Raw genomic sequence first — 144,179 nt, 5'->3', positions numbered from 1 at the left:
AACGTTGTACGTTATAAACAGCTAGTGCGAGCGTCTCATGAGTCATATGAGGCAATGATTGCAAGTTGCAACTAGCTCCAGTTTACGTCTCTAATCGTATTTGTGGCGTGCTTCAAGCAGTAGCTTGGTAGACTGTGTTACTGGTGAACCAGCAGTTTGAAAGTAGTGACTGAGGACATTATCGCTGTAGCACATATTGTTTTCATTGCGAAGTGTCAGTGAAAGTGCAGCAATGCCCCGCGTTTGTAAAAATTCGATGGACAGTGTGTGCTACATAGCTGAGGACGTGATATGTGGTTCCAGGAAGCGGCCATTGACTGCTGCAGTGCGAAGAGCATATTTACTATACTCTGGGTATCGTGTTGGAGACCAGGATAAATCATGGGCTCCCCACGTTTGTTGTACGAGTTGTTCGTCTACTCTCAATGCCTCGATGCATGGGAAGAACACTTCCATGCGCTTTGCTGTACCTGCCATTTGGCGTGAACCAACAAACCATAGTACAGACTGCTACTTTTGCATGCTACCTGATTGCCCCCTCCATCTTGCGGACCATCATCACCGGGGAGGGTGTGGGGCTGAGAGGGCGGCTTCATCATTCATTCACCTATCATCCCTCATCTGCATCTTTTGCATTGCCCTCTCAGACGCGAATACCGCCGCTACCGGAGTCGCGGGTGGTTGGTGGGAGTCGGGAAGAGGAAGGTCTAGTGGACGTCTTCCTTCCTTTGGGAAGGGCATGCACCCTCCCGGCCTACTGTTGTGTGCGTCCAGTGTTTGTATTGTCCGGGGTGTTGAGCCTTTCAAAATATAAAAAACCAAAGAATTTGCAAAACTGAAAAAAATAATTTAAAAAACTAGCAACATTTTAAATATTCAAAAAATCCGCGCCCTTTTATTTGGTTTGTTCTTTCTGGGCTGGTGGGGATCTGTCTTTTGGTTAACAAGGTTCTTTTTTCCGTTTATCTTCTTCCTTTTCCGAGGCCACGCGTTTATGTCGGCCCAGGAATGGTTTTCTTACACCCCATTTCCCTTGACCGCGTCGGCACCACGCTGTTTTTACGGTTTTGGGCGTGGTGATGGGATTGCCAGGGGGTAGCGTAAGTTCTTGCTGTTAGCGCCCCGGTGTGACGTTGCGGGGTGCACACCATGTTTTCCTTCATAAATGTTATTTTACAATACTCTTTATATGGGTACTAAAACTATTAAAACTGATCCGGGCTCTCCCTCACGAAAAAAAACAAACTGAGAGTGAACCTATTGTAAAGGTGGAAAAGACAAGTATCGCCACCCTTGTTGTCCGATATCTTGTAATTAAAGATAAAGACGCTGATAGTGCCAACTTTGATGCAAATCGTCCGAGTGCTATTAAGGACTTATCTCCTTTTGTTATTCATAAAGTTATCACCTATAATGCCAGACAGGTTAAAGACATCAGGAAATTGCGGAATGGTACTTATTGGTGGAAAGGACAGACGAGAGGCAAACGGCGAAGCTACTTAAGTTAACTGCTATTGGACCGGTGAACGTGTTAGTAGAACCCCATCGCCTACTGAACGTTTCTCGAGGGATGATATCGTGTTGGGATTTCCTCAATGCCACCGAAGGGGAAATTAATTCGGAGCTAGCGGACCAACACGTTACAGATGTAGCTCGTATCAAAAGTAAGAAGCGAGGTGAACTTGTTGCTACCCAGTCACTGGTTCTTACTTTAAGTTTGCCAACGTTTCCGGAATACGTCAAGGCTGGTTACTATCGTTTAAAAGTTCGGCCCTATATATTTAGTCCCTTGCGCTGCTTTAAATGTCAACATTTTGAGCACACCAGCACGTCGTGTAATGCGAGTGCTGCTCTTTGTGCAAATTGTGGCCAGGGTAGTCTAAGTGCGGATCCCTGTAACGGGACCAAGCCCTTCTGTGTCAACTGTAAGGTGAGCATTCTGCTTGGTCTCGGGGATGTCCAGCCTTTCAGCGCGAGAAGCGCATCCGAGAACTTATGGTTGTTCAGAAGATTTCTGCAGCTGATGAGAAGTATCGTTTGAAAGAAAGCCTTCCTTCCTCGCTTTCTGTTCACTTCGCTACTGTTAAAGCTAGTTCTCGGAAATCTGTAGCTGCAAAGACCGTCGACGTTTCCACCCAAAGAGACTTGGTCCCAGAGGATAGTAATGACCCCAAGACCCCAGTTGTAACGACGAGCGAACTTCCTAAAACCTCACATATTTCTGTTAGTGGTGGTCTTCGGCGTACTCCAGCCCATCGCCGACCACCTCACATGTTTGGCCTCAAACATAGTCAGCATATCCGCAGGCTGAACGACACGGTTCTCTCTCCGAAGAGAACTAAATCCACCGCCGTTTGTAAGCCCCCTGCCGTTTTTCTGAAGTCTGATTTGGTGGAGGACGAACTCATGGACACGGAGTGGGCTGTTATTGGACCTCGTGGGAAAGTTCGCCTTAAACGTTGATTTAATTCAGTATGGCGCTCCTTCAGTGGAACCTGAATGGCTTCTGTAGTCATCGTGAGGAATTGACTCAACTGGTCTACGACCACTCCCTAATTGTCTGTTTGCAAGAAACACATTTTAAGCCTATCCAGTCTTACTGGGTATACTATGTACGGATGTGATAAGCTCCGGCCAGCTTGCGGCGTGGCCATCTGTCTCCGATTCTGTTCACTCTCGGCAGACCCACCTTCCATCTCGACTGCAAGAAGTTGCGGTGCGAGTCTGCTTCACTCATCCGCTTACTATTTGTTCGTTATACATTCCTCACTGGGAAGCCTTTTCAGCCGCAGACCTGCTTCAGCTTTTTATCAGCTCGAGCCGCCAGTTTTGCTGGCCGGAGACCTTAATGCATACCACCGCATGTGGGGCTCTGTCCGTACTGACGATCGCGGTCGTCAGGTAAAAAATTTGTTGAGGAGAGCCGATTGCTCATCCTTAACGATGGCAGACCTACTCATTTCTCCACTGCTCATGGTACCTATTCCTGTCTCGACCTCTCTATGTGCAGTGCTGGTCTTTGACCTCATTCTAATGGAGAATACACCCTGATCTTTGTGGCAGTGATCATTTTCCTCTGTACCTCGACGGTCTCCCTGTTGCACCTCCTTTACCTCTCCACCCTTTCAACCTGAAGCGTGCTGACTGGCGTAAATTTCGTAAGCTCAGTGAGTTTCATTGTCGTGATGATCTCCCTGTAGCTGCTGTTGCAGAGACTTTCGTGCAGACTGCTCTTGATGCTGCTCATGGTTCCATTCCAGAATGCGGTGGCGACGTTTCCTGCCGGCGTGTTCCATGGTGGTCTCCGGAGATCCGTGAGGCTATCCTGATTCGTCGGCTTGCTTTTGCCACTTTTAATCGTCATTCTACTGAAGCAAGCGTTCAGCACTTTCGCATTTTGCGTGCTCGGGCTCGCCGTCTCATAAATCTCTCGAAGCGCCAAAGCTGAAGGATTTATGTTTGATCCCTCAATAGCCGCACGCCTATGGCTACTGTGAGGCGTCCGGTTCGCTCTCTAAACGGCTTCCTTGTTCAGTTGCTGGGCCCGCTTTAACTGTCAATGGTGCCCTCAAGACCAACCCCTCAGAGATCGCTAACATACTGGGCCACCACTTTGCGAGTACCTCTGGGTCTGCTCTATACTCACCAGCGTTTGCTCGTTCACGCCCTCGGCCTCTCCCGCGAGACTCAGCTTGCATTATTGCAAGTTTTTAATCGCATCTGGGTAGAGGAATTTTTCCCAGCCGCTTGGAGTGACGATCTGGTTGTTCCGGTCTTGAAGCCAGGAAAAGCCGCAACTAACCCTACGAGTTACAGGCCTATTGCTCTCACGAGCTGTGTCTGTAAGCTGCTAGAGCGAACGGTCAACAAACGCCTGGTGTAGTATTTGAAATCGAACTTCTCTTGAGTGAGTTTCAAAGTGGATTTCGTGGTTTTCGCTCTGGAAGATGAGTTGGGCACAAAGTGTTCATAAATACGTTACTTGCCGTTACCAAGGAAAAGGAGCAGTGGCATGTGTAAATAGATTTAGACATGAGATAGTTTGATGCTATATGGAATATAATTAAGATGACCAGAAAGATTATAAAGATATGAAGAAATAAGATGTCATATTATGATTTCAGATAAGTATGTGTGTTCATAGATTATATGTGTAAGAGAATAATAAGATATATACGAAAAGAGTAAGAATAAAGGGATATATTAAGATATTGTGTTTGCATGAGTAGCAGAAGGTTCTGGCTTGGTAGTGAGCACACACTTTGTAGGATTTCACAAGTTTTCAATCTAACTAAGTGGGCAGAGATCAAGTTTAAACAATCCAATAATATTTTTAAAACTTATTTACTTACAGTTACGGTATCTTAAAACAAATACAGACTGGGGTCTTCCTGGGAACATGGCACAATTTATTAAGAATTTTCTTTACGAGCGACATTTTAGAGTGCGTGTGAGATCTAGTCTCTCAGAGCGCTTTGTGCAAGAAAATGGTGTTCCACAAGGCATTGTCCTTAGTGTCACGTTGTTTGCTGTCGCCGTCAACAGCGTTCTTTCGGAAACCCAGGCTCCTGTGTCTGGACTGCTTTATCATGATGTCCTTGTCATTTACTGTCGCTCCTGCCACCTTCGCGACATCACTCGACAGCTTCAACTGACTCTCAATCGTCATGTTTGCTGGTCGAAAGAGACGGGATTTCGCTTTTCTACCGAAAATCCCAATGTGTTCACTTCTGAAGGCAATGTACTTCCATTGTTGATCTGGACCTGTATCTTGATGGCATCCGTTTGTCATTCGATGATATTGTCCGTTTCTTGGGTCTGGTCTTCGACCGTCGCTTGTCGTGGGCATTACATATTCGGAATCTTAAGTATTCTTGCCTTCGAGCTCGGAATTTCCTTCGTATCCTTTCCCACTGCACATGGAGTGCTGATCGTACTGTTCTTCTTCGCTTGTACTGTATCTAATTCGGTCCAAGTTAGACTATGGCTGTATTGCCTATGGATCTGCTCGTGATTCTCTGTTGCGACAACTAGATATAGTGCATCACCTGGATATTCGTATTGCTACTGGCGCCTAACGTACTAGTCCCGTTGGAAGCCTGTATGTTGAGGCCAATGAACCTTCCTTGCCGTATCGTCGCAGGAGGCTGTTGTTAATTATTCTGGACATGTGCGCTGTACTCCAGACCACCCTTGTAGACCATGTCTCCGTGGTGGTCGGACTTACGCTATGCTGCACATCCTCGCTCTACACGTCCATAGGACATCCGTGCGTTTGAGAGTTTCCTCGCCGACGATTTCGTATGGCCCTCTCTTTCGTTGATTCACTTTTCTGCTGTTCCACCATGGCTGTTTTATCTACCTCATCATGATTTACGTTTGTCTATACATTCGAACCAGCACACTAGTTCCCAGGTGTACCAGCAGGAGTTTGCCGCACTGCTAGATCAGTACCCCGATTTTAATGTATTCTTTACGGACGGTTCTAACGATACGGATTCTGTAAGCTGTGCCTTTGTCACCGACGAGGACAGCTCAGAATTCTATTTGCATCGCCTGTGTTCCGTGTTCACTGCTGAATTGACTGCGGTTAAGCTTGCCTTAGACCATGCTCTCGCGCTTTCATTAGGTCGTGTGCTTGTTTGCACCGACTCTCAGAGCGGGGTTCTGAGTCTACAGAATGTCTTCAGTATGAACATAATGCCAGTGCAGGACATTCTTCTGAGATCAGCAACAGGGTTGTGTCGTCGTTGTCTGCTGGGTACCGAGTCATGTCGGCATCCGGGTAAAGGAACGTGCTGACACAGCTGCAAAGAACGCTGCGTTTGCCGGAGTTGCACTGGAGCATAGCCTTCCCTCCTCCTATCTTTGTCGCGACTTTTCCAGCTTGATGCGCTCTCACTGGCAAGCGCATCGGGAGAAGGCAATTGGGAATAAACTTCAAACTGTTAAACCGCTCCTAGGAACGTGGCGTACGTCTTCTTCCTCTTGTCGTCCAGATGAAGTGCTCCTGGCGCGTCTGCGTATGAAACACTCTTATCTGACCCATAGTTATTTGTTGCGTGGATTAGACCGTCCGAATAGTGAGGAGTGTATAGTTCCCTGAGTATTCAGCACATTCTTGTTGAATGTCCTGCATACTGATATCTCAGAACGTTACGGACTGCCTTGTATACTTACTCGTGCTTTGGGGGATGATTGTGATGTTGTTAGCCGGGTACTTACGTTCGTTTTTGATTGTGGGGTTGCTCACGTTCTCTGAACTATTTTAGTCTCTTATGATTGTTTCATTGATGCTAAATTTTTATATTTTCTCTCATCTTTTATGTTTTTTCTGTATATTGTTATTGTTATATATTTTACCCTATTTATTCTTTTATCTTCCATTTTTTCTTTTGTTTCTTTTTTTCTTTTTCATTTAACTGCGCCTTTCTTCATTTGAACTGTATTCGTTTTAGTCTGTTCTTCTTTTTACTGTTGCAGTCCTGAGCAACCATGTTAATCGAGACGGGGACATATAGCCTAGTTGCTGACGTCCCCATTTATCCCCTCTACTCCTACTGCTACCCTCCTTGAAGAAAAGTATAAATACGAAGAAGAAGAGTACGATCGAATACCCAATAATACCATCTATCATTCGTCCAGTGGCCCACGGAGAAGGATTGTCTGTTCCTGATCCCCAGCTACCATTCCGACGGGAAGTGATACAGAGAATGAAAGTGAAGGTGAAACTGCTTCACATACCTGCAACACTGATCCTTCATTTGAGCCGAAAATATCCTGAACCACACCCACTCACAGAAGCGAAGCTTCATGACCTGATTAGAGATTTGCAACTGCCAAAGAATAAAGCTGCGCTCTTGGTATCTAAATTACAGCAGTGGAACCTTCTGGGGGATACAGTTAGGGTACCAACTCTACGCAATCGTCAAAAAGATCTTGCCACAGGTTTGATGCAGAAACTGAAGATTCCCTACAAAGCAGAAGATTGGACACTGTTTATAGACGCCTCCAAAACAAGCCTTAAAGCTATGCTCCTGTACAACAGTAAGGAGATATCAGCATCAACCCCTGTTGCTTATGCACCCCTAGGTAAAGAAAGTTATCCCATGTTGGAACGCGTTCTGGATCTTATAAAATATTGTGAACACAAGTGGTTAGTTCGTGGTGATTTTAAGGTGATCGCAATTTTGCTTGGTCTACAGGGTGGCTACACAAAGTTCAGTTGTTACATATGTGAGTGGGATAGTCGTGCAAAGAATGTCCATTACACTTAAAAGGAATGGCCGCAACGAACAGCTTTGTTGCCAGGCGAAAAAAAAAAAACATTTCGAATGTACTTCTCGTGAACCCACAAAACATTGTGCTATCACCATTGCACATCAGACTTGGACTCATAAAGACATTTGTGAAGGCCATGAGCCGGAATGAAGTGCGTTGGCATACTTGTGCCAAAAGTTTCCGCGTCTAAGTACAGAAAAGATTAAACAGGGAGTTTTTATTGATCCACAAATACGCCAGCTATTGCACTACATGTTTGAATCTATGCTCAGTGCTGATTAGCTCAATTCGTGACATTGTTTACGCAATGTTTGTACCAGATTCTTGTGCAACCACCGAGCTGAAAATTACAAAGAATTAGTAGAAAAAATGCTATCTGCCTACGAGAAACTTGGGTGCAATATGCCACTCAAAATGCACTTCCTCCATTCCCACCTTGATGTCTTTCCTGTGAATTGTGGGTCTTTCAGTGACGAGCAAGGAGAGCGATTTCACCAAGACATTTATGCGATTGAACAACATTACAAAGTAAAGTGGTCAGTTTTAATGTTAGCGGATTTCTGCTGGATGATTCCAAGAGATGCTCCAGATGTTCCTCACAAGAAACAAGCAAAGAGACGGCATGTTTAAAACAGATACTTTAGGTAACTTTTACCAATACAGTTCTTGTCCCGTAGCGCTATATGCAAAATCTTAACAGTGCTATTACACCGATAGTGTGCCAGGAGGACGTTATATTTGTGATATTCATATTCAGTGTCCAAACATTTATAAGAGACAGCTATTTTTATTTCCGTAAGTATGTTAATGTTTGTTACTTTTACATTTACAGCTTCGTTATCATAGCGTCATGTGCAAAATGTAAATTGTGTAATAAGTACTAAATCTCAATTCTGAACACATACTTATGATTTTCGTGTTTAGCGCCGAAAAATGAATAAAGGATGACCATAGTAGAAGTGGGTGCCGATAGATGGCCGAGTCAGCAAAAAATTATCTTGTTTTCCTAGAATTCGATATCATTTCCTGGAATTGGGAGGCAAGTTTCGACAAGCCTTTGGTTGCTATGTTCATAGCCTTTTATGGGTAGTACAGAAGCGCGTGGGAAAATTTTGGTTTATTTGACCCCCGTCACCCCCTACTCCTCTTTAGTTGCTATGTTCATAGCTCCCTGGAATTGGGAGGCAAGTTTCGACAAGCCTTTAGTTGCTATGTTCATAGCCTTTTACGGATAGCACAGAAGTTATCATGATCGAAGCTCCCCAATTGATAGTCCTATCAGTTATCATGATCGAAGTTTTCCAATTGATTGATTGATTTTTGCTTTTCGGTATGTATTGAATAGCTAGATGCTCTTGGCCTTCATAGTCTTGGATGCTCATACTGTTGGACGGATCAGAGTCCTATCAGTTATCATGATCGAAGCTTCCCAATTGTTTGATTGATTGATTTTTGTCTTCAAAGAGCATAAGCGATTAAGCCCCTTGGTCCCATTCCAACGAGATGTCTGGAGAATATGAACTGAAAGCATGATATTCAAATGAACGAAGCTTCTCAGGAGATTGTATGAAATTGGTCTTAGTTGCTAAGGTAAATATTATATGTCATGATTTTTTTTAAAAGCGTGAGATGAGACACATTATATGAGTCTCAGAACGAAACACATACCCATGCAAAATCGTGTTGCTTAGCCCCCCTTGGCCCTATTCCCACAAAGTGTCTGTAGAAGACGTGATATTCAAATGATCAAAACTTCTCACGAAATTGACTTAGTTGCTAAGGTAAATATTGTATTTCACAATTTTTTTAAAGACATGAGAAAAGAAACCATATATGAGTCCCATAACGAAACACATACCTATACACTCCTCCCCAGACCCCCTGCGAATGGATTCTAATAACGCTAGCTTCTCATAGCATATCATATTGTAGAATGTGAAATGTGTTATATGAATATTCACATGATGTCTGTTATGACAAGTAATTAAAATCACTTATGTAGAGAAATTAAAGATCAGATTATGCCAAATGAATTTGCTGCTAAGTCGTGACGAGAAATTGCAATATAATATATTCCCATAGCAGAAAAAACTACGTTAACGAAATTTAGAATTGAAATACAGCCCCATATAGATACCTGTGTAAACAAAATGAAACATGACTTTCTCAAGTCTTGATGTGAAAGATATTATCTTATGCATTGAAATCGTAACGAGATATGTTTTCGATTATGGTAGGCATGATCGAACTTGTTGAAACACGTTTCTCTAAGACAAACACGTGTGTGTGTGTGTGTGTGTGTGTGTGTGTGTGTGTATGTGTGTGTGTGTGTGTGTGTATGTATGTGTATACAGAGAACATTTGTGATTCAGAGTTAGAAGAGTAAAGTGTGTGTCGATCCTCTTCCACGTAAAAACTTTCACTTCATATTTGTAATAGTGAGTGAGTGTGTGTGTGTGTCTTTGTACGTGGTTGATCCGTTGGATGCCTAAAGCTGAGAATAAGTGTTATCATCAGACTTATTAAAATAGGTAAGTAAAAAAAATATATTATTAAAAATATTACGGTCTATGATTATTCCTGAAAGAATAAAACAATATGTTAGGTTTTCATTTAAGATAAGATGAAATTCTTGAATGTTTTCTGACGCACATTGCAATTAGATAGCAGTTGACGACATATATGTGAATGTCTGTTTTGTTAGTCTCTTTCTTCCTCTGTTTTGTTAGTACATTGAACTACATCTTAAAATGGTTTAGTTTCAAGAGCAACAGATAAGATGCCACTGTCAAATGTTTTGATGATACGTACTACAACGAGATAACAAGACTGCCCTAGTTAAAAACACATAAGCGAACTTCTATGATGCTTCTAAGAAAATGATAAGATGGAATTCTTGAATGTTTTCTGGCTCGCATTGCAATTGACGCAAGAAGTGTCTGTAGACGTGGTATTTTAATTTTGATAATATGATGTATACGTCTGTCTTTCTGTTTGTAAATGAAATCTTTTAAACAATGAAGAGATTTACGTCCAACAATAAAGCCAACAAGGTCTGTCTGTCTTTCTATGTCGGCTATGCTAATGGAGGCGATGGTGATGAGTTGAGTTGATTTTAGTTCAGCGTCCCTTTCAACAGCAAGGCTATATGAGACGTGGACCTACTGATTATCGTGGAATCTGAGCCACTAAGTTTTACGTCTTACAGTTATGTCGGCTATGCTAATGCAGACGGTGATGATGAGTTGATGAGTTGAGTTGATTTTAGTTTAGCGTCCCTTTCAGCAGCGAGGCTATATGAGACGTTGACCTACTGATTAACGTGGAATCCGAATCACATGAGCTCCAGCCGGGACGATGGTAATGAGAAATGAATGAATGAAATGTTGCATTAAATTCACGTACACGGTGTTTGTCCACAGAGTTTTACGTCCTACGGTTACGTCTACTATGCTAATGAAGGAGAGGTGATAATGAAAAAATGAATGAAATGATGTAATGAAGAAAGTGGAAGGAAACTGGTGAACTCCGAAGGGAAATCCACGCATATGATGTTTGTCCACCACAAAGTTCATAGGGCACGAACTGGGCTCGAATCAGAGACCCAAGCACTTGAGGTGAACGCTCTACCACTGAGCCACCGTGCCCTCTGGAACGTAAAAATGAAATGATAAGGATGGTTTTCCGGGGACAGTCAATAGCATCTTTTCGTTAAGTTGTAAAGGAAGCAGGGAATTTGTGGTCGCTAAAATTAATGACAAGTATATAGAAAAAAAGACGTGATTTGAACACGGGACCTCATGCATCAGAGGTGAACACTCTACCACTGAGGCACTGAAGTTAATTTCATAATTTTCTAATGTTAATAAGAGTGAAATCTAACGTTAAATACACATACACAAGTCAACGAACTGAGAGAGTTTCTGTATCTGCAATGTCTACTTGCAAAGAGCAGAAAAATAAGATAACAGAACATGTTTTGTATTTCAATGTTGTTCTTCAGCTGTCGCGTCAACATTATCTTAGGTCATGGTTTCAGACAACACGAAGCAAAGATATGTATGTGTGTGTGTGTGTGTTTTAGGTAATATTAAAACAGTGTTTGAGATCTAAACTTGACAAAACTAGTGTTGCTTATACATCTCGGATGCCGTTACCTATGTACACATGATGTTGATTAATTTTTGAGTTTAACGTTCCGTTCAGCAGCGAGGCTATATGCACCACAAAGTTCACACGGCAAGAGTTAGGATCGAACCAGGGACCCCCAATCACAGAAGGTGAACGCTTTACCACTGAGCCACAGCACCCCACGATTTCATCATGGGGGCACAAATCTTCAAGTTAAAACAATTGTCTATTCTCAAATAAGAGAACATTTCTCCATTTCTTTAAGTTGATCTAGGAAGTTGAACTTTATACAGTTTTCTCCATATTATAGTCTAAGCTGTATGTGATATTACTTTAAAAGGACGAAAGTAGTTAAAATATTCCCTATTATTATCATCATTTCTTCTAAAATGCTCAGATTCCCGTCATAGAATTCGTATACTAGCTATGTACACAGGCGTGCATTAAGAAATTTTTTGTTGGGAGAGGTCCAAGCTTTGGGCGACGGGGCTCAAACACTACAAGCCTCTGTGTAGTATTGAATGCGTATTATTTTGCACTCGAAAAGACAATAAGTACTTGTAAAATACTTTCATCTATATTGTCATAGCGTCCCTTTCAGCAGCGAGGCTATATGAGACGTGGACACTAATTCATCAAGGACCCCTATCGCATCACAAGTGAACGTTTTATCAATGATTCACCGAGGCCCCCTAGTACTTGTAAAAATTCTTTCATCTATATTGTCATAGCGTCCCTTTCAGCATCGAGGCTATATGAGACGTGGACACTAAATCATCAAGGTCCCCTATCGCATCACAAGTGAACGCTTTACCATTGATTCACCGAGTCCCCCTTAGTTCAAAGTACAGTACTCATGTAATAATATTATTTAACATAAAGTTTACTTGTCGAGGGGCTCCCTGGGGGTAATATTCATACACGTAAAATATTTTAAAATAAACAATATTAGTACCGATTCCATAGTTTTCGAAGGTGCTGTATTCAATAAAGACACTTTGAAAATAGTAACATGACATCTAAGGGGTAAAAAAAGTGGTGAGCTCACGGGGTCTCCCTAGGGGGTAATATTCATACACGTAAAATATTTTAAAATAAACAATATTAGTGCCGATTCCATAGTTTTCGAAGGTGCTGTATTCAATAAAGACACTTTGAAAATAGTAACATGACATCTAAGGGGTAAAAAAAAAAAGTGGTGAGCTCACGGGGTCTCCCTAGGGGGTAATATTCATACACGTAAAATATTTTAAAATAAACAATATTAGTACCGATTCCATAGTTTTCGAAGGTGTTGTATTCAATAAAGACACTTTGAAAATAGTAACATGACATCTAAGGGGTAAAAAAGTGGTGAGCTCACGGGGGGTGATATTCATACACGTAAAATAATTTAAAATAAACAGTATTAGTTTCGATTCCATAGTTTTCGAAGATGTTGTATTCAATAAAGACACTTTGAAATCAGTAACGTGACATCTAAGGGGTAAAAAGTGATGAGCTCCCGGGGGTGATATTCATACACGTAAAATAAACAACATTAGTATCGATTCTATAGTTTTCGAAGGTGATTTCGCGTTCACTAAAATTAACGATAAAATTCTAAAACAGAATAAGTATAAAAGGACGTGTAATCTACATATCTTCATTAGTTAATACATTTGAAAGAGATTGTGAGCATACATTTGTTTCACTCCTCATTCCGTGGAATAGGAAGAAAAGTTAAAAATATTTAAAAGGTATGATGAGAGATTATTTCATTGCCATCATAAAGTTCTGTCTTATATAGTATATATTTATATATCTAATATATATTGATTTATAAGTAACAAAATTCATTTCTTTTTTATTTTAGGTTGCATACAAATAAAGATAAGTGTAATCCTTTTCCCTATTCCCGTTGATATTATTATTATTATTCCTTTTTAATTACTTATATATATCACATTTTACTTACTCGTATATTCTTTTAACTATTATATATCCTTTCAAAATATTTATATACATATATATATTCCATTTAAATAAGATTTATATATCCTATTATATATCATATTCATATACCATTTACATATATTGCATTACGTATATATATATCTGAGGAAGAAAAATGGCAAAAGAGAGTACGCAAGATTTACTGAAGGAGATTACGGTCTTCATTAATGACATTGAAGAAGAAGAAGAAGAAGAGGTAGTGGGCGTAAATAACGAAACGCAAGTTCTTTTAAGTGAAATAAATGCCATAATCGGGATAGAAGAAGAAGAAGAAGAAGAAATGCAAGAAGAAGAAGAAGAAGAAGAAGAAGAAGACGCAAAAGAAGAAATGGAAATAGATCATCATGAAAAAATGCAAGAAGAAGAAGACGGAGAAGAACAAATGAAAATAGAAGAAGCAGCAACAGAAGAAGAAGAAGAAGAAGAAAGAGAAACTATTGAAATTCAAATTCCAGTAGAAAAAGAAGAAGAATATGATGAAGAAGAACTATTACAAATATTGAACAGTGCTAGCAATAGAACGATAACAGAAGAAGCATCAGGCCGTATTAAAGAAATTATAAAGTGGTTACAAGAAGGAACAGAAGAAGACGTCGAAGAAAGGAGAAATGAAGAAGAAGAGCTGCTAAATCTCACGTTTTCCCAAATAATAGGAGAGGATTACAATAAGGAAGAGATGAAGATAGAAGAAGAAGATGATAAGTTTTACACGAATGAACTAGAAAATTGGATTAACAATTTGTTTCCCGATCCCAGAAAAGAAGAAGAAGAAGAAGTAATATATCCCTCAATTATGGAAATATTAGCAGAGACTAGTGCAGAACACGAAGAAATGGAAGTCGATTTAGACGACATAGAAAAAAGAATGGACGAATTGCTAGCCGTATTTCAAGCACAACGAAATTCAAATATACAAGTAGGATTCGGAAATAACAACCGTAATGATGGACACAATAGATTTCATATAATAGAAGAACGAAGAAGACAATACAGAAGATACAATATGGAGGGTAGAATGCTACGATTCCGTCTAGCCCCCGTGCGTGCAGATGAAAACCCTTTTACGGCAATTGAAGCAAGTCTACGGGCACTAATAGATTATTTACTACGTAATGTGGACCAGCATGATTACGTAGGAATAACAATTACAAATGAGAGAGAAGGACACCGCCCTTTTTGGTTGTCATTCAGAGAAGCAAGAAATCTCTCAGCAGAAGTTCTATGGACAAGCTATGAGAAAGTACTGCAAAGTAATGCGGCTTTTCTTATAAATGAAGATTGCATCGTGAATTTTCATCATGTACGTATGCCAAGAGGACAAGGTCCTTTGAAACAACATGTTATGAATACTGAAGAATATGTAAAGGCAAAACGTGGTATTATCACAATTAAAAATAAAGGCACAAGATGTTTAGCACATGCAATCGTCGTTGCCATGGGACTGAAAAAATACAAGGCAAGAAATCAAACTGAATACAATAGATATGTAAAAAATCAAAGTAAATATATCATAGAAAAAGAAGCAGAAGAACTGTGTGAAGCTGCCGATGTAGATCTTAGTCATGGTGGTGGAATTCCTGAAATTCGTAAATTTCAGGAATATTTAAAGGATTATAAAATCACAGTGTATAGGGGCTTTTCAGGAAGTGATGTCATGTTTGAAGCACCACCAAGTGATAATGAAAGAATACCTTTAAACTTACTCTTTGTAGATAACCATTACAACGTCATTGAAAGCTTGACAGCATGTTTTAGCTGTAATTTTTATTGCGAAAGCTGTCATAAGAAATATCAAAATAAACATGATCATTTGAAACAATGTGCAGCTGTATGTTTTCGTTGTCATCAGAAGCCACCATGTGATTTTAAAGAAACCCATATTACTTGCAATGATTGTAATCGAGAATTTTATGGTCAGTCATGCTATGACTATCACAAGTCAGCGCCGTATCAAAATGGAAAGCCTTTATGTTCAAGTGTGAAATGTTGTGCCCAGTGTTTGAAAATTTATGTAGTGAAAGAAAAACGTTCTCACGTATGTGGAGAAACTTATTGCAACATTTGCTATGATATAGTACCACCTAATCATGAATGTTACATGAAAGTGAATGAAAGAAGAAAATCGAAAAAAGCCAATGAAAATATCATCATGGAGAAGAAAGCTATGATTCTGTTTTATGATATTGAATGCACACAAGATACGAAAATAGAAGATGAGGACGCAAACATATATGAACACATACCTAATGTCTTGGTTAGTCAACATGTATGTTACCAATGTTATGAAGATAACAACATCAAGAATGATTGTGTCATTTGTGGAAAGCGAGAAAATATTTTTGACGGAGAAAATGTAATAGAAGATTTTCTAAAACATCTTCAACAACGTCGACCAAACATTAAATCAGTAATCTGTGTTGCCCATAACTCAAAGGGATATGACGCACATTTCATCATTAAGACCATGGTTGAGAAGATGAATTGGACTCCAGAAGTAATCATGAATGGAGCAAAAATTCTCTCTCTTAAAATAGGAAACGTAACCTTCATCGATTCACTAAGCTTTCTTCCTATGCCCTTAAGTAAATTAAGTGGTGCATTTGGGCTTCAATCGTGCAAAGGATATTTCCCACACTTCTTTAATCGACGTGAGAACCAAACCTATGAAGGGCCGCTTCCAGACATTAAATATTATGGAGCAGATACTATGAAAGTAGACGAAAGACGCAAGTTTCTCCAATGGTATACCGAACATCAAAACGACACCTTTAAAATGAAAGAAGAACTCATCAAGTATTGTGTACAGGATGTCGAGGTATTACGTCAAGCCTGTATTTCATTTATGAATACATTTGAATCTGAAACTAATGTCAATCCCTTACTTGAATGTATTACAATTGCCAGTGCATGTAATTTGGTATATCGTAGAAATTTCTTAAAGGAAAATACAATTGGTATCATACCAAAGAACGGATATCGATGGAGAGATGTACAATCAGTTGAAGCAGTACAATGGATAGCTTGGGAAGAAAAAACCAGAAACATCCAAATTACCAATGCTGCACGTAGTAAGGAAAAACGAATAGCATCAATGAAAGTAGATGGTGTATGGACAGATCCCAATACAGGAAAAATACACGTCTGGGAGTATGAAGGCGATTTCACACATGGTTGTATCTACTGCTACCCTAACGACAGAGATAAACCCATCTATAACAATGCTACAGATACCATGGAATTTCGATATGAAGCAACAAAGAAGAAAATCCAAAAATTAAAAGATTTTGGCTGTGAAGTGCATGAAATATGGGGTTGTGAATTTAAAAAACAATTGGCAGGAAATGAAGAGATGAAGAAGTATGTTAGTAACCATCCGTATACAAAGAAAACACCATTAAAACCTCGTGACGCTTTTTATGGAGGACGTGTGAATGCCATACGTTTGTATCATAAAGCACAAGAATCTGAAGGAGAGACCATAAAATACAAAGATGTTATTTCATTGTACCCATTTATCTCTAAGACTAAGAAGTTTCCAATTCGTCATCCTACTATCTACCTGCCTGGAGATTCAAATATTCCCACCATTGAAGAAGTAGAAGGATTAGTTAAGCTCAGTATTTTGCCTCCAAAACAACTGTTTCATCCTGTCCTCCCTTATAAATCAAATGATAGATTGATGTTTCCACTCTGCCGTACATGTTGTGATGAATTAAACCAAGCACCTTGTAATCACAACGATGAAGACCGAGTGCTACATGGAACATGGGTAGCAGATGAAGTAAGAAAGGCATTAGAAAAAGGATACAAAATAATAGATATTCATGAAATATGGGCATATGACGTTGTTCAATATGATGAAAAAACAAAAAGTGGTGGCTTATTTGCAGAATACATAAACACCTTCCTGAAAGCAAAAACAGAAGCAAGTGGATGGCCAGCATGGTGTGAAACAGATGAATTAAAGAAGAAGTACATTCAGCAATTTTATGAAAAGGAAGGAATACGTCTAGATGAGAACAAAATTAAACATAATCCAGCACTTAGAAGTTTAGCTAAATTAATGCTAAATTCATTTTGGGGAAAATTTGGTCAACGTGAGAACATGGGTCATGTCAGCATTATTAATGAACCCAAGGAATTATATGAAAAATTAACATCTCATGATATAGATGTTCATCAAATATTCCCAGTAAATGATGACATGTTATATGTATATTGGCAATACAACGATGACGTTCCTGTTTCACTACCAACAGTAAATGTTGTCATAGCCGCATACACAACAGCACAAGCAAGATTAGAATTGTACAAATATTTAGATCAACTACAAGAAAGAGTATTATATTTTGATACTGATTCCGTCATTTATACGCAAAAACCTGGTGAAAGTACAATTCCAACTGGTGACTTTTTAGGCGATTTAACAAATGAAGTCCTCGAATATGGTAAAGAAGCCTATATTTCAGAATATGTATCGGCGGGCCCGAAGAATTACAGCTTACGTATTTTTGATCCCAGCACGAAGAAGGAGTTTCAAGTATGCAAGATACGGGGCTTTTCATTAAACTATGAATCTTCAAAACACCTAAATTTTGATGTAATGAAGAAAATGATAGTAGATAATGAAGAGGATGCAGAAGAAGAAGAAGAAGAATCTCGTCCCACGGAAGTCAAAATTACCAATGAGAAAAAAATTTGCCGCAGGAAAGACCATACTATCGTCAGCATGCCCGAAACAAAAATTTATAAGATAAATTATATTAAACGACGTAGAATTCCAAATTCATATGATACTTTTCCATATGGCTACACTACTTCCAACAAAAGAAGAAGAGAAATGTAATAAGGCCCTTTATAAATATACGTATAAGGAAAGAATGATCATACTCTTTAACATGGACACGACGTGGAAACATCCCTTTTCATGTATTGTTGCCGGACCAAGTGGATGTGGAAAAACTTCCTTTGTAATACGATTCCTGTTCAATTTACCACGTATGGTTAATACATCGTTTCGTCATATTTATTGGTACTATGCAGAATGGCAAAATGCATACAGAGAAATTTCGACAAAAGTACAATTTATTGAAGGATTACCTCGAACAAAAGACTTTTTACCTGAAACTGGACCACATCTTATTATTATTGATGATCAAATGTGTGAAGTGAACCGCAATATAGTTGATTTCTTTACAAAGGGTTCTCATCATAGAAATCTTAGTGTACTATTTATTACACAAAACATATTTCATCAGGGAAAAGGAAGCAGAGATATGAGCTTAAATTGTTCTTATCTCGTATTATTTAAAAATCCAAGAGATAAATCACAAATTAAACATTTGAGTTATCAATTAACTCCTGAGAATCCAAAATTTCTTCAAGAAAGTTTCAACGACGCAACAAAGTTACCATATGGATATTTCTTTATTGATTTAAAACAGGATACGCCAGATGAACTTCGTTTTCAAACAAATATCTTTCCTGATGATATTTATCATTACGTTTATGTTCCATCGAAATAGAAGAAGAAGATGTGTTTATAATGTTTGTTTTAAACTGTGTTTCTTCATTCTGACAATATGTCTCCAAGAGTAAAACACGGAGATCTTCTTCGTACGCTGAGCAAAGCAAATCCTAAATTACGTAAAGCTATATTGGCCAATGCAGACTCTTCAGTGATTCGAAGTATTTGTGAATGTTGTTATAATGTATTAAAAGGGAATGTACCTCTTACAAAGACACAGAAAGCAAGATTAAAGCGATACAAGAGGACGCTTCGATATCTTGTGAAGAAAGGAAACTCCATCCAAAAGAAGAAGAAGCATTTATTAGTACAGCAGCAGGGTGGATTCCTACCGGCATTATTAGCTCCTATTTTAACTGGTGCATTATCAAGTTTACTATTCCCTTAGTACAATGGAACATGCAAAGAAGATGATTTTAGTTCCACCTGAAGTTCTGAATCGTATACAAACACCAACATCATCATCATCATCAGCCCTGGAGAAACGTGAATCTAATTTGGATCAAGAAATGCAAGAGATTTTACAGTTATCATCGCTTAGTGATGAAGAAAAGTGGAATCAGTATAATAATATTCTTCAAAAATATTTACATTTAATACGAAAACAAGAAGAACCTGTAACACTTTCAATTACGTCAACTAAATCAGAGAAGCCTGAAGTAGAAGAAGAAATATTATTATCTATACCCAAAATGTTTCGTAAAAGAGCTGAATTACTACTACATAGAATGAAACATGATGATAATATCACGTGGGATAATAAAGGAACTGTTTACATCAGAGGTGATAAACTAGAAGGATCTCACATTGTAGATTTAATTTCTGATGTGTCGCGACCCCGGAAACACACAAATCCACCGGGATGGGAGAAATTTTGTAATTATTTATCTTCTAATAACACACCTCAAGAACTTATTGGAAATCCAAAACGTTTGTCATATATTTTACGACGAACTAAAGCATCACCAACAGCATCATCGTCAAGGGAAAAAATACCTCTGAAATCGTTTGCAGAAGACGACGAAGAAGAAGCAGAAGAAGAAGAAGAAAAGGAAAAAGTAATATCTCCTATAAGGAAAAGGAAACGTGCCTGTAAACGTCCAGTATGGTCAAGGTGGAAACCGTAAACAAACAGTTAAGCAAGATTTACTACAACCCTTCACATCCTGCCTCGTTTTCAACTGTTAAAAAATTGTGGATAGCTACAAAAAAGAAAATTCCTATACACTGTATAAGAAGATGGTTACTGCAACAAACAACATATACGTTACACAAACCTGTACGTCGTCGTTTTAAAAGAGATTTCTATGTAGTGAATAACATTGATGATGAGTGGGAAAGTGATATTAATGATCTTCATTCTCTTCATAAATTTAATGATGGATATCGTTATATTCTGACAGTGATAGATGTGTTCAGTCGATATGCATGGGCTGTGCCATTAAAATCTAAAAGTACAAATGATGTCTTAAAAGCATTGCAAATTGTGTTCAAAGACAGAAAACCAATTACATTTCGAACAGATAAAGGAAGTGAGTTTACTAATAAAACAATACAGAAGTACTTAGTGGACAGCAAAATAAAACATATTACAACTAAAAATCCTGATATAAAAGCTAGTATTGTAGAACGTTTTAACAGAACTTTAAAAGAAAAAATGTGGAAGTATTTTACAAAGTATCAAACGTATAATTATTTAAATGTATTACCTCTTCTTGTGAAATCATACAATGAAGGTTATCATTCAAGCATAAAGATGTCACCTGCAAATGTTTCTCAAAATAACCTATTACAAGTATGGCATAATCAATATGATAATAAAATAAAGAAGATGAAGAAAAAGAATCCAAATTTCTCAAAACATCTTAAGATTGGTGATACAGTACGAATTAGTAAAACTAAACGTACATTTGATAAAGGATATATGCAAAATTGGACTTGGGAAATATTTAAAGTGAAGAAGATAATACCAAGAGATCCACCTGTTTATGAAATTGAAGATTTAAACAAGGAACCACTGGATGGATTATTTTACAGAGAGGAATTACAACCTGTGACGTTATCAAAGACATTTTACATAGATAAAATCATACGTACAAGAAGAAAAGGCAGCAGAAAAGAATATCTTGTTCATTGGAAAGGATATCCTTCTTCTTTCGATTCCTGGATACCTGCATCATCCGTAAAGAAGATCGAGAAGTACAATGGAACCTGATGGAGATTTTTACGTTACGCTTCCCAGTAATAGTTCTATGGAATATTTTCCTGACAACACCTTAACATCATACACTACGAAACTTCATCAAAGAATGGAATTCCATGAAAAGTGGGAAGTGGCTATTGTTGAAATTCATTATCCTCATTCAATATTAAATATTAATGACGAAAATAATAAAATTTTTTACAAACCTGCAAAAAGTGATGAATGGAAATTTATAACTATTCCTGTACGTTATTACACTGACATATCAGAATTGATAAAGATAATAAATACGTACAACAGATTCACAAATTTACATATTTCTTATACTCGTGAGAGTAATACCTGTTTTATACGACGTCTTCATAAAGACATAGATGTAGACGTTGCATTATCACCAAGTGTTAGTGCGATGCTGGGGTTTGATCCAAGCGTTGATTTAAAGGATATGCAACAAGGCCAAAGCATTCCAAATTTACGTTTAGGACTTCCATCTACAATGTATGTGTATTGTGATATAATTCAATCTGTATTTGTTGGAGATACAGTAGCACCATTATTACGTATCATAAATATGAATCCTGTGAATCATACATTTGGAAGTAGTGTTATAGAAATTTTTAATCCTCCACATTATGTGCCTATAGAGAAGATGCATTTTGAACACATCAAAATAGATATAAGAGATAGTACAGGCTCTCCACTGGCATTCACTTTCGGAACTGTATGCGTTAAACTACATTTTCGACCAGTGCGTCAACATCGACAAATATGAATAATCCATATTTACAATATTATCAAAAACAAGCTCTTTCTGGAACTGGAAACGTTTATGTTGGCTCCCCTTATCAAGTTGGACATGGTATTGGAAGTTTCCTTGGAGGATTATTTCGTTCTGTCATGCCACTAGTAAAACAAGGAGCTAAAACAGTAGGAAAGGAATTATTAAAATCTGGAGCAAACGTTATTACTGATGTCATCATCGACAATCAACCTATTAACGAATCCTTTCATCAACGAATGGGTGAAGCGAGATCCGTCTTGCAAGACAAAGCAAAAAATAAACTGAAATCTATGCTAGGATCTGGATATCAACGAAGGAAAAGAAGAATTACACATCATTCCATCTTTAACCCTTCACCATTACACATCATCAAGCGCAGGAAGAAGAAGGAGAAGGGCAAGAGGAAACGTACACAGAAAACAAAGAAAAATCAGTCTTATAAGAAGAGGAAGTTATCACACGATATCTTTGATTAAATCATCACCATTATGGCTTTCTTACATCATCAATCCTGCGAGTGTGTAAAAAGTGAACTAGATATTTTTTCTACAAAACCAACGCAAACCAGTATATTGGATAATCATGTTGTTACATACAAACCAATCAGTTCACTAGCTGATAATGCTCCTATAGAGTTTGTCATCCCAGGAACAAGTGATGAATACATAGATCTACCACATACTCTTCTTTACATCGAAGCTCAAATCGTTAAGCCTGATGGATCAGCATTTGGTGAAAGTGATAAAGCTGTGGCTCCTATTAATGACTTTTTAAATTCTATGTTCAGTGAAGTGGAAGTGTATTTAAATAACAAACTGATTTCATTTCCATCTCATAATCATCCATATCGATCATACATTGAAAAACTGTTAAATTATGATGATTCTGCTAAAAATACTCATCTTCAATGTGCATTCTGGTTTCAAGATACTGCTGGACATATGGATGCAACATCTAGTGGTAATAAAGGATTTCAACAACGTTATGAATTAACAAAAAAAAGTGCAAAATTCGACATGCTTGGACATCTTCATTGTGATATTTTTAATCAAGATAAATTTTTAATCCAAGGAGTAGAATTACGTCTCAAGTTAATTCCTGCAAAGCCAAACTTTTGTCTCATCGCTAGTGATGCGTCTGTTGAGGCTAAAGTGAACATTTTAGACGCTGCTTTACATATTAAAAAGATTAATGTTAGTCCTACAATAAAACTAGCACATAACAAGCTTCTACAATCAACAACAGCCAAATATCCTCTCACAAGAGTGCAAATGAAGTCGTTCGTCATTCCAAAGGATCTTCAATCAAAAACAATAGATAATTTATTTATGGGAGTATTACCAACTCGAGTGATTGTGGCGTTTACACAAAATGATGCCTATACAGGAACAATAACTTCAAATCCATTTCATTTCAAACATTTTGACATCAATTTCTTCTCTCTATACATTGATGGAAAACCTGTACCTTCAAAACCATTACAACCAATTTTCGAAAACAACCTCTATGTTTCCTCATATCATACCTTATTCTGTGGATCAGGCATTCACTTTTCTAATCATGGCAACAATATTCCTCGCCTTGACTTTCCTCAAGGATACACTATCTTTGTTTTCGACATTACTCAAGATGGAGAAGCCAGCGCTGTGCAGCATTGGAATCTTATACGTCATGGGTGTGTTCGTCTGGAAGTTCATTTTACGAAGCCTCTACCAGCACCTATCTCCTGCATTGTGTATGGAGAATTCCAATCTCTCTTAGAAGTGGATCATCAGAGGAACATCATCATGGATTTTTAAAGGTACGTTATTTAAATATCATATCATATATGTACATGTCTGCATTTTTATACATGATGTCCTCTACACTAGATTTATTAAATGCTTTGCAAACAAATTCTTTATTTCACAATCATTTCGTTGGCGTATATGCAGCCAATGAATTACCAGCACATGTTCCACTACCTGCAGCTATCATCATAAATACAGATCCCTCGAACAAACTTGGCACACACTGGATTTCCGTATATATTCATACTGATGGCCGTGCCCACTACTTCGATACATTTGGATTTCCTCCATATGTAATGCATCATATTCAATTTCTACGTAGAAATTCCACTTCTTATACATTTAATAATAAACAAATTCAAAGTGTGAAATCATCCCTATGTGGACATTATTCATATCTTTTCCTATGCTTCAAAGCTAAAGGAAAGTCCTTAAATGAATTTCATTACACTTTCTCATCAACTCCAGAAAAAAATGATCGTCGTTTGCTGTATTTACTTTTACAGGTAATCATGTCTTCATTCTTCTTCTTCGTTTGTTTTGATTACTTTCTTTTCATATTATTGCAGGTAGCCATTTCTTCTTCTTCTTCTTCTTCTTTATTATAATGTGTTTGTATTTGTTCATGATTATAGATAAAATAAATTTTAAGTTTGTTTTTCAATTTTTTTCATTTCAGAGAGTAAAAGATCGTCATCGTGTGTATGGACAACATCTTCAATGTACAGATTGACCACTATCTACGTTTCATCACCAACATCAACAGCAGTAGTATCATCAGTGAACATTATATGGCAGATGTGATGTTATCAACACATGGACAGTGGAAACAAAATCTAACGTTCTTTTAAAATGTACTATACTTACCGTCGTTTTAATTGTGTAAATAGTTTCATCAACAATAAACACTTTGTATTATTTTTCTCTTTGAAAACAAATGTTTTATTTCTTATTTTCTCCGTTTCCTAATAAATAAATATGTTTTATGATCAGTTATGTAATTAAATACACATATCATAAAACATATTTTTAAGTCATTGAATTAAAGAATTCCATAGTGATTTAATAAAAAAGATTCTAAAACTGATTTTTAATTCAATGATGTAATCATATAACTACATAATAATAATAATGAATTCAAATACTTAATCAGTTATTCTTTCGTAAATTAAATCAAGTATGTGAATTCAATATTATTATTATTATTATGATAGGACTTTTGTTTTTAAAATTTTAATATTAATTATTTGAGTTCCTTTTTTTAAAAATTAAAAAAAAAGTCCTATCATACTTAAGACAAAGTTGTATAATAATAATAATTTCAAATACTAATTTTTATTTTAACATTCATTTCAAGAATTTGAATTCATTATGATTATTATTATTATTATTATTATACGTATCACTTATAATATACGAGGAAAAAATATGTTAGGATTTTTTTCTTATAAAAAATTTAAAATCCTATCATATTCAGGTGTATGAAACAAACACAAAACACACACAAATAAAACATTTCACTTTCCACTATATATATTTTTATTACATTTGATATTACGTTGTTTAGTATACATGAAAAAACAAATCAATTTTTCCTTCTTTATGAAGAGTCGTTCACTTCATTGATACCCTCCGAAGGTTGAGTTTCGGTTTCCCCCCACCATGGCTGTGTCGATACACTATCAAATAAATCAGCCATAATTGAATCTATGAGTTTTTGTTTGCAAAATACTTTCATTTCCAATTTTAATCGTTCACCATCAATGTTCACATCACTGTTCTTATCAAGAGAGACACTTGGAAAACTAATATTCATACCATTAATAATACTCTGTTCATCTACACAGGTATGGATTCCGGCAAGTCCTCTGCATGTAAGACACTGCGATTGTACATGATTACGAATAGTATCTGTACACAAGTCAAAATATTCACGTAGCACAACACTACAAACTTTACTGTTTTTCACAGCATGTTCAATACACGGTAATATTTCCAAGAAATAAAGCCAATCACTTGAAGTTAAGTACACAGTGTTTCGAGGAGCATGAAGTGTTCCTTTCTTCTCTAACATCACTAATTTTTCACCCATTAATTTTCGCACCACCAGTTCGTTTTTTCGACCAAGAGATTTTATAAATGTAATTTCCACTTGAGAATTTAAATAGTCCGTAACAAATGGGGTTAAATGTACAAGTTTCTCCCACTCTGCCAAATTTAACTCCACTCCAAACACAAGTCCTTTGCCAACACGAATCACTGGTTCAAATGTATCACTATCCAGTCCGATACAAATTAATTTGGTTTTCATTGAATTAAGTCCATATTCAACATTTAACAAGTACTCTTTCTTGGTATCCATAGTTGATGCACAAGCACTCAAAGACATGTTACTCCAGTCGCTGGTCAGTACAGAATAACGACACTATGCATACAGATGACTGCGCATGCATGAAGAGGAGGGGCGAAGAGGAAAATTCATGTTTCATCTTGTTTGTACATGTCACCATACACTTACGATGAGTAAACCAGTTCAGTAAATTCAAGATCGTGCATGTTACGTCCAGATACATTAATCTTCATTCCTTTATATATTAAACAGACATTCCCACTTTGTAAATACGTTAATAATGCACCATTATCTGCTTCCAATTTTTCAGTACAACGTCCAGGTAAAATCACTTTTTCACCTCCTTCAAATGTCACACAGGCCTTCCTACCATATACCGTTGTAATTATCTCACAGTTTACAATACGAAATGGTACTCCAATCTCCAAATCTCGCATTTTTGTAAAGGGTACCATTGATGGCTTATTAAGCTTATCTAATAAACTCATTGACGATGACATCTTTAAAGTTTTGACGTTTCTTCCTTTGCAACAGCTGCTAACAGAATGATCGACAGAAGCACATACGTTCCGCTTACGCTCTTCGCAGGAGGGATGAGGGGTTTGGGGATTCAAATTATTAGCCAATAAACGACAAGAACAAGAAAAAGGCATGTTTTATCTTGTTTTTTACATCTGGTAGGCGTCCAAGACTATGAGCATAGCAACAGCAAACCAACATTTTCCCACGGGCTTCTGTGGTAACCGTAAAAGGCTATGAACATAGCAACTAAAGAGGAGTAGGGGGTGACGGGGGTCAAATAAACCAAAATTTTCCCACGCGCTTCTGTACTACCCATAAAAGGCTATGAACATAGCAACCAAAGGCTTGTCGAAACTTGCCTCCCAATTCCAGGAAATGATATCGAATTCTAGGAAAACAAGATAATTTTTTGCTGACTCGGCCATCTATCGGCACCCACTTCTACTACCATTTACATTTCTGTAAAAAATTCACTGTTGCACAATGATCTAATCTAATATAAATAAAAATACAGAGTTTGTCTGTGTGTGTGTCTGTGTGCAGCCTGGGAACCACACGAGTGGACCAAGAGTTACCAGATTTTGGTCACGGGTACCTTGGTCCAGACCCCAGACCAAGACGAAGCTTTTTTTTTTTAATTCGACCCAGGTTTATATCAGGAAGCGTTTAGCGGGACATGTAAAAGTAGTAGAAAATGACAGACATTAGTTTCAAATTCATAGTTTTCGCGGTCGCTGAGATCAATGGTAAAACATCGATCGCATTAATTTCCAAATCCACCCCCATTCGGCTGGGGACACCGAGGGGGATACCGAGACATGTAAAAATAATCCAAACTGACCGATATTAGTGTCAAATTCATAGTTTTCGTGGTCGGTGAGATCAATGATCACACTTCCATCAGCGATGACTTTCAAATTCAGATACCATTCTATACCAGCCGGAGGGTCACCTGCGGGGGAAGGGTCCGAGACGTAGAAATGATCCAAAATTACAGATATTAGTGTCAAATCCATAGTTTTTGTGGTCGCTGAGATGAATGGTGATACTCCCAAAGGTGTTGACTTCCAAATACAGCTCCTATGTAAAGAAAGGGTATATTCAGATAGTTAGAGAATCGTATAAGTGAGACTAATGAATGTTTAAGGTGATAATAGAAAATGTTTCAAAAATTATGTTCTGCGTTATTATTTTCGAATGGTTCTGAGTCTAATCGAGCATGTTGTTACATAACTTATTGAAGAAATTGAGAGGGTATAAAACAGAAGGAAACAATTTGAATGTGTTAAATTTGGTGAGTTATTTGTCGTTCTAATCGTTCGTAGCATAAGAAGTTACTTTATATTCGTATGCAAATTATTCGTATGACGCCTTTTCATCTTTCTATTTAACTGTAAAGCAGAAGCCATTGAAAAAGTATTATAGTTATATCTTAAATGGACCTTTCTATTTTGGGAGTAATTATTTCCTATTCGTTTCTAAATGTATAATCTTACAGTCTGCATGTTATAAAGCTAATAGTTAAAATATTTTATTGTCGTTTTCCCTCAATCACTTTTTTGCAACTGCCGGGCGCCACAGTGAGGGGGCGCCAAAACGAGCCTCATAAAGTAAATTTTATAACGTGTATTCTACTGACTTTTCAGGTTTATATTCTTGTAAAGTAGCGTCAATTACATCATTTTTTCCATTCCGTCATAGAAGAAGAAAGTTTCGTAAGGTTAGGAGGGGCTGTATCGACATATGGAGACAATGTATGTAGAAGAAAGAGTGCAGAGGCAGTTCATATTATTTGGTATTGTCTTTGTGAACTGCTCCTAGGAAATCAATGTTATTGGATTGTATATATATTACTCATTTAAAGTGGTAGTGGAGGGAGAACTGTATATACAGCACTTTTGCTTTCTTAGAAATGACACCGCCGCGACAAACTGTCTTCTTGTTGAAAGTAGTTTTTAGGAGATGCTATTGTTTCGCTATGTACAGTTCTTGCCAAATCATTCATTTTGATAGTGTTCTGAAATCGAATCTATCACTCTGCAATTAAATAGGACGGGGTTAGAACCGGCACTACGAAAAGAAAAAAAAAACATTCTGCGACTCTCTTTGAATCCTTTCTCCCGTTAGTACACGTTTCCATTGTTACTAATAACAACCGATAAACTAAAACTTAAAGTTATCAGTTCAACTAAAGCCACCACCATCACAAAAGAGCCAGTAAGCCCATGATACCCATGTATATCGGATGTGTGATGGGTGGCGCCAAAAAGTCATTTTGCCCGGGTCAAAATTTCGCCTTCGTCCGCCCCTGCCCAAAGCATTCAATAAGCAGAAGAGTACACATATTTCCTTCGAAGAAGACACCTCATCAACGCCCACTACTAGCCCTTTTCAGAGCCAGTATAGAAAGCAGCAAAAACGGCCAGAGCCCAACCACCAATTTCCACCGAGCACAACAGATGAACGCATCAATTTAGCCACAGAAACAAAAACATAACATATCATAACCTGGATCACTACAGTAATAGCCATCGCTACCCCACAAAAGAAACACCATAGGAGGTGGGAGGCCATGTAAATAACAACGAAGAAAGTGTTTGCTAAAGCAATCAATACACTTACAACAGGAAACATACCAAGCCAACGCACGCTGAAAAATTCAAACAAATAGTGAAAAAAAAATGAACCAACTGAAGTATAAACCAGCCAGAGCAAAGAGGAAGTCAGCCCTCATACTACACGCAGGAGAAGCAGCGGAGGAAATACCCAGAGGAGAGAGTAGTTACAGCCTGCACACTGACGACGACCAAAGCACAGATTATGGACAACGCAACAGATAAATTGCATGTTCAAAAAATAACAGATATCCTCACTAACAATACATCTCCCCATTACAGACTACACAGATTTGGGTAGACTAACATTGAAACTTTTATTTAACAAATAATTTAATTTATTATTACAGAAAAGTTTACATGAATTTTTGCCACCCTTCAAATATGGTTTTGCCATATAAATACCTAAGCATGGAGAATGACCGACTAACGGTTTTTTCCTTCGTTTCCAGGTTTCCTTAATCTCTCTATCAAAATCAAAATAACTCTTCTTTCGTGCTTTCCTATCATCTAATTTACCCTTCTTTCTTTCTATCTATCTTACACAATCAACAGATTCGCATGTAAATGTCTCCATATAGATAGAAACCGGGACACACACTTCAATCTGCCATATACTTTAATGTACTAATTGTATGTGAGGAGAGGTCGATGGTTGATGGTTGGATAGATGGTTGATGCCTTGCCCTCTGTCAGGACGCGAGCTTGCCTGAGGAGCATCCTTTTTTCTAACTTTTCTTTCTCTGGAGCATCAAACGCGTGGTGTCTCTCACAATGAATCAACGTAATGAGTTGAATGCATTCGAAAGCGGCATGGTTATAGGTGACTATAAATTTGAACATACGGTCAGAGAGATTTCTCAACAACTAATCGTGTCCCAGTTCACAGTCAGTATTCCATTGCGTCAAGTAGAAACGCAATGGAATTACTGAACCGCAGTCTCGCTCTGATAGGCCAAAGAAACTAAGTGATCGAGACCGGAGAACCCTGAGGTGTGTTCAGTGAAACAATCGGCAGGCATCTTTGTCAGAGGTTACAGAGCAGGGGCGTCATTTCAGACTTTGCTTGAAGGGGGTAAGAGCACCACCGACATATGACTTTCACGTTTTGTACTAGTACATTAGTAGACAATCGATTAAAGTATATGTATTCCTCAAACTCTTGGGGGGCAATTGCCCCCTCCTGCCCCCCTTAAATGACGCCCCTGTTACAGAGGACTTCCGTCTCAGCTCACCTACACAGGCCAGTGACAGCACTGTCCGCTGAGAGGTGATAGCACGTGGTTTCTATGGTCGTGCTGCCACCAGGAAGCTCCTAATCACACGTATCAATGCGCGAAGGCGTTTGCAATGGTGCAAAGAGCACCGTAATTGTACTTTGAAGCAGTGCAAGAATGTAATGTGGAGTGATAAATCACGATGCATGCTTTGGCACTCTGATGAGCGTATATGGACCTGGCGCATGCCTGGTGAACGGTACTTATTGGAGTGTATTGTGTCAACCATGAAATTTGGTGATGGTAGTATTATAGTTTGGGGCCGTTTCTCTTGGTTTGGGTTGGGCCCGTTAGTTTTAAATGACAGGTCGATGATTTCTTGTGTATACAAAGACTTATCTGACAATAGCATATTTATGAAAACAGTTTGGGATAGGCTTCTTTCTGTATCTACATGCTCCTCTTCATATAGCACGCGCCATTGAGTCATGGCTTGACAATGATCAGGTGGAAGGGCTTGCCTGGGCAGCGCAAAGCCGTACCTGAACCCTATCGAACATCTTTGGGATGAATTCGAACATCCACACCCACTTGACCACAATCAAACGTGCACTGTTTATCGTGATATAGGAGGAATAGAACATAATTACGTCAACAGTGTACCAGAACTTAGGGGCTAGCATACCTCGAAGAGTAAACGGTGTAATTCAAGCAAGAGGAGGCCCGACAACCTATTAGTTATACGTGTGGAGCCTTTCGAATCAACAGTACCGGTGTCCCGTGTCTTTTTTTCAATCTACAGGGTGGCCCAAAAGTAGGTATACATCCTGCATTGATTAAGTATGATAGCTTTTATTAAGATAATGAGGTTTTCTTCGGTCTATTTCGACTTTAGTGTATGAATGAAAAGAAATTAGAAACAAATAATGAACTAGGCTAAGTTAAGCCTGTATGGATAAGTAAATTATATAAAATGCCATAAGTCGATCAATACGAGACTGTATACCTACTTTTGGGCCACCCTGTATACAGGGTGTTCATTTATTATGTAGCCAAAATCCACTGGTGAAATCCTCTCACCTAAACAAATAAAAAACCCTACATGGACATAAGTCGAAAACTGCGTTATTTCAAAGTTACACTAATGCCGAAAACGAGGAAAGAAAATGTATAATTATCGACTTATTAAGCTGTTGTGTCGTGTACATGAGTATTATCATTTGTATATTTCACATTACTACTAATCTTAATATTTACAATTATGCAACCATACATAACACAGTTTAACATCAAAATCTGTAAGTTTTACGTCCCACGGTTATGCCGGTTAGGCTAAAGGAGACGGTGATGATGAGAGAGATGAGTGAAATGGTGGAATGATGAAAGTGGGAGGAAACGGAAGAATCCCGAGAAAACCCACGAGCACGGTGTTTGTCCACCACAAAGTTCACACGGCGCGGGCTGGGATCGAACCCAGGACCCCAAGCACCGGAGGTGAACGCTCTTCCACTGAGCCACCGCGCCCCCCAGTTTAACATCAAAGAAAAGCTGTTGATAACACTTGCAAATGAAGTTCAAACACTACATATCGTTTGACGATGGTGATCTAAGCATAATAAATGACATACATATAAAAGTTTATTTTAAAAATTGCAGAGATAGAGACATCCGAAATGCTGTGAAAACGAACATCAGGGTAAAGGATTCGAAAAACTACTTAACGTAGGTTCTGTAGTTCAAAAGAATGATACATTTATGTTCACAAAGTATGCACCTGCGTGCGGGCCAAAAGAAGCATGGAATTAAAAAAAAAAATAAAAAATAAACTTAAATAGTATTTAAGATGGCATTTGGTTCTACTTGTGTATGTAAATACAATCTAGAACGGTGTAAATGGAAAGAAACGAAAGCTTTCATTTAACGTCACAGTTTTTTACGCTTAAGGTCCAGGAAATTAAAATGAAGTGAAATCTTTCAATTTTACGTCCCACACGGTTATTCCGGGTAGGCTAAAGGAGACGGTGATGAAGAGAAATGAATGAAATGGTGGAATGAAGAAAGTGGGAGTAAAAGGGAAAAAACAAAATAAACATGCACACGGTGTTTGTCGACTACAAAGTTTATATGGCGTGAGCGGGGATCGAACCAAGGACCCCACGCACCAGAGGTGAACGCGCTATGACTGTCCCACCGGGGTCCGGTTAAGGTTCAGAAGTTAAGTGAATGTTGAAAGTAAATGATTACGGAAACATCTGTGAAATAGGATAATAAGAGAAAAGGGAGTAAGTGAAATGCGGTGAAGACAAGATATTGGTATTTTTGTGAGTGTAAGGTTAGGTTTGAATACAAATTAACACCTTTAGAAGAAATTCCCATTGTTTCGTTTTCTGATGTTTCATTTCTCTAAATGGACACATTTTCTAACACGTTTAGACCATTCGATTTTACACTATTTCTTTCAAGATCAAATAAAAATGGCTTGCGGGTCCGAGACCTCATAGAACTCTGAATAACAAGGGAAAAGGCACATAATCAATTTATGTATAGAGATAACAAACATAGTAAATAAATCTGGTATTGTTGTATTTGATGCACACATCTGCACTTGTTTCATCTTAATAGACGCACCTGGTGTCGTCCTCTAGTAAGCGTATTTTTTGTTGTAATTCTCGTAGGTAGTTTAGCTGAAAAGAACACATAGTGCAGTACGTAGCGTTAGATGTTTGATGTATGTTCAACTCCTGTATGGTACTACTCAAATGGGATCAATGTAGGCTTACACATTTAATGAAATGACAAATATGCATCTTATGTATGGTCGTGCTTATGGAAACCCACTTGAAACAACAAATGTATCATGAATATTTTCCAAATCGTGTTCTTCCCAACTGTAGTACTTTTGCTGCTATCGATACGGCATCTCCGTGCTACATATGATTCAGTTGAGCTCCCTCGGACAGTCTTGACTCCTGATCGAGAAGAGATAATTCTTCAGATGATCAAAGAAGATCCTTATACCATTACAAAGGCTAGCAATGCTGGATGATGTTTCCCATGGGATCGTGTTTCGCGAAAAACAACTGTAACCCCACCACTTGCAACATGCGCAAGGAATAGAAGAGATTACCCTTCGCGAATACACTTTTCCGAGTGGTATCTTAATCGGTGTGTGGAAAACCCTCTGTTTCCTTCAGTAATCATATTTACTAATGACGCTGGGTCCACCCAACATCCACAAAGAACAACAATGAGAGAAGAAAACCCTAACGCAAATTTACCTACCCGACACCAACATCAATTCTCGATTAATATGTAGGCAGACATATTGGCGGATGAACTTCTAAGGCGTAACTTTATCACAACGTCTCACAGGTGCAACATACCTGCAATTCCATCAACAAAATCTTCCGGAATGGTTGGAAAATGTTCCTTTCTCGAGGAGGTCTCAACTTTGGTTTATGCTCGATGGTGCTCCAACACATTTTTCTGCGAGACGTTCGTGTATTTCTTGATCCGCACTTCCACGACAGATATATAGGGTGGGAAGGCCCCATACAGTTGGCCTCCTCGCTCCCTTGACCTAAATCCTTTGGATTTTTATTTGTGGGGACACCTCATAAGTATACTGTACAAAACACAAATAAATGAAACACGCGAATTGGAGCAAAGAATTCGTGATAAATTTGGAATGACTCGTAATACGCCTATGCGTTTCAATCGTGTACGTGAATTATTGTCAACTCGTGCAGAGTATTCTATGAAGGCTGACGGATAGGGCGTCATTTAGGGGAGCTGGAGGGGGCAATTGCCCCACCCAAGAGTTTGAGGACTGCATATACTTTAATTGATTGTCTACTAATATACTAGTACAAAACGTGAAAGTCTTATATCGGTGGTGCTCTTGCCCCCCTCAATCTAAGCCTGAAATGACGCCCCTGCTGACGTAGAACACATTGAACATCTGATATAATTATTGTTATCTGAATTCTTGTTCAGTGTGGTACGCCGTACACAAAAGATGTATACTCTATTAAAACGCCATAGTTCGTAAATTCCTGGTGGACGACATCTTTTTAATGTGTTTATTCGAGATCAACTACAATTTTTCATTCTATCATTTGTTTCATCATCATTTACTCGCTATTCAGTGGATTTTGGCTACATCCATTATTCAGTGGATTTTGGCTACATCCACCGTATTTACTGTTGGGTAGAAAAAGTGAGATGTCATTGACGGTAAAATGCTCCACCTGCTCTTCGCTAAATAGTTTTTCGAATTTTTTGCCCCGATATTCGTTTTCACAACATTTCGGATTTCTGTATCGCTGCAATTATTTTTTTTATCATCTTTTATATGTATGACATTTATCATGTTTAGATCACCATTATCAAACAAGATGTAGTGTTTAAACTTCATTTGCAAGTGTTATCATCAACTTTTCTCTGGTGTTAAACCGTGTTATGTGTGGTTGCATAATTGCGGATATTAGAATTAGTGATAATGTGAAATTTACAAACGATAATACTCATGCACAAAACACAACAGCTTAGTAAATCAATTATGCATTTTCTATCAAAACATAACTTCTTTTTTTCCTATCTGTGCTTAAATCAGGGTTCCGATATTACAGTTCCCTCTATAAATTCGTTGCGCCGGTACGACCTAACTCTGAAACGTGGATATTTAGATAGAGAGTGTAGTACTTCCTGTGATATTTCTTTGATAGTCTTTAATTAGTCTTACAGTTTTCGAGCTAGGTAGCCTCAAAGTTTCACTTTCCCCGTTTCGGCATCGCGTAACTGAAACAACGAAGTTTTCTTCGTGTCTATACGAGCTTTTTTTATTTCTTTAGGGGAGAGGATTTCACCATTCCTTTTTGGCTACATAATAAATGAACACCATTTTTTTTGGGGGGGGAATGGTAGTATGTATGATTCTAGGCAAAAAAGTCATATGATCATCGGTCCTAATTTCAATGGTTTGAGAGCTACAGGTTGTAAACCATTTTTCAATTTATGTTGCGTATAGCTCACCCTGCATTTATTTTACAGATCTGAGACATAGCGAATTTGAAAGGTGATGGAATGGCTTTTCGAACGGTATGCAACATGTGGCACTACTATCTTTGGAAGGGAAGCTATTGGGGGAAATTTGAGAAAGTTAAGGTTATTTAAAGACATTTAATGGCAACACTGATTCCAAAATATCGCTCAATAACTTCTCTTCCAAAGACACCACTGCCACGCATTGCATATCGTTGGAAAGGCCATATCATCATCTTTCAAATCCGCTGTTTTACCTCTGTAGAATAATTACAGGGTGAGCAATATGAAATATAAATTCAAAAATAGTTCATAACCTGTAGCTCTCAAACCGTTCAGATTAGGACCCATGTTCACATCAGCTTTCCTGCTTAGAATCACCCATACTACCACTTTCCGAATTATTGCCCCTTTGTCCTGGGACACCCTATATATATATATATATATACAGTGGCGGATCCAGGATATGATCAAGGGAGGGGCTAAACCATAATTTGCCGTTTTATCCAGTGTAAAGCTGAATTGAAGCCCATTTTATCCAGTGTAAACCTGAGCGTCAAGGGGGGGGCTACAGCCCCGTAGCCCCCCCCTTAGATCCGCCCTTGTATATATATATATATATATATATATATATATATATATATATATATATGTGTGTGTGTGTGTGTGTGTGTGTGTGTGTGTGTGTCCTTATATATTACAGTAATTAAGGCTTACTAGCCGCGCCATAATCATGTTCCTTTGCCTAAATGGCTCTTTGCTCTAACAACGTTCAACGATTTAATATGTATATCGTGATCCTAACATCTAACGCATATTAATTTGTATAATTTTTATTTAAAAAGAATTAATACTTTTGGCATCCCATACTATTACCATACATAATAATCCTATAATTTGTTCCTATCCACATAGACGTAAAGTACTGAAAACTGTTCCTATCTAAAATCGAATATCCTCCGAAATCCAGAAAGTAAAATATCCAGTTTCGGAAAATAAAATTACCGGAATATGGATTTTTGTTGACCATCCGTAATATCAATGAGTTTGCTTTATAACTTCGCTTCATTATGCTCAAGAGATGGCAGCATATGTTCATACATCCATTTTTCATTTAAAATTCAATTTGTTTTTATGTCCGAAAATCCATTATTCAGAATTTATTTTCCATATTACTGGAAAATTAGACAATGTATACATAATAACATGACTTCATATTATGTCCATATATGAGACAAAAAATTTCATTACCAGAAGGTAAAATGTGACATTTCAGGGTTCTAATGCCGTAATTGCTATATTACTACATTAACTACATTTTTAATTTAGGCCCTAACTTTTTGAAAGAGGAGAGGAGGTTGTAGTTTGGCGACTCCCCCTTCTCCCTCAGAAAAGCAAAGTAAACAAATTGCAGTTTTGGTGACTCCTCAATGGTATATTATGAATTTCGAACCACAAACAAATTGTATGCCTTAAAACTCAATTTTTAGAGAAGATGGGTAAATTATGCCCTTGCTTTTAATGTTTTCTTCGTTTCTGAAAATAGTGTAACCGGAAGTTCTAAGTGCTAAGTTTACCACTGCCTCTTAAGAAGATCGAAAGCGCGACAGATATATATATATATAGATCAGTGTTGGGCAAAATCAATTGCAATTGATCAATCAATTGAAAGTAATTGCTCTGAAAATCAATTGCAATTGAAATCGATTTGTATTTGACAATTAATTTCAATTGCAATTGAATTCAATCATAAAATTTGCAATTAAATTTTCGTCAATTGTTAATTGTTAATTGGTCACCAGGCAATTGAAACTTTTAATTGTTAATTGTCAATTGCAAAGGGTGCAATTGAAACATTCAATTGTTAATTGCAATTGACAATTGAAACTTGTAATTGTTAATTGCACTTGAAATAAGCAATTAAAACTGAAGATAAGAAGATGTGTGTATATTGTATTGTCCACTTGTTACTGTTTTACATATTTCAAATAAGGTACTTATAAGAAATGCTGGATACCTACCATCCCTTTTCCCCCTGGGAAGAAAGCCGTCAAACTAAGTATTTTTTAAATATATTATGTTTATGGTTCTATCCCCCTCGAAAGAACTCTATATGCCCGTCATGCATACAATAGGAATGAGCACGAGCGAGTTCGAGCGAGTTTTCTTTAAAACTCGACTCGACTCGAAGCAGACATCTTTGAGTTCGACTCGAGATCTCGGCTCGAAAAATTTCCCCCAACTCGACTCGAATTCGGATCGAGTTTCCAGTCGAGTCGAGCCAATTCGAGCTAAATCCTTTGTGTAGTTCCAAGTACTACTATCTTCAAGTATCCTACATTATAGACAATATAATTATCAATGATACTACTACTACAACTAATTATTATTATAACACCGTGTACATGTATAAACATGGAATATAGGCGGTTTGTATCGAAATACTAAAAATTAGTTAACTGTCGATCTCGGTAGTCAAGAAATCTTCAGGAGGCAAGGACATCGGTCACGAGGTTCTTGGTTTGAGTTCAGGAGGAGCAAGTATTCGGGCTCGAGCCAAAAATTGTTAGAAGTTATGGGACTCCAGCCAAACATGTTTCAAACTGCTCGACCCGGGTTTAGGGTTGTCAACGACTCAAGCGGCTCTGTCACAGCTCATTCACTTATCGAGCCGAACCGAGAAGTGAGCCGAGCCAACAGCTCATCCAACCAAGCCAGCTCGCGCCGAACCGAACCGAGCTGATTGCTTACCCCAACCGAGCCGGTTCGAGCCATTGGCTTAGTTAAGCTAACTCGAACCCAGCCTATGGACTCGTTTCAACGGAGCTGGTTCGAGCCATTGGTGCCAATTGAGCCGAGTCGATAACTCGTCTTTACCGAGCCGGTTCAAGCCATTGGCTCAATTGAGCCCAGTCGATGGGTAATCCCAACCAAGCCAGCTCAAGCTGTACGCTCAGTTGAACCGAGCCGGGCCGGTTGACATCATCACTATTCCGGTTGGGCTTCTACTTTGGCTAAAAAATTGGACCGGGCAGTTCTCAGCCTTGATGGTAAGAACTACAAAAAATGATATGAAATCTTTAGTTTTACGTCCCACGCATATGTCGGTTAGGCTAAAGGAGACGGTGATGATGGGAAATGAATTAAATGAAAGTGGGAGGAAACGGGAGAACCCCGAGAAAATCCACGAGCACGGTGTTTGTCCACCACAAAGTCCAAACTGCGCGAGCTGGGATCGAACCAGGGACCTCAAGCACCGGAGGTGAACGCTCTACCACTGACCCACCGCGCCCCCTGGTAAGAACTACAGTATATACTTATATTGGTGCACACGGCGTCATTAACTTGTTCCACCACCAACGAATTTCGAGGTACTTTGTTTTGCATCTTTTGTGCGTGTTTTGTGTCGCTTTGTGCGCCTATTCCCACATTTTGTGCATCACCGGAAGTGGGTCAAAATGGGTCTCCAAATATGGCGGAACAAATTATTGCTCTTCCGCCACCAATGAATTTCGAGTTCGTTTCCTTCACATCGTTTTGTGCCGTTTTGTGCGTCTACTTCCGTTTTGTGCGTCATGGGAAGTGGGTTAAAATGAGTCCCCAAGGTGGGACGAAAATGACCAAGAGTTCCGCCACTATTAAATCTCGAGGTCATTAATTTCACATCGCGTACCCTTTTGTGCGCCTATTTCGACGTTTTGTGCGTCACTTGAAGACGGTCAAAATGGGCCTCAAAGGTGGGACGAAATTGACCAACTGCTCCGCCACTACCGAACTTTGAGGTTCTTCCTTTCGCATCGACTAGTGAATGTGTCGTGCAGTTTCGTGCCCTTATTTTCACGCTTTGTGCGTCACCGGAAGTGGGTCAAAATGGGCTTCCAAGATGGGACGAAAATGACCAAGAGCTCCGCTACTATCGAATTTCGAGGTCGTTAATTTCGCACCACGTACCCTTTTGTGCGCCTATTTCGACGTTTTGTGCATTACTGGAAGACGGTCAAAATGGCCTCGAAGGTGGGACGAAAATGACCCACTTCTCCGCCACTACCGAATTTCGAGGTCCTTCCTTTTGCATCGACTACTGAATTTTCGTGCTGTTTCGTGCCCCCATTTCCACGTTTTGTGCGTCACCAGAAGTGGGTCAAAATGGGCTTCTAAGATGGGATGAAAATGACCCACTGTTCCGCCACTATCGAATTTCGAGGTCGTTAATTTCACATCGCGTACCCTTTTGTGCGCGTATTTCGACGTTTTGTGCATCGCTGGAAGACGGTCAAAATGGGCCTCGAATGTGGGACGAAAATGACCCAGTGCTCCGCCACTAACAAATTTCGTGGTCCTTCCTTTCGCATCGACTAGTGAATGTTTCGTGCCGTTTCGTGCCCTTATTTCCACGTTTTGCGAGTCACCAGAAGTGTGTCAAAATGGGCCTCCAAAGTGTGACCAAAATGACCCATTGTTCCGACACTATCGAATTTCTAGGTCGTTTCTTTCGCATCGTTTAATGCCCTTTTTTTTAAGTTTTCTGCGCCTATTTCTCGTCTTGTGCATCACCCGAGGTGAGTTAAACGGGGCTTTAAAGTGGGAGTTAAATGGCTCACCGTTCCGCCACTATCGAATTTCGGGGTTGGTTCTTTCGCATCGTTTAGTGTGTATTTTGTACCGTTCTGTTCGCCTACTTCCACGTTTTGAGCATCACCAGAAATGCGTCAAAATGGTCCATCAATGTGTGAGGAAATAGAGCCATTGTTCCGCCACTATCGAATTTGGAGGTCGTTTCTTTCGCATCGTATAGTGCCTGCTTTGTACTGTTTTGTGCTCCTATTTCCACTTTAGTGCGATAACAAAAATGGGTCAAAAGGGCCTACAAGTATAGCGGAATAACATAAAGCTGTTCCGTCACCATCGAATGTCGAGGTCGTTTTCTTCACATTATTTATGCATGATTTGTGTCGCTTTGTGCATCAGTGGGAGAGGGTCAAAATGGACCTTGAAAGTGGAATGGATATGTCTTTTTCTGCCATATTGGTAGGTCGTCTTTGACCCACTTTTGATTGATTGATTGATTTTGAGTTTTACGTCCCGTTCAGCAGCGAGGCTATATGAGACGTGGACCTACTGATTAACGTGGAATCCGAACCACATGAGCTCCCGCCGGGAATCAAACCCGGGTCTCCCGCATTGACCCACTTTTGTTGGCCTACAAAACGTGAAAATATGCGCTGAAACGGTAAAAACATGCATTAAACAATGCGAAAAAGCGACCTTGAAATTCGATACTGGTGGGAGAGTGGATCATTTTTCTTCCCACTTTGAATGCCCATTTTGACCCACTATCATTGATTCACAAAACGTGGAAATAGGCTTATAAAACGGTAGAAAACACGCACAAGATGATGTGAAGGAAACGACCTCGAAATCGTTCCTGACGGAACAGCATTAACTTGTCCCGCCATATTTGTAGGATAGCATTGACCCATTTCCGGTGACGCAGAAAACGAGGAAATAGGCGCACAAAACGACGCAAAAAATTTCCATGTAATTAAGCTAAATTTCTATTTAAGTTTGTAAGCTTAGTTATATGAAAAATTTTATACATTTTTCCTTTACGTTGGTCTACTTTACGTTGATTTTGGACTTTTAAATTTTATTCAGTTTTCCACTGAAAAGTATCTATAATTCAACAAGGAAATAATTATTAATTATAATTATTATCTATATAATTGAATTCATTGTAATTTGTTCCATAACAAACACTTTACCATTTCGTACTAGCTGTTATGCCCGTTCTTCGCATGGATCAGATAAAATATCAATGTAAACGAACTGAACAACGGGAGAACAATTAAAAAACATTTCTAAAATTGGATATATTTTGTGTGAATATATATCCAACAACCGTTTCCGTACATGTGTTTTCATTGGGAAGGCCGATGGGGGCTGAATTTGAACGTATACACTATCGGGGGTGTCACTATACGTCTGAGCAACCCCAATAAATATGGATTCGAAACAAATTCTACTACTTCTACATGTCCCGGTGAACCACCCCTCAGACCCCCTTGGTTCATATTGTGAAAAAATCTCCTCTGGCCCCCACCAACCCCCAACCAATACCGCGAAAACTATGAATGTGATACTAACATCTGCCATTTTCTACTACTTTTTACATATGCCGGTAAAAGTCCCTATAATCCTCTCGTTCCAATTTTGAAAAAAACAATGCCTCTGGCCCACAGCCGATGGGGGCTCTATTTGGAAGTCAACGCCTGTGGAAGTATCACCATTCATCTCAGCGACAGCGAAAACTATGGATTTGACACTAATATCGGTCACTTTCCATTATTTTTACCTGTCTCGCAATTCCCCACCCCCGGTGACTCCCGGCCCGCATACAATGGTGGCTAAATTTGAAAATCATCGCTAATGAAAGTATCATCATTGATCTCAGCCACCGCGAAAACTACGGATTTGACATCGGCCATTGTGGATTATTTTTACATGTCTCGTGGTCCCCTTTATAATGCCCCCTTTCTTAGCTGATGGGGGCTAAATATGAAAGTAAACGCGGTCTTGAGTTTCACCATTGAGCTCAGCTATCCCGAAAACTATGGATTTGACATTAATATCGGTCATTTTCGATTATTTTTACATGTCTCGGAATTCCCCCCTCTGGTGACCCAAGGCCCGCATACAACGGTGGATGAATTTGAAAGTCATCGCTAATGGTAGTGTCGCCATTGATATGAGCAACCGCGAAAACCATGGATTTGACACTAATATCGGTCATTTTGGATTACTTTTACGTTTCGGTATCCCCTTCCCGTTGACCCACGGCCCGCAGCCGAATACGGTGAATTTGGAAGTTAATGCGATCGGAGGTTCACCCTTGATCTCAGCGACCGCGAAAACTATGAAATCGACACTGATATCGTTCTACTTTTACATGTCCCGGTAAACGCCCCTCTGAGACCCCCTGGTTCGAATTTTGTTGAAAACGCTTTGCCTTGGTGTGGGACCTGGGCCAAGGTATCTTTGACCAAAATTTGGTAACTCTCGGTCGACTTTTCTGGTCTCCAGGCCGGTCCCGGTAAACGTCCCCTGGAGACCACCTAGTAAGGAATTAAAAAAACTCTTCGTCTTGGTCTGGGGCCTAGACCAAGCTACCCGTGACCAAATTTTGAAAAGTTTCGGTCCACTCGTCTCGTCCACAGGCCGCACAAAGATAGACAGACAGACACACGAACAAACTCTATTTTATTTATATTAGAAATGTCAGATCCGCCGTTATTGTATTAGTGCGGTGCTTGAACGATTGATCGTAGAAATTCAAACTCCGATGAGTGAAAATTTTATAGGCTTGTTTTATTACAAGTTTAAACTCTTTAGTCAGTAAAGAATAGGGCGTGAATCATGGGTCAGAGTTGATGACAATGGGTTTTGGTGGGTCTGTGGACCAGTGGGTAAGAGTGGTTTATGATGGGTGGTGGGTCAGAGTGGGTCACGGTGGGTCGTGGGTCACGACGGGTGGTGAGTCAATTGGTCGTGGCTAAAGTTTTCATTGCCCCACGCCCTCTCTGAACTACAGTGTTGAAAATTAATCAGTGAAAATCAATTGAAAGTAATTGCTGTGGAAATCAATTGCAATTGAATCAATTGCCAATTAATTTCAATTGCAATTGAATTACAGAATTCAATTGCAATTACTTTCCACTGCAGTTACTTTCAATCAATTGATCAATTGCAATTGATTCTCCTTTTTCAATGGCCAACTGCAATTAACAATTAACCATTACTTATTTCAATTGTTAATTGCAATTAACAATTAAATTTACAGATTAATTGTTAATTGTTAATTCAATTGAAATTTGCCCAACACTGAGATAGATATAGATAGATAGATAGATATAGATATAAGTCCAGGCAGTGGCGTATTTAGGATTTTATTTCGGGAGGGGTTATACTAGGGTGGTCCTTATTTCCCAAGTTGTGTATATCTGATACCGCACCCCTTGATCTTTTTCCTTTTAATGAGAAAAGTGTTCTCTGTAGATTTGAGTTCTTTATGACGACGATAAATGGTGCCGCAAAGGCATTTTAATCTTTATAGGAATAAGATTAGAAAACAGCAGTTTCCTACGTTGCTCAATAGGTGGCAACACATTCACAGATTTAAAATTTTCCATTTAATCCCATTTTTTGAGTAATTTGAAGCAGATTTATGAACAGAATAATTTGAAGCAGATTTATGAACAGAATTAAATTGGAAATAATAAGTAAATGTCAAACAATTTTTTTTTACGACCATTTACAACTAAATCGTTCTCTTCTTTGTTTTTAATTAAAACTGTTATTGTAAATAAATCAATTTTAGACTACTTGTAACATGTATTTGAGTCAACTTCAGCATACTTTCGGTCGCTAGCGATTTTGTTAGCGATAACCGCAATAGCCTGGCTATAGCGATTTTTGATATCCTTCCTGTTCCCCATCCCGGGCTTTTTTCTGCGTCATTCCTTTGAGCACTACTCTCCAGACTAATCAAGCCAAGTGTGTGTAGTGCTACGGGTTTGTCCAGAGAACTGTCCCAACCTTGGTGACTATCCGAACGGGTCACCTCACCTGCATCACATTTCATCTCATTACGTCACATCTCATTGGTTTGGGCTTCGGCCCATCATCTACACTCCATGGCGGATCCTGCTTCATTCGTAGGCTCTCAGATAGATGGTCATCATGGAGGATTACGACCAGTCTTTCTTGTCCCTCCCGTCCATTCCACGAAAGTGGAAAAGCGGAAGGATGGTCATAGACACCGCCGAGCTTCGGAGCGCTCCACAGCCTCCACTATCTCTTATGCCTTCAGCAGATCTAGATCACCACACCATCCAGAAAGCTATGCTGAGCGAGTCATGAACTCACCGCCAGCAAAGAAGCAACATTTGAGCCAAACAGATACTTCCGTCGCCATGGATACCGCTATCTCTCATCCATCGTCGTCCCATCAATCTCATCCGCAATCAGGCATCTCATCCATTTCAGCTCCACAGATTCATCATTTCTGCTCCAAAACTTCGATCCTAAGTACGATAACATTAAATACGTGGTTCTTCAACTGCGCAAGTACTTACCGAGCATCGCTCTTTCTCAAGTAGTGAAGTCCCGTAATGGAATAATCCTGAAATGGCCGGATCCCAACTTTGCTATCACCATCCGGAACAAAGCTTCCTTCGAGATCTTTGGGAAAACTGCCAAAATCGAAACACTCAGTTCCTCGAGACGTAAGCAACCACCACCTCCTAGGAAACCTCCACTTCTCTCTGTTGTTGTTAGAGGAGTCGACCCCTCATATACAGATGAGGAAGTTCACGAAGAATTGCAACTAGAAGGTTTCAACATAACAAAAGTTCTTCGTATTCGTAACGATCAGGGGCCCACATACATGATGCGGATCTTAACCCCATCACAAGAGACGATTGATTCATTGCTTACTCATGGCGCACTGATTTATAAAAAGAGGCACCGTGTAGAACCATCTCGCTCATCACCACCACTTCCTCTTCGTTGCGAAAAGTGTCAAGCTTACAATCAGCATACCACTGCTAATTGTCGCAACACAGTTGTTTGTGGTTACTGCACTGGTAGTCACTCAACCCGCACATGTTCCAATTTACAACTTCCGCCTCGCTGTGCTACATGCAATGAACAGCATCCAACTTATAGTTATAAGTGCAAAGGAAAGCCTCAACCGGAAACCTCTCGTCCTGAGCTAGTAGCTCCACTCCGGAATCACGACTCCTCCACAAACACTGACTTTCCCGTCGACTCCTCTCCTGTCACCATCGATAAACTTCTTGCTTTCACTACATTAGCATTACAAAATATCCACCCCTTCATTCGTCCTCATATCCTCCAGCAAATCATTCACGATGCTCGCATTATCTTTCATGTTTCATTCAACGCAACTTATTCTAATACAGATGCTCATTTTCACACAACAAATCTCCCACCCACTTCTTAACTGCCATCACCTATTGTACTTAATTATGGCTCTTGTCGTCCTATTCCTTAATATTCGATCCTTTTCTAAAAACAAATTACTATTCGAAACGCTACTGCTCGAAGAAAAAGCAAACGCCTTTCTCCTAAACGAAACCTTCCTTAAAAGATCGGACGTTATCCACCTCGCTCGTTATAACATCCATCGCCACGACAACCTTCTTCCCGCTCAGAGAGCCAATGGTGGGGCAGCCATAGGGTTTTACCATACCCTTCCCTCTCGGCGCCATACTTGCCCGTTACCAAATCTTCCCGAGCATGTTATCACGACTCTATATTTCCCTCAAATTGCCATCACTCTCGTCACTATTTATATAAGACCCGGACATCCGATACCTCTTGCTTTTCTCCAACATATTTCCAACACATACAAGCACTATATAATCATGGCAGATATCAATCTCCATAGCCGTACCGATAATGAACGCACAACCTTCACTCAATTTGTTACTTCCAATACCACAGGCATTCTTCATGATCTACCGGCACCATCTCGTCCTGTCTCTCAGACGACACCCGATATAGTCATCACTTCTAGTACTCTTGCTTCCTACTGTACCGTTGATGTGCTTCCACTTCTTGGCAGCGATCACGCACCTATTCGGCTGACGTACCGCCATTCTCAGGCCTCTCACTCTACCAATCCACCACATCTTCGGCCAACTCTTGCTTCGACAAAGCCAATTGGGACAAGTACCGTGACCATATCTCTGAGTCATTACATCATCTGCAACCTCCAGCGACAGAAGACCAGTTATATGACAGTATTAATACCATTAACTCCACTATCACTCATGCATCAGAACTTTACATTCCATCCACTTTCTCCACACCGTATAAACCTCGTCTTCCCCCACAATACTTACCTATGATTCGCCGTTCCCGTCAATTGTACCGAGAATACCTCCGTACTAGAAATCCTGATACTCTTCATCATCATACCCAACTACAGCGTACCGTTCGAAACTATATCAAGGCTTATAAACTGAGACAATGGGTCAGAACGTGTAATACTCTTAATGAAACCAGCCATCCAACGAAATTCTGGAAAAGGTTTAATGCCCTGTGTGGCAAATATACCAAGCCGCATTACCCACTTCTTCACAATAACGCTCCGCTCCAAACTGACAAAGAGAAAGCAAACGCTTTTGCTGATTACTTACAGGACATCTTTACACCTGCACCATCTACTAATTTCATCAATGCACACCCTGTTAACCGCATCAATCTTGCATCTCCTGACTTACAGCCTAACGTCTCTCATACGTTACCAAATCATCCACTCACAGCATCCATCACTACCGATGAAATCATTACTGTTGTTAACCGTAAGCGAAATTCAGCCCCTGGCTTTGACAACATTACATACAGACATATCAAAGAAGGTCCTCCATTATTATTGAATCTGCTTGCCATCATCTACACATTCATTCATCGCACAGGCTTCTTTCCAACAGACTGGAAAACTTCAAAAACTCTGATGTTTCTAAAGCCCAATAAGCCTCCAACCGACACATCCTCTTATCGTCCGATCCAGTTAACATCTACTTTCAGTAAAATTCTAGAACGTATCATTGTTAAGCGGCTCCATCCGTATCTCGAAACTAAAAGTATACTCCCTATTCACCAAACAGGCTTCCGACCTTCCTACTCCATCAACGATCAACTCCTTCGCCTCACCAGTCTAATCACAACACACTACAACTCGTTAAACCCTCTTGCCTTCTACTATTTGACTTGGAGAAAGCCTTTGACAAGGTATGACACCTTGCACTTCTTTACAAGCTTATTCACCTTAAATTTCCCACTGCTTACGTTCGCTTCATTTATCACTTTCTGGTCTGTCGCCTTTCATACGTTTCCATCAACAATCAGCTCTCTCATCCTATATTTCTTCTGTCTGGAGTACCATAAGGTTCTGCCCTATCACCTCTGTTGTACATCATTTTTGTGGCCTATTTTCCTTCGCTTCCTCCTGACATTTATTTATTTCAATATGCGGACGATACTGCCTTTTTAGCCTTGCGTAACACTATTCGGCAAATTAATCAGCATCTGCAAGAGGCCATTAATCGCTTCACTCGTTGGTGCACCAAGTGGAACCTCTCTATTAATGCAGCGAAAACCCAAGCTATTACTTTCATTCCCCCCCGCAAACGTTCTAAGGTCCATAGAAACCCGTCGTTGCTCTCCCTTCAGGTTCACGATACCCCCATCATTCCAACCAGAACTGTCACCTACCTAGGTATCATTTATGATACTCACCTAACCTGGAAAGCTCACCTACAGCACATCGCTGCCAAAGCCTACAAACGCTTAAATCTCCTGAAGCGCCTCACTGGTACGACCTGGGGACTCCAACCGACCGTAGTCCTTAATACATACAAAGCATTCATGCGTCCAGTTCTCACCTACGGCTTCCCCGCCTGGATTTCTGCATCCGCTTCCTTTTATGAAAAGCTGCGAATTCTCGAACGACATGCTTTCCGCATAGCCCACCGTATTCAGCTACCCAGCCCTACCAGAGAACTTTATAAACTCATCAAATTCCCCAGCATCACATATCATCTTGAGTCTCTCCGACAGAAACTCATCTCAGCTCGTTACAGCTTTCAGCATCCATTACTCATGACAAGTATGCATTTTCATGAACTTCATCCTGTCCGTCCTCGGTACGTTTACTCTCCGCTTTGTCTCCTTTTCACACTTTACTGCTACACTCTGCCTCCCGATCATCCAGATCGAGTCCTGTTACAAGAGTATCAACTTCATCCCCATCTACCTCACATTTTCCCTTCATTTACTGCACAGTAATACCTCTTGTGACTAACAGGGCTCCCATCGTCATCATCAGCCTAGAGATGCCCCTAAGCAGAAGATAACACTCATTCGTCTTCCTAACAAAAGCCTGCGTTGTCCCGTGTATCGCACTTCATCCCATTCTTCGCCCTCATTATTTTCTGATTAATACTTTACATATTAATTATTTTGTATGTGTTCATATCAAATCATCATCATTTACTGTAACATTATATTTTGCGATTACCTTAATAGTTATTGATATTGTATGTATTGTGATAGTCGTTGTTATTATATATTTCTATGTGTGACACCAATTAATCTACATTGCAAGTTCTGGATAATAAAGTAGAATACCTTTCCCACAGTTATGATTATGGTCGCAAAGATCATAATATCCTGGTTTCAGATAAATAAGTATAATAAAGGATCCATACAGAATATCACTTAGCCCAACCAGTGTTTCTATGAACCTAAACTATCCTATCAGATCCCATACCTAAAAGAGGGTGTAGCCCTCTAAAAGGATACTAGCCTCAGGCTAGCCTTAAAAAAATCAACTTCATACGTACTTTCGGTCGCAAGCGGTTTTTTGCTAGCGACAACCGCAATAGCGTGGCTATTGTGTATTTTGGAAACCTTCCTACTCCATATCCCGGAGACTTTTCTGTGTCATTCCTACGAGCCCTGTACTCCAGACTGATCAAGCCAAGGGTGTGCAGTGCTACGGGTCTGTCCGGAAACTTCCTCCTATTTTGGTGGCTATCCAAACGGGTCACCTCACCTTCATCATCTCTCATCACATCATTGTACACTGCTTTTGTACCTTAAGTTCGGGCTTCGGCCCATCTGTTGATCTCCATGGCGGATCCTCCTCTGATCACTGGGGCTTCGATGGATGGTCGTCACGGAGGATTATCCCCAGTCTTTCTCGCTCCACCGGCTCATGCCACGAAGGTGGAAAAGCGGAAGGAGGGCAGCAGAAATCGCAGAGCCTCAGAGCGCTCCAATGCCTCCACCATCTCGAACGCCTCCAGCCGATCAAGATCGCCACATTCCATTGAGAATTATGCCGAGCGTGTAAGAAATTCACCGCCGGCTAAGAGACAACATTTGTCAGATACATCATTGTCAGCATCTAATGCTATGGATTTGGAAACTGCACACACATCATCCCAATCACTCCAACATCCGACAATCAATTACATTCATTTTTACTTCAGAATTTTGACTCAAAATTCGAAAATGTTAAATTTGTAGTTCTCCAGCTACGGAAGTATCTTCCCAGCATCAATGTCACTAGAATAGTTAAGACTCGCAACGGAATCATTCTTAAATCAACTGATCCCAAGTTTGCCATCACTGTACGCAACAAAGCCTCGTTTGAAATCTTTGGCAAGAACGCTACAATGGAAACTCTTAGTTCATCTCGGCGCAAACAACCACCACCTCCTAAGAAACCTCCCCTTTTATCCGTGGTTATTAGGGGAGTTGATCCGTCGTATACATACGAGGAAATTTTAGAAGAGTTGCGGGCAGAGGGACTTACCATCACGAAAGCACTTCGCATTCGCAATGATCAAGGACCGACATTTATGGTGCGGATATTAACTTCATCTCAAGAAACAATCGATACCTTACTTGCAAATGGTGCTTTCATCTATAAGCAACGACATCGAGTCGAACCCTCTCGTTCTTCACCACCGTTACCAATTCGTTGCGAGAAATGCCAAGTTTACAACCAACATACAATTGCAAACTGCCGTAATACTGCCGTCTATGGCTACTGTAGTGGCACTCATCCTACTCGTTCATGTACTAATCTAAAACTACCACCTCGATGCGCTACTTGCAATGAACAACATCCCACTTATAGTTATAAGTGCAAAGGGAAACCTCCACCAGAAACTTCTCATCCTGAATTAGTAGCTCCATTACGAACACATGATTCATCCACCAACACAGACTTTCCAGTGGAATCCACACCAGTCACTATCGATAAACTTCTGGCTTTCACAACTCTCGCCTTACAAAATATCCATCCTTTTATACGCCCACATATCTTACAACAAATTACTCATGCCGCCCGGATCATCTTCCATGCTTCCTTTAATGCTATGTACTCTAAAACCGATGTCTATTTTCACACAACAAATCTTCCGTCCGACTTCTAACTACCACCGCATACTTCATATCATGGGTATTGTGTTCTTATTTCTAAACATTCGATCTTGATCCAAAAACAAGCTGCTTTTTGACACGCTTCTGCTGCAAGAAAAGGTGAACGCCTTCCTTCTGAACGAAACCTTCTTAAAACCTCGTGATACTATCCACATACCCCATTACAACACTCTTCGTTGTGACAGCCAGCTTCTTGCCCACCGAGCTAACAGTGGAGCAGCTATTGGCTTCTACCACGCTCTACCATTTCGACGCCATATCTGTCCACTTACCAATCTTCCAGAGCATGTTATCACAACATTGTATTTTCCCAATATCGCAAGCAGTGTCGTCACCATCTATATCCGTCCTGGACATCAGATTCCTCTTACCTTTTTCCAACACATTTCACATAACTATAAGCACTATTTAATCATGGCAAACATCAATCTCCACACTCGAGCATATAATGAACGCACTACGTTCCTTCAATTTATTTCTTCGCATACAACAGGAATTATTCATGATTTACCCACACCGTCCCGTCCTATCTCTCAGACGACGCCTGACGTTATCATCACTTCTAATACCATAGCTTCCCACTGCACAGTCGAAGTCCTTGATCTCATTGGTAGCGATCACGCACCTATCAAACTTATTTATCACCACAATACCGCCAACAAACCTGTCAATGCACAACCTCCTCGCACATCACTTCGCTATGACAAAGCCGACTGGAACAAATATCGTGAACATATTATCCAATCACTTCAAAATCACACACCACCATCTACGGAAGAGCAGCTATACAAAACCATAACTACAATTAGCTCTACTATTTCTCACGCATCCGAACTCAATATTCCCTGTTCAGCTTCTGTTCCATACCAACCACAACTACCGCCTCAATACTTAACTATGATTCGCCGCTCTCGACAGCTTTATCGCGAATACGTTCGCACTAGAAACCCAGAAACCCTTCACCACCATCATCAACTGCAACGCACTGTTCGTAATTATCTCAAGGCATATAAACTGAGAAACTGGGTAAAAACTTGTAATAACCTTAATGAAACCAGCCACCCTTCTAAATTCTGGAAACGTTTCAACGCACTCTGCGGTAAATATACAAAACCTCATTATCCTCTACTCCATAATAACACACCACTTCAAAGTGATCAGGAAAAAGCCAATGTCTTTGCAGATTACCTGCAGGAAATTTTCACACCTACACCTCTTTCTGATCTCACAGCTCCGCATCCTGTTGACAATATACCTCTTGACTCCTCATTTACAGCCCAGTATCAATCATACGCTTCCAAATCATCCGCTTACAACACCCATTTCCACAACCGAAATCATCACTGTTGTTAACCGCAAACGTAACTCTGCCCCAGGTTTTGACAATATTACATATCGGCACATTAAAGAAAGTCCTCCTGTACTTCTGACGCTTCTCGCCCTCATCTATACTTTCATTCTCCGCACCGGATTCTTCCCAACGGATTGGAAAACTACTAAAACACTTATGTTCCTAAAGCCAAACAAGCCACCTACCGCCACATCTTCTTATAGACCTATTCAACTGACATCCACTTTTAGCGAAATTCTCGAACGCATCATCGTTAAAGGATTACACCCGTACCTAGAATCTAAAAATATCCTTCCAATTCATCAAGCAGGTTTTCGCCCGGCTTTCTCTATCAATGATCAACTCCTTCGCCTCACCAGTCTCATCACAAATCATTATAATTCTGTCAAACCTTCTTGCCTACTTTTATTCGACCTCGAAAAAGCCTTTGATAAAGTTTGGCACCTGGCACTTTTCCATAAGCCCCTCCATTTTGCATTTCCCATTACATATATTCGCTTTATCTATCACTTTCTTGTATGTCGTCTCTCCTACGTCAGCATCAATAATCAGCTTTCTCATCCCTTCTTCCTTCTGTCAGGAGTACCACAAGTTTCTGCTCTATCTCCGCTGTTATATATCATTTTTGTAGCCGATTTCCCTCCACTTCCTCCTGATGTGTACTTATTTCAATATGCTGATGATACTGCTTTTCTAGCCTTAGGAAATACTATTCGTCAGATCAATCGAGATCTCCAAGAAGCCATCAACCAGTTCACTTATTGGTGCCGGAAGTAGAGTCTTTCAATCAATGCAGCAAAAACACAGGCCATTACTTTTATACCCCCACGAAAGCGCACCAGAGTACTCCGCAACCCATCGCTGCTTTCTCTCACAGTTAATGACGCTCCAATCATTCAAACCCGATCCGTTACTTATCTGGGCATTCTTTATGATTCTCACCTCACATGGAAACCACACCTCAAGAAAGTAGCTGCCAAAGCTTATCAGCGCCTGAACCTTCTCAAGCGACTGACTGGCACAACCTGGGGCCTACAACCTAACACAGTTCTGAATACATACAAAGCGTTCATGTGACCTGTGCTTACGTATGGGTTTACTGCGTGGATTTCCGCCCTTCCAACCTACTATGAAAAGTTACGCATCCTAGAGCGCCATGCTTTCCGCATTGCATATCGTATTCAATTACCCAGCCCAACCCGTGAGCTGTATAATCTCGTCACCTTCCCCGACATTTCGTATAATCTTGAATCTCTTAGACAGAAGTTCATCACTGTCAGATACACTTATCACCAGCCATTACTCCTCGATACTATGCACTATCATGCTCTTCATTCTGTTCGTCCTCGGTATGCCTTCTCCCCACTTAGTCTGCTTTTCACTCTATACTGCTATACGCTGCCACCTGATCACCCGGATATACTCTTACTCGAAGACTATCAAATTCATGCCCATCTACCGCACATATTTCCATCATTTTCTGCACAGTAAGACCTTCTGTCTCTAACAGGGCTCCCCACGTCTTCATCAGCCTAGAGCAGACCCTAGGCAGAAGATAACCTTATTTGTCATACTAATTTCCCTTGTGTTTGTCCCGTGTATCGCACCTCATCCCATTATTCACCTTCATTCTCTTTTAATATAACTTCAAATTGTTAGTAGTTCAATCTATAAGGATTTCTCACTCACCAAATCATATATACAGTTGGGTTTGGAGTTTAAATATTTATGCATATGTTTTCTACATATTAATTTTCTTATATGTTTATGATCACTTTCTTTATATTTTCACTCATTATAAGTGTTATTTCACTTTTCACTTATTCTGTGTGTTTATGTGTTTATCAAAATGTGTAACGTCAATTTACACTTATATAGTTAAGTAGTTTCGCCTCTCCTTAATTTATGATTATGATCCAAAGGTCATAATGTCCAGATATTTGATGAAAAATAAATAAATCACTTAGCCCATCTGCCTATTAATCCTTTATCCAATATTCTTCATTAACTCTCATCCCTCAAAGAGGGTGTAGCCCTCTAACAGGGTGCTAGCCTCCGGCTAGCAAAAAAAATCAACTTCAGACGATCGCATACTGAATCAAGGAGCCTAACCTCTCTTGTGCTAGTTAGTGTGCCAGCGAGGAACAAGTGTTGAAATACGCATTTGGGAGCAAAGCACACATACAACACTTAGAGGGTTGACGGAAGTTTTCACTTTCGAAGGGCAAACTTGCTTTTTGAACTTCATCTCATCATCTTGTTCATCTTTTTCATCCTCGTTTGGGCTTCGGCCCTGGGCAGCTTCATTAAGATGGCGGACTCTAGCAACACTAACGCACAATCGAATCTCGGCAAACATTTCGGCTTACCCGCTATAGTTTCTACCAACCTAGGCACGCGCTCTGCACAAACGGCACCCACTGCACCTTCCAACCGCACTCAGCACTTCTCTTAGGGAAGTCAACCAATATCGTCTGTATGTAGAGATAGACATCCTTCTAGTGATTTTACACAGTCAGCGAAACGCATACGGTCACGGTCCCCAACGGTATCAATGGATGTAGAACTCAATCTGCAACATACTAATATTGCTACTGGGGTTCAAGGTACATCCTTAATACAGTCAAATGTCGATCCTCTTTACCATTTCATTCTCACTGATTACGACACGAAGTACACCAATCCCAAAATGATTTTTCTTCAAATCATGAAATATGGGATACTCTGGTTCAGATTGTTCAAACTAAAAACGGTTACATCCTAAAATCTAAAGATCCAAATTTTGGAGTTACTATTCGCAACAAAGCCTCCTACGAAATTTTTGGTAAGAGCGCTAAACTAACAAAATTAACCGATAAGCGGCAGAAACAACCTCCACCACCTCGAAAACCACCATTTCTATCGGTCATTATTAGAGGTGTCTCCCCAGAGCTCACCGATGCAAAAATCCAAGAGGAACTGAAACAAGAAGGAATTTCAGTGGATAAATGCATTCGAATTAGAAATAATAATGGTCCGACGTACATGGTTCGTGTACTGTCTAAACAACAAGATACTATTGATTACCTGTTACGTTTTGGTGCACCTATTTACAAGAAAATGCATCGTGTAGAACCATCTAAAACACAAGGACCATTACCTATCCGCTGCGAAAAATGTCAGCTATACAATGACCATACTACAGCAGCTTGTTCCAATCCATCTAAGTGCGGATATTGTTCGGGGCTACATGACACCAAAGCATGTCCCAACTTACGAGGACCCCCTAAATGTAACACCTGTGGCAGTGGGGATCATCCTACGTATAGCTATCGTTGCAAAGCGAAACCAGTACCAAAACCAGAACACCCGGAGCTAACAGTTCCCCTAAAAACGACCGACACGACAACTCAACTCAACCAATCCATCTTACCACCGTTAACAGTCGATCTTCTCCGCTACATTAGTTTGGTGCTCCAAAATATATTTCCCTTTCAGCGAGCCAATATCCTTCACCACATTATCTCAGCCGCAAAATCCATTTTTCACATCAATCTACATGCAACTTATTCTAACAATTATGTTCATTTTCACATTGGATCTCTGGAAACTGCTGTTTAATACAATCTGCATAGTATTATTCATCATGGGTATTACTTTCTTATTTGTTAACATCCATATTCCGACAGAACAACTGCATCCGCACAGGCCGAAATTACCGCCAACCTACATTCCACTTATACAGCAAGCTCGAAAACATCTTCGAGAATATTATAGAACCGGTAATGATGCATATTTACGCCTACATCATCAATGGCAAACAGCGGTTCGTAACTATCTTGTTGCTTATAAATGTAGAAACTGGATAAGAGCTTATAACAACTTATCCGAGGAAGCTCATCCTTCTCGCTATTGGAAGCGGTTTCATCAGCTTGTTGGCAAAAGCACTACAATAACCTATCCTCTCATAGCTGACGGTACTCCTCTCTATTCTGACGCAGAAAAAGCAAATGCATTTGCTGCTCAGTTACAGGCCGTTTTTTCACCATCAGCTGCTTCCAAACGTTGTGAACGGACAGATATATCTTGTCTTCCTGCCTTACAACCTTCCACGGAGCATATCATTGACCCAAATCATCCTCTTACTTCACCCATCACAGTCAATGAACTCCATACGGCACTAGCACGGAAAAGAAATACAGCACCTGGGATCGATTCGATATCTTACAGACATATCAAAGAAGCTCCGCCATCACTCCTGCTACTCCTAGTAACAATATACAATTTCATCCTTAAATCTGGTTTCTACACTTCAGATTGGAAAGTCTCCAAAGTTTGCATGTTTCACAAACCTAATAAACCTATACATTCAGTAACGTCTTACAGACCCATTCAGCTCACCTCAGTGTTCAGTAAGTTACTGGAAAAAATTCTCGTTTGCCGACTCCATAAGTACCTTGACATAACTTGTCTGTTACCTATCCATCAGGCGAGCTTTCGTCCTGGATTTTCCATAAATGACCAGCTACTTCGTCTCTGCACAATAATTACTAACCAATATAACAAAGCTTTACCATCATGTCTTATTCTCATGGATTTAGAGAAGGCGTTCGATAAGGTTTGGCATTATGGCCTCATTAAAAAGCTGCAGTCGTTCAAACTTCCCGTGTGCTACCTCAGGTTAATATATTCTTTCATTTCAAATCGTATAGCTTATGTTACAGTTGGTACAGCACTCTCCTGGCCGATTTTCCCTCTAACTAATGTACCACAAGGATCAGCTCTCAGTCCTTTATTATATATCCTTTATGCGTCCGATATTCCTTCTGTACCACGCAACGTCTTTATTTTTCAATATGCTGATGACACAGCTTTTCTTGCACTCGGGCAAAACTGTACATCAGTTTAACATTGCTTTACAAGCAACACTCGATAATTTCGTCAAGTAGTGTAAGAAATGGCACTTAATGATCAACTCCGAGAAAACACAAGCTCTAGTATTTCTACCGCCTAAATGTCGTTCCAAAGTCCATAGAAACCCAACTCTCTTACGCATAACTGTTGATGGTTACCCTGTACGCCCTTCCACCACTGCTACCTATCTAGGCGTGGTTTTCGATTCAAAGCTCAGCTGGAATGCTCACTTGTAAAAACTAACGAACAAGGCCAATCTTAGATTAAATCTTTTGCGACGCTTCACCGGAACAACTTGGGGACTTAAAGCCGATATGTTGCTTCACACTTACAAAGCATTCCTCCGTCCGATCCTTACTTTTGGGCATACCGCTTGGTGCAATGCTTGTGTTTCTTTTTATGAAAAGCTCAGCATACTGGAACGACATGCTATTCGACTGGCGTATCGAATTAAACTTCCATATCCGACGTGGCTCACGTATGAATATATAGACTTTCCTAAGATCACCGAGCATCTCGCACAACTTTGCCTTAGGTACATAACCTCTCGCATCCAAACAGGCCATCCGCTATTCTTGGATATACCTCACACCGACTCACTTACCGACGCAGCATATCGATACAAACACTCACCTTTAAATATCTTCATATCTATGTATGTGAAACACGAACATCTTCCTGCGGCTGAAAGGGAAATATATGAAGTATATGTCATTGATCATCATCTTCCTCATCTCTTTCCATCTTAGCACAGAGATCCTCATCACTAACAAGGGCTTCCTAATGTGTTCATTAGTCCCGAGCCGCCCCGGGACAGAAGATTTAACCCTGCATCTGTCTTGCTAATATAAATCTGTTTGTGACGTGTAAGCACCTCAAATCATTTTTCATAATCATCATTATTCTTTATTCTATTATATTTATTATGTATTATGATTTCTATTCGTATCTTAGCACCTCAATAATATATCTGCACTTTTCTGTTATGTATTATTTCAGAAACAATTTATGAATTTATTATGCATTTAATAATATTTGTGTTTATGATTACTGCACTTTGCCCATATATAATTACCTTGAACTCAATAGTGATACTCTAAACTCCATGCCAAAGAGAGGGCGTAACCCTCTAATGGATGGGAGTGGGAACTTATTTTCTACATGATGAAACTTAATTGATGAATAAAGATTTCACTATGTTACCCTATTCCCGTACCCTTTAAAAAATCAACTTCAGATACAATAAAGTTAATAACATCTCCTTTGCCTGACGACAATAGCCCAACACCTAAAGTTCCTGTCAACCCCGCATCCCAAATAAAGGGCGTAACCCTTTGAGTGGGTGCTAGCTGCTACTAGCAACAAAAAAATCAACTTTTCTATACATGAAGCACTTACCCGAAGAAAGGGCAAAACCCTTTAAACAGGACGACGGACAAAAAAAAAAAGTTTTTGCAACTCTTCAAAATATTCAACCATTTCATCGTACGCATGTCTTAAAACAAATCACCCACGCAGCAAAAGAAATATTCCATGTTACATTTCATGCTACTTATTCTGGTCAGAATGTCTATTTTCATACACACCTTTGGAAACTACTGTCTAACCTACTGATCATGGATATAGTCTTTATATTTCTCAATATTAGATCCATTTGTCAGAATAAAGCTTTATTCGAAGCGCTGTTACTGGAAGAAAGAGCGGCAGTGTTTATCCTTAACGAAACCTTTCTTACTCCCTCCATCACTTGTCATTTTTCTGGATATACACTAATTAGACAGGATAGCACCCTTCCTAGGAGGCGCGCAAATGGAGGAACAGCCGCCGGATTTTCTCCACGTATTCCATCACGTCGACACTATTGTAGGCTGCCAGATTTTCCTGAATATCTCATCATTACTTTATGCTTCCGTAATATAGCCTATAACCGTTGCTACAGTTTATATCAGACCTGGAAAGCCGCTACCTACTGCATTCGTGCAACACATTTCCGATAATTATAAGAGATTCATAATTATGGCCGACTTCAACATGCACAGCAGATCAGAAAGAGACAGATCTACCTTTCAAACCTTTGTCACAACTCACACGACTGGTATCATTCATGATCTTCCAAAACCCACTAGGCATGTATCACAAAGCACACCAGATATTGTCATTACTTCTGCTAATCTCGTTTAACAAATCCATATTGATGTTCTCGATCCATTAGGAAGTGACCATGTTCCGATCAAATTACAACTCAGTACTCGTCATACGTCTCAATCTACAGAATTTCAAAGAACTAGCCTCCGTTTTGACAAAGCCAACTGGGAAAAAATGGACTACAAGTAAACCCAACCAAATCAAAATATATCATGCTTGGTTCTCGTAAACTAATCTCCACAATCAATATTACAAGCCTACCGAATGTTCTTGTAAACAATGTAGCCATTCCTGTAAGCGATAGTGTCAATAACCTAGGACTCCATATCGATAAATTCCTAAATTGGACAGACCATATTAATAGAGTATGCAAGAAAGCTTACGGCTCTCTCCATTCTCTTCAGCGTTTAAAAAACCTTCTTCCGGAATCCATTAAAGCGTCCCTGGTTCAGTCATTGGTAATCTCTCATTTAGATTATTGTGATGCAGCATATGTTGATTTAACCGAAGATCTGGCAAAACGTTTACAACGCATTCAGAATGCCTGCGTTCGATTCATATTTAATAAAAAGCGCTTCGACCACATCTCCCATTGTTATCAGAAACTAGGATGGTGCAATCTAAATACCCGCCGCCGCATCCATTCTCTAACACTTTTATATAAAATAATTAATAGCAAGAAACCTACTTATCTATCCTCTAAATTTAAATTTCTCGGCGATACTCACCCACTAAATACCCGTTCTAAAGGAAATACAACTCTTGCTGTTCAAACGCACAAATCTAATTTCTTTTCCAAATCTTTCACACTATTTGCCACCAAAGCTTGGAATGACACCCCTGAAAGCATCAGAAACTCTGGTTCAGCGTTGACTTTTAAACGTCGGCTTAAAGAATATCTTTCTAATGAAGGTCTTCAGTAAGAAAAAAAAAAAAAGTTGTTACACACGAAACTATTCCTGGCGTTACCATGCAGTCGTTTTTTTCTCTCTCTCTTTCTATTTCTTCTCATTTTCTTTTCTATTCCCTTCTGATACATGTGTATGAACGTAAACATTATAGACAATCACTTAAGCAGGTGCATCATTTTATCTATAGATAGTAAATCATAGGAATGTATTTTATGTTATATATAATCAAGATTGAAGTCTTTGTTTCTTCTTGTATAGTTTAACATGTCTTTAGCATTGTCTCTTGTTTGTTTTAGTGTTTATTTTATATGTAATAAGTTTCATTTTCATTTTTCATGTTTTATTTTCTGTATTGTTATGTATGTCGGTAACTCTTTAACGTGCCAAACTGTATATCATTTTTATTCTCGTCGTAAAAAAAAAAAAAAATGAGATCCGACTCTATAAGAAAAATGTAAATGGTTGAGTGGAAGAAAAGGCTATGCCTTAACTCCGCCATTTTAAATAAGAAATAAATAAACAATACCGAACATATCTCTCGGCAGCAGTAGAGCCTTTGCAACCTCCTACATCAGAAGTCAAACTGTATCATGACATTCATACCATCACAATTTCAATCACATACCAATAACTACATCAACGCCTTATCGACCAACATTGCCACCAGAATATCTCACATTTATCACTCGCTTTCGACAGTTTTATCGTGACTATCAACGTACAAAAAATCCAGAATCACTCCGTCATCACCGGCAACTTCAGAGGATGGTCAAGAATTACATTCGTGCTTACAAGCTACGGTGTTGGGTTAAAACCTCTACTTCCCTCTCTGACGTCACTCATCCTAGCAAGTACTGGAAACGTTTTAATGCTCTTTGCGGAAAACATACTAAAACACCATATCCATTATTAAATGGTGACTTACCTATAAAAACAGATTCCGCCAAAGCTGACGCTTTTGCTGATTTCCTCCAAGACATCTTCACACCACTCAGTTCCACATATTCATATAGACATCCAGCTGACGCAGTCAATCCATCTCCTTCATTACAACCTCATGCCCTTCATACTCTTCCGCAAAATGAACCTCTAACAGAGCCAATCACAGTTCAAGATATCAGTACAGTTCTTCGCAACAAAAGAAATAATGCACCTGGCTTTGATACAATAACCTATCGCCATATAAAAGAAAGCCCGCTTATATTGCTTAATTTGTTAGCCACGATTTTTACTTTTATTCTGCGAACTGGCTATTTTCCTGTCACCTGGAAAACTTCTCAGACGTTAATGCTTCCAAAACCAAAGAAACCTCCTGCTAACTTATCATCCTACCGCCCAATTCAATTAACGTCTACTTTTAGTAAAATCCTAGAACGTATTCTAGTAAGACGTCTGCATGCATACATAGAAAGACGCCAGATACTTCCCATACACCAAGCAGGATTTCGCCCAGGTTATTCGATCAACGATCAACTACTTCGTTTAACCACCATGGTTACACAACACTATAACTCGGTCAAACCATCATGTCTTGTATTATTTGACCTCGAGAAAGCATTTGACAGGGTATGGCACATCGCACTTATATACAAATTAACTCGTCTTCGATTTCCTGTTCCATATATAAGACTGATATACAACTTTTTAATCGGCCGTCTGTCATATGTTTCAATAAATAACTGCCTCTCACATCCTATTTTCCTTCACTCTGGAGTACCGCAAGGATCGGCTCTGTCACCACTCCTCTATCTTCTCTATGTTGCCGATATGCCTCCACTTCCTGATAAAATTCACCTCTTTCAATATGCCGACGACACTGCCTTTCTTGCCTTAGGATCTACTATCCAATCCATCAACACTGCTCTACAGTTAGCAATTAACAATTTTCTTCGCTGGTACGGCAAATGGCAGCTAACGATCAACGCCACAAAAACGCAGGCCATTGTCTTCATTACACCGAAACGAACATCAAGAGTCAGAAGTAATCCTATCCACCTTTCACTACAAGTAGACCAAACTCCCATCCAGGCACGTTCAACTGTAACTTACTTGGGGCTCACATTCGATAAACATCTCACTTGGAAACATCTTCAAACAGTCACAACTAAAGCCTACAATAGACTTATTAGAAAGGCTCACCGGAACGTCCTGGGGACTAAAACTAAACACAATTCTGAACACATACAAGGCCTTTCTACGGCCTGTGCTGACTTACGGAAACGTTGCATGGATTGCGGCCACCCGCAAAATTTACGAAAAGTTACTAGTATTAGAACGACATGCTTTCCGCATTGCATATCGAGTCAAACTGGCTAGTCTCACAGCAGATTTGTACGACCGGATTCAGTTTCCTACACTTCAGTTTCATCTTGAAACTTTACGTCTGACATATATATGCTCTCGTTATAAAACCCAACACCCTTTACTTCTGAATACTATGCACCAGTTAGCTCTCCATCCTTCTCCATCTCGATATTAACCCCCACCGCTATCGTTATTCTATACTCTCTACTGCTACACTCTACCCCCTGACGCATTAGACCAGGAGCTCCTCACAGACTATCAAGTTCATGATCATCTTCCATTCATATTTCCATCATTTCCACACTGAATCCATCTGCTACCAACAGGGCTCCCATTATCTACGTTGAAACCTCGATCAGCCCCTAGGCGAGAAGATATCTTCGTCTGTCTGACTAACTCTTATAGTGTTGCGATGTGATGGCACACCTCGCCTCATTCTTCATGCTCATCATTCACACTCTCTATAAATATGATATGCCTTACCACTAGGTACCCATTCTTACTATCATATTTCAGCTGTACCAGTTCTGTACAATATTAAATTAACTGCAATTCCTCGTTAATTTCCTTCAAATGTTAAGGATCGGAAAGATCCCTAAGACCTTAAAAATTATTATAATAAAGATCTTCTATGAGACCGTCCCAAAATCCCTTAAATCTTCCATTTACGTAATACTCTTCCCTAAGAGAGGGCGTAACCCTCTAAAAGGGTGCTAGTCATTATGACTAGCTATGAACGAACGAACGAACGAACGTTTTTGCCACATACTTTCCAGAGCTTTGTGTCTATAAGGCTCTGAAGCGTTACCTGATAAGAGGTGACGAGTTTTGTTCTTTTCCTTCCGTTTTCTTATCCTCGGATTTTTGCTTTGTCATCCCGTGGCGTACCGTATCGTCAGACTGATCTAGCCAAGGGCGACCGGTACAACAGGTTTGGCAAGATAACTGCTGCACCTTGACTACTATCCGAACGGGTAGTCAAACCTACTATAATATATCATCTCATCACATCAGTTGACATTACATTCACCTACCCTGCCATCTTAACACCATTGGGCAGTCGCCCACGGACGGATTTTGTTATGGCAGACTCAGGCTCAGTCGGAGGTCGTAAGAACAAAGGAAAACACCATGGTCTACCACAAATTGTTAGCGGACCCTCCGAGAGCACTACAAAGGTGAAACTACGCAAGGACCCATCTTCAGCTCGTACTAAGACCACAAGCAAGCATCATCTTCAACGGACGGACTCAGTAGGATCGATTGAATCAGCGGCATCTGTAGTCTCTCATTCATCCATCAGATCAAGGTCACCGCAAACATCTGACAAGAATGATAGCTATGCCAATCGTCTTCAGCATTCTCCTCCTGCGAAGATGCACCACATGAATTTAACAACAGAATCAGAGTCAGGACCAATGGATACAGGAAATACCGCATCCCACACCGACGATCAGCAGGCAGCTTCAACTCACTCCATGCTTCTTACTAACTTCGATCCAAAATTCAACACACCAAAGATGGTTGCTGTCCAACTTCGGAAATACCTGCCACGGGCATCCATTGCGCAAATCATCCACACCAAAAATGTCGTTATTTTGAAGACAACAGATCTATCACTGTTCAGCACGATCAGGAACAAAGTACCAATCGACACTTTTGGCAAAAACGCGAAGTTGGAAGCACTCAACACACCTCGACGGAAGCAACCTCCGCCTCCACGACGCCCAGTCCTTCTTTCAGTAGTCATACGCGGGGTAGATCCATCATATACAGATGAGGAGATACAAGAAGAACTGACCCTGGACGGACACACGCTCACCAAAGTAATTAGGATTCGCAACGACCGGGACCCTACTTACATGGTTCGTGTGCTCACCTCACATCAAGAGACTATTGACGAACTGTTAGCATCCGGAGCATCCATCTATAACCACACACATCGAGTAGAGCCTTCACGGTCTACGCCTCCTATGCCAGTACGCTGCGAACGCTGCCAGCTATATAATTCACACCAGACGGTAGACTGCAAGAATACAAGTAAGTGTGGATACTGTGCAGGGATCTTATATATAAACCTGCAAGAAATTAGACTGAAATGAAATTTTTTAGTTTTACGTCCCACGATTATGCCGGTTAGGCTAAAGGAGACAGTGATGATGAGTAATGAATGAAATCGTGGAATGAAGGAAGTGGAAGGAAACGGAAGAACCCCAGGCACACGGTGTTTGTCCACCACAAAGTTCACTTGGCGGAAGTAGGGTTTGAACCCGAGACCCTACGCACCAGAGGTGAACGCTCTACCACTGAGCCACCGCGGCCCCTAGACTGAAATGGTTTGGGCACGTAAGAATAAGACCTTTGGAATACGTAACTCGCCGAATGGATGCTATAGAACTAAATGGGAAACTAGCCCCTGGCCGGCCAAAGAAGTGGGTAGATTATGTTAAGAAATATATGGTGCACTGTGGTGTTACAGCGAATATGACGCAGGATAGACAAATGGACGACAGCGATTCGAAAATCCGAACCCACCTAAACTGAGAAAAAAAAGCTTAGAAGAAGAAAAAACATATAAGTACCGGCTGTGTTTCCACACTTGGTACAATTGTACCAGATTCAGCCCTTTTTGTAATTCATCGGCCCGTTGGTACCACGCTGGCATTTTCAGCCCCTTTTGTGAAAAAGTTGGTACAATTCTACCCAATTCAGTACCATTTAACAAATATTGTCACAGTTTCAAAAGTTCACGTTACTCATACTGTGTTGGACTCTTAACAAATGCTGGTTAACATTCATTCTGTGACGTTGCACCGCATAACGCTACAAACTTCATGTGGAAAATTCGTAATTCGAACTATACTGGGAAACAAATGACGTTAGATGGGCGCGTCCGCGCCGCGCAGGAAGGAGACAAGAAAGAAGCAGTGTAGGAAATTTTAACTTGAAATCTTTTTTTTTTTTTTTTTTAGTGCACATGTTGAATCATGTTTTGCATATTCTGAAGAAGACAAGCGGGCGCTGAAGCAAGTCTATAATTTATGTGTCGTTGAAAAGATTATGCAACATCAAAACAATAATAGCACCAGTGCCGTACCGTGCAAAATCAGCGCCTGGGCGAGAATATACGACGGCGTCCCCGTATAATGACTGAGGTCGATAGACCAGCCGCAAAGCGCCACTATGGTTGGCGCGAAGCGTAATAAAATTTTTAAAAGTAAACCCTGGTTTTCCTTGATTTTGAGCATTTTTCTTACTTTTTCCTTCAATTTTATATACCGGTATATATATTTTCTTTTTCCTTCCGAATTTTGCGCCCCCTTACTTCGGCGCCCAGGACCGTCCCTCCCCCCAACGGCATGGTATAGCATAAAAAAATACATTGACATAATTGCCGGCTTACCAGGCTAAGTTGTTTACTAGTGACGCCATATTGACAAATATAAAAATACCCGAACGTTTCTGCGTTTTAGAGATCTATATCGACGCGTTGTAACAAACTTTATGTATAGGCCTAAAGTTAGATCAGGGATTATCATACGTGGATAAAAATATTTTACTTTTTGACAAAAAATGAATTCAGTCCTTTTTGTTTAAACTTGGTACTATTTTTCAGCCCACTCCAGAGCTAGGACTGTGGCAACACTGAGTACCGGTATATTTTTGAAAACGATCGTGCGTATATCTATCAAAAATTCTAGAACTACACTACTGCGGTTGCAATACCTGGAAATTCGAAATATATGAATCAATATTTTATGTTTTCAAAATTAATCTTTAAGTAGTTAAAATAAACAAATTAATTACACAGAAAAATCTCGACACTGCACTATAAAGGAGTCGACATCTGAACAACAGGTTGACAGACATACTTGCTCTAATCTTTAGTTACCAGAATACGGCAAGGTTTTGATACTTTATTCATTTAATTTTTATGACCAGTCGTGGTGGAGAACCCTGATCTCCACGTTATTATGTGCATTATACAGAAGAAACGGAACTGTTAGGAACAAGAACCGTGATCTCCCGCTTGCCAGATCATTACTCAACTAAATACCTAGGGTGTTTCACTGCTCCATCGAAGAGACCTCGGAACATAATAAGAACGAAGTGCTAAAACGCAAAAAAGCTAGCCACTGGTAGTTCAATGGTTATTGTTTAGTACGTTGATTTGGAGTTCCGAGAATATAAGAAAATGAAATGAAACTAAATCTTTGAGTTTAACGTCCCACAATTATACCTGTTAGGCTAAGGCACATTAGGATGATTAAAGCAAGTGAATCATGGAAAAATTAGTGGAATGAGAAAGTGGGAGGAAACGGGAGTACTCCGAGAAAACCCACGAGCACGATGTTGTCCACCACAAACTTACTTGGTCGAGAATCGAACCATCCGAGGCTATATGAGACGTGGATCTACAGCTTGACGTGGGTTATGGGGCGTTTACACTTGGTCGATTTAGTCGCACGACTAAATCAACTCGCTGCATTTGCCACTAAATCGAAGCAACTAGGCCGAATCAGATCGATGGATGTGTTCAATTATTTCAACCACAGAAAATAGAACGTCTTTCAATTCAGTTGCCAGTCGATTAGTCGCCTTCGATCAACAAGCGATTAAGTTGAAGTCCCGTTTACACGGTCGATTAAGTTGAAAGTGACGTCAATTCAACTGAATCGAACGCAAATCGACTAAGTGTAAACGCCCCAATACCGGTACGAATGGTATGAACTCCCACCGGGAATGTAACCCAGGTTTTTCGTTATAACATTGTTTCTAGTCTTAAGAGACAGTGAAGTCGGAAACTTTTTATTATTATTATTATTATTATTATTATTATTATTATTATTATTATTATTATTATTATAGATACAATTGCTGGCGATGAAGGATTCGTTTGGAGTACTTACGCCTGGGTCATTCCATATGAAATAACCAAATTTGAAGCTGAAATGTGGCTTATATGTTTCAAATTCTCCTCAAAATTTGTACATGCATTATGATACTCAAACATACCGCTCTTGTACAATTTTACAGCTCTAGCTCAAAGTGGACTCGTGTAGGAGCCATTTCGAAATTTAGGAGTTTCGTGCAAAACAACACCTAAGTCCGCCCTCGACTTAAAGTACTGAAACCGCTAGATCTCTGGAGATATAGAAGCTACTTGAAAACATATTTGAACGACTTGTTGAAGGACGGCCAGAGTGTTGAAGAACATAAATTGACCAATCTAACTAAGTTTTTTAATTAATCTCATCATAGTTGATGAAGTTAAATCACTATTCACACCATATTTTGTACGAAAGTTGCGAACTGCAGCTGACAACTTTCATTATTTTTTAAATATTACTCAATAATGAAAACACGTTGTTCTTTCGTGTAGCGCTCCATTTTCAATAACCCTAAACTTTCAGCTGTCACGCTGCCCTTTAGTTTCCGTTGGCAACACTTTACCACATAAATGGCGCCAAATTCATATCTTGCGTGAATTTTGGAACACCCGTTACTAATATTATATTGTAACTTAACAGTATTAAATAAACTTTATTAACATATAAAAATTTTCATCGTTTGTATAAAACCCTGTGTTTATTACAAACTTCGTAACACTTTTATACAAATGTCTTCGGTTTTGTTAGTTGGGACAAAACAAAAATACATACGTCGCTTGTTTCCATACATTGCAGCATTGTATAAATAGGAATGTAGAGAATGGCTGGGAAATAGAAAGTCATTTATTTTAACCCTTAATGTGATACTGTTATGACAAATCAATTTAACTCTTAACTTCTTATCGATATTTCTGGCATAATACACTAATGCCCTTCGTCAGAATGTTTTCTAAAATAAACTATAAAAATGCTAGGCCGTTCGCATTATAAAGCATAGCACTTCAGCAGCATTCACCAGTATACTCCAGTACTTCAAAAAATGACGAAAACTTTTTGTATAAGTTTTTATATCAACTTCCTTATATGACTTAAAAGTGCTCTATTTAAGGCTCTACGGACTGCTAATTTTTATTTTAAGTTATCTCTACCAATCTTCTGAGCAGTATTAAAGAATACGTTGAAACAATGCGTCTTCTTCCACGCCAAAGTAGTGGAAAATTCTGGCATAGGATACAGTACGTATTGGAGAGTCAATGTTCCCATAATAATATTTAACCAATTCATTTTTTTTTTTTTTTTTATTTATTTATTTATTTATGTATTTTCAAAATAGTTTTGTTCACGGTTTGCACCAAAGAGTTCTTACTGTCTTCGACGTGATGAAATTCCTTTTAAAATATATTTAGTAGCTTAGAATTTAGCCACTTAGCTCTTCATAAAATTTAGCTCACAAATCCTGACAAAGGGTATTCGTGCATTATGCCGGAAATGTCGTTACGAAGTTGAGTTAAATTTGATCATCTCTATGCAGAGTTCCTACTGGTCAGGAAAGTCAGGGAAAACTCAAGGAAAATGGTGCAGGTCAGGGAAGCTCACTAAAAGGACTAGAAATCAGGGAAAGTCAGGGAAATTTTATAATATATTTTTAATAACACTAATTGTATACTAATTTCAGCTTAGCCAACCATTATAGTAGAAACAGAGTAGCCAACCATTATAGTAGCAAAGGGAGGTTAGAACTCAAATTGATGACATTAAAAACGAAATAAGCAATATTGCAAAAGTCACAGACCTTAATTCAAATAAAATGTAGATATTTCAGTGTAGCCTTGTCACTTTATTAATGAATGTGTAAGATGTCTCATCTGTAGTGTGTGTTTCAATGTTAGATGTTCGTAGGTAATATAATAATTGCAGCATTGGATAAATAACATATCTTCATTGAAACTGGATATGGATCTTTTAAGAGCCTTGTCATTATTAAGTGTATATATAAGAAGTATCGTATTCCCACAGTAATTGGTGTCAGACATTTGTGAGTAAATGTTAATGATCACAGTATGGGACGTTGCTTAGATTTTTATGGGAGGTAAGTAGAATGTACGTATGAGCAATTGATTACTATTTGTCTCTATAAAATAAATGTTCTCTCACCGTTATTTATTCCTTATTTATGTCAACGTCATCCGACACTTGTCATGAAAGTCAGGGAATTTCCTACCAAAGGTCAGGGAGAACTCAGGGACAGATTTCTCCAGATCATCAGGTACCCTATATAGGAACACATGAAAGGCTAACATTGTGCAAATTTTGAATTGCGTTCTAAACGTTTAATAATTTATTAAGTTCATTCAGGTTTTAAATATCTACAAGAACATACTGTATCTCGTTAATCTTCATCATCAGATGAACTGTACGTTATTCCAAGCGGATTCGCGGTCCTTTGTTCACATTCACTACTTTGCTTCCAAGCACACTGCTCACTTGTTCTCTCATTTCTAAATTCCAGTGGTACATTCATTGTTTCCTTATTTGCATTATCACATACCACAGTATCACCACATTCTTCAACACTATTGTCAGATATAACTTCGTTACCTTCGATTTCCAGGACTGGCAAACGAAGTCTTTTCACTGTCGACGGAAGAGCCAAGTTTTCACAATTTTCAGGGATTTTAGTCAACACAATACCATTGTCGTCTTCTGACGGAACTTCTGAAATAAGGAGAAAACAGAATGACAGTGAAAATAAAATGGTAAGTAATGTTAAACAAAAGACAATATATAAAAGTACAGATTGCAATGATAATGGTCACACATATATATATATACAAGGGGAGTATAATTAAAGTCCCATTTTCAAAATGCTAAAAAAAAAAGAAACTACTGGTCAGAATGACCTTAAATTTGAACTTAATATACTTGAAGAAGGGGGAAATGGTATGGCATAATAAAAAGTTTCAAAGTGTATCAATAGATTGGCACTGTAAGTGGCATAACGAAAGTGGATTCGGCTACAAATGACATTCTGAATCGAAATACGACGATTTTGGCATGCGTCGTTCAATGTGCATGATTGTTTCGGTTTCGTGACGGAAAAAATTACTTCAAGGCATTCAACAATTGTGTCACTGTTAGTGGAAAGCCCATCCACCACGGCAAGGTCATACCACACTGAATGGGTAAAATCGGTTTGTAATTGTCCTTGGGCCAAAAACCGCATAGTGACCGCGTACAGCGCCATCTATTGATACACTTTGAAACTTTTCCTTATGCCATACTGTTTCCCCTTCCTCAAATATATTCATTTCAAATTTGAAGTCATTCTGACCAGTGGTTGTTTTTTTTACAGCATTTTGAAAGTGGGACCGTAATTATAATCATCCTGTATATACATAAAGGAATTGCTTCGAATTATCATTTCATCGCTTCGCCTTTCAACATGTATTTTGCCGTAGACTTTGATTCTAAAGAACGTTCCTAATTTTTTTGAAATATAAGCCTAATTATCGTAGTGAGGAGTGTCTCTTTCAAAAAAAAAAATGTTCCGGGGAGCACACTTAGTATTCCAGGGAGGCACACTGCTGGTAGTATTCCATTTATTATAATGTCTTATTTTGGTCCCATCTCAGAGCTCATGTGGGCGGGGGGGGGGGAGTGCCGGCTGGAAGAAACACTGATGGTGAGTAGGCTTATGAAGGTGTTCTTTTTGTTTACTATTGTGCAATAGTGATGTAATTTATTTTAGTCTGGTATTGCACTTGAAGAATTCAAGCAATAATAAAGTAAGTTTTATCTTTATTCTCTAATAATGATTATTTTCATACTTCTAACGTTGTCTACCTTAACTACACTTTTCTACGTAAAAGGATATGATTTTAGATTTCTCGGCTTTCGGCATCTATGGTCATTTAGCCCGACACGTATGAGGAATGACGTCCCTCGACGATCACACTATCCGCAGAAAGGGAAGGAAGAAAGGATTCGGTAAGGAAGGAAGCGGCCTGGGACCTGTAAGTTAGATACCACCCCAGCATCTGCCTAGTGTGAATGAGGAAAACTCAGGAAAACCTCATTCAGGATGGCTGGCCTGAAAAAGCATTTTACACTTTTTTCCACCGAGTGTCCCACCGGGAATCGAACCCGGGACCGCTCGCACCAAAGGCGAAAGCATTAGCGACTACGCTACGAGGGGCCACTTCTACGTAAAAGGGATATGATTTCAATCAAAGTACGATTTGCTACACATGATACCAATAATTACCCCCTCCCTCTCAAAAAAAAAAAAATTAAAGAAAGAAAAACTGTGGCACATAAACACGCTGTTCGTCTAAAAGCGCTATAAAGAGTTGTCAGGAGTAGCTGTAGCACGTTGGTGTGCATGTTTCATCTTGACGTTTCTGACGTTTTAATAAAACTGTTTCTTAAGTTCACATCACGTTTGATTCATATTGTTCTGATTAGTGTTTGATATTAGATTTACTAGCTTTAATAAAGCAAATTTCCTTCTACAGTTTTTTTTCCTTTTTTTATGTTCAACTTTCAGTTTATCAATGTTCACATTATGCTCATATACAGTATATTCTTTGGACAAGTCAAAACTGGCTCCACCGTTTCTAAAGTTCATTCAACGAACCTTCTGATCCTGATGTAAACATTGCAGAATTGTATTACTCCGCCAGTCGTCGGATAATTGGCTATCGGTCAGCGCTTCTTTCCAGAAGCACGTGCTTGTAAAATGTCCGTTTTACATACTTCCCGCACGCGGCCATATTGTAAACTGTGATTCGAGCGTAAGATGGGTCAAAGCCACCTTCTATGCATGCGTATTCTCTTTTGTTGCATTAATTCAATTTAGTTCTTAGATACAGTGTTGTTTCTGTTATTTAATTGTAAGGAAATTGCATTTCTGATAATAAGCCTTATAAGCTACAAAAGCATTGAAAAACAGCTTACTTGACAATGGATTATTTTCTTCTGCCCCATGGATGTTCCAAGGCTCTATAACCAATAAAATGGAACAATCACCACATGTATTTGTTTACATGAGGTACTGAACGTTCCTTGAATAAACTTTAGAATCACTTTTATATATTCTTCGATTCTGTTTCAATATTGCGTTTCGCGACGTTAATATTTATTGAATTTGCATATAGCTCCACAAAAGCAGAAACAGCAATCGCAGAACTCTTTTTCCGGTATCGTTGGTATTGTAAAATGATGACTATAAGATAACCATTATGTATTTTAATAGGCATTTAGCTGCTAAAAGAAACGTAATAGAAATGCTCTAGCTTTAATCTAATCTAAGTTAACCATCTTTCCTCACATTCGAATTCGTTAACAAATTTACTGACCATAAGAGCGCCACTTTATTTCACGACGGACTATTGCTTATACACAAATCTTTATGATACTACCTAATGTTTTACAAGTTAACTGCTGTGTTCAATAAGTTTTTCACATATGGTTATAATATGGTTATTAGTTGCAACAAAATTCTGAAATTTTAGGTCAACATATTTTGATCCTTTGGCTACAAGACCATGTCACTCAATGTAGCATCCACCTGATGTGACGCTTCTCCTCTAACGTTCTTCCCATGCTTTGAATGCACCTTAGTTAAATTCAGGTGGCTGACTTTTACATCATTGTTTCACACAAGACAAGACATCAGGGTCTTGTCACAGTCGAATGTTCTTCCTCTCAGGTGAACCTTCAGATGACCAAACAGAAAGAAATCCCAAGGAGCCAAGTCTGAACTATAGGGAGGCTGTAGGACGACTTTCCATCCCATTTTCATGATTCTCTGGTGTGTCATCATGGCTGTGTGAAGCTTGGCATTGCCAAGATGGAGTTTAATGACCTTATCTTGCAGTTCCGGTCTTTGGTCTGGACAGCACGTCGTAACTTATTCAGTGACAAACAACATCATTTCTTGTTAATTCTTGGCCTAATCTAGTTTATATATATATATACCGTTGCAACCAACGCTGGATACTGGCGCTGTCCAATGTGTGATCCCCATAAATCGGAAGTGACTTCCTATGAACTGATGTAGCTAATTCATCACCGGTTTTGAACAAGAATTCCATTACCGGCCGTTGTCGGGTCTTGATGAATACTTCAATGTTCATTGTGGTTTAACTGTAAACAGTAGGGAACAACAATTATTACCATGCAACTCTATCCATCACGACTCTGGAACTCACTAAAGAAATAATAAACACTTCTGACCAGAGTATATACACTTTTTTATTGAAAACTAAATTCCAGTGTAACAGTTTCGACAACGTAACGTAACGTCTTCATCAGACACTAACTTGCGTATCAAGTAGTTGAAATTTACGAAATTTGGGATTACGACATCACCGTATATGAACCTCAAACCAAGACCGGCGGATTATTCAGCGAATACATCAACACATTTTTTAAATCCAAGCTGGAAGCTTCTGGATGACCAGCCAATTGTGTCACCGAAGAAGAAAAGCAACAGTATATTCAAATGGTACAACAACGTGAAGGCATAAGTTTAGATGCAGCAAATATAATGACAAATTCAGTACGTCGTAGTCTTGCAAAACTCTGCTTGAATGTGTTCTGGGGACGACTCGCCATAAGATACAATTTCAGCCAAACGACCATCATTAACGACCCCAAAGAATTGTATCAGAAATTAACTGCTCCAGATATACAAGTCAACCAAATTTTACCTGTCAATGATTCGTTCTTATACCTTTATTGGCAGTATGAAGATGATGTTCCAGTACAAAATCACAATGCTAATGTTGTCCTTGGAGCATTTACGACGTGTCAAGCTCGCCTGGAACTCTACAAATATTTAGAACTGCTGCAAGAAAGAGTGCTATATTTCGATACAGATTCTGTGATATTTACGTGGCGACCATAGCTCCAAGGTGGACCTATGCGATGATAGAGGCGGCACCTTGCATTGGATCCTCGTCAGTACACAATTTTACACGAGCATTTCCAACTGAAATAGGTAGCTTCTCGGGGGGTACTCCATCAATTGTCTGACTTCCAGAAAGCAGAGAGGATCAGAGTTGCTCTTGAAATCCTGGATACGCTAAACCAAGGTGGACACCTGCTGTTTTTCTAAAATTGTTACAAATGATGAAACCTATACCCCATTTTATGACTGTCCCACTCGTCAGGAACATCGTGTATGGATCCATGAAGATGACTCGACACCAACTAATGTTTTATATATATATATATATATAAGCGAACGATGAAGAAAGTAATGTACGTTGTGTTTTTCCGAAGCACTGGTCTCGTCGCAGCTAATAGGTTACAAGAACAGAAGAAAGTTACAGCAAACTGGTACACAATGGTCTGTTTACCCTAAGTTCTTGGTTCCTTGAAAATCTGAAGCTTACTCTTCCATTACGACAATGCCTCCTCGCACACTGCAAAGCAAAGAATGGAGTATCTCCAGGTTCATCATGTTAAAACACTACCGCATCCCCCCCCCCCATTCTCTCGATTTGCCTATGTGTGACTTCTGGCCCTTCTTTAACCTTAAAAAGCACTTGCGGGGGCGTCGTTTTCACACAGAAGACGAAATTGAAGGGTCGATCATCGAGTTTTTCAAAAGTATTGCAAGACAAGAGTGGCGCCGGGCATTTGACTTGTGGCAGGAGAAATTAAACAAGTGTATTGATGCCGCAGAGAAATACTTTGAACACATTTAGAAATGTTAGTTCATAGGACGTATAGTTCTCTTATATTGCAAAACTTTTGCAGTGACCCTCGTATATATGAAGTAGGCAGTAACGTCTTCATAACTCTGTAGAGAATACTTAAATCTCCCACAAACGGAATATAAGTCCCTTAAACGGCAGCAGGATAATATCTATTTATATCCAGAATAGAAGTATATGCATGGTGTATAGTAGGGTCACTAGAAATGCTCAGGCCCGAGAAAGTAAATTGTAATCCTAAACCGGAAGTGACAAAACGGAATTAATTTATATCAATCCATTCATTTCTTGCTTCTAAATCGATTGATGTATACTCCGCATCAAAAAAATTGCGACAGCTAACGCCGTGAAGCTAGGCCACCAATACACACCTTCTTATCACATAATCGTATCAGGTAGAGATCCCCTCTCTATCCTCTTTTCTTCTCTCCCATACTAAAATTTGCTAACAACACGAGCGCAATTCTAATTTCAAACTAGACATATATTAGTATCGATAAAATAAAATAAAACCGAGACGAAAGAAGATTCATAAGTTGATGAAGGGAGAAACTGAAACACACACAATGAAAAATTGAAACCAATGGATGTCTATTACACAGAGATTCAATAAATGAGGCAGAGAGAGAGAGAGAGAAGAGGAGAGGAGAGAAGAAGAAAAAGAAACAGGATAACAGATAAAAATGCGGAAATTAAACGTAGTAAGAAAATAACCTTACATTATAAAGTTCCGTTAGAGAGATGAAAGAAGAAGAAGAAAAAGAAACGGCAGAACAGATAAAAATGTGGAATTTAAACGTAGTAAGAAAAGAACCTTACATTATAAAGTCCCGTTTCCAGAAATTCAATATAGAAATATAGAAATAACGTTTGTTTCTATATATTTTTCAGAACTATTCGAATATATAGAGAATGCTTTAAACATTCATTAAGTCACTTTCCTAAAGGATGGCATATTCAATTTCCAGTAGAACTGTAGATATCCTAGACACATCTAGAATAATGTCAAAAGTTTAAAGAAGCTTTGTTTCCGGGTGGTTCGGTTGGAAATTCGGTAGTGTTCATTGGAAGTACTGATTCAAAATACATTCTAATAAACCCGGTAGATAGCGTAGGTATGAAATGGTCATATCCTTCATTTCAGACTACTAACGCAAACTGAATAAAAAGGGAAAGGAAAGAAAAGAAACGAAACGAAAAGAAAAAGAAAGAGAAAGAAAATTGAATGAGTGCTATTTTACTGCTAAATTTCTATCAGAAATATCCTTATATTAAAAGTCCAAACTGTACCGTAATGAAAACTTACCTATGTTCAAAAGGAAAATTGAATGTTCCTTCTAGATGCAGCATGCTTCAAATTTCAACCTGAATGTACCTTGTTGACTTATAGGATGGAAACAAATTTTGTGTCGAACTAGTATAAATAGAATTTTGTTTTCAAATAAAAGGTTACCATTTTCTAGTCTTTTCCGAAGATTCATCTGTTCCGAACATCCAGCATCGATTTCATCTCTTGCGGATATAACATAATTTGCACAGATAGAGTGAACAGGGTAGAACTAAAACGGGTTATTGCGTCAGTCGGATGATGTTGGTTAGGTTATAGACCACCACTGATTCGAGGATTCAAACCCGTAGTGACCAGGTAATTCGACTGAGACTCGGTAGCCCAGAAAATAAAATATATTTCACTTATTCCCTTGCGTTTAAACAGTATTTCTGTCAGAGATGACCAGGACTGGAGACGTTATCCCCAGAACACTAAAAATACGACGCCGAAGTTCCCAGATAATTACATTTTCCAGGCAAGGTATAACGGGCTCTTGCTCCGTTTTAACTTTGCAATACGCACACGCACATGTAGCGCGTGTGTGAGAGAGAGAGGAGGAGGAGGAGAATCGAAAGATGCAAAGACAGGATAGGGAAACGTTAAGAGAGACAGAGAGAGAGAGGACGAATATAAATATGGAACATATTTATCATTACAGTGTATGATGTAGAACGCACACACTGTTTACTCGAAATATCGCCAGTAATGCCTTGTAAGTTCTCCAACAGAAGATGAATCTCTTTGCAGAAATTATTTTATGCGAAAAAATCACACTACCTGATGGGCAATCGAACTGAGATTTTTCTGTTTGAAAGTCTAGCACTTTACCACTACACCATCGATTGCTTTATCCAAACTTTTTTTAACAAATGCTGTAGTGTTTCTTTCTGAGAAAGATAACATGAAAAGTGTATACTGCAGATCAATGATGTGTTTGGAATGTCCTGGTAATTCCCTTGCCCTTTCCCAACCAACTTTTCGTAAATTATCTCTATCATCATACAGGTGTTTGTTTGCACATTCTTACGTATTGCTCGTCCAGTATGATAAGTCGATTCTTCACAATCACCTTGAAAAAATCAACTTTGATATGAACAGGATTTGAACCTATGTTAGATAGCTGTATTATTCATAAGGCCATTATGTTACCCCTACACTATCATGCCACCTGAAATTACAACCGAAATATTACTTACTTCAGCCCTGATCTTTGAAACGAAACTGCCTCTTCCTGTAAGGTTATTTGCACAAAATTACACAACGAAATTAATTTATTCGACGGTCTAGAGAGAAATTAGTGCCCACTAATAAAGGAAAAACATACAATCAACGAAAAATTATAGAAATAAAACATATTTTGCAGTAATTTCGCCGTGCAAGTTCAAAAGTACGTGAATAATAATAATAATAATAATAATAATAATAATAATAATAATAATAATAGTTAAAATTCACAGTATAATAATAATAATTATTATTATTATTATCAATTACCCGCTTTGTTGGGTTAAATTGAGAAAAAATAGTAATATGTTTCGTTTTCAGTCACTTTTTAATATTATTAAAGTGGTCTTTGATATAAATCATTTTCGATGAGTTTTATATATGCCTTCCCCACCCTATGTTATGGGGCACCTGTAGTGTCATTGTTCATGTCAGCGAGCCGGAAAACTATGAATTCGACACGGATATTGCTTATTTTGATAATTTTTAAATGTCTTCCTCCTCCTCCAAGTTGCATGCCTGAATTTGGATTTAAACAGCGTCAGATGTGTCACTGTTAAACTCAGCGACTCCAAAAATCATAGATTCGCCATTAATGCCGGTCATTTTTCGTTCTTTTTTATATGTCGCTCCCCCTCCCTTACGTTACACCGTCAAAGTGATATTGCAGAAACCATCTGAGGTTCGAACTTCATCTAGGTTGAAAATTAGATCGAGATTGGTTTGGTAGTTCAAGAGTCATTAAGTTTTACTTATTTTTGTATATTTCAAAGTGAAGTGATAAAAATCATCTCAGGCCCGAACCTCGTCTATGCTAAAAATTTGAACGAGATTGATTGTTTGGTTCAAGAGTTATCAAGTTTTATTTGTTCTTTTTAACTCCTCACTTCCCTCACCCTTAAGTTATATCAATCAAAGTAAATAGATAAATACCATCCTAGGCCCGAACCTCATCTATGTTGAAAATTTGATCGAGATCGGTCGGGTGATTTAGGAGTGATGAAGTAACAAAGACAGTCACTTTCATTTTCTTTTTTCTTTTTTTCTTTTTTTTTTCTTTTTTTTTCTTTTTTTTTTTTTTTTACATATATCTCCCTCTCTCCGGCCCCTATCTTGCACCGTCAAACTGAAATGATAAAAGTTGTCCCAGAACCGAACCTTATCTATGTTAAAAGTTTGATAGAGATCGGTCTTGTGGTTCAAGAGTTATAACGTTTTATTAATTTTCATGTATCTCTCCTCCCCCTCCACCCCCTAAGTACTACCGTCAAAACGAAATGATAAAAAAAAAGCTTCCCAGGCCCGAACCTTATCAATGTTGAAAATTTGATCCAGATCGGTCGGGTGGTTCAAGAGATTAGAAGCCACAAACATAGTTACTTTCAATTTTATAATACAGGTTATTATTATTATTATTATTATTATTATTATTATTATTATTATTCACGTACTTTTGAACTTGAAGTGACTTAATGTATGTTTAAAGCATGCTCTTTATATTCGAATAGTTCCTTAAAAATTTCTAAAAGTAATCGTTATTTCTGTATTACTGTTGGATTTCCGGAAACGGAACTTTATAATGTAAGGTTCTTTTCTTACTACGTTTGAATTTCACATTTTTCCTGTTCTCCCTTTTCTTCTCTCTCTCTCTCTCTTTTATATATATATATATATATATATATATATATATATATATATATATATATATATATATATATATATATATATATATATATATATATGCCTGATTTCTGAAGCTCTGTGTAATAGTCATTAATTGGTTTCAATTTTTCATTGTGTGTGTTTCAATTTCTCCCTACATAAACTTATGAATCTTGTTTCGTCTCGGTTTTATTTCATTTTATCGATACTAATACATGCTAATACTAATCGATACTAATACTAATATCGATACTTTGAAATTAGAATTGCGCTCATGTTGTTAGCAAATTTTAGTATAGGAGAGAAGAAAGGAGGAGAGAGAGGGGATCTCTTTACCTATGGGAAAAGGTGTATATTGAGTGGCCTAGCTGCATGGCATTAACTGTCGCATTTCTTTATGCAGAGTGTACATACTGTATACATAGGGTCACTAGAAATGCTCAGGTCTCGGAAAGTAACTTGTTCCTCTAAACCGGAAGAAGTACCTCTCGATTCGTTTCGTCATTTTGAATCAACTCTTGTACTACAAAATATGGTCACTCAGAGCCGGCCTTAGGAGATGCGGGGCCCGATTGGGAACATTTTGCGGGGCCCTAGGTTTACAACTAACTTGCATTAGAAAAGATTGCATACTTGACCTAATTTGACCTTGAGAAGCCCTTTAACTGGTTAGTTGCTAGGTGCTATAGTGTATGATGGTTACAGGACAAACTGCTAGACTCCTTGTGAAATCCATAGATGTACATGTATTGCAATATGTTCTTGTGTGTCAGGAGCGTCATTTCAGATTTTGCTTGGGGGGGAAAGACCCCTTGATATAAGTAAAATTTCGTGTTTTTTCACTGATTTACTACTATTCTATTGATAAAATCTATATACATCTCAAACTCAGGGGGAAAATGCCCCTCCCTGCCCCCCTAAATGACGCCCCTGTTGTGTGTACTTGACAACCAACAGTAGCAGAGGTTCTTAACGGTACCACAGAAACTTGGTCAGGGGACCGGCAAGCATTGAAGCCCTCGCGAGTAGAATGACATGTATTAGGAGCAAAATTTAGTCTTAGGGACCATAACATACTTGTTTGCTCTGGGGTCTAATATGATTTTAAAATGGCACTGAGGAGTAGATTAGATTGGACAGTATAGTAGATGGCACTAGCTCGGGGCCCGATTGGGAGTAATCGGTCCAATCGGCTTAAGACCGGCCCTGTGGTCACTAGAAACATGAAAGCCCTGGAAGATAAATTTTGACTCTAAACCGAAAGTGACTAATCGATTTGTTTTGTCAAGCTGAATCGATGATGTACTGTACAAAATTTCTGTATATACAGAATCTCAAATGTTCAGGTGTCGAAAGTAAATTATTACCAAAACGCAAATTTTTGATGTACGATTTTACGGAAAGGATTGAAGCTGTTGAGCTCTCTGTTCTTTAAAATGATTGCTGGGATGTAGTATGGGCAGGAAGTTACATGAAATTGTTCACATGCCGTTATGTAGCTGTTGTTAGGTAAATAGTATGTGTATTGTTGATAATGAAAGAGAATCGCTAGATTACGAAATAAGTAATGGATATGATTTGAGATTACTTAATGCATATTAGTTAGGGAATAGCGATTGTTTATCCAGTGAATAATGTTGTGATAGTTTTTGTAAGAAGTGTATACCAATATCATCATCATCATCATCATCATCATAGGTATTCTGCCTTTATTGGCAGGTCACTTGCCGCAGCTGAGAAGCTTCCATGCTCCACGGTCCTCCGCTAACTTCTTCGTCTTCGCATATGATCTTTCTGTTTTTATATCATCCATTAATTGTAGTCTCCTTCGCCCCCTTCCTCTCTTTCCCGCCACCAAACCCTCTAGGACGTCCCTCATGATACAGTTTCTTCTTAGGCAATGCTCCAACCAGTTTCTCTTCCTCTTCCTAATAATATCTAAAAGTGTTCTTTTCTCACCCACCATTTCTAACACTCTCTCATTCGTTTTCCGCTCGACCCAACTAATTCTTTCCATTCTTCTCCACACCCACATTTCGAAGGCTTCCAGTCGATTTTCATCACCTTTACGTAATGTCCACGTTTCCGCCCCATACAGTACAACACTCCACACGAAGCATTTTATGAGTCTTTTTCACTATCTCTCAACTCTACCACCAATAAGAGGTATAGAAATAAAAGTGATCATTGGTACTTAAGTGTGTTATTGATCTGGACAAGTCGGTAGTAATACATTAAACACAATTGAGATGTGTTTATATTCTTTTGACAAGAATATAGAAATTTATAGTGATTACTCTTAACTTTAGATAATTATATCAATAAAAGTTTCCTTTATAAGTTTGCGTTATGCTCAAGAGATGGCAGCATATATACAATCACTCTTAATTCAACATATGACTTATGGTTCTAAATCTACAGATGCATTATTTAGAAATTTACTTTCTGTATTATTGTAAATTTAGATAATACACATACAATAAATAAATTTTATCGTATTTCCATGTATGAGACAAGCAATTAAACATACGTGTAAGTAAAGTGGTATATTTAGGATCTTAGTCCACAGGAAGTCAAATTTTGATGAAATTTTACGCACGGTATTCTACATTGACAATTTTTTAAGAAGCAAAGTGGGTACTTTATACCCTTGCTTCAATGTGTTTCGCCTTCTGAAATTGGGTGCGTGCAACCGCAAGCTCGTAAGGCGCTAAGTTACTCTCTCCGTGATACGTCTCAGAGAATATTTACCCATATGTGTATATTAATTCGTATTTATGTCTTACCAGCTCTCCCAAGGAAACAATATGCTCCCAAAAAAATAATAATAATATTCTGGTTGAAATTTCAAATATCAACCCCTTATTCGTAATAGACCTTTGCCCTCACTGGTACGCTCTCAAATACGAAACTAACACAATCATTACAAATCGATATATATCAATCATTACAGACTGTCCCATAATTCGTGTGTAAACTTTAGTTTCATAATGCTTAGCATTCGTAAAACCTAGATTTGTGAAATTTGCAGGCAATTTAGAGGAAGGTCAGAAGATTTTATCATAGCAAAATGAGGTCACTGGTATTAGTCTGCGGAGTTATAGGGTAAAAGATCAAAATATTTTTTCCTTATGGAATTTCAATGTTAAGTAGTAGTCTCACATTCCATTTTTTTCTTTCTTTGAATATCCGTCTCTGGTAGCAAAAATTGATATATCGGCATATATTCTGATCCGAAACAATGCGATAACGAGAAACTTGGGCAATCCTGACCCGGTGACCTCTAACAGATCACCTGCGGAAAAAGCATCCTTTTCAACAGTTTATTATACACAATTCAGTTGAAGATGATGTTACAAAGTATATGCATTAGGGTGATCCAAATTTATATGGGGAAAAATAAATTTAGGAATTTCTTTAGACTCACCCCCTAAAATGGTTCCCTATGGAACCAAATTAAGCCAGGAGAAAAATTAGATCCATTTAATAATTTTAAATGGTGCCCCAAACGACCTAAAATTTTGAATGTTTACAATACATAGTGTATGGGGAAAAGCTGGAATAAACTCTCGTAATTTAGAAACGGCTCGAGGGAATGAAAAGATATCTTGAATAATGGAACTAGAGGAAGAGACCAACCTAATCTTGTATACGTTATCATGGCGGCCGTCTTGAAGTCCGCCATTTTGAATTCAGGTCAAAATTTTTAAATAGGAAGAGGGTCATGTGACATATCTTTTTGAGGTAGCATTTCACCAGATGCACAAATCTGGTATTATTTTCAAGTTACCTACATTCATGTAAGAGTTATTTCGTGTGAAAATCAAAATGCTTCATGTAATGTTATTTTATTGCAGTTATGGAACACAGATATGTAAGAATTTTTGAAGTCTTTTAGATAAACTGAAACAAACTGCTTGTTTCGCTTTGATCTACAAATAAGTTTTTTTTTTTTCATCAAGATGATTCATAGACCATTGTGAGGAAAAAGAAAAAATTATAACTTGGAAGAAATTGAAATATCCCTTATTTATGTAGTATCTTTTTGGCAAGTTATGAATCTTATTTGCTACATAGTTCACTTTGTAGCATATAGGAAAAGATTGTCTGTGGGCCTTTATTATCTGCAAAAGAAATTGTTTGTGCTCCTCATTTTTCGTAAGAACGTTGTTGTAATCTTCTATTAGTTACACTCCCCTTTCTGCACACCGTTTGTTACGTGGATGAATTAAACTATTGTCTTTCCTTGAAGATAGTCATTGTTATTTGGCCATGAAGTCGGATCACGCTCAAGAAACCCTTTGGGTATTTTAAATCTCTCGAGGAAAATTTGTTTGTTGTAACAAAATCACTGATTTCTCTTTTCACAAGAATTTTTATGGTATCATCTCTTGCGTCAAGCCTCTTTGCTGCTTCACGGTTTCCCCTTATAGTTTTAATTCTTTCAACCATTTTTTGCTTTTCCATTATGGTAACTCCATCATCAAAAAAACCCAATGCTACGTGTTTCTCCGTCAAGTACCAGAGTCGGCGTGAAAATTTAGAAAAAGCCACTTCAGATAATTCAGCATCTATTTGTCTTTAACTGTACAAATCTTTCAAAAATTGTAGATCTTGTAATGGTGAGTGGGATGTTTGATCACATTTAAGCCACGTGTGAACATACAGTCGGATCAGAAAGTGCATACTCTCCGAAGACCCGTTTCTATTTGCTTCGTTAAACGAAATTGTTGGCGAAAGATAAATATTTTAAATAGTAGCTTGCTTTTCCCATCCACCTTACATGGTGAATTCCTCCAGGCAAACGAAAGAAAACTCCTCAAGGAGGTATGCCACACAAGAATATAATGGTCAGTTCTAAAAATTCCCTGTAATCTTCTCTGCAGTGTCCTGCTTCTACAAGTTTGATAGAAAAATTCAACACTTCATTTCTTACATCGGAAATATTGTTTGTTACATCAGCATCAATTCCTGGAATAAAGTTAGTGCAATCTATTCTAGACCACTCGTTCTGAAAACACTTCAATAGAAGAACGTCCGGTCCCGATGCAAACGAAACAACAGTTATCAAATACACATTTTAAAACTAATTCATAAATGTGGTGTTACAAGGAAGGTATAGAAGGTTATTTTGGAGCTACTGCTCTAGCAGAATGCAAGCACCGTTGACAAGATCCATATTGCAAGGAGTAGTGTTACAATAAACTGCCTGCACGAACTTTACCAAGTTCCATTCTTCAAGCGAATGTACTATAGTAGAATCAATATGTTCTTCTCTTGATGACGACAAAATGGGAACACCAATTAGCCTCTCATGACCATCTCCTGTAATAATTATTGATAACCTGCCGGCAGTCTCTCTGCCAGTCAAATTCAGCAGTAGTTTTCCGTTCCAATGCACAACTAACGCACTTGATGCACTCTGAAATTGTTTCTTGTAGTTCTGTGCAACTTCACTACAGGTTTTCTCTCAGCATCGGTGAATGGAAGATCCATTTATTGCTAGTTCCTCTACATTATGGCCTCTGCCGTCGCTGTCAGAATATGTGTTGCTCCTCTATGAGTGATCTTTTATCGATTAAGAGCAACACAGTCTCAAATTATTTTTTTCCCCTTTTACATCTCTTGGACGGTCCGGGCACACACGCATTCGTATTTACATTTTCTTTAACATTCTCAACTGGGTTTTCCTCTTCATTACTTGAACTGCTCCATGTCTTTTGGCGTATAAAGTTCAAACAAATTATTTTCAGAAGTGCATTTTCTTTCGCGTTCCTCTTTCGTTTGAAGCCGTGCATATCCCTTTCGTTCTTTTCACGCCAAACTCGTGTCTACTTTTAGTCGTGTAAGAATTATTAATCTGAAAAGGAGAAATCTTTTCACGTGTGATAATTCTTACATGACTAAAGCTATCTTTAAAATAGTGCCAGATTTGTGCTTCTGGTAAAACGATATCTCAAAACGATATGTCACATGACCCTCTTTCTATTTAAAAATTTTGACCTAAATCCAAGATGGCGGATTTCAAGATGGCCGCAATGGCAGTACTATACAAAATTAGATATGTTTCTTCCTCTATTTCTATTATCCAGGGTATCTTTGCATTACCTTTAGCCGTTTCTAAATTACATGAGTTTATTCCAGATTTTTCCCATATACTATATACTGTAATCGGATTCAAAATTTTAGGTCGCTTGGGGCACCATTTAATATTATTCAATGAAGCTAATTTTTCTCCTGGCTTAATTTAGTCCCATATGGAACCATTTTAGGGGGGTGAGACCAGTCTGATCTGAAAATTGATATTTATGGACCACCCTATATATATATATATATATATATATATATATATATATATATATATATATATATATATACGGGTTGAATTGAGAACCTTGTTCATTTTTTCAAGTCGGTTAAAAAGACCTACGTATGTATCTCAGATCAGATCAGAGATGCCACACACTCTCTACATTAACGGATTCATGATATTGCTGTAGCTCAACTGATTTCAGAGTTAAGAGCCTAACCACAAATCATGGCACAACACACCTCGATCAGTGTTGGGCAAAATCAATTGAAATCAATTGCAATTGATCAATCAATTGAAAGTAATTGCTCTGAAAATCAATTGAAATTGATTTCAATTGCAATTGATTTCAATTTGTAATTGACAATTAATTTCAATTGCAATTGAATTCAATCATAAAATTTGCAATTAAATTTTCGTCAATTGTTAATTGTTAATTGGTCACCAGGCAATTGAAACTTTTAATTGTTAATTCTCAATTGCAAAGGGTGCAATTGAAACATTCAATTGTTAATTGCAATTGACAATTGAAACTTGTAATTGTTAATTGTAATTGTTAATTGCAATTGAAATCAGCAATTAAAACTGAAGATAAGAAGATGTGTGTATATTGTATTGTCCACTTGTTACTGTTTTACATATTTCAAATAAGGTACTTATAAGAAATGCTGGATACCTACCATCCCTTTCTCCCCTTGGGAAGAAAGCCGTGAAACTAAGTATTTTTTAAATATATTATGTTTATGGTTCTATCCCCCTCGAAAGAACTCTATATGCCGTCATGCATACAATAGGAATGAGCACGAGCGAGTTCGAGCGAGTTTTCTTTAAAACTCGACTCGACTCGAAGCAGACATCTTTGAGTTCGACTCGAGATCTCGGCTCGAAAAATTTCCCCCAACTCGACTCGAATTCGGATCGAGTTTCCAGTCGAGTCGAACCAATTCGAGCTAAATCATTTGTGTAGTTCCAAGTACTACTATCTTCAAGTATCCTACATAGACAATATAATTATCAATGATACTACTACTATAACTAATTATTATTATAACACCGTGTACATGTATAAACATGGAATATAGGCGGTTTATGTCGGAATACTAAAAATTAGTTAACTGTCGATCTCGGTAGTCAAGAAATCTTCAGGAGGCAAGGACATCGGTCACGAGATTCTTGGTTTGAGTTCAGGAGGAGCAAGTATTCGGGCTCGAGCCAAAAATTGTTAGAAGTTATGGGACTCCAGCCAAACATGTTTAAAACTGCTCGACCCGGGTTTAGGGTTGTCAACGACTCAAGCGGCTCGCTCACAGCTCATTCACTTATCGAGCCGAACCGAGAAGTGAGCCGAGCCAACAGCTCATCTAACCGAGCTAGCTCGAGCCGAACCGAACTGAGCTGATTGCCCCAACCGAGCCGGTTCGAGCCATTGGCTTAGTTAAGCTAACTCGAACCCAGCCTATGGACTCGTTTCAACGGAGCTGGTTCGAGCCATTGGCTCCAATCGAGCCGAGTCGATAACTCGTCTTTACCGAGCCGGTTCAAGCCATTGGCTCAATTGAGCCCAGTCGATGGGTAATCCCAACCAAGCCAGCTCAAGCTGTACGCTCAGTTGAACCAAGCCGGGCCGGTTGACATCATCACTATTCCGGTTGGGCTTCTACTTTGGCTAAAAAATTGGACCGTGCAGTTCTCAGCCTTGATGGTAAGAACTACAAAAAAATGATATGAAATCTTTAGTTTTACGTCCCACGATTATGCCGGTTAGGCTAAAGGAGACGGTTATGATGGGAAATGAATGAAATGAAGAAAGTGGGAGGAAACGGGAGAACCCCGAGAAAATCCACGAGCACGGTGTTTGTCCACCACAAAGTCCAAACTGCGCGAGCTGGGATCGAACCAGGGACCTCAAGCACCGGAGGTGAACGCTCTACCACTGACCCACCGCGCCCCCTGGTAAGAACTACAGTATATACATATATTGGTGCTCATGGCGTCATTAACTTGTTCCACCACCAACGAATTTCGAGGTACTTTGTTTTGCATCTTTTGTGCGTGTTTTGTGTCGCTTTGTGCGCCTATTCCCACATTTTGTGCATCACCGGAAGTGGGTCAAAATGGGCCTACAAATATGGCGGAACAAATGGAATATGGCGGCTCTTCCGCCATCAATGAATTTCGAGTCGTTTCCTTCACATCGTTTTGTGCCGTTTTGTGCGTCTACTTCCGTTTTGTGCGTCTACTTCCGTTTTGTGCGTCACCGGAAGTGGGTCAAAATGGGCTTCCAAAATGGGACGAAAATGACCAAGAGTTCCGCTACCATCGAATTTCGAGGTCGTTAATTTCACACCGCGTACCCTTTTGTGCGCCTATTTCGACGTTTTGTGCGTCACTGGAAGACGGTCAAAAAGGCCTCGAAGGTGGGACGAAAATGACCCACTTCTCCGCCACTACCGAATTTCGAGGTCCTTCCTTTTGCATCGACTACTCGACTACTGAATTTTCGTGCTGTTTCGTGCCCCCATTTCCACGTTTTGTGCGTCACCAGAAGTGGGTCAAAATGGGCTTCCAAGATGGGACGAAAATGACCCACTTTTCCGCCACTATCGAATTTCGAGGTCGTTAATTTCACATCGCGTACCCTTTTGTGCACGTATTTCGACGTTTTGTGCGCCACTGGAAGACGGTCAAAATGGGCCTCGAATGTGGGACGAAAATGACCCACTGCTCCGCCACTACCAAATTTCGTGGTCCTTCCTTTCGCATCGACTAGTGAATGTTTCGTGCCCTTATTTCCACGTTTTGCGCGTCACCAGAAGTGTGTCAAAATGGGCCTCCAAAGTGTGACCAAAATGACTCACTCCTCCGCCTACAACGATAACGTTGTATGTATCATTAGCAATCTGTGCCTATTTTCAGAAAGGGATCAGAGGCGAATTATGTGAACATTATAATGTATAAAGAGAAAGAAAAATATATAGAGATTTCGAGATTATTATTTTGTAAACGGTAACTAAAATAAGAGTTGTTGTTACTATAGCAACGACATAAATAATTGTACATAACGTAGACATATTGACGAGTAAAGAAGTGTGTGTATGAAGGTCCATATATTTTGTTATATGTGCAGAAAAGTTAATAATATATACTTTTCATAGTCAAATAATAAACGTCAGTTAAGAAAGTAATAAAACGCGTTGAGTTATTTTGAAGATTGTTAAAAACGAACCAAGGTGACCCCTTACACGCCACTACCGAATTTCGAGGTCCTTCTTTCGCATTGACTAGTGCCTGTTTTGTTACGTTTTGTGCCCCTATTTCCACGTTTTGTTCGTCACCAGAAGTGTCAAGATGAGCCTCCAAGATGTGACGAAAATGACCCACTGTTCCGACACTGTCGAACTTCTAGATCGTTACTTTCGCATCGTTTAGTGCCCCCCCTTTTTTTTTAAGTTTTCTGCGCCTATTTCTCGTCTTGTGCATCACCCGAGGTGAGTTAAACGGGGCTTTAAAGTGGAAGTTAAATGGCTCACTGTTCCGCCACTATCGAATTTCGGGGTTGGTTCTTTCGCATCGTTTAGTGTGTATTTTGTACCGTTCTGTTCGCCTACTTCCACGTTTTGAGCATCACCAGAAATGCGTCAAAATGGTCCATCAATGTGTGAGGAAATAGAGCCATTGTTCCGCCACTATCGAATTTGGAGGTCGTTTCTTTCACATCGTATAGTGCCTGCTTTGTACTGTTTTGTGCTCCTATTTCCACTTTAGTGCGATAACAAAAATGGGTCAAAAGGGCCTACAAGTATAGCGGAATAACATAAAGCTGTTCCGTCACCATCGAATGTCGAGGTCGTTTTCTTCACATTATTTATGCATGATTTGTGTCGCTTTGTGCATCAGTGGGAGAGGGTCAAAATGGACCTTGAAAGTGGAACGGATATGTCTTTTTCTGCCATATTGGTAGGTCGTCTTTGACCCACTTTCGTTGGCCTACAAAACGTGAAAATATGAGCAGAAACGGTAAAAACATGCACTAAACAATGCGAAAAAGCGACCTTGAAATTCGATACTGGTGGGAGAGTAGATCATTTTTCTTTCCACTTTCAATGCCCATTTTGACCCACTACCATTGATTCACAAAACGTGGAAATAGGCTTACAAAACGGTAGAAAACACACACAAGATGATGTGAAGAAAACGATCTCGAAATCGTTCCTGACGGAACAGCATTAACTTGTTCCGCCATATTTGTAGGATAACATTGACCCATTTTCGGTGACGCAGAAAACGAGGAAATAGGCGCACAAAACGACAAAAAAAATTCCATGTAATTAAGCTAAATTTCCATTTGTTTGTAAGCTTAATTATATGGAAAATTTTATACATTTCTCCTTTACGTTGGTCTACTTTACGTTGATTTGGGACTTTTAAATTTTATTCAGTTTTCCACTGAAAAGTATCTATAATTCAACAAGGAAATAATCATTAATTATAATTATTATCTATATAATTGAATTCATTGTAATTTGTTCCATAACAAACACTTTACCATTTCGTACTAGCTGTTATGCCCGTTCTTCGCATGGATCAGATAAAATATCAATGTAAACGAACTGAACAACGGGAGAACAATTAAAAAACATTTCTAAAATTGGATATATTTTGTGTGAATATATATCCAACAACCGTTTCCGTACATGTGTTTTCATTGGGAAGGCCGATCGTGGCTGAAATTGAACGTATACACTATCGGGGGTGTCACTATACGTCTGAGCAACCCCAATAAATATGGATTCGACACAAATTCTACTACTTTTACATGTCCCGGTGAACCACCCCTCAGACCCCCTTGGTTCGTATTGTGAAAAAATCTCCTCTGGCCCCCACCAACCCCCAACCAATACCGCAAAAACTATGAATGTGACACTAACATCTGCCATTTTCTACTACTTTTTACATATGCCGGTACAAGTCCCTGTAATCCTCTGGTTCCAATTTTGAAAAAAACAATGCCTCTGGCCCACAGCCGATGGGGGCTCTATTTGGAAGTCAACGCCTGTGGAAGTATCACCATTCATCTCAGCGACAGCGAAAACTATGGATTTGACACTAATATCGGTCACTTTCCATTATTTTTACATGTCTCGCAATTCTCCACCCCCGGTGACTTCCGGCCCGCATACAATGGTGGCTAAATTTGAAAATAATCGCTAATGAAAGTATCACCATTGATCTCAGCCACCGCGAAAACTACGGATTTGACATCGGTCACTGTGGATTATTTTTACATGTCTCGTGATCCCCTTTATAATGCCCGCTTTCTTAGCTGATGGGGCTAAATATGAAAGTAAACGCGGTCTTGAGTTTCACCATTGAGCTCAGCTATCCCGAAAACTATGGATTTGACATTAATATCGGTCATTTTCGATTATTTTTACATGTCTCGGAATTCCCCCCTCTGGTGACCCAAGGCCCGCATACAACGGTGGATGAATTTGAAAGTAATCGCTAATGGTAGTGTCGCCATTGATATCAGCAACCGCGAAAACCATGGATTTGACACTAATATCGGTCATTTTGGATTACTTTACGTTTCAGTATACCCCCCCCCCCCCGTTGACCCACGGCCCGCAGCCGAATATGGTGAATTTGGAAGTTAATGCGATCGGAGGTTCACCATTGATCTCAGCGACCGCGAAAACTATGAAATCGACACTGATATCGTTCTACTTTTACATGTCCCGGTAAACGCCCCCCTGAGACCCCTGGTTCGAATTTTGTTGAAAACGCTTTGCCTTGGTGTGGGACCTGGACCAAGGTATCTTTGACCAAAATTTGGTAACTTTCGGACGACTTTCCTGGTCCCCAGGCCGGTCCCGGTAAACGTCCCCTGGAGACCCCCTAGTAAGGAATTAAAAAAAAAAACTCTTCGTCTTGTTCTGGGGCCTAGACCAAGCTACCCGTGACCAAATTTTGAAAAGTTTCGGTCCACTCGTCTGGTCCACAGGCCGCACAAAGATAGACAGACAGACACACGAATAAACTCTATTTTATTTATATTAGAAAGGTCAGATCCGCCGTTATTGTATTAGTGCGGTGCTTGAGCGATTGATCGTAGAAATTCAAACTCCGATGAGTGATAATTTTATAGGCTTGTTTTATTACAAGTTTAAACTCTTTAGTCAGTAGAGAAGAGGGCGTGAATCATGGGTCAGAGTTGATGACAATGGGTTTTGGTGGGTCTGTGGGTCTCAGTGGGTAAGAGTGGTTTATGATGGGTGGTGGGTCAGAGTGGGTCACGGTGGGTCGTGGGTCACGACGGGTGGTGAGTCAATTGGTCGTGGTTAGAGTTTTCATTGCCCCACGCCCTCTCTGAACTACAGTGTTGAAAATTAATCAGTGAAAATCAATTGTAATTGATCAATCAATTGAAAGTAATTGCTGTGGAAATCAATTGCAATTGAATCAATTGCCAATTAATTTCAATTGCAATTGAATTACAGAATTCAATTGCAATTACTTTCCACTGCAATTACTTTCAATCAATTGATCAATTGCAATTGATTCTCCTTTTTCAATGGCCAACTGCAATTAACAATTAACCATTACTTATTTCAATTGTTAATTGCAATTAACAATTAAATTTACAGATTAATTGTTAATTGTTAATTCAATTGAAATTTGCCCAACACTGACCTCGATATAACTTGATGCATGTATAACTTATTCTATATTGCTGTATTGTATGATATCTAAATCCCAATAACTGTATTACTTTAAAGTTGCCTTCATTATCGAGAACAACTACTTTGTTTCCCTGGCATTAAAGAACTTTCCAATAATTTTCCTGACAAAGACCGTTTCAACAATTTCCCTGACAGAAATCAAATTCCCTAACTTTCGAGGTCTGTGGGAAACCTGCACTATGGATAAACAGAATTATAGGATATAGGAAATATACCAATAAACTATTTATAAGAAAAGAAAAACGGTTTTAGGATATCCATTTGTTTGACTTTAAATTTATATGAATGAATGAAAAATGGTTTTAAAAAAACGGGGAATCGAAGAGAAAATAACATCACACTCAGACACCGTTACGCAATAGCGTAGTAATAAAATTGCAACTGGGTAAATGAGAGTAACAAAGATTAATCAATCAGTAGCGTACACAGTGAGTTGATTCCTCAGTTCAAACCCTCCCCATTTTAGTACAGTGACACCGAAATACATTCTATTTTCGTATAATGTGTTGCAATTGTGATTTCCGTTGTTATAACATATAAATGTATGTTTTTTAAAAGTTTACAAGATTTCAGCAAATTAGTTATATGCTATGTTCTTTTTCAACTCTTTTTTGATACCATATGCATCAAAATTTACCATTTGCGGGTGCAAGTACAAAGTATTGAAAAGAAACTGAATATTCAAACTTTATTATTAGTAGTATTATTTAACTCCTGTTTGACTGAATTATTAGCGTGCGCGATCTCAGTGTACATGATCCCTGGTACCAGTCACGGTGAGAGCACTAAAATTTTCTGGTATTGATCCAGTATCATGAGGTAATTGAAAGCTGGCTGAATTAAAAGGTAACAAACTGCAATCCAGAAAGCCAGAAATAATTGTCCCTGGGAACCGATGAGAGAGTCATGTACCGTCCAACTGAACGTGAGCCATCTGGCTGGTCATAGTCTTTCGTGGACTGTAGCTCCAGTAAGATAAATGTAGTACTATTTAGCAAAAGTTGCAGTGTTTCAATTATGTGTAACCAAGAAAACTGAAAGTAATTTTCTTTTTATGTGTCTCTCCTGCTATTCGCCTCATCTTTGTGTATTGCAAGAGCCCACGAAATATTTTGGCCGTCCATGTGGCCAACATTTCAGCCGGTGACGTCACATAATAATTGGTATATCTATCTATCTATCTATCTATCTATATATATATATATATATATATATATATATATATATATATATATATATATATATATATATATATATATATATGTGTGTGTGTGTGTGTTTGTTTTCAAGCGCTCTTCGTATTGACAAACAATTATTAGCGCGCCCTTCATAATGTTTCTGGTTATGCCACTGATCAGTATTGCACTAAACATTGCATTTGGAAAGTTTGCAATTATTATAATGTGTTGACGTGGTACAAAGAGGAAAAGTGATTTACACATTAACATCAAGGCTATATACTACTAACTAGAAACAAAATCGGGACAGCAAACTTTTGTGGGGAAAGGGGAATAAGAAAGGACTTTTTGAAATAGTATCCTAGTGTTCAGATCTTTTTTCTTTTTCTTTTTTAAACGTATCTCACGCTAAGGAAGATGAAACTCGACATACGAGTTTCCCATTTAAAATAACTGGGTACGTGTTTTAGCCTTTTTTGAAAATCCCACTCTTAAATGTGGACAAGGAGGTTATAATTACAAATTTCAACTCTCTAATGTGAAACTACCAAATGCGATTATATACTCAGGTATTTAAACTCTTAATTAAAAATGAGAAAATGTATGTTTCGGCAATTCCTCTCCTAGTTTGCGAAAGAGGTATTCTATAATATTCAAATTTTCAATTCTGTATACAGAAAAATTCAATGTGACTATTCGTTTAAGTTGGAAGTATGAATCCAGTATGTAAGCTATTAATCGAAATAATTCGAAAACGTCTTTCACTCGTTTCAAAAATTCGGCTCCTAAAGGAGACAATTTCTAGTGTTAAAATTTCGATTGTTTACTCAAAAAATGTCTAATGCGACGATTTGCTTAAGTTGGGGGTACAATATTCGATATATATATATATATATATATATATATATATATATATATATATATATATATATATATATATATATATATAAACACATTATCAAAAATAGGTGAACTTGTGTTGCATGGTTTCGAAAATTTCGCTTCAAAAGACGAAAATAGGGACATTTTCCAATATTCAAATATTCAGTTTTACGTTCTATTTATTAAATCATATTCTTCCTATGCGAAGAACGGGCACTTCAAACTGTAATAAACATTTTTCATTTGCTTTATATTTAAATCAACATTTAATATACGAGTTCCATTTTGGAGGTCCAGGCTTGCACTTGCCTCCCGTGACTGCACTTCTGCTGTATGCATACAGTGTCCCGCCGAGTACGAGGTAAGCACGATAATCAGGCTTCACCACGCGAAGAAGCTTTCTGATCAGAGATCGACTGGCTTTTAAGTAAAGCGTATGGATCGGATGCCACAAGTGAAGTTGTTATGGGCAGATGTTGCAAACAATTAACACCATGCCGCACCAATGTGCACGATAAACATCGCAGTGGCCGACTGTGTCTGGATTGGTGAAAAGTGTGCAGCAAACAATTCTGCAAAACAAGTGGCTCAGAATGTTCGAATTCTCATATATTCGTTTCGGTACTTTCCCGTTCCTCGATGCATGAGAGCATTACCCAGCGACTGTAGTTTCGCAAGTTGTGTGTACAATCAGTTTCAAAACAACTGACATCGGAGCACAAGAAGCGCTTACCGTTACCATCAGGAAGGTGACCAGTATCTCGGTCGCATTGTCACTTGGGACGAAGTGTACTATGTGACCTCGCGCTCAGCGACTTTTACCTGTTCCTCCACCTGAAGTGGTTTCTGCCCGAGCATTTCAACAGTACAGTTGTTAACAAATTATGTTCCGTTCCCCATATACGCAACACCCTCGACACTGTTAAAGAAATCATTACTTTCTTTCGTGAAAGCCCGTTGAGAAAAAAACTTATTAATAGCGTCCCACTCCTTTCAGATACTCGATGGATTTCTAAATACAACAGTATAAGAATATTTTCTGAACACCATACAAATAATGCGTGAATTAGAAGAATTATCTGTAAATTCCGCTGTTTTACATATAAGAAGCAATGCTTATCGCCTTTTCTGTACAGGATCTACAGACAGTTTCATAGTTTCTTTCGTAATTATCAGTCATTATTCTTCCTATCTTGAGTCAGTGGCGCAAATGAAGGAATCCAATTGAACTTAATCCGGCGGCACTGGCTCCAAGTCTCACAGACCCGTGCGATCTGCTTTGTAATTCTACCATATTTTTCATAACTCTTAATGTTTCCAAAGATTACACTAAAATGTAATATTTGCATTAAAATTCGCAATATTTCTGTTTAATATGCGTAATACAAAATAAAATTATCAACAAAAAAATTTAAACAAAAATTATTAGGTAAAGATTTAAAATTTAGCAAATGAGTCTGTGAGACTAGGCGCCAATGTTTATCTTACAGTAACAGGCGCCAGTACCGAAGGGTTGATGGCAGCAAAGCCTCATATCAGTGAATTGATTGGCATCTTTAAAAATCACAGAGTAAACGCAGAAGCAACTTTTCAAGAGATTTTTGAAAAGTGCAAGAGTATAGCAAATGAACTTGATGTTTCCTTAACAGCTCCAAGAACTTCGTCTCGACAAGTTTATCATGCTAACCCTCCTTCTACTTGTATAGAAGAATATTATAGCAGAGCAATTTTTGTCCCATACATCGTTACAGTACATCCATGCGAGAAAAAAAAATCTTTCTACGTTTCAATTCTTGCAGAAGATGGAAGAAGTAAGCCGAACGTACAAGACAGAAAACTTAATTTCTCAGGCAGAATGCTCCTTTGATTTATGGAGACATAGGAATCTAAACACTGCCAATTTGGAAAACTCACTCTTTTTAATTTGATGGACCAATCTACATTTTACCCAGCAATAAAAGAGGCAATACAAATTTCTATTACATTCCGTGTTACAACTTGTACCGTTGAAACAAGTTTCAGTACATTAAAGCGTGTTAAAACTTGGTTAAGATCCACGATGTCTGAAGAAAGATTGACGGGATTATGCATGAGGAGTCTTCATCGAGAAATTGTACAAAAGAATAAAACAGAATGATCTGATGCGTTGGATGCGTTTGAGAAAGAACCAAGACGTATACAATTTTCGCTCAAAAAGTAACGCATATAAAGCAAGTAATGATAGTTATTCGTGTGCTATATGAATCTTGTTTTCTTAAAGTGGGCGGGGGGTTTTTATATGAAGAAGATTTAGTGATTTCTTTCATTAACCACATGGGTTTGAAAAGAGCCAATATCAAACAAACCTGTAAGATATGAACACTTTCTGCATTAGTACTTCATTTACTGTGATTCGTGTAATGAATAATGAACGATACAAATTTAAACTTCAAATCAAATTTGGTAAACAATCTAGTTGTGTGGGTGACATGGTGAAATATATGATATTAGTTGTCAGAAGCATGAGGACGTTGGCAGACTAATAGTGATCTTTCATCATGATAATCCTGAATGCGGTCTCTCCTGCTATTGGTAACTAATATATATATATATAGGCGCGACTCCAAGATGCTGAGGTAAAATGGGCTTCAATCCTGCTTTATACTGGATAAAGCGGCAAACTATGGTTTAGTCCCTCCCTTGATATCCTGGATCTGCCACTATATATTTCCATTCAGTGTTGATGAAAGCTCATATTGATCTTATATGAATAAAATGTAGGCTATTTTCATTTGTTTTGAAGTTCATGACATATTGACTTGTTATAGGCTATAACAAGAGAGGAAAAAGATAACTATATTTTAAACGAGGACTCCGGGAAAGCTTGTGCTATAGAATTTTTGAAGTATCCTCTACAATCTTGGTGTGCAATGTATATACAGTAGATTAATTTTATGTAATCCATTTTGTCATCAAATTTAATTTCCTATTTGTTGGCTTTCGTAGAGTTTTACAGTAATAATAGTACTAGAAATGAAAAAACGCTACTAAAAAGAATGCGTAACTTGTTTCTCAAAAATTAGGGGAACACATTAAGTGATTAAATATCTTTTTCAATCTACCAGAGCACAAATGCTTCGTTTTTATCATTCTATAATAATAATAATATCCTAGAATGTACGCAACATATTATATTTATTGGCCTTGGAGTTTGATTAATCTGAATTCCAGCAAGGTAAAGATTATGTAAAAGCAAGCTAATCTTCTTGACTCCCCGCCCCCCCGCGAAATTTTCTGCGGAGGACGCTTCTGGTAGGCAGTAACGTTTTCATGGCTCTGTACAGAATACTTAAATCCGCCACAAATGGAATATGAGTTCCTTAAACAGCAGTACGATCATATCTATTCACATACAGAATAAAATTATGTACGTCAAGGGTCACTAGAAATGCTCAGATCCTGGAAAGTAAATTGTTACTCGAAACCGGAAGAGGTATCTCTCGATTCGTTTCGTCATTCTGAATCAACTACTGTACTATATAATACGGTCACTAGAAACATGGAAGCCCTGGAACATAACTTTTGACTCTAAACCGGAAGTGATTTCCCTTAAGTCACTACAATTAGTGTCAATCGATTTGTTTTGTCATACTGAATCGATTAATGTACTGCAAAAAAAAAAAGAAAGAAAAAGAAAGAAAGAAAGAAAGAAAGAAAAAAAAAGAAAAAGAAAAGAAAAAATCTGTATATATAGAAAATATATATACAGAACCTCATATGTCCAGGTCCCAGAAAGGAAATCATTACCAAAACGTAGTTTTACTGTACGATTTTACGGAAAGGATTGAAACTGTTGAGCTCCCTGTTTTTAAAGGTGATTACTCTTAACTTTAGATGGGTGAATATTTGATTAGGGGTAAAATCGTGTCCTATTAAGCCTTCATTGTATTTTGAACAAATACATGTTATATTTGTCTTCCTGATATTCCTCATGAACTTTTACGACCGTTACAATATGGTTTTTGCATTAGCATCTATTCTTTGTATTTTTTAAAAATTAAGTTTTAAATGTCATTACCGCAACGTGTCTTCACAAGTTGTCAAAATACGTAACTGTTTGTGTCACTTTCCAATATTTTATTTTTTTTAAATAATTGACACATTCAAGAGAATATACATCGCTCCTCATTACTGCGATGAATAAAATATTCCACCTTCAATTCTATTTATTTTATTGTTTGTAAAATCTCAGTCTCCAGCTTAGTATGTCATTGCCGCAGAAAGTTGATAATTGAATTATTTAGCAACTTGGAACTGGCAGCATTGAAGAAGTAACAATTGAAGAACGATTTGACATCCTAGTTGTGTGTGATGTACGCGACAATTCATGTGTAGTGTATATTACTGAAGATTATTGTGCTTCAAACTTCTATGTTTGGGTGAGTATTTTTATTCAACGTCATTACCACAACGTGTGTTTTGTTTTAAGGACTTTTGTAATCATACACCTTTTTACGAAGTTACATTATGCTGTAATGCATTATATTTGTCCAACCTACCTCATGGCCGTCACTTAACAATGAACAACCACAATAGCGTTTTATTGTGGTTTGTCATTGCCGCAACTGTCATTACCGCAATATACTTTTCAGTTGTGGTAATGACATAGAAGTGCGGTAATGGCTATTGAAGTACATACAAGTGTTTCTACTGTATAGCATAATTATTTATGGTATGCTTTCTCTTAATAAAATATACAAATTATGCAGATCACATCTTTATAGTAGAGAGAAGCAAACTATTACGATTTATGCTATTTAAACTGCCAATTACGGCGTGTATGAATTAACTCCGAATTTGACAAGTCCTAGATTCAGTGACAGTGCCAAAATTAAATAGGCGATGGGGAAGCTACAAAAATTTCTTTCGAAAGTAGGGAGCATAACATCTGTAATATATCAACCAGGAAACATTAAAAATATTGTCTTATTTATTTTATCTGTAGGGCAACTTGTGTCTTAACACCTTCTTAGGGGCTTAAGCCCCACCTAGCTCCATCTTGTGCTATCACAGTGTAATGTTACATTTGAAACGTTCCGTTCATATTAGGTGGTAGATGAAATAAGTTTATTTTTAAATTAGAATTTTGCTGTTTAGTTTTAATTAATATTCTTATGTAAGGTTATTCACTAATTTCGTAATAATTTCTTAAAGTGTATTAATGGTTTCTCACAGACTTGCTGTACTATGTCACATCAAGCATTGACTGTTAAAAGGCGAGCTGCTCGTTATAGAGCAAAATTAAAGGACGATTCAATAAAATGGCAAAAGTACTGGAAGATGGAAAGAGAAAGATATAAAGAAAAGATCAGTAAGAAGCTAAAACCTGTAAATGAGAGAAGCCCAAGAAAGGAAAAAAAGACAACGAAAACAGTGGAGACAGAACCCGGAGAAACTCCACCAGCATCTCCTCCGTCATCAGAAAGAACTTAAGTTATATAGCCTATGATAGAAAAATATAGGTAATAACTTAGCATATGCCTACTGCCGTTTAGCTTTCATTGTTCTGTTGTCGTTTAGTGATTTTGGTAGTTTTCTTTTGGAAGGGCAGAAAGAACAAGACATGGGACCAATACCGAGTTTATATGCGCTTTTAGGTAAGGTAACGAATGGAAATGACATTCTATCTGGCGTCAAGGGATGGAAAACCATTAACCTTCTCCTGAGAACAAGTTTCAGGGTGGTGAGTACCCGAAAAATTATGAGTTCACCGCTATCCATCACGAAAATAAAGTAGATGTTTAGAATACTCCTGATAAGATAATGACCATTAAAAAATATTACGTTTGAGTTGTTCAATATATTCATAGACCAATGAAACAGGATAGCTCAGAATTTATAATAATTGAAGACTCGCTAGTGTTACATTGAAATTGTTTCACTTATTTTTTAATACGTTTATGCCTTAGTTAGATTTTCATACACAGCTTCACTTTCTTATATGCTAGGTTGTATTTCTAAGAAATGGTATTTTCTATTTTGTGACGCTTGGGCACAATTTACTATCTTTTGTCTCTACTGCTACAACAAATATTGTTTTTGGCACTTACATTTTTATCTACAGCGAGTCTTCAATTTGTAATAGCCACAGGAAAGATTCTTATAATTCACTAATTCTCATTTTTGAAAAAGAAAAACTGATGACAAGAAAGTATATTTTGAGATAAAAGAAGTCAGAAATTAAATTTGTTCTATGTGCATTATTTAGATTATAACTGCAATTTCGTTCCTTTTTCCCAGGGTCGAGTGTTCGCAGGAAACACGCGGAAGACAACATGTGAGGAGAGAAAGATCCACTGCATAAAAAAGAATTAAAGAATTGAAGAAAATTAGAAGGCACAGAGGAGAAAAGCTGGAAGGTACAAGAACGATATGAACGAACAATATTGAAAGAAAAAAAAACTTATCAGAGCTTAGACCTCGGAAAGAAATTAGAACATCATGTCTTCAGGTCACCAGGGAACTAACACCGATAATGAAGAAGAGACGATATCCTTGAGAACAATTGGAACTCAACACTTAATGGCTCTTTGTGCATAGTCATGTACACTCATGTCCAAAATTATTGTCGCTTGTCTATAAATATGTTGTTGTAGGAATATAATTTGATAACGAATTCCGCCCGGTATTCTTACAATGTTAGTATGTGTATAATCAGCAAAGACATGTATGTGCCAAATTTCATGTCAAAAGAGCAGTAAATACGAACAATAAAATGAAAATAAAACTTTCTTGTCCATTTACCAACTTTTTGTTTTACTCATTCTAATTTTCGTATTTATAATTCTTTGCCTTTTATAATCCTTTGCGTATTTATAATCCTTTCGTATTTATAATGAAATTTACCACAAGTATACATTTCCCGATTACACACACAGTATCAGTATTAAAAGTATCCTGCAAAATCATTATGAAATTAGGTTTATATTCTTACAAGAAGACAGTTATAGATATACGACAATCATTTGGGACAAGAGTATACATGGACAAATCATATTTAAGTACAGTAAAAAATGATGGCGAATATAATTACGAAGTTCAGTGCATGAAGTCTGTTGGAAAAAATAGATTCTTTTGACCTCCAAAGCCTGATATTTTGTGATATGAAAGAGATGATATGGTAGGTTTCAACATGTCTGAACCTCAGCATGTAAGCAGGATAAGAGGACATGTTCAAATTGATCCAATTCTGTGGAAAGATCTTTGTGAGTATTACAATTTTGTAGTGTACATGAACTGTTGGATTGTTGTTTATTTATATTTGTCATTACCACATAACAGTATGCAATTACAGCAACATTGTGTCATTACCGTAACACTAATGTCATTCCCGCAATGGACCAATAATTTGTAGTTAATATGTATACAAGGTTCTAAATGTACACTGCAAGGTTCTAAATGTACACAAGTAACGCATATTTTTGGTATTACGCAATAATTATACTAAATTGTTACTTAATCGTATGATATATAGATATTTTGGTGTTACTTTTGTGTTCGATTACCGTACTTGCACAGTTATCAGTATTAAATTAGTATTTTTAGTTTGTTTTTCACTAAAATTGTTTATATTACTGTTCAATATATTACAATAGATCTAGCAATTAGCATGATCTAGCATAATTGATGTATTACAAGAAAATTGCAATACATTATGGTGAAGAAAAATGTAAATGTGACGGTAATGACAAAAATTTGCAAGTACTTCTGAAAAATGAATAATTTCTCTGAAATAAGTCGTGTTCCAGCTCTGTCCTATACTGACAGGTATTGTAAAACTATGTACTATTATCTGATGTATCGTTGCTTGAAGAATTTTTTTTTATTATTATTATTATTTTTGAAAACATGACATGTCATTTTTTCCCCTAATCTAGTATCGGCCCAGATAGTTCCAGTATATCAAGAAAAGTTTCCTTTACAAGTTTGCGTTATGCTCAAGAGATGGCAGCATATATACACTCATGCTTCATTCACAATATAACTTATGCTTCTACATCTTCGGATGCATTATTAAGAAATTTACTTTCTGTATTATTGTAAATTTAGATAGTACACATACAATAAATAAATTTTAACGTATTTCCATATATGAGACATGCAATTAAACATACGCGTGAGTAAAGTAACATATTTAGGATTTTAGTCCTCAGGAATCCAAGTTTTAATCTACGTCGGGCATGAAACTAAATATTGGCAATTTTTTACGAAGCAAAGTGGGTACTTTATGCCCTTGCTTCAATGTCTCTTTCGCCTTTTCAAATTGGGTACATCCGCAAGCTCTTAAAGGCGTTAAGTTACCCTTTCCATGATACAACCTAGAGAATATTTACCCGTATGTGTACATTAATTCGTACTTATGTCCAACAATGCTCTCAATGAGTTTATATTAATGGTTGAAATTGAATATCAATTAATCAATGGACTTACGCTCTCAAACACGAAACTAACACAATCATTAGTCATTACAAATATATACGTAAGCAGTCGCCTTCTCAAGTGTTCGAAAGCTTGACAACAGAAACTATCATCACTTGTACATGACAAATCTGCTCATGAGTTTGACGTCTTAAATGTTTCATGCCATACCCAGGAAGTTGAAAGATGTGTCAAACTTGTAACAGAGTCTGCAGGAAAAGTGTAAGGACAAGAAAACAGAGATGGCTACATTAGAGCACGTTTGCTCTCAAGGTTCACAATGGCAAAATTTGGTTAAAAATCTGAATTTAAAACAACGTACTTGACTAAATCAATATAAGTTAGAACATAGAACACCCTAATTGGCAGGAGAGTTTAGTAGGATGTGTCTGGAACTCGAATTGCAGCCACCTCCTCGTAGGGAGTTCTGATCAATTTCATGAAAAAAAGAAGAAAACGTTGACAAATGTGTGAAGAGCTGCAAAATCATATGAAAATAAAATGTATAAAATCACTCACATTAACAAATTATTAACAAGCATTCCCTCACACAGCTAAAATAAAGTTCTTAAACGCAAAAGAATTTTTTAAAAAAAGTAATCTGTATATTCTTTGCGTAAAGGTAAATCTTGTTGGGTTTTTTTTGTCATTTTTTAAAAAAAAATAAGCCGTTTGCGCGAACTGAAGATCCGAAGTGTGATTATTTTCGTTATTTTTCCATTGATAGCACGCAAATACGCAACTTTTGAACCCTTTTAGAATTCGATACTCAAAAATTTGATTTTATTTTAGCTTTTTTTTTTTTTTTTTTTTTTTTTTTTTTTTTTTTTTTTTTTTTTAAGGCCGTTTGCATGAACTGAAGATCCGTAGTATGATCTTTTACGTTATTTTTTCATTAATTAGCATGCAAATACGCAACTTTTGAGCGCTATTACAATTCGATACTCAAAAGTCTTATTCTTTTGCGGAAATATATATTTTTGGTGTTTTTTGGTAATTATTTCAAACTTTAGGACGTTTGCGCGAACTGAAGATCCAAAGTGTGACTTTTTCGTTATTTTTCCATTGATAAGCATGCGAATACGCAACTTTTGAGCCCTATTAGAATTCGATACTCGAAAATTTGATTTTTTCGCTCCACCCTAATATATATATATATATATTTAAGTGTGTCCATAGGGTAGAAGGGGAGAAGAGAATTGGGAGGTATGTTTCCTTTAACCTTTTTTCCCTTACAGGTTATAGGTGTTTTTCTAGTTTTTAAGAACTGATTATGTGTTACAGGTTCTTCTGTACCTCCTGTGGTAGTAGTAAGCTCTCGGCACCTTTCCTTTGATACAGCAACATTTTTTAGTTGGTCTGATTTCCAGCCAATTACCACCAAGGAGGTAATTGGGTGCAAAATGATTAAAACCATTGCCGGTGCACATAAACCTGTGAAGGTGATTCGATCTAAATGAAGAAAACTCAAGCTTTCATTTGAAGTATATAACTTGTATTCCACTTAAAAACTAATAGTTTTATGTAGCCTAGAAAAAAAAAATATACCTTAGTTTACGCAAAATAAAGAGTAACCTATTTCTAAATCTCAAAGACGTCTGAGTGCCTTTTCAAGCCTTCCAGTTATTGTTTATAGAATAATACATTGTCCTGTGAACTTAATCCAACTTAATCCTACTAAACATACGAAAAAAAAAAAGTCAAAACTTTGGCCGAAAATGTGAGAAAAAAAAAACAAGCCCTGATATTCAAACAAACGTAGGAGAAGGTAATAAGACTAACGCTAAATAACTATAAACTATTAAAATAGAACATGTATTGTAACTCTGGATTGATAAACAGGTCCGATTTACAGCATCAGCACTATTGGCATACACAACGGACACTGGAGGGCTAAGTTTGGAATAACTTATTTCTAAATCTCAAAAGATATTTGAATGCCTTTTTAAGCCTTCCAGTTATTGTTTATGGCATAGTAGATTGTCCTGTGAGCGTAATCCAAAATGTATCACATACGCCAAAAACTATAAGCCGTCAAAATTTTGGCCGAAAACATAAAAATAAAATAATAAAGAAAAAGCAAGAGGAAATGCCCTGTTATTCAAAGAAACATAGAAGGTAATAAGACTAACACTAAATAACTATAAACTATTACAATATAACATGTGTTGGAACTCTGGATTGATAAACAGGTCCTATTTACAGCATCAGCCCTATTGGCATACGCAACCGCCACTGGAGGCCAGTTGAATAAAATAGCTTGATAAGCACAATGAACTATGAAACAAAAGTGTACACCACAAAAAACAAAGATAGCACTGCATTTAATTGAATTCAAAGTGTTCACTTAAGGCATTCCGCCCATTTACCCCCTCATCATGCGACCAATTACCCCATTGGGGGTAATTGGGAGGTACAAATTTTTACAAAATTTAATTGTCTCACAGTGAGGATTCAAAATGGCTGTTCTTCACGGCACCATCTTTATGATGTTTATAAGCAGCAGTAAAAAATCAGGATCAAAACATTAAGAGATGCGAGATTCATTGTAACTCAAACCAAACCTGAAACTCGGTTTCAAATATGTCATTTCTCAATCAAATCAGTTTTTGGTCATTATTACACCCTCTGAAAATTCAAAGCTTTTTTCTGATCAACATCTACCACCCAATATTTGGGTGTAATTAAATTCCATAAAAGTATACTGAAATGCAAAATATACATTTTTAAAAAACTTTCCGCTCAATTACCCCCTCCACCCAATTCCCCCTTCTACCCTGAAGTCCTTTGCCACCCCTATAACTCGAAAACGGTTAAGTATAGGTCAAAACGGGAAAACACGTATTTCATCATTTCAAAAGTACTACGTATTGAGGAAAACAAAGTTGCCCCACGGTCCCTCGAAGGATCCCAGACGTGGTCCAACTCCAAATTTTCAAATGGCAACGGGGTCAAGTAGTATATCGTTTGAAAGCTACTGTTAAAAGAATGAAGATGGAACAAGTCTTATGTTACAATACCAATCCTGTGTGAAATGGCGGAGGGATTAAAATGTTAACACAGCTTTCATAGAAAAGTCCATGGTCACTTCCAGTGATCCGAAACGGTAAAGCATAATATGTCAAAACGCAAAAGAGGTGTTTCCTTATTCGTAAAGTGCAGCTTCGATGTGCAAATATTTGTCCCAGAATCCCCAAGAGACAACGGGACTTCCTAATCAAACCTAGTCCATTCGATAAACATAACAAAGACATGTTCATGCACAATATTAGGTGCCATGGACAATGAAGTAAGTCCCTGGGGCCCACTGGCCCTGTTAGTATAAAGAAAATCGTACACTCGCAGTGAAATAGCTATTGCATCAACACTGTTCGTTAGAAAATCATGGTTTATAGTTCATTCTCGCAGGTTCCCAAGTGTGAATAGGAAAAGGCTCAAGTAGCATATTGTTTGAAAGCTATTGGTAAAAGAATGAAGATGATACAAGTTCGAAATGGCCATGAAAACCGTGTCCGAAAGAACAGGGATTGGGTGAACTGAGGATAGGTAATAAACAGTCACATCTATCGAAAGGTTTAATGAACTGGATGCCATGTCTGCATTACTAATTGAGTTGAGTTGATTTTGAGTTTAACGTCCCTTTTCAGCAGCGAGGCTATATTAAACGTGGACCTACTGATTAACGTGGAATCCGAACCACATGAGCTCCCGCCGGGAATCGAACCCGGGTCTCCCGCGCCAAAGGCGCGTACGCTAACCGCTTAGCCCCGAAGGAGCTTTGCATTACTAATTGAGACAATACTACTTCAAGTAGTAATGTGCCTATTACTATTTCTGACGTTATAACTAATATTCCTATTACAAGTAGTAGTACTATTATTAGTATTACTACAATTTGCTTTACACATACCTTATGCAAGAAGATGCTCGAAGAGAGACCCATTTACCTCTTGGCAGTAGAAAAGACGATTATGAAATTCATCTCGAACATTTGCGAACGTTTCTGGTAAAATATCCTTACATGCAGATGTTATTCCTTGATTTAGGTCTTCTACACTTATAGGTTTTGTTTTGTATACAACGGATTTGAGATATCCCCACAAAAAGGTCATTGGGAGATAAATCAGGTGCTCTTGGTGGCCATTCAATGGGACCACGACGACCTATCCACCTGTTGGGAAGCACTTCTTGAAAATAGTGTGCAGGACATCAGTGACGGCGTAAGGCAAACTGGGGCCCGGGGCCGGTGAATTAGATCGGTGTCCCTTCTCGAACACTCATGGTTTACACACTGCTATTTTAGACATTAATTTGCATTATCATTCTTTCTCTTTACTCCTACCCCTTTCTCGTTGGTGTGTGCGTTTAAACAATCTTTATTAAATAAATGGGGGTGATTTATTCACACATTCAGCATTTCTCTCCATTTTTTTAAATGCTCAGAACCGCCTTCAGAAAAAAAAACGGACCAGGGCTATAACTGCATTCATTTTTAAACAAAGGACACGATAGAAAAAGTGTTAGGGATACGGTGTTTCTCTTGTGCAATTTCTCATAAAGTAAAGTTTATTCATGGTTGCTTTTCATCTGTCTGAGTTCACGATTACATTTTCCTCCTACAATTAGCCCCATTCACTTTAACATTCAGTTTCTCTCCAATGATGATCATACATTATACCCTTTTAAAATCTTGGGTTTTTGGAGCATTTTTTAGACTTTCAGCCAAGCAGCTACTTCATCGTCACAACTTATCCTAGGATCATTGTTCATACCTCATTCTCTTCAGAATAGAGCAGGCTTTCAAATGGTACCACTTACATTCCCACACCATATACCAGGAGAGAGAAAAGTGAGGGGAAAGGGAAAAGTTTTTTTTTTTTTTTTTTTTTTTTTTGTCACACTTTGGGCTCCTCTGGAACAGCCCTGTGTGAACGTAGAGATCTAAAAAAATATGACAAATACTACTCGGTTGACTGAATCTGTGTACCAAATTTCAAGCTTCTATCTCGAACAGTAAGGGTGGCAAAATATTTATCAATAATCCCCACAATGCCCTAGATTACCGTAAAAGACCCTGATCTCAGGTAAAAAATTTCCTGAGACATCCATATTCATTCTAGAATCATAGTTCGTCCATTATTCTATTCAGAATAGAACTGCCTTTCAAACGGTACCATTCACATGTCTCCATCATGTATCTGAGGTGGGAGAATCGCAAAGAAAGGTTTTTTGAGGGGTTAAAATATCCCTTTTTTCAACTTTTTGCCCCTCTGGACCCTCCCTGTGTTAACGCAGAGATCTGAAAATATTTGATAAATACTACTCGGTGGAGTGAATGTTCGTGGAAAATTTCAGTCTTCTAGGTGCAAAAGTAAGCCTGCCATAAAATAATAAAACTAGACCTAACCAAAAAAAATTTTTTCAAGATCTCAGGTAAAAACTTCCTGAGACATCCATATTGATCCTAGGATAATGGTTTGCCCATCATTCTCTTTAGAATAAAACTGCCTTTCAAACGGTACCATTCACATGTCTCCATCATGTATATGAGGCGAGAAAATTGCGAAGAAAGGGATTCTTTGTTTAAAATGTCCCTTTTTAAAACTTTTTGCCCCTCTGGACCCCCTGTTTTAACATATAGATCTGAAAAAATCTGATAAATACTACTGAGTGGAATGAATGTTTGTGCAAGATTTCAATATTTTAGGTGCAAAAGTAAGCCCGTCAAAAAATAATGAAAACAGGCCTAACAAAAGAATATATATTTTTTAGTTATGACGTCATTACCTCCTATGTCTCGGCGCAGGAAGGCGTGAAACCTTACGTAAGATTGAAGGCATTTGTGGAACCGATCAATATATGGGAAAATTCAGACCAGAAATACAGTAAAGCGATGAAGTTAAATGACTTTATGCTTGCAAGAAAAAGACGTTTCAGTCGAAGAGTCACGCAGTTTCTCCAACACATCAATTATTTCATCCAGTTGACTAGAAAGTGCCTCCACAGCTTCTGTTTTTGAATTCCATCTAGTGTCACTTTCACGTTTCAGATCAATCTTTACGTGCTTTTGCAGCACATTCCATGGGTAAGTAGATCTAGAGAAGAATACAGACAAACGTTACATTATTCCAAAGAAAGTGACCGCCAGAACGTTAACGTGCGCACCGTGTAAGTCAACAAGGTTCAATAAATGATTGTTACAAGGAACGAAAATGGCAAAAATATTTATGTTCCGTATCAAAATTTGAACTCCAGAACATTGACCGGCCATTGTAGCCTGATTATCACAAAACTGGCCTCTGAAATCTTGAATATCAAGCCTATCATGTTGAAGTTTCTTCAGTATTTCAGCAGAAATACTCTCAGCAGTCTTTCCTTCGACAGAGGTGAAATCAATAAATGCTTCCCAAACTTGAACACAATCACGTTGTATGTCAACAAGTCGAATGATTTGTGACAACTGTTCCACATGAGATCAGGAATTGAGTAAAATACAACGCTGAAGTATTTTGCTCTTCTCATGCATTCATATATGTGCTGTCGAACTTTTTCTCCAAGAAAGCTAATCAATTCGTTCTGAACTCCTCATGTGAAAAGTAAGATAATCGTCTTTGTCATTCTGTCTTAGTGCTTACTGAAACAATATGTGCCTTCATAACTGAATTAAATTTAAAAAAAAAAAAAATCTTTGGAGGCCCCCAAGAGCGTGAAACGTTTACTTCATCTATTTTCCACTATATTCAGCTTTTTCCTTTAAATTTCTTTGGTGGTCCCTAATGCCCGGTTGCACCAACCGAAGATTAAGATCGGATAAGATAATCCGTTGATTATTTTTATCTTTGGATAAGAATCTTACATCGTTGCACCAACAGTTTGTGAGAAAGGATTAACTTGTCCACGAGTAATCAGAAGCTGTATAAAACTATTACGTTTATGACATGACGTCATGCGATATCATGCATTTGATTGGCTAAAACAGTGTAGTAACAAATGAAAACTGATTCGCGTAGCATGTGGTAACTTTTGTACTAGATATGGGAAGAAAGCGGGTGAAGTTGACTGCTCGGGAAGGCAAATATGTTTTAATGCTTTTGGACAAACGTATCCTTTAACAAATAATATATATACGAGCGCTTTTTTTTTTTTTTTTTTTTTTTTTTGATAAGCGGAATGGCGTGGAAGATCAGCCGGCGAGAGCTCATGTAGTTCGGATCTTACATTAAGCTGTAGGACCGCATCCAGTAGCGCCATTTCAGGTTTAGCTTGGAGGGGGCAAGACCCCTTGATATAAGTAAAATTTCGCGTTTTTCACTGACTTACTACTATTCTATTGATAAAATCTATACGTCTCAAACTCAGGGGGGGCAAATGCCCCTCCCTGCCCCCCCTAAATGACGCCCCTGACCACATCTTATATAGCCTCGCTGCTGAAAAGGATGCTTAACTCCAAACCAAATCAAATATAGATATCTAGGGTCCAAATATCAAATTGAAAAAAAAAAAAATAGAAGAATAGCTTTGTTCTAGCAGATCAAACTCCTTTATCCGACTGTTAAGAGACATTGGGTGATATCAATAAAACGGAGAAGTTACTCATTACGCCCAATTTTGAAGTAGATACTCGCAATGGTATCAATAAAAAGAGAACTGAGCACTAGTCGTCTCGGCTGACCTCGAAGAAGCCCCGCCCTTTTGAAGTAACCACACCTCTATTCTCGAGCCGAGTAACTACTCCGCGTTTGATATCAATAAAAATCAAAGACTCTTCTGTGATGCTAGTAACTTCTCCAAATTTGTGGAGCAAGCTAAATAGGTGACTCCGTGCGAAATATGGCAGAGTATATGATTGTTTTGCTATGTAGCAAAATTTATAAATTGCATAGAAATGTTGCAAATGGAGATTACAAAAAAACATAGGTTCATGAAAGAAAATGTAGAGTAGTTAGCACAACATTTTTTAGGAGAATCAACGGAAATTTGGGGTGATGCACTACGTAATGATGAAAAGATGCGGGTTTTCTTGCTTTACGTGAGTGATCCGGGATTCCAGGTCTGAATGTCAGGGGATTCTGTTGTGGCTCAAAGTACTGTGTCTATGACTACTACAAGTGTAATGGATGCGATTATTGCGAAATCTGTAAATTGATTGTTTCCGGAGGTGTGTGTAATATTCAAACAGCAAAGGCAGAGTGGCAAGAACAATATACATTTCCGGGTGCTATCGGAGCACTTAACTATAAACATGTGGCAATAAAGAAACCTAGTATTTTGGAAACGAATACGCTAATAGGAAGAGCTCCTTCGTGGCTAAGCGAATAGCGTACATGTCTTTGGCATGAAAGACCCGTGTTCGATTCCCGGCGGGAGCTCATATGGTTCGGATTACAAGTTAAGCAGTGAGTCCCGTCTCATATAGCCTCGCTACTGAAAAGGACATTAAACTCAAAATCAACTCAACTCAACGCTGATAGGAAGGGTGTATACATGAGAATGTATATTTTTTTATGCCAAGGTGAAAGGGGGCACGTATGGTCTGGAAAACGCAATCAGATGGACGTGCTTTACGACGTGACTGGCTGGACTATTTAAAAAAGGAAACAAAGGGACCAAGTGTCTGATTTCGTTCTTAAAGCCAAAAGACCTTGGACAACACGTGATATGCACTTATCGTGCTAATCTTGATATTGCTGGATTCCAATCAACATCCATCAGTTCCAAGAGGTTCGTTCCCGTGGTTTCAGTATTACTTTCTTGTTTCCTGTTTTTTTTTTTTAATGCTCGCTCGAATATTAAAGATTCTCTTTTGGATGTACCACTAGAAGTTTTATAATATCCACAAATGCACTTTAATTGAAACTGTCGTTGCTACTTGTCCCTTTCATGGCGTTTAGGATACTGCGCTAGAAGTTACCCACAACGAAATGACCGCCCAACAGATGGAAGAAATGAGTAACTACTTCTTTTATTGATACGACTCAGTGCTACGTGCAGAGGAAGCGCGAGTAAACGTTCATAAATCTGGAGCAGACTAGACCTGAGTAGTGGCTTGTTTTATTGATACGACATTGAGGGAGGATATTACTCCAGGTGTAGTTACTCCGATTCTCGAGCAGGACTTCTCAGGAGTAGTTACTTATTTTTATTGATATCACCCATTTTCAAGTAAGGGTGGGTAGTCCATTTTTCTTAAATATTTTTTGACTACAAACTACGCTAAGCTTCACACAAATACCGTCTTGTTTAAAATCCAACGTTCGGTATTTGCACTGAAGTATAGGATAGGATAGGGAGAAGTAGAGAATATTAGGGTAGAATACGGTAGCGTAGGGTACAGTAGTGTAGGGTAAGTTAGATTACGTTAGCTCAATGCTTTGCCAATTTTTTCAAATGTAGGGTAGGGTAGAGAAGGTTAGGTTACGTTAGCTCAATGTTTAACCACTATTTTAAAATGTAGGGCAGAAAAATGAAATGAAATCTTTAAGTTTAACGTCCCACGTTTATGCCATTTAGGCTAAGGAAGACAAGTGAATGATATAAAAATTGGTGAAATGAGAATTGGAGGAAACAGGAGTACCCTGAGAAAACCCACGGACACGATCTTGTCCAAAACAAATTTATTTGGCCTGCAATCGAACAAGGGACCCCACGCACCAGAGGTAAGCGCTCCAAATGTAGGGTAGAGTAAGTTACGTTACGTTACGTTAGGTTACCTTACAATCAATATTTAGGCCATTAGTTTGAAGTGTAGGGCAGAGTAGGAAAGGTTAGGTTAGGTTAACTCATCATATTGCCGTGTCTCACCATCACACTGTATTTAACAGTTATATGAGTATGAGTGGGGGAATAATGGGGACATCAACAATGAGGTTATATGTCCCCCCCCCCCCCCACACACACACACGACTCTGTTCGGACCACCTTTTTAAAATCCAAATTTTGATATAGATTTACATCTCCATCGCCTCGCCAGTTCCGCTGAAAAAAAAAAAAAAAGGTTTAAGTTTACATTTGCGTCGCCAGTTGGTTATACTTCATTCCAGAAAGTAGCACTGGTGTACGTAAATATGGTCATCTTTATAAAGTAAAGTTTATTTTAGTAGTTGATTGTCGGGTTTGTATAATGTTACCAATTGGCGATGTGGTGCAGATTTACGTATGGATCCAGCACAAATTTCTTGCATATAAATACTTCTTTTCCAGTAAATCGACTTTTTGCATCTTAAATAATCATTCTTGGGTGAGGACTTGCATTCCCTTGTACAGATTCATTTTAGGGGAACTTCAGTGTATGTATACGATAAGAACTATTGCGCAAAAGACACTAACCAACTCTTGCTAGATGGTCACTAAAAGCATGAATGCTATCTAAGCAAATTACGGTAGGAGCGCAGAGGAGTGACCCGATCGGTAGCGAGGGTGTACGTTAGCGAAGGTGGGTATAGATACAAACGAGGACAGTGCAAACACTATATGGCATCAAATTACCTTACATGTTGGATAATGTATTTGTTCGTTACTAAAAACGTTGTAGGTAGTATCCCGATTTTTTATTGCTTGCATATTTGTGTTCCAAATTAAGGGTTAAGAGCTGTATCGCCGGACCAGTTTTAGGAAATTTACCGGGTAAATTGGTTAATTTATTTTGATTTCTGATGAAGAATTATTGAAAGTCATGTGATGGGAAAAGTTGAAGTTAAGGAAGTGTCTGTTGTTGGTCGTTTTCGATGTAAGCGGCATTACATATGTAGGCGGAAGGGACTATTTGGCGGATAGGTACACTTGCTATGATTTAGTGGCTGATAAGGCAGTGTGGAAATGGCGCGTATGTGTCAAAGTTCAGACACTCATATTTGAGTTTTATCGAATTGTATCCTAACTAAAAGTAAGTTAACCAACCTAACCTGCTAGGTGGCCACTACGACAATGTGTTTCTGCAAACAGTGCAGATAGTTATTAGCATGAACCCACGACAAGTGCTATTGAAACTCGTATCATTACCAAATTTCACATGTTTTCACTACCCTCGCTTGCGCGCGTACACGCCGCTCCTTTCGGATACACTTCTGCGCTATCGTGTGGGTGCACTAGCTTCGCCCTGCCCCGACTGGGTAGGTAGCATTTGTGCTTTATAGTGGCCACCTAGCACAAGTTGTTTTATGTTTTTTGCACTGTAGTTTTTATGCCAAACCTATATCCGGACTCCATATTTATACGAATATACTGATTTTTTATTCCAAGCTGTAAAAGTTTATACGTACTTGTTTTCAAGATAATTGACTATGTAACTCAACCTAACCTAACCTAAGGCTTAAGCTTAGACTTGCTTCTCCAGTTTCATACCTACAAAAAAGCAGTAAAAACATCAAAACGTGCAGTTTTACTATCCGGATCCATAGTATAAGCAGTAGTAGTAGTAGTAAGAGTAGGAGTAGGAACGATGGGCACGCTGCTGAATCATCGAACCTTCCGCGTCTTGCAAATAGTACCCACTTCCACATATCTTTTCTCGTATTAAACATAACTTTACTGCCAAAGTTACATACCTAAACAACGCATAAAAACTTCAAATCATCATTTCTTACCGCATTTCTCCTGTAAATTTTCCTAATTTTTATATAAAAAAGTGGATGGGTAACTCTAAACTTAACACTAACCTAATATAATGTTTTCTAATCTAATCTAACGAATATTTTTTTGTTTCGATTTTCGTGTAGTCCGGCGATATAGCACAAATGCTCAAATTAACATAACACATTACTAACGTAAATTTCACAATTATGTGAACCTCTTAAGCTCTGACATTTGTTGTTGCGCAGCATGAATTAGCACATTGTCTTCAGATACTTTACTTCATATACTATGATTAATAGCTACCTTATAGGAAAGTCCACGGGGAAGGTTCTAGATTACTGGTCCCCCATGTAGGTTAGTAGCTGGGTTGATTTCTTTCTGTACTAAAGTTTATACATTTAATTTACACAGTACTGCCGAGCGAGCGTTAGCGAGTGAAGGCGGTTTAGAGCTCCACACGGCACGTTGATTTCTGTCTTTATTAGTGAACAATGGGAAGGGGGACCAGTACACTAGAACCTTGCCAAGTCCGCGAATAACAGGTTCGACTTTCATTAATATATTTTTACGTAGCTGTGTATTTGGGATGTCTTCAGGTAAGAAGAAAACATATTGCGATTAGTAACACATTAGTTTGTTATATTATTATTACAGCTTTGTTCTGTAAATTTTACAAATTATGAATCCGTGCAGTAAATGTGCACCGGAAATTCTAATGAAAATTTGCTTACATTTTTTAAAAATATATACACATCATGTATAGGGAAACGATTATTGGTTGAAGCACGATGGCAGCAATCAATAGTTTTTATTGTAAAATTTGCAGAACATGCTAGCAGATTTAATGTAAGGATGAGAGCAATTCTAGTTTATGACACACAAAGTTAATGTTTTAATTTTCTGCTTCGGTTTATTACTTTTCTTTTCACACTTATTTCTGCAGTATTTAATATACAAGGGCATATTCAACCCAAATAAACCAAAATTGTAAAGATTTAAAATGCCAATAGACCTGTTAAATGAACGAATGTTGCAGTCTATACCATAAAATATAATTGACCCCAAGAGAGTGTCTTGCAGCAAGGTCGAATCTTATAAATATAATTACCTTAAATGTGAGGTAAATGTAACCTGCTATGTCCAACTCTACTAGGTAGCCACTAAAAACTACACTTCTTCAATTCACAAACTATAATATATAAGTCAATGAATATAATGAATTAGTGCAAGTATGCTACTTTAATCGGTCCACTGTAGTAATGACAGATATTTATTGATACAAATATCACTTTCTTGCTTTAGGAGCAATTGAAATAAGCACAGTAACACCATTTATATCCACATAACCACATAAACAGCCAAATTATTGATATAATCTTCTGCAAGCAATCCTGCAACAAAACAGAGTACTTCGACAGGAGAAAACGATTACAAAATTCATCATCGTTGAAGTATTGAAAAGGATTTTCCTTGTCTCATTATTCTTCTAGGTCGGATAGCATATTCTATCTGTTCGAGCACTTCAGATTCATCTAAAATATCCAAATCTTTTGCAAGCATATTCACTCTACTCTCAGCTGATCACGACGTTATCAAGGATTAAACTCCCGTTTTCGATGGCTAATCTTAATTCGACGATTTGGCAATACAATCTTCAGATCAGTGTTGGTGCAACACATTATCCTCACTTCGATGATTAACTTTAGTTTAATCCCTATCCACGGATTAATCCTCGGTTGGTGCAACCAGGCATAAGATAATGAAACTTTTATTTTATTTATTATTAATCTACATTTAGTTTTTTCTTTGAATTTCTTTGCGAGTCCACAAGACAGTGAGGCCCTAAGCTATAGTTTGTTTAGCTTATACGGAAATTTGGCACTGATTAGTTTTATTAGAGAGATATTTATTTTACCTCATTCGTTAATTGTGTAATACTGATTGACAATTAATTGCGTGTATTTTTAGGGAAGATGTGGATTAGAAACCTTGACGGCCCTTGTACGGCTCATGCCAGCAAGGTTTTTTAGTAATTATTTTTAAGCCCCCCCCCCACAAAGTGGGGCCCGGGGCGAGGACACCCCTTGCCTCGCCCTTACGCCGCCACTGCATCCATCTTGTTGGAACCAAATACCGCTTCACAAGGAAAGGACATGAACCTGTCAATGGGACTTCCTAATCAAACCTAGTCCATTCGATAAACATAACAAAGATATGTTCATGTACAAAAAATTAGGTGCCATGGGCAACGGAGTAAGTCCCTGGGGCCCACTCGTCCTCTTAGTATAAAAAATATCGTAGATTCGCAGTGAAATAGCTATTGCATCAACACTGTTCATTGGAAAGTCATGATTTATAGTTCATTCTCTTCAGCATGAAACAAGCTTTCCAGAAGTGCTATGTATTGGGGCCCATAATGTAACTGAGCAGGGAAAATTGGGAGAATGGCGGGAAAATTCCCTTCAGAAATCCCTACCATCAACTTTGAACCCCTCTGGAGTGGCCCCGGGTAAAAGCATACAATCCAAATGTATTTGGTCTAGGAATTAATTCGTGCGGTTTGTACGCACACATTGAAGCTGTAGTACAAACACAAAATACATAAATACCTTAAGAAAAATATTGTCCATCGCTAGCCACCACTTTCGCCCATCTCTCAGGCAATGTGCGGATTCCGTGGCGAAAGAAGTCCTCATCCTTGGAAGCGATCCAGTCAGAGACCCATGTTTCGATATCTTCTGAAGAAGTAAACCGCTGTCCAATCAAATCGTTGTTCATGCAATCGAACAAGTAGTAGTCCGAAGGAGCAACGTCTGGTGAATACGGCGGGTGGGGTAAAACTTCCCATCCGACATTTTCTAAATAGGTTTTGACCGGTTTTGCGACATGTGGGCGAGCGTTATCATGTTGAACAATAAGTTTATCATGTCTGTTCTCCCATTCTGGTCGTGTTCTGGCCAGAGCTTGCTTCAAACGCATTGATTGTCGTCGATAACGTTTTCCATTCATAGTTTCACCCGGTTGCAGCAGCTCATAGTACACCACACCTTTCATATCCCACCATATGCACAGCATAACCTTTGCACAGTGAATATCTCGTTTTGGTTGTGATGGACCTGGTTCACCTGGTTTCACCCAGGCCTTTTTTCGCTTAGGGTTCTCGTAATGGATCCACTTCTCATCACCCGTAATAATTCGATGCAGAAACCCCTTTCTGCTCTGTCGTTGAAGCAGCAATTCGCAAATGGTTTTTCGTCTTTCAACGTCTCTGTCTTTCAATTCATGTGGAACCCAATGTGACATCTTTTGAATCATTCCCATGGCTTTCAAGCGTTTGGAGACTGTTGTTTGATCAACGCCTAATGCTTCTGCAAGTTGTTCCTGCGTTTGACACGAATCCTGCTCGAGCAATGCTGTCAATTCTTCGTCTTGAAATTTTTTTGGCTGTCCAGCTCGCTCTTGGTCTGCCAAGCCGAAATCACCACTTCTAAACCGTGCAAACCACTTCTGACACGTTCGCTCAGCTAGAGCATGGTCACCATACACTTCCACCAAAATACGATGACTTTCAGTCGCACTTTTCTGCATGTTAAAGTAATGCAGCAGGACACCCCGCAAAAACACTTTATCAGGCACAAATTGCGCCATGTTCACTTAACTACAAACTGGTGTTGTTGACGCTTTAATCCACTGCCCTATACTACGAACGATACGCGATGACAGGGGTTTGCAACACATGTGTGGATACACGGAACTGTGGGACGCTCCGTTCGTTGCGCCATCTCTTGTCTACCCGCACGAATTAATTCCTAGACCAAATATCTCTAAAAAATACTATAGGGGTTAGGAAATGTGTATACAAGTTTTGTATTGATAAAGGGATTACATATGAGGGAAAAGTTTGTATAACAATACGCATTTTGGTGCGTTACCAAATGGTGCTGAAAATCAACCGGTATTGGGAGGGCTACGTAATGACCCTTTTCCATGTTAAGTTTTCATACGTACGCATTGTGAAACAGTATCGGGAGAATGGGTTAACAGTCGACATGACTACTGCAAAACTATTGTGGCCCGTTACACACAACAGGCTCCCCTTGCTAACATTCACCCACAAAAACCACCAGTAGAAAGGGCTGGAAGCAAAGTGACACCCGTAGTGCTAAGGGAGATCCGTCTATGTGAAGTATGTGCGGAAGACCCGTGTACACCACCTGCTACCGCGTCACATTGCCGAACGTAAGACGAACTGCAGGAAACTATGAAAAGTACCGGGCGGGTTCCAAATGGAAGAAAGTTGTCACAATGAATGAATCATATGTCCATCTCACTGCTGGGTGTCACATTCAGGTGAACGACAAAGGGCAAAGCAACTTTCTTCGACAGTGCACGGAAAGTTTACCTCATGGCTTTATGGTTCTTACGGGTGTTGGATATGAGAGTAACTTGATACGCAAGGTAGAAAAAAAGTGAAGGTAAATGCAAGATACTTCCAAGAATACATTCTGACGCCTATCTATCACAGAGAATCCTACAATTATATGGAATGGATGCGAACCAGGTGATGATCCATATGGACAAGGCTTCGAGCCATGTCGCCAGACATCACTACGTCTTTATCGGGAAATGGTAGAGAAATTAGGAATTCGTATCATTTCGTTTGAAGACATTCCGGTCATACAGTCTAATGGATTTTTGCGTATTTGAACTGTTGAAACGACGTCTTCAGCATCGCTCCCGTGCACCATAGGTGGTCTATGCAAAACTTGCAGGGATGAGTGGGATAGAATTCACATAACTGTCCTGCAACGAAATTTGCTGCAATGAAAACTGCGATGTCATGTGATAGTCCACAATGTTGGAGATCAAACAGAACACAAGCGGTGGTGGCGGGGAGGTATCTCTTAAGGTGAGTACTCGTCAAAAATGGTCGGACATAAAGCGAACAACCTTCTGTACACACTGGTCAGAATGGGAGGAAACGGGCTTTCTTAGGCAACTTCATTCAATGAAAGAAAGTGAAACAACTAGTGAAGTACCAGTTGGCAAACTTGATACGCTCAGAAATGTGTCTAGAAGTATCTGAACTTTCATACTTCGATGATGTACCTAATTTTATTGTTATGCATACAATGCAAAAAGGAGAGACAAATGAAGTTGAAACTGAAGATATAATGCAGTTTCTTGGACTTTTACTTTTGTCAGGATTTCATAGTGTGTCAAGTGACAATAATTATTCCAGCATTAGCGAAGATATGCATTATCTAATTATGTCTACAACAATGCCACACAACAAATTTAGAAAAAAATATTTTACCTAATAAGCAACAATCACTTGAAACTACGGGAATAACTTGCAAAGACGAGGCCAATATGATATCCTAAATAAGATTCTGAAACTATTTGACATATTTAAAGAAACCCTCAGTATAGACAAATGATACATGTAAGATGCTTACTTAAAGGAAAATCTATCAAATTTAGATATAAAATTCGATTAATTTGTACAGCTAATGGGTTTTTATTTCCATTCAAAATCTATTAAGAGAAGCTAAGTGACACTTTGGATTCTTGTAGTGCTTCAAATGGTGGAACTATTTGCAGATTCTGAATGTTACTCTGTGTATCTCAACATTTTATTTATTTTTACTTTGTATTAGCTCTTGTAAATGCTGTTGAGAGAACAATGTCTAAGCGAGTTCAAGAAAATGAAACAAGAACCCTACGAATTCCGTTGCGACGGCCCAAAGTACGCAAGTTCACGAAAAAGGAATAATCCTATGAATTCCTTTGCGATGGCCCGCAGTAAGCGACTTCAGGAAAAAGGAACAAGAACCGTACGAATTCCGTTGTGGAGGCCCGCAGTAAGCGAGTTCACGAAAAACGAATGAGAACCCTACGAATTTCGTTGCGATGGCCCGCAGTAAGCGACTTCAGGAAAAAGGGACGAGAACCGTACGAATTCCGTTGCGAAGGCCCACAGTAAGCGAGTTCACGAAAAAGGATCGAGAACCCTACGAACTCCGTTGCGATGGTCTGCAGTACGCGATTTCACGAAAAAGGAACAACCCTATGAATTCCGTTCACAGAAAGCGAGTTCAGAAAAAAGGAACACAGTAAGCGACTTCAGGAAAAATGAACAAGAACAATGAATTCTGTTGTGACAGCCCGCAATACGCGAGTTCACAAAAAAGGAAGAAGAATGCTATGAATTTCATTATGATGGTTTGTAGTAAGCGAGTTCACGAAAAAGGACGAAAACTCTATTAATTACGTTCCGATAGCCCGCGGTAAGCGAGTTCACGAAAAAGGAACGAGAACCCTACGAGCCTGCAGTAAGTGAATTCACGAAAAACAAACAAGAACCTACGAATACCGTTGCTAAGCCCTGCAGTAAGCGAGTTCACGAAAAAGGAATGAAAACCCTACGAATTTTGTTGCGACGGCCCGCAGTAAGCGACTTCTGGTAAAAGGAACGAGAACCCTACGAATTCCGTTGCGATGGGCCGCAGAAAACGAGTTCACAAAAAAGGAACGAGAACTACGAATTCTGTTGCGATGGCCCGCAGTAAGCGACTTCAGGAAAAAGGGAACGCGAAAAATGAATTCCGATGCGACGGCCCGCAGTAAGCGAATTCACGAAAATGAAATGAGAACCCTACGAATTTTGTTGTGATGGCTCGTAATTGACACACTTTCATCTTATCTTTAGTTTCTGTATTGTCGTAATATGTAGTTTTTCCTTTCTATCATTCTATTTCTATATAATTTATCTCCATACGCGTTATTCAAAATTTCTGTCCTTTTTAAATTCCTCTTGTCACCTTTACATCTTCTGTATATTGTAAAATTCTGCTTATGCAGGTTTAGGTAGAGCAAATTATAGTCGGGAATCTTTTCTCACACTACCAACTTTTATTACAAAATCCTCTTTTCTATAAACAGTATATCACAAAAGTTACTATGATGTAAAATTCTCTAATACTTGGGTAAAATATGGTATACCACGGTCCGAGCAGTCTAGGGAAGGATCTTCACAGAACTCCGAACAAGCTAGGTGGAATGGGCTATAGGACTCTCAATGCTCCGGCAAGCTAGGTGACTAAGGTTAGGGGTCCCAACAGAGCTACGAGCAAGCTAAGTGGGGGTAAAGAGGAAGCCCAGAGCTTCGAGTAAGCTAGAGGCTTTGGATTATATATCTCCTAAAGCTCCAGGCAAGCTAAAGGAGGGAGGTGACCAGCCGTAGACAGATGATTATCGGTGAGATCCTTCTGGTTATATATGATTTTATATAGGTGCTCCAGTGTGGCAGTGGCGCTAATGATTCTTTGTTGTCGCATCTTTGTCGTGGGAAGCCCGGGTTCGATTCCCGGCGGGAGCTCATGTGGTTCGTATTCCACGTTAATCAGTAGGTCCACGTCTCATATAGCCTCGCTGCTGAACGGGACGTTAAACTCAAAATCAACTCAACTCAACTCGTTGTCACATGATTAGCAGTGGCGCTGGTGTCCCTGTCGTCTGCCACCGTAGTAAGTCGTAATAATAGGATGCATATGGTTAATATTTGTAAACATAAGCACGTGTAGGTTGTTTGTCAACATAGCCATATATGGGATATAATATAGAAACCCACTTCTTGCATGCACAATTGTTTCCATGCTTTTCTTTCCTATTTGCTATACTTTTCTTTCTACATGTGCTATCTTCATGATAGCGTACTTTACTTCCAAACACTCTTACAAAAAATTAGTTCTAGTGTTTACCTCCTCTCAACTGAAGTACTTTTCTTCGAAATTTCTGTTCTTACTTCTCTATCTAACTTATGATCCCATACTTTTCTTCCTGGCAATATTTTTCAGTAGGATTCCACTTTGACTAAAATTGTAATCTGACAATTTTTGCCTTTTCTCTTTTTCTTACCACATTGCGTTCATCATAATTCTCTCTATCATACTACTAAGTCACTACCTACAAATGTGGAAGTTTCCACGTACGAGAGTACTTAGGTAACTTCTTTGTCTAGACATCAGAATTATATGCTTTAACACTATCTATTAATTACAGTCTTTCTGTGTCTCTCTTGCTTTACTTCCATCATAACACGGCATTCACAAGACAATTCCTTCTCACAAGACAAGTTTGAGTCACGATCCATAAATTCGGAGAAACTCGGAGAATTACGCGGAAAAATGTTAGATAATCTAGACGTTCCTACTGGGGCCGAAGGGTCAGGGCCCTAAACTAGGATTAGGTATTAGATATCTGGGCTTTCGGCATCTATGGCCATGCCAGCCCGTCACGTATGAGGGAGATGTCACTCGGCGATCACGCTACCAGGGGAAAGGGAAGGAAGAAATCAGTCTGGGACCTGTATGTTAGGTATCATCCCAGCATTTGCCTGGTGTGAATGAAGAAAACCTCATTCAGGATAGCTGGCCTCAAGGTTTTACACTTTTTCGACCGAATATCTCCACCGAGAATCGAACCCGGAACTGCTCGCATCAAAGACAAAAGCGCTAGTGACCAGGCACCAAATGTACCAAATAAATATTGCACATCCTAGACTACACCTTTGCCAAGTTTCATTGACGTATGTTTACAAAATATGAAGAAATAGAAGCTGGTCATACAAAAAGAAATCAACTTTTGTAGAGAATATGACTTCCTTGAAAGAAGATACGTTTCCATATGTATACGACAACCCGTAACCTTAGGTGTAAGAGCTGCATAAGACATACTTAAAATGAAATTAAATACATGTAAGTTTTAAATACAAAACAGTACAAGTATTTCCGGCCTATAGCGTAAGGTTTTGAAAGGGTTAATGGAACACGCTTAAAAGGTACTTTCCGAGAGCAGGACTGTTTTTCTACTTCAGATATTGACAAACATAGGTATAAATGTTCAACATATCTGAATCTCAACTCTAAATAATTCATGATCATAAATCGGCCACTAAAAAGTTACTGCATCATTAAATATACAAAATACAGAAATTACTTTAAGCGAACCCAACTTACCAGTTTCAGAAGGTCTCTTTCTTTGATACGGTCGTAAAGCGTCAGCCTTTGCCGGAAATGAAGGATCAATTCTTCTTAATTTCCGCAGAAAACTTCGGTATTCACATTCTAACTTCATAATTCTTGCCCTATATTCCTGCACTTTCCCTTCAGTATAGCATGGTACCTGTGTTTGCTTCGAATAAAATGAAAACGGATTACTTTATGTAAAAGGATAAGAACGTCTTAACGAATTTAAAACAAGTGAATTCTATTGATAATCTAAGGCATTTCTTATAAATACGGTGAAAGAGTACTCAGAAGTAAACTATTAAGGATACTCATTTAAAAAGTTTTTCATTTGATTTTAAGCTTATACGTGATTTTCAAATTATTATTATTATTATTATTATTACTGATGTTATATGCATTAACATGAGTAAAGCTTTTGATATTCAGCTGATCATAGATTACTCTTTAAAAAGCTGTCAAACGTAAGTTCCTGGAACTCCCTTGTATCTAAAATTTTTTGAAAGCCATTTGACTGGAACATACCAAGTTAAAATAGTAAATGTCCTGTCAGATTCATCCACTATCAGTAACAGAGTTCCTCAAGGTTCTCCTCTGGGTCCATTACTTTTCTCAAGTTTTTTATTAATGACTTACCAACAGTTTTAAATCATTACAATATGGTACATTTACTTTATGCTGATAACATTAAGCTTTTTAGAGTACTAAACAATATTGAGCAAATGTTAGGCTACAAGAAGACCTAAGCAGAATCATTATATGATGCAAAGATAACGGTATGAATATCAATTGTTTAAAAACTAAATGTATGATATACGGTAACAAATCACAATACTATGAGAGTCAATATGAAATACAAGGTACTATAATGCAGAAAGTTGACACAATGAAGGATTTAGGTGTAACATTTGACAGGTCATTACGCTTTAGTGATCATATACAGAACGTATGTAATGAAGCAAGAAATATAATTGGTTACCTGTTTCATCAATGGCCTGCTTTTTGTCAGTCAAATACTTGTGTACTCTTATATAAATTACTGGTATGATCAAAGTTAGAATATGCGTCAATGATTTGGAATACTCTCGTGAACAAACTTAAAATGGTCCAAAAGTATTTTCTTAGAATATTTTAAGTTAGGACTGGACTATTGCTCTAGCACGTATGGATGCTGTAAAACATATTTCAAATTGGAAGCACTGGTTGACAGGGGAAATTTAATTGACTCTGTATTTGCAGAAAAGTTAATTGACAATTCACATAACTCAGACTATATTTTTAATAATGTGGATTTTAAACCTCCAAGATACGGAACAAGGGTAAAAATTTTATTGCAACCACATGACAGCAAATATATTTTAATCTTTAGACTCTTAATAAACTATAATAGACGTATATCTTGAAATGTGACTTGATTTTGAAAGTTTTAATATAACTTAGTAGTTGTTTTTATTTGTATTTTTAATTTTTGACGTCTCAGTGTTTTAGGAATTGATATAAACTACATTGTCGTAATTTATCTTATTATCAATTCATGTTAAAAAAAATAATCTTTGTTAAAATAATGTAGAATATGATAAAGTGCTGTACTTTTGCTGCATTTCAGTTGTTCTCAGTACGTAAAACAAAGTTTGTTATTATTATTATTTTGTAACAAAATTGGTGTGAAGGGTCGTTTCCTCATGCACGCTGTTTCTGTCCCACACTGGTCTTTAATTGCTATTTAAACATTATTTACTACCTCCTTATTATGCCCAAACTTAACTGACAGAATTTCGATTGTGCCTACGAACCAACGGTCAGCATACCAAAATATTTCACAAGCTCCTATAGTAGGTCAACGGCTACAACCATAGCAATTTTGATCGAGATCGGATAAGTTCGGTTGAACTCGTTCAATAACTTTGATCCAGATTGCATGAGTTCAGTTGAATTCATTCGATAACTTTGATCCAGATCGGGTGAGTTCAGTTGAATTCGTTCGATAACTTTGATCCACACTGGATGAGTTCAGTTGAGCCCGTTCGATATATTATTTGCCTGGGATCAGAATTAGAATTACTGAGAAGTAAGAAGTTTGAGATGTGACAATGAACTAATATTTTTTTAAATAAAAGATCACGTCTAAGCTTTCCTCTCACCATAACAGATTTATTTCCCCCTTTAGTAGTAAATGCGACCGAAGGCCTTCGGTAAAAGTTAAATCACACCTAGAGAGATTTGTAGTACATACTTCCCATCTCGATTACTTCTGTCCCTCCGTTTCTTCTGCTGGCTATTTAATCAGAAAGTTCTCACCACGGACGGGGGTACTGGGCAGAGTTTCAGTCAAGATTGGCGAATGACATCCGCATCCTAAAGTTCCGGATTTTATTCAGAAGAGACTTCTTAGGTTCTATTCAGCAGTTTTTTAACACTGAATCCGGCAGTACACTAAAGAATGAGAATCCTGACAGGGTGGTATGTCCAAGAAAGAGCAATGTACTTCCAGATAATACAGTAGAGCTTTAATGGATCGTTCTCTCTAAGTATGATATAAACAACATAGCTGCTCAATCGAGGAATGGAATTACAGTTCTTACAACAGGTTAAACACGCTCAAGAATTTAAACAATCATGTTCCTTATTTGTAATTGTGATTCCTGAAAATACGAGGGGGTATAGTAAAGTTTTAATTATCACCAGGAAGTTATTAGGAAGTCTTTCATACGCAGCAACTGAGTATGCTGAGTGAGTTGCACCACTAGTATGGACGGAAATATACAACAAGCAATTGATAGCAGACACAGATACTTTTTTTTTCAACACCCACGTACTTTCCCCACAGTGTGACGGGGTTGCCAGGACACAGAAATATAACGCACAGAAACATATGTAGCCATGACTTTATTCGTGTGTGTGTGGCAAGCTTTCGGTTTGAAATTTTATTGTTCATTTGGCGAGTGTCAGGTTCGTAGTTCGCAGAAGCACTTCCACATTCTCATCTAACTCCATTTTACTGAGAAATGGCTGGTAATAGTACAGGGTTCCTACTGATCTGGAGAAATCTCTTTTCCTGACCTTTGGCAGGAAATTTCCTGACTTTCATGACAGATGTCGGATGACGATGACATGTAAATAAGGAGTAAATAACAGTGAAAATTTATATATAAGAATACTTATTCTATAGAGACGAATAATAATCAATTGCTCATACTTACATTTCACTTGCCCTCATAAAAATCTGAGCAACATTGCATACTGTGATCATTAATGGTTGTTTAAGCTGAAATTGACCTGACTTTTCCTGCTTTCCAGTCTTTTTCCCTGAGTTTCCCTAATCTGCACCATTTTACCTGAGTTTTCCCTGACTTCCCTGGCCAGCAGAACCCTGCAGGAGGAAATACTTCTTCTCTTGCTGCTTAAAAAGAGGAAACGCAGAGAGGAAAAAAAGAATGTGTGTGTATTCTATGCTTCCAACCAGGATGGAAACAAGTCTTTATCATACCTTGTACCGTGATCTGTGAGCAGACAAAATAAAATTTTTTCAATTACTTTTGTATGTCGAAACCACCATTTGATGAACTTCTCGAGTTAATACGGGCAGATATTGCAGGGATTGACACAGCAATGAAAACGAGCATTATGCCAAAAGAGAAGCTAGCTGTACCTTTAAGGTAAGATTAATAGTAGGGACAAAGAAAAGCTTTGAGGTGAGAAAAATAGTATGGACGTGTAAAATATGTATATAGAGTGCTTTTCTTTTTGTGGAAGAACATACAGGCTTTTATAAAAATGTTTTAATTTCACTGATAATTAGATACCGCAAACTAATTAAATTAACGCATTCATGGCTTTTGATAGGTATAATTTCTTTTGTAAAACATAACGCTAGCTATTCTATATTCTTTTGTAGAGAAACAAAATTAGTAAGAAGCATGTGCGTTGCGCCTTGAAGCCTTGTAAAGGACTCAGGTTTTCCGGAGGTTCTGTAAGTTGAACAGATGGGAGACCACTGAAGACATGAAGCTACCTGGATGCCCTTCAACGAGTGGTTTGGACAAAAATGTGGTCAATGTGAAAAATCTCCTGGACTTTCGACCGTAATTTGAGTGTAAGATTAATCGTCGAAGACCTCAACATGTGCAAACAAATCGGTGCAAAACAACAGCCCACATCGCTTTGTTGTGACCGCCTACCTGACTTGGATAGGGGGTTGCAACCTTGACAGCCCCGATGTGAGCCAACCAGACTTTTCTATTCCAAAGCTCAAGAGAAGCCTGAAAGCTCACCGTTTCTATAATGATCCCGCCATCCAATGAGCTGTCACAGAGTCTCTGGAAGAGATTACGGCAGTTGACTTCCAGAGAGCCTTTGCAGCACGGGAATCGTGTTGGCAATATGTATCAACGCCCAAGGAAACTATTTTAAAGAGTTTCAATATGTACCGATCAGATCAATAAATTATTTTTACTAGACACGGTCTCATTATTTTTACTAGACACAGTCTCATTACTTTACGGTCAAAGTCTGTATGTCAAACGTATCATATTGAACGTCGAATTTTCGCTGACTGCTGTCAGAGTGTCAAAAGACAGGTAAGAAAAAAGGGTTTGAGATGGATAGAATAAAAGAAAAGTAGTAACTACCTAGGTATATTCATTTAATTTTTACACTAATTCAGGGCACAAAACTTCCAGTCGCCAGGTCGCCATTGGCGACTAGAAATTTAGAACTGGCGACCCGTATTCAGTAGGAATGGTTTCTGCCAAAGCTGAGTTCAGTTTCTGTTTGGCACGAAAATAATTGTCACTGAGGAAAAATCCTTGAATTTGGTGTTGAAGAAATAAAACTGCTTTTTAAGTACTTGCACCCAGATTTATACAGTGAAATAAGTGGACCTTGTCTTTGCAGAGTGGGTAGAATATAAACTTTTGTTTTCTTCATTGACGTTGAATTAGACACTGAAAAAGCTTTACAGTGAAAACTTCATTACGAGATTTCCAAATTTGCTTCCAATTGTCACATTTTGTGCAGATTAATCTGTGAATACTGCTTCCTGTGATACAGGCTTCAGCAGTCTCAACAGATTTTAGACTACCTACAGAAATTCACTGAAGACTGACACACTGGATGATTTGCTGACGATTTCCATCAATGGCCTTTCACTTGAGGACTTCGATCCGAAAACTGCAATCAATAACTGGCACTTCAGTGCAGAGAGAGAGAGCGTTACACAAACGTGAAGTCATAAGATATTTTTAACATGTATATGAATTATCCAATTCAAAATTTATTGTCCTGAATCTAGTTGTCGGTTTTCAAAGTTTATGTCTTGGCGTTAATCTCTTTTTTTGTCAAACCAAAGGCTGTGGGGGGAGGGTGGAAGATAGTCTAATAATTTATACGTGAGAGATACTGGCAACTGTCATTTTTACATTGGCGAGTGCGTCTGACTTTGAAATTTTGCGTCCTGTACTAATTAAAATTAACTTCTTGAACTTCATTTCTAATATCTTAGAACACCCACAACCACCAATTCTTTCATAACCCTTCATAATTCACTTTAATTAACCCTTAAGGACGAGTGCCTACTTGACTTACAGCCATTGTCAAAACTCTGAGCTCACTACGGACTTTTCAGAACCTTCCCCACACTCCTCACAAAAAAAGGCATCTTTACATTCAAAACCCAGATTGTTGGATTAGTTCTGTAAACAGCACATGGAAATGTAAGTTAAAAACATTCCAATAACTTAAACAGAGAATGTGGAGCCTCTATTAGGAGCACGAATAAACCAAGAGCCAATCAGAAGAAACATCTAATTCTAGCCGGATCAGCTGAACAGAACTCCTATAAATAAAATGATTGTTCTACGATTTCATACGAGCCCTGAAGAAGGTGACAAGCTCAAGAAAACAATCCTGTGTTTAAAATCTGAATTACATGACATAGAAAGGCAAAAACCATACAAGAGTAAAAACTTAAGACTAAAATTTCTACATTACTCGAAGATAAATAGAAGTAAAAATGTGTTATACTTTGAACAAAAGAAAAAACTGTTTCACCTTTAAGCAAAAATTTATTTCTTCTTTAATATCTGGCAGCCATTTCTGAATCTCCGCCACTGTTCGTAAATCAACCAAATTTGGTCTTACAGGACGTTTGGATTTTGCTGAAAGGAAAGCAAAACAATAAATCTATTAACTAAAATAAAATAAATTTTTAAGTTTTAAGACTCAGTTCAGAATCGGTGTATTTTACTTTTGTCACAATAATGTCATCTTTGTACTTTGGAAGTAGTGGACAAAATTTTGCCTAAGTAGGTACAACATGCATTTTAAAATACTTATTTTTAATATTTAAAAACAGCAGTCAAAAGATTAAAAATTATTAAGTGTGTGCGTAAGTTCCCAGCGTTTCTTACTGAGAACAAAAATTACATTTTCAAGAAACGTAATACAACCTTAACCATCCAAGTATTATCCCTGACACACTATCACATTAGCTCGTAAATCAGGCTTCTTGGGTATTACTTGGTTAAAATAAAGTCTGTGACTTAGAGGCGATGAAGCTGTCGGTGCAATTTTTGATATTATCGCTATTTGCACAGCGCTGGCCAGAAAATGTAAGCAGTACGAATCTAAACAGATGACAGTCTGAAGGAACGAGATCAGGTGAATATTCAGCGTACAGTAAAAAGTGTCGCATTCCGTCGCCAGTTAAAGATAATTTATTCTTAATTTTCTCTCTCAAACGGAGCAATTGATTGCTGGAGCGTTCGACAATGATGGTTTTATCAGGCTTCAGCAATTCATAATAGAGCACGCCCTTTATAAGAAGAACAAAACCTTTTTGCCATGAATATTCGTTTTAGCGACGGAAATTGACGGCTGCCCACGATTTTCGACGTTTAGGGTTATCTCAATAAACCCACTTTTCATCTTCTGTTACGATTTCTCACAGAAAATACTTTCTTTTGTGCAGAGCAAGAAGTGATATAGCTACACGTGTCCAGACGACTCTCTATATTGCGTTCTGTAAGCTCGTCTGGAGTCCATTTCCCTGCCTTTTGGATCTTTCAAATGCGTGCAGACGTCTAACATCGTCCAATGGTCGACTCCTAACTTCTCACCCAGTTCCTTGATTCTTTGGCACGAACGTTCTTCGAGTAGAGCTGCTAGGTTGTCGTTTCCGAATTTTTGTGGTCTTTCATTTCTTGATTTGTCTTTTGGGTTCTAACTTCATTCTTGAATTTGACAAACCATTCTCTCACCGTACTTGTACCAATGGTCCTTCCCATATGCTTCGTCGATCATCTTTTGGCTTCTGCAACAGACTTTCCAACATTGAAAAAGAATAGCATGTAACGTCAAATCAGTATTTTGTGGGCAGCCATGACAAAGTAACTATGAACTCGTTTTATGAAGAAACGAGGTATCAGGCTACATAACCGTACCTAGGTTTCTTACTTTCTCTTTCCTCAGACAGTTTAATGGAGCTGCTCAAGGTAGCGCTGGAAATTTATGCACACACCTAATATATCCTTTCCGTTGCTAGGAAATGGTATCTTGCCTATTAAAAATAACCTAATGCGATGAGTACACTCTTGATCGTTACATTCTGATTGAAATGAACAAATCATATTTATAACAATCAACAATTGTTTGTACCGCGAAAACGATCTTTCTACAGAATAATAAGAATGTATATTTAAAAGGAGATACCATACACAAGGAGGCATAATGACTCAGTGGAAGAACGCTTACCTCTGCTGCGAGAGGTACCTGATTCAATCCTAGGCCACGTGACTTTGTAATGAACACCATGATGTCCATGGATTGTCCCATTTCCCTAATTTTATTTTTTACAACCATTCACTTTTATTAATCATCCGCCTGATTTAGCCTACAGGGCATAACCGTTGGACGTAAAACAAAAATTTCATCTTTTCACACACACACACACACACACACATACACATTCACACAAGCCCACGCATCTACATACGTAAATTTCACTTGTATTTTCATGTTCCCATCTTCTGTCACACACGCACAATAATCTGATATTTGGTGATATGAAAAAGAGGAATGAAACAGGGGGGAAAAGTGCATATCGAAATACATGAAAAATTCTGCATACTGGAATAAAATTCAAAATCAAGGCTACACATATATGCCACTGTAAGCGATCTGCAGTAATAAATCAAACAGTTTAGTAGAAACTGGAAATCATTTGTGGAGTTCGCTGGCAAGAAGACGTGATAAAAGAGGGTAGTGATATGAAATAGAATAAAAAGCCTGAGATAGACAAAATCTTTTTCTACTGTATTAACAATCAACCTTAGATTGAGAGAGAACATGAATAAGAAGGAACTTCATATTCCTTTATCTTCTTATTTTCTAATTCTTTCTGAGAGAAGCAATTTATCCATTATTTAGTAAGTGGTCGTGAACAATTACTTCTGTACAAAACACTTTCTTCCAAACTTCATTTAAACTAAAGTATTTACCCTTGTATTTCATAAAGCAGACTGATATACTTCTTATATTTCGGATACATGCTTGAGTATCCTTTAATTTATTTATTTATTTATTTATATGAAAGTACACAGGCATACGCCCATAACATACCTTCTTGACTCACATAATTGATGGTAACATGACCTTACAAAGAAGAAAAATAAAACATGGAAAGAAAAGAAAAAATACTAAAAAATAAAAAGGAAAGAACGTAAGAATGTACAATCCAGCCACGAGAACAATAATATATATATATATATATATATATATATATAATCAGTACGTTAATAAATAATGATAGATCATACATGGTCATTATTCAGTATTTCATAGAGAAATTTAACAAATTTAACTTTTCCACATGAAAATAGGTCTATCCTATCATTTAACTTGTTATAGATTCTCAGCATTCGTATAATAGGTGAGTGTGCATGAGTTGGACTTTTCGACATAGGTATGTAAAAGATATTTTGATTTCTGGAGCGATATCTTGGTACATAGAAAGGGATATGTAGCAACAGTGTTGAACTATTGATTCTATTTGTCAATATATTTCTTAAAATAATAAGAGAATGTACAATTCTTCTATCCTTTAAGCTACTTAGGTTGAATAGCGAGCGTAAAAGTGACACTGACAAGTAAGTTGTTGAATCTGGTTTAAATGTTTTATAATGTAAATATCTCAAAAATTTGTTTTGAATCTCCTCAACTGCTTGGATGTCTCTCTTAAAGTGGGACTCCAGATTACCGACGCATATTCTAGTTTGCTTCTAACTAGGGTTGCATATAACTTGATAATTACTGATGGTTGTGAAAATATTTTTGTGTTTCTGATAACAAAACCTAAGGCTCTATTTGCTGAGTCTATAACACTAACTAAATGATTACAACATTACAATCAAAAATCACACCAAGATCTCTAATCGATGTAACATTCTCTATTTGGATATTATTAATTTTGTATACATATTTTACTAATTTGTTTTTTTCTATTAAAGGTTACACTTTTACACTTCTTTACGTTCAGTTGTAGTTTATTTAAATCACACCAGTCTGTAATTTTATTCGGTTTTTTTTTTTTTTTTTTTCCACACACATTGGCATGAGCGCAGGATAACTTGGTTTTTTGTGCTCCGGAATTCTGGTTTAAATTGAATGTAAAGTGTTAATTGTAGTGATGTGTAGTGATTACAAACGACTATGAATATACAGTAGTAACGTTGGTGAGCATATTATATCAGTAAGTATATGATACGGCAGTATATAACGTAATTATAAGTTGCTTTGATTCTCTGTTTACATTGCTGAACAGAGTAGCCACGAGAACGTTAATAAATAATGATAGATCATACATGCAGTAAGCCTTAATTTCCGGAGTCGATCAGTGATTCGAGATATCGATTGTTGTCATGAGTGTCTGTTCGGAATGCACAAAACCGGTACCGAGACAGGACATATCAGCTAAATTACAGTGCATGGACTGTCATAATTGGATGCATTCTCGGTGTGTGAAATTGAACGAAGAAGATGTTGAGTTTATTAAATATCAAAACAAACACTGGCGCTGCCCGAACTGTTCAAAGAAACGCCGAAGTAGTATGCAGGAGTCAGAAATATCACCCGAGTCTGTCCCATCTATGCGGATTAATGACGATAAATACGGCTTAATACATCTTGTATTGTGAGTTCTTCAGATGATTACTTTTTGTATATCAGTGGATATATTGAATTTTAAACATATAACGTTACTATTTTACGTACAGTAAATCCAAACACTTGGGCCTCCTAAATAAATGACTTATGAAGAGCGCCCTCTCATTTCCGTAACTCAGTCCAGTTATTATTTCTGTTTTTAGGCCAATAGAAGTATTGTGTCCTTCACTTATCTTCAGTAAACTTCATGTCTTCTCAACACTGTTATATGACTTCAAGAAATTTGGATAAGATACTTATTTAAGCCGTTATTACAGGTTTTTGAAAAATGTCACACTTTTAATCTCTTGTAACTTACTTCGTATTCATTAGAAATCCGTCATACCATGAGCACACTATTAGACATAAAAGTACTTTGGCTATGCACTGTCCATCTATCTCATTTGCGTCATTAGTTCTGCCACCACCTCTTGAAAGGCAAAACAAAAGTCTAATGTGTATCGCCAAATTAAAATATTTGGTAATAATGTAATTAAAAGGCTAATAGTCACTGCAAGAAACAAACCACATCACTAGGAAGTACTTTCGAAGAACATCGTCTTCGTCGTCAGCCTAGGCACACTTCGAAAAGGATATTAGCATCAAAAGACAAGCCAATAAGTTTGTTACTTCAGTATATCGTAAACCTTCTGCTGGTATCAAGTATATTCATTTTTAAGTCATCCCATTCATGGTTTCAGATACTGAATATTTTGGAGAGCTCTTCCAATTTCTGATCTTCCTGATGACCTCAACCAAGAATTCAATATTTAATTAAAATTGGACAACAAAATGGTTATCAAAAGTCTTTATTACTGAACTGGTACAAACAGGTACAACGGAAAATCGACGGCACCCGCCATGGCCAACAACAAATGCCGAAGAAGACAAATGGATTGGTTCCACATATTTCGGCAAAAATTAAGAAGGAATTGCATAAATATAACATAAGGGTCTCCGAAATTCCTCCTAAACCTACAGAAAAAATATATTACAAATTTTAAATCATTTTTTACTAATCCCCAACAAAGTAGTGGCGTCTACCGGGTTAAATGTCAATGTGACCAAATATATGTGGTCAATGTGGTCAAACAAACAGGAATGTTTGTACCAGAATCGCTGAGAACATTCGCATGTCCAAATCTCGTAGCTTACAACAGTTATCTGGATTGGATTCACATCTCAAAGACAATAACCACAACATTGGTAATTCATGTTTGATCGAAAAAGCAAAAAACGCGCGACGGTAACTGCAGTAAATGTGTTAAGAAAGTAACTAGTCTAACCTAGTGCTCCCTTCGGACACACCCCATCGCTTCTGCTTTGAACCCCATGTTGCTGTCCTGCCCTGACTAGGTTAGATGCCATTTGTGCTTTTTAGTGGCCTCTTAACACAGGTATGTTCGTGGTTTTTACACTGTAGCTTCTACGGCATATTTCCGGACACAGTATTTAAAGTGAATATGCATCGATGAATTCTTGAGACACACTTTCTAAGGTAGCGACAGTCTATTTCCTGATATATTACAAAATTTTTGTTTCTAAGGCTAAAAATACGGACCTACTCTGCGGCACAAAAGCCCCCGAAAACTATGGGATGGAGTTGAGCCATAAATGTCCTATATTGATTTCATATTTGTCTCTATACAAGGCAAGGTTCTAGAACACAGGTCCCCTCCAGGTACACCACCCAGAGGTCAAGTTACGAGAATAACGACAAAGTAAACTATTACAAAGTAGGATGGATTGTTTTAAATCAGTCTGATTTAAGTCACTTGATATTTTAAATAAATTCGTTGATTTAAATCAAATTCTGAAATAAATTCATTTAAAGTGAAAAGTATGAAAACGAAAAAATGAAATGAAATCTTTAAGTTTTACGTCCACGGTTATGGCAGTTAGGCTAAAAAAAGACGGTGATGATGTGAAATGAATGAAATGGTGGAATGACGAAAGTGGGAAAACCCCGAGAAAACCCACGACCACGTGTGTGTCCACCACAAAGTCCACACAGCGCGAGCTGGGATCGAACCAGGGACCCCAAGCAACGGAGGTGAACGCTCTACTACGTAGCCATCGCGGCCCCTCTAGTATGAAAACGACTGCCATGCAGAATATATTATAGGGAAAATCCTGTTTTGAACGGCTAACAGGAGAATCCTGCTTTTTTCTCTTCATAACATAGGGTTTTTAAATCGTTAACTATTCCAACGGGGAAATCATCATTCGAATTTAAGACGAAAATTTCTTTTGTGCGCGCGTCTGCTTGTACCCATATAATAGGGGCGTATTTAGATGGGTCCGATCTCCTCCCCAAAACTATTTTTATACATATAACTAGACGAAATTTATGTATTTCATGCCGCAAGCTAGTTCCGACTTTTCAAAAATATGCCCCTGTCAAATATCAGACCTTTTGTGGAAAAAATAAGTATCGTCTTGATAAACGTTGCTGTATTTTTTCCTTAATGCTTACGAAACATTTGGGAATGAAATGATTAACGATTGGGGATTAACTCAATATTCAACTCCATACTTTCACCAAATGGCATAAATAACACTTAATACTAATTCCTAATGCTTTTTTCTACAGTAAAAAATACTTGATTTAAATAACAAAATCAGCAAAAATGATTTTTAAAAAATTATTTTCTCCACTCGGTTTCAAACTATTAACTAACCAAAATACCACCTTCATAAAAGGATTTCTTTCAATAATCTACATTATAAAATAACCGTAAGTGGAAGCGATTTATGGGCAAGGTTCTAGAACAATGGCCCCCTTTCCCATTTAGTTGTCACAAAGACAGAAAACAACGTGCCCTGCGTGGCTCTAACCCGCTTACGCTCGCTCATCAATACTATGTGAATTAAATATTAAACTGTGGTACACAACAGAGCCCTGCAAACCCAGGCCCGAAGACGGCCCGGATGGATTTGAATTCTGTGCCCGGCCCGGTTACAGCCCGAACCGGGCCGGGCACATATCGGGCCGAACCGGGTCGGCCCAACTCGGCCCGAACACTGTGAAAGACGGATCGGAAACTAATGTTGGCAGCCTGTGTTAATCGTAATGTGTTTGAGAAATTAACTCTTTATTCAGGAGTGTAAAGTACTGTACTTCTACTACTCTTATTATTACTGCTACTGCTATTATTATTATTATTATTACTCATACTATTACTATTACTACTACTACTTCTGCTACTATAACTGCTACGACTTCGCGTCAGAGTTGACATGTCTGGTGGTACATACTTTACAATCTAAGTACAGAAAAAATCAAAGAAATACTAGTTACTGCGTAGAATGCGAACAGATACTTGACTAGGGGCAACGGTGGCTCAGTAGGTAAAGCACTCACATCTGGTGCTAGAGGTCGTCGGATCGATCCCTCCTCGTGTTATGTGAGCTTTGTGGTGGACGTTTTCGACGAAAACTCCCGTCAGCGTGGGAGTTTTCGGATTAGCCCGTTTTCGTCCACTGTCTTCATTCCACCAATTCATCCATCATCATCCATACGTCTTGAGCTGTAATTGCCTAAAGAACATATGAGAAAGTCAAGTCCTTGACCTACTAATTAGAATTTGTTCCCTACCATTAGACCATGGAAGCCGAAACCATCGCAATTTGTAGTAATGTTCAATTAGCACGGCAGATTCCAAATCATGTTACATGTTCCTGTATTCTTTATAATTCGATGCTACAATAATAATAACAAAAAACAATGATCAAATAAATCACCCAGACCCCAGGGTCGATGAAGTGTTCCTGGTTCGTAACAAGAAAATAACAGAGCTATATGACGGAATGCGAGGCAGTAAAACAAAACAAAATCCACACATATCATTGTTGAACGAAAAATACCTCAAAAGTTCCCTGAATGAAAAATGTATAGATATCAGCTATCATAAATGCCTCTTAAGATCACATATAATAGAAGGGATAGTTGATATTAAGAAAATGAAAATATAAGGTTTCTTAAGAAACCAATAGTACAAAATGAACATCACTTTACTGTGTCCTTGTACGCATCGAATAGCACGGAAACAGTCTTAGGCTTTACGGGAAAAACTGAAAAAGCTTGATTTTATAAGGGATTTGGGAGTTATTTTTGATTCAAAATTTTCCTTTATTCAACATATTGAAACTATTTGCAAAGAAGCCTACAAAAATATTGGATATATTTATCGAGTCAGTAAAGATTTCCAAAATGACCAAACTTTAATTGTACTGTATTATGCATACGTCAGGTCGAAATTAGAATATTGTAGTAATATATGGAACCCTAATATACAGAAATACTCATTCTTGATTAAGCGTAGGGGAAGGTCGTCTGGTATCGGACACCTTAGTCTTTTCAGTCTGTCAGGCTGAAAAATACCTGTATCCAATTACTTAATGCACAAAACGATATCTTGGTATCTTATACACAACATGCTAAAGGTGATTTGACAGGTAGAAACTAATAATATTTATTTTTGTAAAAAATCAAAGATAATAGAAATTAGCGTCCTTAAAAAGTGGAGGGTGGTATCGGACAAACATAAAACTATAGATAATCGCTCTTTTGAGGTAATTTAATAAACCAATTACTTACAGAACAACTTACAATTGCTAGCTGTTTACTTACAGGAGTTCTTATACACAAAATACAGTTTTATTAGGCTTTGAAACAGCCTAAAATAAAAGTAAAACACAAATTTCAAACTTCTGAGTCTCATCTCCACTTATTTTTTATTGTAACACAAATCACAATGATAAAACAGTTTGTCATCAACATTGGCATATTGTTCATGGACCCAGTCTTTATATACGTTACACTATATCCAATCTTCTTCAAAAGACTTCCCACAGATTATGATGTTTAGTTTTTCAGCAAGTTTGTAAGTTAGTTTTAATAATTCTGGTTTGCTTAGTGGCATTAGTTGACTATCCAAAGACTTTACATGATTGTATAGTGTTTCCTCTTGGTCGCGATCAAACGTTCTACTAAACGTGCCTTTGTTATCCGAGAAGCAAGGCTTCTTTTCCTTTCAACAGTTTTTTTTCTTTTTTTGACACAATCTCCTAATGTACTCTTAGGAACACTAGATCTAAAACCGGCTACACGTAGTGCCATTTATTTGAAAATAACTTTATCCATGGCCAACCTTATATTTTCTTCATCCCAATTGCCATGTACTTTCCCAATGGTTTCCTGAAAAAACCAGAAACGTCATGTTTATTTACCAATGTAATGTCCGATATCACCCGATTCCACTTTGTCCGATACCAGCCGAACGACTTGCAACGTATGAATGGCTATCTACCGGATTGTAACAACACGAATGCAACTATACTCCTAAATTATAATATATACATCCTAATAAATGTTGTGATAACAATAATATATCAAAACACTTATTTTGTAATAAGTTATAGCCACAAAAATCTATCTCCATGCACCTGATCACTCGCAAAAATACAAAAACCTTGAAGCACGAGACACACCGTTCATGGGACAAATCCACTATGGTGTGGGCTTGGTTAATTCATTCCGATCAACTCACTGTAAGCTTATTAGGTGTAGTCCTAAGCGGGAAATAACGAAAACTGCTTTTGTCCGATACCACCCGCTGTCCGATACCAGACGACCTTCTCCTACTCAAAATAAGTTTTTAAGGCTTCTTACACTTAAGAAAACAAAATTCTACCCGAAATTTGAAAGCTACATTAACCTTGTTGAAAATTTTAAATTTGAAACATTAGAACTCAGGAGAAGAAATATTGATTTATTATTTTTACACAAACTCTTTCATGGCAAAATAGACTGTCCTGATCTTAACGACCAAATATGTATCCACGTACCATCCACTAAATTGCGCACTGCTTCGAAGAATACATTTGTTTGTATGACAGCGAAAACAAACGTCTTAAGCAGATCTCCTATATGGAGAACTAGTGCAACCTACAAGTTAGTTAAAGAAAATTCCAACCTTGATGTACTGGCAATGGATGTAAGTAGTTTTAAGAATTCTATTAATTATGTAAGCCGAATGTAATTATTACCAATAGTTTTATTAACCTATATAATTTGTATAACGTATATACTATGTAACACTGTAATTAGGCCTGTGCCTGATATGTCAATAAATCAATAAATCAATTTCTCCGTTCCTGAGCTATATAGCCTGTAGTACTAAAAGCTTTTTCAGTAGACGCACTAGAAGCAGTAATGACGAGATACTGACGCGCTAATTTACACAATTTTCGTAATGTTTGTTCTTGTTGCTTCCACCACTGCAGTATATCTAGTTCTCTTACACATGATGACATGTTGAGGTAGATGTCTACTTCATCATCAAATTCATCAGAGACTGAATGTCTATCTTCCCAATCCATTAGTTTATTCTTCTTGGTAGGTGGTTCCAAGTTATGCCAACTAGGCTAAAGGAGGCGATGATGATGAGAAATAAATGAAATAGTGGAGTGAATAAAGTGGTAGGAAACAGGAGAACGCCGCGAACCCCTCACACGGTGTTTGTCCACCACAAAGTTCACTTGGCGAGAGCTCGGATCAAACCAGGGACCCCATACACCAGAGGAGAACGCTCAACCACTGAGCCACCGTTCCAAGAACACCTAATCGACCCTGGCGACTTGGTGATTTATTTGATCATTATATTTTGTTATATTTGTAGCATCATACTATAAACAATACATGAACATGTAACACCATTCGATATTTGCCTTGCTAATTGAACATTACTACAAATTGCACTGATCTTATGAGCACACCAGTTCATGGTTTTGGCCTCCGTGGTCCAATGGTAGCGTACCAAATTCTACTTACTAGGTCAAGTGCTTGACTTTATCATACGTTCTTTAGGTAACTACGGCTCAGGCTGAATGGATGATGATGGGATGAATTGGTGGAAAGAAAACAGTGAGAGGAAGCGGGACCACCCCAGAAACTCCCACGCACACGGTGTTTGTCCACCACAAAGCTCACATAGCATGAGCAGGGATTGATCCGACGACCTCTAGCACCAGATGTGAGTGTATTCTCTACTGAGCCATTGTTCTCCCTCGTAGATCAAGCATCGGTTCACATTCTACGCAGACCGGCCATAATAACTAGCATTTCTCTATTTTATTCTGTATTTAGAAGGTAAATTCGGTACCACCAGACATGTCAACTCTGACGCGAAGTCGTAGTACTTGTAGTAGTATTAGCAGTACTCGGAGTAGTAATAGTAGAAGTAGTAATAGTAATAGTATTGCCAGTAAGGAGGACATTAAAAAAACAAATAGGCTGACAATATTAGTTTTCGAACCGTCTTTCAGAGAATCTGGGCCGAGCCGGGCCGGCCCGAAATGTGCCCGGCCCGGTCCAGTTTGATATTACTTGAAACGGGTCGGGCCGAATTGGGCGCGTCCGGCCCGTGCAGGGCTCTGGTACACAAAGGAACCAACCTAGCTACTAACCTATATGGGGGAGGGACCTGTGTTCTAGAACCTTCCCGATTTATGTGTGTAAACTGTTCGTAACGAAGACAAAAAAAAAAAAAAAAAAAAAAAACAACGTGCCCTGCGAGTCTCTAACCTGCCTTCACTCGCTAACGCTCGCTCGGCAATACTGTTTGAATTAAATGTTGACATCTTAATTTAACGTATAAAACTACAAAACGACCCAATTGGAATATTGCAAAACAGTAGGTGAAAAGCCTTAAAGGAAATAATACACGAGACGAACTTCCCGTTTTGGGGAGGAGCAGAAACGCCGTACTTTTAGGAATTATTGACTGACTATCTCAGGATGTTAGAAAGTAGGTAACAAAGTAACTTGGAATTAGTTAACGAGTCATTTAAGACGAAAACAAAGCGTACCTGTATTCCGCTCTCCTATTGTTTTCACCGGTTTTGTTTGTTTTGACGAGAGGCGCATTTCAAATGTTTGATGCGACGCAAGTAGTACCAGATCAAGCCTCATTGCATAGCGGTTTTTGTGGACAGAAAGAAAAGTTTAGTTTGAGTTTGCGATAAATTGCATGCAAATTGTAATGCTTAAAATTAGTTAAGAATATAAGAAGAGTAGAAAGAATATAGCTTCGTACTTACTTGTTAAATTAGTTGTTTTGTGGTCGATTTTTGGGTAGTCCCTTCAGATCTCGGGGAGCTGCCATTGCTACTGAATAGTGTTGGCGAATGGAACTTGTAGATGGGTCTGTGCACATTTATGTAGGTAGCGACACCAGTTGTTGAGGGAGACAATGGCCGGTTTGCTCGTCATTGAACAGGCACGTGTAACTCAAGTTGTAGAAAGTTCGATTTTTATCTCTGTGTGTATAGTGGTGCTTTGAATGTCTCGTATGGTAGTTAATTAGTGATAATTTTGTGTGCATTGAGTGTTCAATATTATATTAGAAATCATTACTTGCTTTGTGTGCGGATGGCCGTCACTAGAGGGAGTTGTAAAGTGGGATTCTCAAATTGGTTTGTTAGTGATATTTTTTATAAAGGAAAAAGTTACGAATTATTATTTTAGGTTAATAAAATGCAAACATCATATCACTTCTTGAATTTTAGCAGCTCGTAACCCTAAGCACTTGTGCCCTTGAGTTTGTCATTCTAGGCATTAACTTTTAGTGGTTTATATTTCTTCTTGGTTAAAATTACCGACCTATACTTCCCGTATGCGAAGAATTACCGGGAACAAAAGACACAATTTCATTGGACATTCGGCCTCCGTTCTTTTGGAAAAAAAAAAAAAGTACCCCCTCGGAACGCGGTTACAGAACTTTCTGTTGGGAATACCTGCTTTTATATCGTATGGGAAGAATAATAATGTGCCCTTGTACTTAATTTATGACTATGGGTGGCGGGATTTGAAACATATCGCGTGTCCCGTGCACATGGATACTCCTTACTGTTTTACTACCTGCAAAAATTATTCTATTTGATGTACAGTCCGCAGCAAAAAACCTGCAACATGAACACGTAAGTTAATTGTGAAACGACGAAGTCTTTTGCTCCAAAATAAGTGTGCAAAGGAGGATGCCGAGGTTTCTCCTGGCGTAATTCGTGCCACTTAGACGTTATGTTGATTCCCTGCGCTATTAGGCGTAGTTTCACAATAAACTTACACGCTCATGTTGCAGGTTTTGTTACTATAAGTGGTAATACAACACATGACAAACGCAGATCAGGCTGTGTTCACACTCCAACATAGAGTGAGAACACATGATCTGGGTTTGTTGTGTGTTCTATTACCACTTGTACATGATATAGAATCATTTCTGTAGGTAGTACAACAGTAAAAAGTATCCACCTGCACTCAGCTGTAACACGTAGGGCCTACAATACATAAAAATATACTAAATATGAGTAGAACAGTAAACTACCACGCTACTAACAAAATATGAACAAAAATAGCTTCTAAAAAGCACGTGTGATAGCCGGCAAGGTTCTAGAACACAGGTCCCCCTTTCCAATTTAGCTGTACTAGACAGAAAACGTGCCCTGCGGGGCTCTAACACGCCTTCACTCACTTACGCTCGCTCGACAATACTATGTGAATTAAAATGAAACGAAATCTTTAAGTTTTACGTCCCACGGTTATGCCGGTTAGGCTAAAGGAGACGGTGATTATGAGAAATGAATGAAATGGTGGAATGAAAAAGTGGAAAGAAACGGGAGAACCCCGAGAAAACCCACGAGCAAGGTGTTTACTATGTGAATTAAACATTAAACTTTGGCACAGAAAGGAAACCAACTAGCTACTAACCTATTTGGTGGGACCTGTGTTCTAGAACCTTCCCGTGATAGCCTAATAACGACAAAGATATTCAACCGGTAATTTAATACTTGTTTTCTCTCAATCTGCACCATCATAAAATAATTTAAATTAAATTGAATGGAAATATACCTTGCTCTTTGGCTAACCACAAACGATTTAATTGTCCGAAATTTTTTTCATAATTTCGAGCCATATTCCCTTCTTCTACGTGTATGCCTCTTTAACAAATCAAAATACATATTCTGCCATGAGCAGAAGCCTCCTTGCACTACGTCCTTCAGCTACGTGTAGATCCAACGCAGAATTCCATCAATTAGCCACACAAGTCATTTATTGTAGATAAAGTGGTTAATTAGCGCAGACAACAAGCAAAAGCACTACTGAATGCCATATTAATTTTAGCAAAATGTATTTTCCACTTTTCGTGCATTACGTTTTGAAATTCCCATCTTCTTCTTCTTCTGCAAAATATCTGAGCTGGTCACTCCTGCCAACTCTTATTGGAAAATGTTGCTAAATTCACTTCTGAATATCACTGAAACAGATGTTAGTCAAATTTAAACGTAAAACTTTATCCGCCTTATGGGGCGTTTACACTTAGTCGATTTACTCGCACGACTAAATCGACTCGCTGCATTTGCCACTAAATCGAAGCAACTAGGCCGAATCGGATTGATGGATGTGTTCAATTATTTCAACCACAGAAAATAGAACGTCTTTTAATTCAGTTGCCAGTCGATTAGTCGCCTTCGATCAACAAGCGATTAAATTGAAGTCCCGTTTACACGGTCGATTAAGTTGAAAGTGACGTCAATTCAACTGAATCGAACGCAAATCGACTAAGGCCGTGTCCAAAAGATACAAGTGTGCATTCGAAGTACGCTTATTTCCGGAACTGACGTCACCTAGTGTGCGTCAAAAGGTCCAAGTTTACAAGTCTGCGAGTGCATAGTACGTAGTGTGCGAGGATGTACACTACGTTAGCACACTTGCGTACTTAAGATGGGAGTTCTTCGTCGTAGGAAGAACAATAATGTCAAAGTGACTTAATAAAATTTTAAAAGACATATATTTAATATTTTTGTTGAGGTGAATATATTT

The 144,179-nt window shown here is 38.2% G+C and overlaps 1 protein-coding gene across 1 annotated transcript; it reads right to left on the bottom strand.

Annotated features, from left to right (window-relative positions):
* Positions 1 to 69,099: 69,099 nt before the first annotated feature.
* Positions 69,100 to 143,645, bottom strand: LOC145690721 (uncharacterized). Its single transcript, XM_081765899.1, has 4 exons — positions 143,208 to 143,645; positions 129,149 to 129,255; positions 123,092 to 123,266; positions 69,100 to 69,705 (listed from the first exon to the last, which is right to left on the bottom strand). Exons 1-4 carry the CDS (start codon positions 143,269 to 143,271, stop codon positions 69,380 to 69,382), a joined length of 672 nt encoding a protein of 223 aa, XP_081622025.1. The 5' UTR covers positions 143,272 to 143,645; the 3' UTR covers positions 69,100 to 69,379.
* Between the last annotated feature and the right edge of the window lie 534 nt (positions 143,646 to 144,179).

Source organism: Thermobia domestica, chromosome 7, assembly GCF_964235325.1.
Source record: "Thermobia domestica chromosome 7, izTheDome1.hap1.1, whole genome shotgun sequence".
Lineage (NCBI taxonomy): Eukaryota > Metazoa > Arthropoda > Insecta > Zygentoma > Lepismatidae > Thermobia > Thermobia domestica.
The sequence above is the reverse complement of the archived record's forward strand: the minus strand, read 5'-3'. Positions and strand labels throughout refer to the sequence as shown.

What these genes read in the sequence shown, in the direction of transcription:
- LOC145690721 (XM_081765899.1), bottom strand. Translation starts at nt 143,271, where the DNA reads ATGGCTCGAAATTATGAAAAAAATTTCGGACAATTAAATCGTTTGTGG. An exon ending in GTGGTTAGCCAAAGAGCAAG is followed by an intron (nt 129,256 to 143,207) that starts GTATATTTCCAT and finishes CTTTCCTTTCAG; the next exon opens with CAAAATCCAAACGTCCTGTA. An exon ending in AAAGAGACCTTCTGAAACTG is followed by an intron (nt 69,706 to 123,091) that starts GTAAGTTGGGTT and finishes TCCTTATTTCAG; the next exon opens with AAGTTCCGTCAGAAGACGAC.